This window comes from Lissotriton vulgaris, chromosome 9 (assembly GCF_964263255.1).
Source record: "Lissotriton vulgaris chromosome 9, aLisVul1.2, whole genome shotgun sequence".
In the NCBI taxonomy this organism is placed as follows: domain Eukaryota; kingdom Metazoa; phylum Chordata; class Amphibia; order Caudata; family Salamandridae; genus Lissotriton; species Lissotriton vulgaris.
In genome coordinates, this window is record NC_141697.1 from 1,121,288,035 (window position 1) to 1,121,432,213 (window position 144,179).

The following is a 144,179-nucleotide window of genomic DNA, read 5'->3' on the forward strand; positions in this document are numbered from 1 at the left end:
ACCAGCCGAAGCCATTTTCTCCTTTCCTTAGATCAGGTCCAGCTATCCAACTACAAAATCGCTTTTATGTCCTAAACAGCTTGGACTCTAACGATTGACTTAATCCAGATAACCCATCCTTTCAGTGTGAGGATATTAATCCCCCGGTAACCGGAATAACAGAAAGCCCCACAGTTTCTATGTCGGCCAGGGAATTCCAACCCGTTAAGTGACCGTGAGGGCCCGCCTACTGGAAACCAAAGGGAAATAGTCAGTCCCATTGTAATTTTGGGAAAGGGTCCTGGTAGAGCTAAAGGTGGCCTACTAATCCTATTATCTATCAAGCGTCCGATTATTGTAAAAAAGTATATTACCGTTGGAGCTCACGCTCAGATCCTTCTGTTATTAAAGGGGCATGACCATAACATTCTCTTTGTAAATTATTATAATAACAGAGGAACTCCGCAGAGGCGCTGACTCTAACACCAGCCAAGCCTTAATCCTCTTGGACTTGTCGGCGGCCTTTGACACGGTCGACCACTCCATCTTGGTCGACCGTGTCAAGGAGGCTGGTATCGGAGGGACGGCCCTTGACTGGGTTCGTTCCTTCCTGACGAACCGCCACCAATCTGTTCGAATCTCCCAATTCTCGGCGGATAGTATGAAACTCACCTGCGGAGTCCCGCAGGGCTCGTCTTTGTCTCCGCTCCTTTTTAATTTATACCTTACCCCCCTGATCCGCTCCCTCCGGGGAAGGAATGTCACTGCATTTAATTATGCAGATGACATTCAGCTCATTTTCAACCTTGACTCGCAGGAAGCGGCCCAGGATTTCCAGTCCACCCTCTGTCATATCAGCGACTGGATGGGCGCTCACCACCTCAAGCTTAACCCCGACAAGACGGAGCTCGTTCTTGTCGGAGGCCCAGCCAATCCCTGGAACTCTACTTTCTTGCCCCTCTCCCTTGGCCCCCCCCCTAGTCCCGCTGATAAAGTAAAAAGCCTGGGGGTCTACATCTCACAGGATCTTTCCATGAATCATCAGGTCAGTGCCACAGTATCCTCCTGCTTCCATCAGCTCCGAAAAATTCCAAAAATTGCTCACTTCCTGACCACTGAAGCTCTCACCCTGGCGTTGTTGGCTTTAGTCATCTCCCGGATCGACTACGCCAACGCCCTATACGCAGGCATTCCGCAATACCAAATGAAGAGACTTCAGTTAATTCAGAATCAGGCCGCCCGCCTAATCTATCGTCAACCAAAACATCATCACGTCCGTCCCCTCCTCAAAGCCCTTCACTGGCTTCCTGTTTTGGAACGCTGCAAGTTTAAACTTGGCTGCCTTACCCATAAATCTCTGGCCGGCATCGGCCCCTCTTTCATCTCGTCTCTTCTCCACCCGTGCGCCCCCTCCAGACACCTCCGTTCTTCCCATCACGCTCTCCTCCAGACTCCTAGGTTTAGGCGTAAAAAGCACGGAGGCCTTAGATTCTCTTTCCTGGCCCCCTCACTCTGGAACTCTCTTCCATTGGACCTCAGACTCTCCTCTTCCCACCCTCACTTTAGGTCTCTCCTAAAAACTCACCTTTTCCGCGGTGCTTATACATAAGGTTCCTCTTTCTCCCCCCTCTGCCTCCCCCTGGGTTAGTGATCAGCGCCAAGAAACCGTCCGGTGAACGCAGCGCTCTACAAATCCTTTTTACATTACATTTTACATTACAACATTTTCGATAATTCCAGGGCAGTAGTTGTTGATGACCTGGCTAGTACTGTCGAAGATTTAATTTCTGATGTAAATGTCTCTTTTGATTTTATCTCGGTCGGAGATTTCAATACCCCACTATGTGAATTGGCAACGGGGAAGCTATGTGGGTTCATTGACGAAACCTGTATGGATGATCTACATTTCAGACATAACCGATATGGTGAGGCTTTAAATAATTTCTTGGCATGCTATGACTTAGAAATCCTGGGGTTTCCAAAAGACGAAAATGGCCAATTTATTCCTACATTTAAGAACTGTGCTCCAGCTCAGTTATTGACCATGTGATCGTCTCCTCTAAAGTTGTTTCTTGTTGTGCTCCCCCCAGGATTGAAATATCTACCCTAAGTGACCATAATTGCATCATTTTGAAAACCACTCTATGGGGTGACCGTTTTGTTAATGTGGGTACCACAGTTTCCAATCCGGAACCCCATGGACCTAACGGAGTCTGTCTAAGATGGGCAGGGGATAAAGCTACTTAATTAACTGCCTCCATTGTCAGGAATTGTATGGGAGAAATCTCTCTTATACTTGACAATTGTGTTGATTATAAACTGGTTCTATCTGCTTTTAATGATATTAATAAATCCATTAATGCCAGGTTTACCAACCATAAAGGGGGTCAGCGTAAAAATGAACTGGCATGGTTCGATCACTCCTGTACCAGGCTACTAACTGAATTAAAGCATGCTCTTGCTAGAAAGCCCAGGGACTCAGACTATGTAATACAACTAAGGTGGGAATACAAGTGTGCCTTAAAGCGAATGAAGAGTGAGCTGCAGCAGTTGGCATGGGATTCTCTCAACCAGGCTGCTGAGTGCTCTAATAGTACTCTGTTTTGGGCTACAGTTAACTCTCCTTTCCGTAAGGGCGCAAATTTAACTTCTAATGTCCCGAGCGATGATTGGATAGCCCATTTTTCAGAGGTTTTTGATTCTAATAGTTGCCTGGATACCGACCAGAGAAGGTGGGAAGTCTTACCCCTGGACATTACAGTCAGTGAGGTAGAGCTTGGGATACGGGCAAGCAAGGGGGGAAAAGCCCAGGGACAGGATGGAGTGCCCATCGATGTTTATAAAGCCGTGCCGGAGTTGTGGAACCCTCTCCTGGCCATTGTTTTCAATGCTGCAGTATGTACCGAGGCCCCTGAAACTTGGGGGTATCAATTATTATCCCGATACATAAAAAGGGCAGTAGGTCTGAGGTGAAAAAAAATACCGCCCGATCTCCCTTCTTGACTCTTCAGTCAAGATTATGAGTCGAGTAATGCTAGCAAGGTTGGATGAATGGGCTGAGGGAGAGGGTATCCTGGCTGATAGTCAGTTTGGATTACAATGGAAAAAAGAAGACGAAAAGCAGTACAAATCTCTATTGGGATGCAAACAATTAGGAAAACGTGAATCAGTTTTCTCAATCTGGGCTAGTTTTATCAAGGAGTTACTAGTTTAGAAAAAGGCCATCTAAAATTATATTGCCGAATGTACACTTTTTAACAAAAAACTTTGCTTGATTGGCCTAGTGATCAAGTGGTCGACGCGTTTCGAGTTCCTATGGTGGGGAACTCTCTTCAGGACCTCATAGTTCTTAATTCTTTTCTAATATGTGTTTTCAAGAACACTGGCTCATACACTTTGTGCTCATCTGAAAGTGCGGAGCCTCCCCGAAGGGGGTCTCGTTGTCTGCTGCACTGTCAGTTCAAATGGATGGTTTTCTGTGAAGACGTCCTTCGTGTGAAAATTGTAAAATGTGTTTCCTGTTGTCGTCAGGGTTCGGAATGATGAAAGACGCGGATAACTCAGGTCTCTTTTCAGTCGTTTGTTGTGATTCTCAGCCTTTTTCTAAAATAGTAACTAGCCCAGATTGAGAAAACTGATTCACGTTTTGCTAATTGTTTGCATCCCAATAGAGATTTGTACTGCTTTTCTTTCTTCTTTTTTCCTTTGTATGAGTACCCTTAGGGGGAGTATATGAATGAGTGAAGAAGTTGAAACATGAGTATGATTGATGAGGTGGTGTTTGAGGTTGAGAGAATGAATGGAGTTGTGCAAGTATGATGTGGAATCCTTTTTGTAGAGAATAACCTTTTGTATATAGGGTTCGTCGTAATATTTGTAGTGATGATCTAATTGTAAAGTTTGTTAAATGGAATATGTTCTAACCCACAATTTGGAAAATAAATGTATTAAGTCAAACTGAAAAAGCGGTTCTGAAGGGCCAGTTTTATTGTGTTCCTTCTTGTCTAAAATTGACTAAACAAATAGCAGTATTGGCAATTGGTAGTTGTTTCTTGTTATAGTTGGCTTGGCCTTACTGCAGAATAGCCAAACCCTCCCATTGTTTTTTCCTATTTTTTAATTTAAGGCTGTGAGCACCGCCTGCTCAGCTCATGGTAGCCTACCCATATGTAGCACTCTGTAAAGCTGCAAGTTAAGACTTGTGCTTCTATGCAGCATGAAGCCTGATTGATCAGCGTGAATCACAGAGTCAATGACCCCATGCAACCTAGATGCCAGGGCCTTTGCCAGGACCTTCACCTCCACAAGGGCCAAATACAATTAAACAGAGGAGAAGAGTATGGACACCCACTCCCTGAGCCTCAATAGGCCCTGGGCATCCCTTCCCATGGGGATAAATACACAGCCCTCCTTCCCAGACCTTCTCAGGCAACAGGGACCCCGTCCCCTGGGGCCAGACCCAATCAAAAAGATGAGGGAGCTGCATGGCACCTTTCCCTGAGCCTTTTCAGGCTCCAGATACCCCATTCCATAGGGCCAAACAAAAAATAAACATTACTTTACCTTTTTAAATCGTGTTACTCAAGACTTTTTCTAAGCCCAAAAGTAAGGGCTGACAGAGCCCAATGCACTTTGTGTATCCAAACTGCACTCCATCATGGTCGTCCATAATTTTTTACTTTGACTCGGTTTCGCGCAACTAGATGTCCGCAGTTGATGCTATGCTCTTGTAGATGCTAGCTTTAGCTAAAAAATTGAAACATTCATAACTCTGGTTCGACTGATTGGAGTTTTGTTATTTTAATGTCTAATAATTCATTAAAATGTACTCTATTTTTCGCAATTGGCTTTAGATCTTTCTAGTGCTATGGTTTCACATTATTTCTGTTTGTGTGCTGCACATGCTTTAGACATTGCCTCTAAAGTTAAGCCAGGATGCTTCTTGTGCCAAGCTACCCAGTGTTAAGCATGGGCTAATTTAGTTATTTTTGTGGTTCACCCTACAAGGTATTTTGGCTGTTGCTCGACCAAGGGTCATACCCCAGTCAACCAATAACCCAATAACCCAATTTCTAACATACTGGAAATGGTGGCATCCCCTGCATGTACGATCGCCATGATAACATCCTTGACTTTCATGGAAACATTTCACCGCATATCTGGGATATTTTAAATGTTGGAACAGGAAAGGTGCTGCCATTGTGATGGCAGTTCCACCATGGTTACATTTCAAGCCTGGGCTCTGTTTTTTTAAATGCCCATGTAAATCCTACACCAAAATAATAAAATGTTCCTGTTGATAAATCTCATTTACTAAATAAAATGCCAAGCTGGGGATCAATTAATTCCTCTTCCCTTGAACTTTAATTACTTTAATATAGAGATGTTTCCTCAGATTGTTTTAAGTTTGTCGGAGGACTAATACAATTCTTGCAGTCCTAAAAGGATCATTAGACATTTTAACTTCTAATTTATAATTCAGCATTCGCTGGTAGCAATAGCCTCTTTCTACTGTGGAAAAAGGAGTTCCTGCACCACAAGTGAATTTTCAATCAGCCAGTTGACTTCATTGTGTAAAACACACTTATTCCACTCAATTATTCTTTTGAGTTTTTTTGTGTTCTTGTTTCTCCACCATTAATCAGTGAAGAGATAATGTTATAAATGACACACTATTTTAAAATTAAAAAGGTAGCCCTTTGACCGTGCTTCCTGACTTGCATGTTGGTTATCCTCGTTACTTTTAGCCTTTTCCTGTTTTTTTATAGTTCCAGCCGCATCCATCTGGCATGAGTGCTTTAATAGGGGGGCTGGCATTCATAAGTGTCCAGTATAGTTTCCAGTATTTTGACTGACTGACTGATAAGTGTCCAGTGATCTTAGGTTTGATACTATCATGGATTTATTGACTATAATTGGTCATTTCATTTTAACAACAGGGTTTCCTTTTGCATGCCATACCAAGTGAGTTGATTTACAGCACATGGTGTGAATAATGAATTACAATTTGGGATCATTTCTGATTGATGTCCCCAATACATTTACTTCTTTTGAACAGACCTAAACTTTGCACTAAGCATAGGCATGGAAGTTAAACTGGCCATAACCTGCAGACCAACAGATGAACGGCAAAGACCAACCTGAAACTGTACCAATATGTTTAGGCCCTGGTTTATATCTTTCACATAATGCAGAAAGAGAACTTGCTGCACTGAGTGAAAGGGAGATAGTTGGTGCACTTATACGACAACACAGTGACTTTTGCTCCACAGTGCATGGGTGTCTGTGTTGTGGTCAGGATTGCAGATACCTTTCTGCACAAAATCATCCTTAGAGGTTTATTCCTCATTGTATGAGAAATCAATACACATGCAAAATGGAAGTAACAAGGAGAAATACAGATATTTTTCCTCAATATTTCTGTCTTAGGTAGGTGCACCATTTTGGCCAACACCAGGTTTACTGACCTTAGTAAATCTAGGTTTGTGCCAAATACATAGGTAAATGCATGGGAATGCCTATACTCCGCCTAGGTAACTTCTCCCAATGTTCTGCCTTGCATTACTCCCTCTGGGAAATGTGTTACTTTGTTAATCATGGCTAACATTTTGCATTACATCTGCACCAAAATATTGGCACTACCCTGACGCAACATATTAATGAATCTTGGTCCAAGTTTTAACATCTTTGGCTTTTATTATCTCCAGGGAACCACCCATGCTTCCTCCCCATGGAAGAGCTTCCTCCAATGTCTGCAAAAGCGGAGAAATAAACCACAGGGCTAAAGTTAGGATATCACAACACACTTGACCAAAGCTGATGGAGCAAGGTTTCATACGTAAAGAAACTTGCTCGGATTCAATCCTTTTGAAATAACATGTAACAAATTAACCAACATATTTCGTAAATACTAATAATTGCACCACATGACATTTCTTTTATGTAGGGGAAGCTTGATTATGTGTTTTACTAAACAGTAACCCGAGTGCCTAAAATGGCAACCCTCACATGTTAATGCACATGCTTGTGCTTGAACTAAGCCTTGTGTGTTCTGCTTAACTACTAATGATGTAGTTAAAGTAAAATTATGGGATTAGAGTAGGAATAAGTGGTATACAGTGCATTCATTTATTTCTGTATTTTAACATGTTTTTTAAAAATTTTATTAATAGCTCGTATCTGGGCCTGAAGGGTACCGAAAATCTCCATCTTGAATTATGTGCTCGTGTGTGTCCAAACACTGAAAACCTTGAAGCTCTGTCATTGAAAGGCAGCCAAATCCCGTCTTACCCGCGATGTGTATGGAAACCTCACCCCATGACCCGGAGGAAATAAGAAACTGAATGAAAAGTTATACATTGTATATGAATTTTAAATTAAATAATGTTGGGTGGAATAAAATTCTTGGGAAAGTAAATAGTGGGTTGGAATCTAGTTAAATTAGAATATTGAAAATTAGTTCACACTAGTATGGTGTGATGGGTGCACAGACATAATATTGAGTCCAAAATATCGATTGGACATAATATCGAGTTGTAAATATAGACTGGATAACATATATCAACATAATAGAATATAGATAACCAAAATATCGTTTTTAAGGTAAGTGATGTAATATCGACTGTTAAAAATATAGACAGTTAAAATATCGAAGTATATAATATAGATAGTTAAAAATATCGATTTTTTAATAATATCTAATTTTTATAGTGTATTTTTATGTTATAATATGCGTGAAAAGTGTGTATTTATGTTATAATTAATTTAAATTAATGAATTTTGGTTATAATTATTGCGTAATTTAATTCTGTAGCCGGTTGTAGGTTTATAGGGGAATAGGGTGTGAAGTAATTTAATTATAATTAATTAAATATGAAAATGTATTTATTGATAGTACTTTTTAATTAATTGTTAATTAATGTATATTTGTTAATTAATTAAATATTAATTGGTAATTAATTTTAATTAACTGATGAATTGGTAATTATGTAAATTTTACTAATTTATTTTCTGTAGTGGGTTGTGGGTTTATAGGGGAATTGAGTGGGAAGTAATAAAATTATAATTAATAAAATATGTAAAATTATTTATTGGTATTTATTTAGAATTAATTATTATTTAAGTATTTATGGGTAATTATAAAAAAATTATTTGCCAATTAATTTAATTTAATTGATTAATTGTTAATTATGTTAATTTTAATAATTTATTTTCTGTAGCGGGTTGTGGGTTTATAGGGGAATAGGGTGGGAAGTAATTTATTAATAATGAATTAAATAATTACATTTATTTAAATTTATTTAATTGGAAATAATTGTTAAATAATTAATTGTTAATTTTTAATTAATTGGTAATAATAGGTGATCAATTGAAATAATTATTGTTAATTAGTAATTTTAATATAATAATTATTATATTATATAAATGTTTTATTTATTTTTAATTAATTATTAATAGATATTCATTTTTAAATTTTTAAATAATATATGAAGTATTTACTTTCCCTAATGTTGTATTCTCTGGAGTGGGAATAGTAATTTTAATCCCTACGCTATCCAACGCTTTCCCTACTGTTGCACTCTTTGGAGTGGGAATAGTAATTTTAACCCCTACGATATCCAACGCTTTCCCTACTGTTGCACTCTTTGGAGTGGGAATAGTAATTTTAACCCCTACGCTATCCAATGCTTTCCCTACTGTTCTACGCACTGGAGTGGGAATAGTAATTTTTACCCCTACGCTATCCAACTCTTTCCCTACTGTTTCACTCTTTGGAGTGGGAATAGTAATTTTAACCCCTACGCTATCCAACGCTTTCCCTACTGTTGCACCCACTGGAGTGGGAACAGTAATTTTAACCCCTACGCTATCCAACGCTTTCCCTACTGTTGCACTCTTTGGAGTGGGAATAGTAATTTTAACCCCTACGCTATCTAACGCTTTCCCTACTGTTGCACCCACTGGAGTGGGAATAGTAATTTTTACCCGTACGCTATCCAATGCTTTCCCTACTGTTGCACTCTTTGGAGTGGGAATAGTAATTTTTACCCTTACTCTATCCAACGCTTTCCCTACTGTTGCACTCTTTAGAGTGGGAATAGTAATTTTTACCCTTACGCTATCCAACGCTTTTCCTACGCTTGCACTCTTTGGAGTGGGAATAGTAATTTTTACACTTTTGTTATTGTACGTTAATAATATTGGCTATTATTTAATTACATTTTGTTACTATATATATATGTTTTAACAAATATGAATTACATTTTTTTTATTTCATTAATTATTTAATTATTATAAGTTAATTTAGGTATTTTTAAGTATATTTTAGTAATTCATTTTTAATATTAATTTAATTTAACATTGTTTTTAGTAAAGTCAATATTTTTTAAAACTATATTTTAGTAAACGATATTTTTAACTTGATATTTTTGTACTTACCTGTTTGTAGATAGAAACTCGATATTTTGCCTGTCGATATTTTTTTAACGATATTCTTGATGGTCGATATTCTGTCCCTCGATATTATGTCAGTGATCTGGTATGATGACCTCTCCCTGTCTTTTTGACTAATCAAATAAAGGGAAAACACAAATTTGCAACATTTGGAGGGTGGTACATGTCCCTGGAAATGCTAAAACTAAGGTAGGCTTAGTTAGTTAGATTGTCCGACTTGTCACAGACCTGTGACTGACCCAACGTATGCTGAAGGAAAATCGAGAGCAGAGAGCTGGTCGAGCACTATGACAGAAGAATCAGGAGTTCGCTGAGGGAGAAGAATCGACCTACCCAGTCGGGGTCCAAGAGTAGCCATAGAGAGGGGTGTAATGCTGGCGTTGCACTTAGCTGAGGTTACCTGTCCTGCCCTGCACCTGTCCTAACCTGTTGGCTCCTGATTAGCCAGGAGCCCTTTGCTTTTCCAGCCCTTGGCCAGGGGTTGTCCTAGCACTAGGTAAATATAATATGTGTTGTATGTCTTTGTACGGTTTCCCTTTCTCACCCTTCCCGGGTACCAATGTATAAAGACTATGTTGCTAAGACTTTAAATATTTTTACTTCAATCGTCATTTTCTTACTAGAAAAATCTTTGGTTGCATTGTTTTGGTACCTGACTCACAACATATTGCATAGATAAAGTGTTAAAAACGTCCCAGAGTCTGTGGTTACTTTATGATGAGGTGAAATGTACCTATTATTCTAACATCCTGATCCAAATATTCTAGGAGATATAAGTAAGTACATTGGTAAGTTATGGTAACAGGTATAAAAAATTTAAATCACTGATAGGCAGGAAGGAATATAAGGTAGGAATATAGAGATTACCGGTTTAAGGTGTGTACGTTTATGGGCCCAGGTGAGTATGGTAATAGAAAATATCCTGAACTGGTAATCTCGCACCATCAAAGCCAAGTGACATTTTATGGTGTATGCAGACTGTAAAATTGAATTTCGTTGAGCATTATGTCCAAGGATATGATTGTGCCATCCCCCTTGCTTTACACATGGAAAAAATCTATGTTGATATTTCATAGGTCCCTTCACCATAACTAAGTCGGTCTGACATGGGCCTACCTGCCGCATTATGAGTGCAAGTTTTCCATTTCTCATTAGTTAAGCCAGAGCTTTCGGGAACGCTGCTGTGGATTTTCCCTCGTAAGTGGAATTGGATCTACAATAGTAAAAGCCAACCATCCAACTATATGTACTTTCAATGATGTATGTTGGATTGGATTTAGAATAGTAAATCTGACAACCCTCATCCAAATGAAATAATTTTTCACATTATAAGTGGTATTGGACTTTGAGTGGTAAATCTAATATATGTGCTTTCAAAATGTATGCACTTTTCCCAATATAAGTGATTGCTCAGTTGGAATAGTAAATACGACCCTACAAAAGTATATTCATAAAATCTTTATTTCGGTTTATAGTACATAAAAGATACAAACATATAACTCCTTATCAATAGTGCTCGAAAAAGAATTAGTACAAATAATGAGAAAAAATTCTGTACACCAGATTCTAAGGAGTCAAATTATTTTTCAAGATACAGTCGTCTCATAAGCACGAAAAAGATCAACAAGGAACATAACTCACTGCTTAAAATCAGTGTTAAAAATAGCTAGGATAAAAAGTAAAGTGCAAGTGCATTTGTTTAAATAACAATTGTCACAGTTGTTATTCTGTAAGGCCCACCAACTCTATGTAGTTAATTGGGGGCCCTTCACCCCTTATACATTAAATATAAGAATAATAAAACACATTAACAATACTTAAAACCAGATTTTGCAGAAATTTTCTTAGAGAATGAAACACCCTCAGACCATGGCATTTTCCTACAATTGGATCATAACACTTGAGGGGGTGGTCAGTAGCCTCCACCTAATAGCCCAAAACTGGCCAAGAAATTTCGCGACTTCACACACAAATAGTAATCTTGTATCTGATTTTAAGATACAAAGGGCTCCATAATGACTGTGGGTCCCCAACTGTCTACATACATGAGCCAACTAGTACCTTCTTGGTCTTGCATACGTAGGAAATGCAAAAAATACATGGCCAATGGTTTCGCTTGGATTTGGGCAAGAGGGACAGCCCTTAGGCTGGCAGTTATTATTCTCCCAAGAATTGGTAAAAGCGTTAATAGGTAGACAGCCGTCTCTAAACTGACTATACAGTTTCCTGTCCCCAGGATCCTTAATAACATCAAAGTAGTTCTCAAGACATTTAACAGTTTTAATATCTAAAAAAGCATCAGTTAGGCTACCATGGTGGATTTTCAAATAATTAATCTGCTCTACCCATGACCAATATTAGAGTTTTATTTTGTCCTTAGTATGCAAGGGCTGGGGACCAACAAGCTCATTTGGGAGACCAATTGCTGCCCGGATGGTGTTCACAGATTTAATCCACCCGATTTTATTTATTTCTCTCCAGGGCAGAAACTTCATTAAAAGCAGCAGCATAAAGGGCCAAATCAGGGGTAGTAACCAGTCTGTACCAAAAGAGCAATGGGCGCAGTCTTGCTTGGTTGTCAATTGACCTAACTCCCAGGTCCATTTTCAAGGGGAGAAGGGGGTGCTCTGAGGGAGAGATACCAGACTTCTAAGAAACTTGGGGGCAGATTTATGTTGCCTGGCGCATCTCTGCAAATCGGCAGAGATGCGCCAGGAAAGAGGCACGCAGGTTTATCACTGCGCCACCCATGATGCGCCGCATTTACAATGCGGCGCACCATGGCGCAGGAATGAACAGATGCGTGTCGCATCTAGGGGGTGAAGTTGGCGCAGTGCTGAAGTTGTGTTGCGTGCGGCACGCAACTCCAGCACTATTCAAACTTGCCTTATCTCTAACGTGGTGCGTCAAGCCTTACGCCTGCTTCAAGCAGGCGCAGGGTTTTGACACATCAGCGTTGGGAAAGTGACTCAGTGAAATCTTGTAGATTTCACTGAGTCACTTTTCAGGGGCGTTCCTGCGACAGAACGCCCCCCCTGCATAGAAACGCCCACATGAAACCTGACGCAATTTCATGTGGCGCAGGGCCTTACACCGTGATGCGTCACGATGTAAGTATGTCGCAACGTGGCGCAGGGTTTACGCCGCTGCTGTGTCACATAAGTGACGCAACGGCGGTGCAAAAGTGCCGCAAGTCCGACATAAATCTGCCCCTTGTTCAGAGAGCCCACAATGGACACATGAAGGCTATTCCCAGGGTTGGATTAAGGACACAATTAGTCCTGGGCAGCCAAGAAAAAAGTGGCCCACATGCGCAGATCGCAACCTTTCGCAATGCACTGCTTGGTTAGGATCAATATAGTCAAACATTTGCAGTAATGAAAGCAACTTAAGCCTTATCGGTCCAATACTTAAATTGGAAATTAACATTCAAATGAAAAAAAGGAAGCTCAGAGTTATGAGAAATACTAGGAACTCATGTTAAAGAGATTTTTTAACCCGAAGTTTGCTGTGGATGGTATGATTAATGTCTGCTGGGAAACAGGACATAGAAAACCAAAGGTGGTGATGGACGGAGCGTTGTGAGGTTCCATTTTGTGCATGGCAGCCATTTTGTGGTTGCCCTCACAAGGGCCGATGGCTTTAGCTGACTTTTAGATGACCTGAGTGAACTGACCCTGTTGCCTGAAGCTGACCTTGTTGGGCCAGTTCCTTGCCCAGTAGCTGATCAAGATTAAGGATCAGAGCACAGGATATTGTAAAGTTTGGTATGCACATACACACCCCTTATCCTACTTCTCATCTGTTTCTGTTCCTTCTTTTATGGCCTGTTTAGGATATGGGTTGTGGTCTTTTATTATGGGTTTGTCCGGCTTGTGTAAGAAGGAATGTTGGGCTTTTTGCATGCTTGCAAAAGCTAGGACTGCCCCTTACTTTTATGCTGAGTTTTGTAACCCTAAGCATATATAAGGCCTCTCTTCTCTGTATTCCTCAGACTGCCTCATTCAGTTGCCAAGGCTTCTGTGTGACTTAGCCTCACTCATTTGAGTTTAATAAAAATGTTCTCTTTATATTCCAGCTTCTGTGTCAAGTTCTTTGTTATATTAGTGAGACCCCTGAGAATGAATATTTCAGTTCTTCAAATGGCGCGGCCAATGTGGGCTTCATCAGAGAAGTGACTATCTATGGGAGTGATCTTGTCAGAAGACTGAAATCTACTGAGAACAGAACAGGATTCTACTAAGAAGGTACTCTGTGCACAGGGATTTTGGAGATTCTTTGTCTCTGCAGCCCAGTATATTTCTGATCTTCCTGATTTTGATCCTCCACATGATGTCACTCCTGACTGAGAACCTTTTTGGCGTGAGTATTCTAAAAAAGACCGTTAGGTCATGTGGAAATTGACAGTTAGAATTTGCATAACCTTTTGATTAGTAAGAGTAAGAAGTACAAGTGGGTCGCTCCCACGATTTTGTTTGGTTTCTTGGTTTTGATTTGGTTATTGCAATGACCAAAGCTGAGGGGTTGGTTTCTTGGTTTTTGATTTGGTTATTGCAATTACCAAAGCCGAGGGGCTCGTATATTTGCGAGTATATCATTTTTGATAACCCCTTGAAGTTTGAAGCTAGATTAGTGAGATATAAGATGCCTGGTCTTAGCAAATTTGGGACTGTAGCTTTGGAACTTTGGAATTTGTGTTGGCCAACTTTGGATTTGTATAGGTTTGTATATGCGAATTGCAATTTGTGTAGGCAGGTAATGAGGAGATGTTTCTCTATTTGGTTTAGTTGAACGGTGCAACGTACGAAGAGTACCTTAAGCACTACTTTGATTATAATATTGCATATTCTGCAGTATTTTTGGCATGCCTGTTTTTAAGCTCACATCAAAGATTGTGTTGCTTTTTTTGGAGGTACCATAGTGTGATGTTAAGTAAATTAGCTGGCTTCTCTAGAAGGAATATCTAAATAGGTTTAGATTTAAAAACATATTTCTTCCTTGGTGATTTTGTATCCCCAGGGAATTAAAATATGACATAATACAAAACAAGGATCCTTTGTTCTGCGCAATTTTATGAATGAAGCTAGTGAATTGAGTGTATTTTCGCTTCTTGGACATACATCAGTCTTTTGGGCAGTTTTTGCAGTCTTTTGGAACACTATTAAGAAGCGTTTATTGTAAATATGACTTACAACTAGTATTTGCAAATGGTTTGGTTCAAGTACAATCTGTGGACTGCCCTTTGTTTCTGTCCTGAGTATTGATTTGTGGGTTAAATGTGTGTTTAAATGTCTATGTGGTTTTCTCATTAGTGCAACTTCTGTAAGTGAATAGCGATGGCGCTATTCACGAAATGTATGGCGCGCCGTAATGTGTGTCCTGAGTGTTTGACCCTTTTCTGTTTATGTCTGAAATGAGCTCAAATGTGTGTTTGTGGTTTTTTTAATGTTTTCAGTCTATGAAGCAAAATTTTGTAAGCATATTCTTGGGTCTGTTGCTAAATAAAATTGTCCTTTTTAGAAAGAAAAAAAAAGTGGCGCAAACATTTTGTCATGTTTCAAGTTAGGCTTCTGTGCTTGGGCTTATAAATGAATGCGTCAAAGATGATAGGCAAGGGATGCAGCTTGCTTTTATATGTGATATCAATAATGATCGGGTTTATTAAAAATAATGATTAATTATGAAAAATAATTATTAAAATAAGTGCTACAAAATTCATGTTTTACTTTTCATGAAGCTTAATGCTCATACTGTGACTTCCTAGCATTATAATTTAATTTAAGTTGTGCTATCCTGCATAATGAGGACATTAGCATATGGAATGTTACTTAGCGCAGGCGTAAAAAACTCATTTTTTCTTAAGATTTACATGGGATATGTCTAATGTCCAATCTCTGCAATTTGTAAAGAACATTCTGAGGATGATTAATATGTAACACAATCATAGGATATTTATTTTTAAGTGCCCCTAATATCAAAGTCGAATTTGGGTAAAATAGACCATTTAAAACAGCATTCTTGCCATTTATAATAGTTTTAAAGTGCTTTAGGCTTCAGTAAATGCATGCATGTAGGTATAATACAAATTTGCAGGTTGTCCCCATTTGGGGTTTGCTTTTAAATGGCCCAGTGGGATCTAATTAAGGTTGCTGAAATGAGTACCATTGCAACAAGCATTCGTTCTAAAAACTGGTATGTGTGTTATTAGATTTTGTGAATTATTCACAGTAAATGTTGTTTAATAATCTGGGAATAGAGATAATTTTTTAGCGCCTAAAAAGGAGAAATTATTTTTTTAAATAGAGTGAATTACTGCAGGTTAGGAGGAATTTGGAAGGCTTTTTGTGTTTGTCAGCCTCACAGTGAGCAGAAGCTGGGGGCTACGACAGCTACAGAGGCTGGCTCAAGTCGCGCTGAGATGCTATCTTTAGTTTCCCTGTAAACAATGGAGGAGGCTGTCATGTTGACATTTGTGACCTTTTAAATGAGGGCCTTGTCTCTGCGAAATGCAGAATGACCTTGCTAAACAGGCCTCTAAAAGGTGGGGTTTCTGGTTTCTCCATAAGAACATCAATAAAATTAAAGAACTTAATTCCAAAGGGAAAATATAAAAAAGGTTTCTTTGAAAGTCCCAACATCATGTTAAATGCTCTGCAGAACTGATACATTTGTGTCTCTGCTCTGAAAAAAATAATGTCTGCTAGTTGCTTTTATTTGACAGAAAACGAAGTGTTGCATTAAGTCTTAGACAGAAAATAAGATGCAGCCCTTTTCTAAAATTTTGAAGGCTACATGCCTAAGTGAGAACGATTTGCCAATTAACCTCATAGATGCTATTAAACATTCCTCCCCAGTGCTGCGCTGTCCATTGGAACTAGTGCTGAATGGACGTCCAATGGTCGTGCGCAGCACTGGGGAGGTAGTGCTGCCGTCGGCCAATGCACCGAGGCAGCACTTAAGGGGTTAAGAATTATTTTTCACAGTGGAAACTGTAGGTGCCAAATTAATATGGAGTGTCAGTGTATCAATTTTACTTTTAGAAAGGTAAAACTAAGGTGGCTTGATGTTGCAAGCTGACTGACAAGATGGTTAACAGTTAAGTAATGGAAATGTATTTTTGTGTTTGTTAATGTGTATCATGTTTTGTCTTCTGATTAAAAGTTATAATTGATATTTGTTTGTTATGAAAAATGTTCCTCTTTTGTGTGTTGTGTATTTTTTTTGCTTCTGCCTATAGATCATTCATGGATTGTTCTGGGTGATTTAAGGTTGACAAGACACATGAGTTTGGTTGGTTGAAAGGAGATGTGTTTTTGCGTAACTCCTTTGGAAAGAAATGTTCATGTGTTTTTTATGTTTGTGTATTTGGTCCTATCATGAATTGTTCTTGCTGGTCAGAGAGACAGTAAAGTTGTATTTGACAGCAGATATCCACTAACTGATGATCTACTGTCAAAAGGAGGGTAAGGATTTTAAACCTGACAAATTAAGCAGGCCAGAATATTGGGTTTTGGGCTGCAGGTTCACAGTGCATAAAGTACATGACATGGTGTTGTGTGTCACCGCTCATTCACATATGTTATTGTTTGTCTATGCTTTTTGTGCTTGATATACAGCAAATATATCTGATGGCTTGACGTTTTGTGTTTTTTTTTATTTTATGCATGTTTTTGTTTTATGTTGCTGCTTTTGATACTATTACAAGTTTACCTGGGCTGTGAAGGGATATACATGACGATGTTTATCGCTGCACAACAGTTGGGTTGATTTGCTAAATGTCACAGATAATGATATTTTCATACTGTGCACGACACAGACAACACTTCACCAGTGTATGTCAATTTGGATATGAATAGTATTCAAGAAAAATAAAAAAGATATACAGGATCAAAGTGTGTCACCTGCTGTTAGTCACTTACTGCCCCCTTCCCTTATAGGAACAGGCAGCCCTACATCTATCTGATTGGACGTAAGGATACAATTATAGATCTGTGACTCTTGTACATGGTGACCTAATTTCTATATTACATTAGTCAATTTTGTTCTGCTTCCTAAGTAGTGTATGGCTTTGTACCATAAAGGAAACCAGGTTTCATTTTTCCCTGAAGAAGGGACCGGGACATTAGCACACTTCCAGACTGCAGTAATGTACCAGGAACACCTATATTATGTATAATTCCCTTTGGTATGACCATATTGGTTTTTAAGAATTTTCTTTAGGCCTACTTCGAGGTTTTCCAGTCTGACTGTCAGGGTAGTGATGGACTGGTTAACTGACTCAATACTATAGCAAGACAAGTTTTCCACCTCAATAGGAGATACCTTACATTTTTTTTTTGAACATGACAAATTTCGAATGACTATTTTAATTTGTTTTTTTACCCTTTTGTTCCTGCTTCTTTAATTTTTGGTGACATCAGATGCGTTCTAAATAATGGAAATACCAGGACTCTCTAGTTCTTGTCTTTTGTTTCCACATTTTGATCATTAGCTTGTGTGTTGCGTAGTGCACCTGATGCACAGTTATTAAAAAGGGAGGTATCTACATGTCCCTGATAATCTGTATTATGCGATTTTATTTTGGAGATGTTTTAGATAAGGAATTTAGGAGCACCTAGACTTAATCATGTCACTATCTACCCTTAGATGATGGAGGATATGCTCTCACACGGAAAACCAATTGAAGAGCCTAGAGGCATTGTTTTTCCTACTGCCTTCGTCTTTGTATTGCCTTTGAGAATGACAGTGTATTTTAGACCAGAATTGTCCCATGGCGTATGGCCACTCCTTTGAAGATTGCAGGCCACCTGCTTGCAGTCCCCTTGTTATACAATGAATTTTTTAAAGCATCGCACTTGCTCCATCAGACGGCATTGGACATCACAGAACAAGAATTTCAGTGCAAAAGAGCGAAAAAGAAAAAGATACCCGTTGTTTTGAGGCTTCCGTTGTCCACCTGTCATGTACTGGTAACCTCTGACAGTGTGCAGTCCCTTGAGCCCCTTGGCCTGAGTTTTGGCCACACACACACCCTTTTTCCTTTGCTCCAACGGAAGTGCAGTGCACCGGAGGATCCAAGATTGGCAAAAGGCACTACATTCTGGTGCCCATGAAAGAGCAGCCTCTGACACTGAATGATGAGTGTTGGAGCCTGAGAATGGTCCCGGGTTTGCACGAGATTATCTGTGCCCATGACCAATGAAGAGCCCAATATCTGTACTGTCTGCCGCAGAGGAGAGATACTGGTGCACTACATTGAGACATTGAGACTTTTAAGTGAGCTGTGAGTGTTTGCCAGGAGGGCACTCCAACAGATACTGAGAAGCGTTTTTTTCATGAGAGGCCTGAATCAAGAGGCCCATGCAACAACTGGAGCAGATTTGATGGACAATAGAAGCCTGCCAGAGAGGCTTGGAATGGACTCTGGGCATGGTTGTGGTTTCACAAGTGGTTTCCGTGTGATTGTATAAAATGGGTGTTAGGAGACTGATTCTTATTGTTTTGCTGGCATTATTTTAAAGTAGAATTCTGTTTAGTAAAAGCAGAATAAAGTCCATTGTCTGTGGAAGAATATCCCCTTTTCACCTCAGAGCATTGATGAGGATCACTACTGTTTCACCTGAACATATAATAAGTTACTGAAATGCATAAGAGCCATAAAAATGTTACTAGATAATTTTAGGATTTGCTTTCTGCTTAGGGTTGTGAAAAATTATAATTTTGTTTGTAATAGAGGTCATTACTTTCTCCTGTTGTCTATATGTTCTTAATAACGTGTTTCCTAGTGTTTTTAAGCATGACGTTGTCTTTTATGTGTTGGATTGTTTTTTGCTACCTAATTGACATCTGTACCCACCTCCCAAACTATGTCTCTTCCTACTATTACTTCTTTCAATTCTTTCCATACTTTACCTGAACATGAACTGGTTAGGAGGTCAGAGTTTACTAATAATTCCTTTGTACAGCTTCTGCATCAACACCAGTTAGTAGTGAACATCACTAATTGTTGGGTGTGTGGTCTTATGCCACATACTACAGATAGAGGTATTCCCTATTTGGTCCTACCATATATGGCCTTTGTGCTACTACGTGTGTAAGGAGACCTGTCCTGAGAGAGTTGCTAAGTAATAGGATTATGCTCCAGCAACATCTTGATGATCTGATGAATATAGACCTGGGTTCAGATTGACGTGAGTTTAGGTTATTGCCTATGTAAGGGCAAAAGGAGGGTCTGAGGTTCCGTGAATTCTGAACCCTTGGGTTCCATTTTGTGCATGGCAGCCATTTTGTGGTTGCCCTCACATAGGCCAATGGCTTTAGCTGACTTTTAGATGACTTGAGTGAACTGACCCTGTTGCCTGAAGCTGACCTTGTTGGGCCAGTTCCTTGCCCAGTAGCTGATCAAGATTAAGGATCAGAGCACAGGAAATTGTAAAGTTTGGTATGCACATACACACCACATATCCTAATTCTCATCTGTTTCTGTTCCTTCTTTTATGGCCTGTTTACGATATGGGTTGTGGTCTTTTATTATGGGTTTGTCCGGCTTGTGTAAGAAGGAATGTTGGGCTTTTTGCATGCTTGCAAAAGCTAGGACTGCCCCTTACTTTTATGCTGAGTTTTGTAACCCTAAGCATATATAAGGCCTCTGTTCTCTGTATTCTTCAGACTGCCTCATTCAGTTGCTAAGGCTTCTGTGTGACGTAGCCTCACTCATTTGGGTTTAATAAAAATGTTCTCTTTATATTCTAGCTTCTGTGTCAAGATCTTTGTTATATTAGTGAGACCCCTGAGAATGAAGATTTCAGTTCTTCAGTTGACAATACAAACACTCACCCCCAGTCAACTGATCTGGGTTTAATCCACCACCGTTCTTTAGCTCACTCCGCCACCCCAGTTCAGACATGGCCATATAGAAATCAGTCTGACCCTGTGCCTCATGGGAACAGTCCAGCCCAAACTGCAAAGCCACGTCTTCCCTGGACCGGAATCAAGCTTCCCAGGGCCGGTTTCTGGCATTACAGCCGTCTTCAGCCGGGCTTGCTTGACTCCAGTGGCAAAGTGAGCAAGGGCCTCACGTCTGGGCATATCCTGCCAACTTAGGGCGAACAAAGAAAAACCAAAGGTGGTGATGGACGGAGCATCGACAATACAAACACTCACCCCAGTCAACTGATCTGGGTTTAATCCATCACCGTTCTTTAGCTCACTCCGCCACCCCAGTTCAGACATGGCCATATGCAAATCAGTCTGACCCTGTGCCTCATGGGAACAGTCCAGCCCAAACTGCCAAGCCATGTCTTCCCTGGACCGGAATCAGGCTTCCCAGGACCGGTTTCTGGCATTACAGCCGTCTTCAGCCGGGCTTGCTTGACTCCAGTGGCAAAATAAGCAAGGGACTCACGTCTGAGCATACCCTGCCAACTTAGGGCCAACAAACATTGGAGCGTTGACAATAAAAACATTCACCCCCAGTCAACTGATCTGGGTTTAATCCATCACCGTTCTTTAGCTCACTCCGCCACCCCAGTTCAGACATGGCCATATGTAAATCAGTCTGACCCTGTGCCTCATGGGAACAGTCCAGCCCAAACTGCTAAGCCATGACTTCCCTGGACCGGAATCAAGCTTTCCAGGACCGGTTTCTCTCACTACAGTCGTCTTCAGCCGGGCTTGCTTGACTCCAGTGGCAAAGTCATCAAGGGACTCACGTCTGAGCATACCCTGCCAACTTAGAGCGAACAAAGAAAAACCAAAGGTGGTGATGGACGGAGCGTTGACAATACAAACACTCACCCCCAGTCAACTGATATGGGTTTAATCCATCACCGTTCTTTAGCTCACTCCGCCACCCCAGTTCAGACATGGCCATATGCAAATCAATCTGACCCTGTGCCTCATAGGAACAGTCCAGCCCAAACTGCCAAGCCATGTCTTCCCTGGACCAGAATCAAGCTTCCCAGGACCGGTTTCTGGCATTACAGCCGTCTTCAGCCGGGCTTGCTTGATTCCAGTGGCAAAGTGAGTACTGTACTGGGGTGAATGTATGACATTGTTCTGCATTCTGTCCATCAATTGTTGTTTTTGCACGGGAAACAGGACATGGCACAGACCTAGACTGCATTTTACACTCACCCTGGGATTTTTCGATATTCACTTTATTTTTGCAGCACTTAAGAAAGGCCCTTCAAACCTCAGAGACTGATGAAAGGTGCATCCATTTTTTTTGTTTTACCTGCTGCTAGTATCACGCATAAGTTCTGACAAATGGAATGATGCTAGTGTGTTAATGCAAAAATAAATAAAAAACTACTGTCACCTCCTCACATACATGCTGTTTTATATAGTACGAAAATGACACAGAGGCATTGGAGCACTTTACATAAGCATCAGATAACATCACAGAAGGAGAGATAAAAAGTGTTTGGTCCCTGTAGATTAAGTGATTTGCCCAGGATCACAGGATGTTGACCTGACGCTGGGAGTCAAACCCAGTTTCCCAGTTTCAAAGCGGGATAAGGCCACAACCTCTCCCTCTTGAATATAGGAATTGATTTCTGGCAGGCAAAGAAGAACAGCAGAAAGAAAATGTATTTCTTCCGGCTCCATGCAGTGGAGGAAGACAAAAAAAAATGGAAGAGCCACATTGCTGGTCCACACCAACACTCCACCTCCCGCTCCCGTCATCTCTCCTGCCCTAATGCCCTGCAAAGCAAGTGCTAATGATTTCACATCAGCAGCTCCTTGAGGCCACTGTCACACCTGGAGGGAACCACTGGGCTGACACACCTCATTTAGTGACATTCGGAGCAGCCCATTGTCAATCTTTCTCGGACAATGAGACAGCCTGACTTAATGTGCATGGTGTCAAGATGCTTAGATGTATGCAAAGGCTTTAACAACAGCCTTAGATGTGCTCTTACAGTGGAGACTGAGACAGCCACAACTAAAATTACCCACCAACGGGCGTCAACCACAGGCCCATCAGCCGATGGCCAATTGTCCTCCTGGCCAATCCGAGGCTGGCCATTCGAGACAAACCAGCCCCAGCCTGCTATCTCCCAGTTCATTCTAGAGATGTGACAATGTCACCCTCTGGGGCATTTCCGCTAAGTCACTGTGGAATCAGATAGTCCTTTCTAAAAAAGGAGATGCACCACAGTGCATTCAGCTAGGCGACTGCATCCCCCTTCCCCCCCCCCCCACCCCCCACCCTTTACGATATTCTCAGCCCATTCGGGAATGAAAATTAAGAGCTAAAGATAAATACATACTGTATTCATCCTTTCAATTGGAAACTTTTCAAATCAAAATATTTCAAATAATCATAATCTTTATTAAGTAACTATTTAAATAAATGGATTAGTGAGTATGCAAGTTAAACAGCCAGTGGTGAAAGAATAAGAAATGGAGTGAAAACAGGAGTGAATGGGCAAGTGAAGGGATTTGTGGGTTTTTAATGAGCATATGACTTACTGTTGAACTTGGCCCTTTTTGCAGGGTCATCCCTGAACTTTTTGCCTTCCTCCTAGCCTTTTTTCTGACATGGTGTTGGTGGTTTTAGGACTCTGGGCACTTTCGCACCTCTGTTTTGTGTAAAGTGGGTGTAATCTCTGTGGTAAACATTGTAAGATTGGTCTACCCCTGTTTGGCATATTTAATTTACCTGTCAGTCCCTTGTAAATTGGTATCTCATATACCCAGGGCTGATAAATTAAATACTACTGGTGGGCTTGCAGTGCAGATTGCGCCACCCACCAAAGTAGCCTTTCAAACCTATCCCAGGCCTCTGCCATTGCAGGGCCTGCAAGCGCATTGTTACTGCCACTGTGACGTGTAACCTAAAGTGTGTGCCATGTCTGTGACCCCCCTTTTACTACATATCAGTCACCCTTAAGGTAGGCACTAGCTAGCCCTATTGGCAGGGTGTATTGTAGGTAAAAGGTAGGACATATACCTTAAGTGTGGAACATGTCCTGGTAGTGACAAATCACCATTTTGGTTTCTCACTGCTAAGGGGCAGCCTTTATTTATTTATTTATTTGTAAGTTTGTAACGCGCTCGAATCGACTCCCGGAGGAGTATCTCTGCGCCTGTGACCTAGAGAGCGCTGTCAGCAAGTCCAAAAAGGAGGTAATTTATGACTGAAACAAAAAGGTCTTAAGTTGTTTCCTGAAACTCAAGTGTTCTGTACATCTACTAAGTGGCAAGAGTAATCCATTCAACAAGGTGGGACCGGCTACGGACAAAGCCCTACCACCCTGCTTTACTTTCTTGGCGACTGGCACTGTTAGGAGCAGCTGGTTACTGGACCTGAGAGATGGCACCGGAGTATAAGGTACAAATTTGTCTGTCCAGTATGTTGGCCCTAATCCATTTAGACTCTTATGGACAAGGCAAGAGGTCTTAAATATCACCCTTTTCCGAACAGGGAGCCAGTGTAACTTTTCCAAGAGTGGTTTGGATGGCGTTCTTGGAGGGGCATTTAAAACCAGCCTTGCTGCAGTATTCTGCACAACCTGGAGTTTAGCTTTAACTCCTTCATTGGCTGACAGCAAGAGCCCATTGCAATAGTCTAAACGACTAAGAACCAGGGCCTGGACCAAGGTTTTTCTGGTGGCATCTGGCAGCAAGGGGAAGACTTTTCGAAGAAGGACGATCACATGAAAACAGGGGCCCACCACTGAGTTGCCATGCTGCTTCAGAGAAATATCTCGATCCAGGCGTACCCCCAAATTTTTCACGACTAGTTTGGGTTCAGGTACTGGCCCAAAATCCTGCGGCCACCAATCCGGGGTCCACAGGATCTTAGCTTCTCCAAGAAGCAGGACCTCTGTCTTCCCTACGTTCCATAGGAATGCATAGGGGATTCCCTGTTAAGGGTTTCAGTGGTAATTCCTGATATGAGAGGAGCAATGTGGTAAAGTTTGGTATATATGGAATAGTGATAATAAATGCTACGCAATGGTGTGCGCAGATTTATTATACCTATTTTAGAAATGCCACTTATAGAAGTTGGCCATTCTGTGTGCTATGTGTCTGCCTGCCTGATGTGGATTGCATCTATTGACTGGGGGTGAATATTTGATTTGCTCTGCATTCCATCCATCATCTGTGTGTCTTTTGGTTTCTCACCCTAAGTGTGCCGGGTAAAGCCAGCCGTGGGTTCCAGGCTCACTGTGCCACTGGATTCAAGCTAGCTGGGCTGATGAGGGGTGATGCCCCAAAACCGGTCCCAGGATTCTTGTTTCCGGTCCAGGGAGGACCTAGTCTGCCAGTTTGGGCTGGACTGTTCCCATGGGGAGCAAGGTTAAGATGGATTTACATATGGCTGGGTCCAAACTGGGGCTGCATGGTGAGCACAAAAGCAATGGATTAAATCTGGATCTGTGACTGGGGTGAATGTTTGAATTGTTCAGTATTCCATTCATCATCTGTTTTTTTTTTTTTTAAATGGTGAAAGGGTATATATTTTCGGGCACCATATTAACAATTCTAATTCCAATACGTGCCTTGATACCCTCATGGGTGAAAAGCAGTGCTCTATAAATCCACATTAAATTACATTACAATTCCACTTACATTGTGGAATATGCATAGGTTTTGCAGGGTGCCAGTTGTACTATTTTAACTCATTTGGGGATAATGCATATCTTTTTGTCTTTGATAATGTTTCATTGGATAGGATTAGCTCCTTTGAGTATTTGGGCATAAAGCTATCAGATAGTATAACATGGAATAATTATTTAGATAAGGCATCCCTGAAATTCTCACAGCTAACCGGGGCCTTGCGGCGGGAGATTTGCCTATCATACACAAAGCCTGTAGCTCCAGCTCTCAAACTCTATAGCGCTAAGGTAGTGAGCAGTATTCGTTATGGGGCAGAATTGTGGGGTGCAGCAGACGCAAGCAAGTTAACTCTGAAACTGAGTGGGAGCACTTTGGGAACTGGTTTGTGAGTAAGGCCTATTGTTTGGCAAGGCCGCTGTGAGTCCTTGCTTTCAGGTTCACGTTCCAAAGTACTTGCAGTTTTGTTTTTATAATCAGGTCATTCATATTAGGAAATCACTCCCCAAATGTCCCAAAATGCCTGCTGACCTTTCAAGTACTAAGTGCGTGGGAATGTATTTTCAGGCCCCACTTAAAGTGTACTCTCAGCTAAGCCTCAAAACTTTTGCATTATTTGTTCATATTTGTTCTTTAAGTGTATACTGTTGGCAATAACCCGTTGCACCAATAAAAGTAATGAAAAAGTGCACTTCCTTGTTCCTTGTCTAACCTAGGCCCCCCAAATCCTAGAAACAGCTTCTCTGACTGTAATCACTATTTAGAATGGTGTTGGTTGGAAAAATATAGCAGTTTCTGGAGGGGAGACCAATGTGAATGGCAGCATGCAGTAGCGAGTGTTTTACAGTCACTGCAGAGGTCACTGACCAACAATAACAGCTGAATGTGCTGTACTGCATGAAACTAATTTCAAACTAAGATCTTGGAAAAACACATGTGAAACCACCGGAGCCAGTGAAGCCACAGTGCAAAAAAAGAGAAGAACTCGAGAAATCAAGAGGTGTTCTGGTGAGACGCTGTGATGTAAAGTGTAGCATGCAATGTAAAGCGTCACTGCAGAGGTGCATGGCGAGAACAATAGCAGACAGTGCTGCTGAACTGAGACCAGTCTGTACCATACCACCTCAGACAAGCACATGTGACCGACACCACGAGGTGCAACTACAGAGAAGGAGAAAACAAAAGGTGGACACGGACTGCAGGAGAGAGCTTTGGGAATTCTCTCCTACTGTTTTCTACCTTCCCTGCAGGTATTTAAACGACTCCCATTAGCATTTCTAAAGACGAAAACATGTCTTTAAAAAAGCATTTGGAAGTGCAGCATCATCACCATCATAAACACTTCAAATGCTCCAATGAAGCATTGAATGAATGTAGTGGACTCCTTTGTTGTGCGTGCCATTTTAGGTGTTTGCGCTGAGGGAAACCAAGGCGTGCATGCCCGCTCAGGCATGCAATTTACAGGGAACCATGGTCTTGACCCTGTAACTCATAGGAACAGTCCAGGCTGAACCAGAGAGGTTCTCTCTGGACCGGAAACAAGCATCCTGGGACGGGTTTGATGGCATCAGTCCTCATCAGCCAGGCTAGCTATAATTCAGTGGCACAGTGAGGCTGGGACCCACATCTCGGCATAAGCAGCACACTTAGGGTGAGAAAGCAAAAGACACACAGGTGATGGATGGAATGCAGAGCAAATCAAACATTCACCTCAGTCAACAGATCTGGGTTAAATCCATTGTTATTTTGCTCACCATGCCACCCCAGTTTAGAGACAGCCATATGCAAATCAGTCTTGACCCTGTGCCTCATGGGAACAGTCTAGCCCGAACTACAAAGCCAGGTCCTCCCTGGACTGGAAACAATCATCCTGGGACTGGTGTCAGGACATCACCCCTAGATCTAATCCAGTGGCACAGTGAGCCCAGGACTAACATCTGGCCATACCTGGCGCCCTTAGGGCGAGAAAGCAAAAGACACACAGATGATGGATGGAATGCAGAGCACATCAAACTTTCACCCCCAGTGAATCGATCTGAGTTAAATCCATTGTTCTTTTGCTCACCATGCCTCCCCAGTTTAGACCCAACCATATGCAAATCAGTCTTGATCCTCTGCCCCATGGGAACAGTCTAGGCCGAACTGCCAAGCCAGGTCCTTCCTGGACCAGAAACAAGCATCCTGGGACAGATTTCGGTGTATAACCCCTCATCAGCCAGGCTAGCTTGAATCCAGTGGCACAGTGAGCCTTGGACCCACATCTGGGCATACCCAGTACACTTAGGACGGGAAAGGAATAGACACACAGATAATGGACGGAATGCAGAGCAAATCAAACTCTCCCTCAGTCAAAAGATCTGGGTTAATTCCATCCTTCTTTTGCTTACCATGCCACTCCAGTTTAGTCCCTGCCATGCCTGCCCTTCATTGCCTGTCCTTGCACCATACTTTTTCCGCTTTCCATAAAAGCCCCTCTCTACATTTAGTGCAACAGGGCTGCACATGACACAGACATAGAAGTCACAGTGGTGATTCATGTGGACTTTATTATATTACATTTCCTGTTATTAATAGATTTTGTACTGATGTTTTACATTGTTATATAATCTCAATAAAGCATTCTAAACTGAAAAGTAATAACTAACCAGACTGTACCTAGTTCAGGAATTTTTTATAAGTCCATTAAAAAGACACTTTCTGAAACTCAGCATCAATACATTACCTCTGAAAAATTATAACTTTTTGTCATTATGATGCTTCAAGTGACTCCATAAATTAATTCACTTTAGACCCGCTCTTTTAACTCTCACACAGAGGTACATCAGGTCCCCATTAATAAATCTGGTATGGTTGCTTTTAACAAAAAAATATGGGAACAGTTTTGGTAAGATTAAAAACACATGGGCATCTTAGTCCTCATACACCATGCCAACTTTGGCCTCTGTTTACATGCAGGTGTCCTTTCAGGTGAGTCGAGAGGATGGAAGAGAGGAGGCCAAAAGGGTCATATTCAGAGGCTGGATCATCCGGACCCCTGGGGTTTCTGGGTAATGGCCCAGGAGAAAGAGGAAAGGTTTGAAATCCATGGATAGCATCAAATAGATGGCTCAGAGGAGGCAGCACTATGTGTAATTTAATGTTTTCATTTATAAATGAGACAGCTCCCCCCTCCTTTCTGACATAGATGACCTGAAGGCCAACACAACCATCAGTGCAACAGGTGCGCTGGCACAGGGACAATGGTGTGAGGGGTCACTGCAATCCAATAATGGGTGTAGTACTAGCACAAAGGGGTGGGAAGCCATTTTTCTTGTTAGCATTGGGCCTAGATTACAAGCAAGGGGTGTGTCTGGCTATTTTCTATTTTTTTCAAAACAAAGGGGCTTTGGGTCTCAGGCATAGAAATAATGGCCAGTGGAATGGGCATAAATGTAGGCATCATGGTGCTGCAGGTGCTGTAGCACCAGCACCCAGGTGTTCGAGGGCCCAACTAAACCTCTATTATGGCTGTTTTACTCATTCCTTTCTTGACTTAGGGCTCAGTGCACCCTTGCTATGCCAGTGTTGTTTTGGGCATCAGACCAATAGACTAAGAGTGGGGGTAATTGGAGCAGAGGAGACTCCTTAGCATTAGGCTTCAGGGAGTTGGCAAATAGGAGGACTTTAAAAAGTGGCAGAGAAGACTTACCGCTCTGCATGAGTAGGTCTCATTAGTGGAGCAAGCAAAGTGGCACTGGGGCCCAGGAGTGTGAAGGGCCCACTGCATCCCACTTAAGATTGTCTTACTTCACAATAAGACATAAGGAGAGCATTAGCGATGAGGTGGGCCACACATCGGCGCTCATTTTTACTGAAAGCGACAGACAATCTGTTTCAAGGATGGATTGATGTTCAGATGTGGTGGCGAAAAGGTGAAAGAGGCAGAGGAGATAGCCTACTATTTAGGGCCGCAGCTATCATTAGTGCAGAAGGTGCAATGACGTTGTGACCCAACCGCATGAGTACCCCAATTAATGGGAGTAGTGTTTTTTGTCTAGTGCAGTATTTTATTTGTTTGCTCTTTTATACGTCTCATATTTAGTGTGGACTATGAGCTACTGAAAAAACATAACCCCTCCCACTACCCGAAGACTATCCATAATGTTTTGGTGGGGGTCTGACTTCCAAATATTTTGGGGTTGGGAAAAGAGCTGAGAGCAAAAAAGTTTGGAGAGCTCTGCCCTAGAAACAATTTTCTAGGGAAAAATGGTATCATCCAGAGAAAAAATCAAGTAATTAATAATGATCATGGAAAAGGGATTGTGATAAATACTCATTCTTTTTAAGCAGTAAAACATTTTGAAATATACATATGAAAGCCTTCAAGTGCTGATTAACCAGCCATAGAGAAGTGTGCAGGGCATAAGTTCCACGAAGTATCTCAATCACTGCAACAGTGGGATGCTATCAGAATGTGTTCCTGGTTCGTAGCCGCTGAGTACTTGACACAAAGAACACTGGTTGGATTTTATGAGACGACCACAGCTGCGTGATCCCCAGCGCTAAACTAGACGTGGTCACGTTTTCTCTAGTTAGGATATAATAGGCCTGTCATTGTGTAAAGCATCCATGAAAATAGATGGCTTGTGCTGAGCAAGTATGTCTAGCTGTCAATTTCACCCATATTTAATAAAGTTTAAGAATACCCAGAAACTGTAAAATTCAGACTTGTATAACAGGAGTCTGTTTAAGCTTTCGGGAATATACAAAAGCAGGTGGTCTAACTTCCTGGTAAAAAAGTGTTTAATATGCCTCAGATTTCGCGGCAGTTAAGCAGGGTTTTAAGGACGAAGCAAACCCGGTGCTGTTTCTGTAGCAGGCATGCCGGTGTCATTGCTTAACATTTCAATGCCAGTGTTCTCGATTTGAGGTTGATTAATAGGATTTTTTTGGGGTTTAAAACATGTAATTACCTGCTGATGTATAAAAATGAGATTCTTGTTTTTAACGACTGCAGCTTTAAGCACAGGAGGCATTAAGCAGATGATTCGAATCGGTTTGACGTAATTTGAGCTGACCGGAAGTGACGCTTATGTTTTTGGTTTCGAAACTGTTCAAACACTAAATGATTTAAAAAAATTGTCATCAACGAAAAAGACATACTGCCAGATTCATCAAAGACCCGTTTTGCGAGTCTTTAATAGCGATTCATAAGGAATCACTATTACAGACTCGCAAAACGGGATTCATGTAGGAATCGCAAAATAAAATGCGATTCCTACACATTCCTTATTTGCGATTAGCAAATTGCTAATCGCAAATAAGGATGCGATTTCAAGGGTGCTAGGGGTGTCCAAAGGACACCCTGTAGCACCCCTGAAATGTAATCTACATTGGTGTTGCGCACACACATGTCCAAAGGACATGTGTGTGCAACATGCAACTTAGAAAAATGCATTTAAAAACATGTTTCTAAGTTTTCGCTATTTACCACGAGTTTTGACCTCGCAGTAAATAGCGGCCCGAAATTGCGAATTCGCAATTTATAAATGGTTAATGAATTGCATTTAAGGAATCTCAAATAGAGATTCCTTAAATGTAATTCCTCGCAATTTAGCGAAATCGCATTTACCGATTTTTGCATTTGGGATAATGAATCCCAAATGCAAAAATTGCGCTCGCAAAGGGCCAGATTCTCAGAATCTGGCTGATAACGCCTCGGGAACCTTGAAGGACAACACACCTGTTAGATCCCTAATAAGATTAAAAAAACACATAGGGGCAGATTTATGTCGGACTTGCGCCGCCGTTGCGTCACGCAACGGGCGCGTAAACGTGGCGCATCCCTGCGACCTATTTACAACGTGAGGCCTCTAGGCAGATACGTCACGTTGTAAAGCCCTGCGCCACATGTGGGCGTTCCGGCGCAGGGTGGGCGTTCCGGGGCAGGTGCGCCTCGCAAAAGTGGCTGAGTGAAATCTTCAAGATTTCACTCAGTCACTTTAAGGCCAATGCTGCGTCAAAACCCTGCGCCTGCTCGAAGCAGGTGTAAGGCTTGACGCAGCATTGGACAGATAGGGCACCCCCGAGCCTTGCTGGAGCTGTGACGCGCTTGCGACGCAACTCCAGCAATGCGCCACCTTTACGGCACAGATGCGTCACACATCTGTGCCGTTTTTGCCCCATGGTGCGCCGCATTTACAATGCGGCGCACCATGGGTGGCGGAGCTGTGGCGCACAATAACTGGCGCATCCCTGGGGATGCGCCAGTTATTGTAAATCTGCCCCATAATGCATTGTATGTGACAACTTATATTGTGCGCAATATTTATGTGAAACATTTTACATTGGCGTTATGACATTATGGGAGAAGTCTAAAGAGTTCTAACAATGCCTATAGACCACTTTTTTCAGAAATAGCATCATCAAGAAATTTCCAATAAAGACTTGTGATAAAAGTGGGGGAGGTGCATGGGGAGGCAAAGTGCCCCACATGGAACATGACAGGCCCATCAGGTGTCCGGCCGAGCACAGAGCATAGACTACAGGCAGAATATTCACATGTGGCACAGCAGAGCTCAACTGCTTGACTGTTTCGTCAACCCCTAGTCGTAAATCTGTGGCATAAAAAAGTGAAATATGTTAGACACATAAAATAGAGAGCTGAAATTCCAAAGTACTCAACCACAGAGAAAAACACAATAGTTAAAAACAAATCCGTCCATATATGACTGCAATGTTATCTCGATGTGAAGAGCTGTGGCCATATAATACAAAGCGCTGCTTTAATATGAAAGTCAGGGAGCACTGAATGTTCTTTCAATGGTGGGCATTGGAGTTGTGGAAGTGTTATAAGGTCCCGCCTGCAACAGCAGACATGCAGGCAATTTTGAAGTGCACGTGCCTTCATAGGGGACGGTTCATTGATCTGCTTGGGCTGTAATTCCCAAAGCCTGCTTCAAAATAAAACAAGAGATATGAAAAACAGGGGCTACCTATATGTAAAATGTAAATTGATACTTGTATAGCGCACTACTCACCCGCAAGGGTCTCAAGGCGCTTGTACGAATACCGCTGTGGAACCCATCCTGGCTTTCCCTGTGAGGCGTCAACTCCTGGGCACCCCCAAGGTGGAGGCCAGGCATCCTTAGCGTTGTGGGGGCCGTTGTGGAGATTAAGCAAGCTATTGGCCAGAGTTGCAGAGTGGGACTCCATGATTGGAATAGGCACCGAGGCGAGAATTATCGAGTCCGCGGACATTGAGCCCAAGACCCTGCCGCGTCCGGACTTGAACCCTGGTCCCAGGCCAGACCTCTGCATCAGGGTCTGCCGCTCTAACCATTGAGCCCCACTTCTCTAGCATTTAGCCACACTTCTCCACTATATAAGCTACCCTGAACCTGGAGCAAAAGGTGTTGTCGGCGTTTATGCTGGAAGCACAATGCGAGTTGATGCACGCACCAGCATGAGGGGATGTAAACATGTTGCAAGGATACCTCCGTTGCACGCAGGATTGTTTTTGAGCAGGAAGGGGCACCTTCCTGCTCTAATATAATGCCCTGAGACATATTTCACTTACTATGTGTGCTGCAGAGTGCAGCACACATAGAAAGAGGTGGTAATGAGGCAAAATAAAGATATTCCTCCTTGTACGCCTCCCCTGGGAAGGCGTAGCATTCTGGGCATTCCTAGGTTTACCAGTTCTGGTAAATCTGGGAATGCATCAAAATCTATGGGAATTTGCATGAGAACACCCATGCAATGCCCATGGAATGCCTTCCCAGGGCAGAGTAATGGAATGTTGCACTTTTTGCTGCTTTGCGTTACTCCATATTTATGAGGCCACTCAGGGCCACACAAAGTGGCCTAGCGTGGCAACATAAATCTCATTTTTGAATTGTGCTGCACATGCACCATATTGCGTGCTGCAAGTCCGATGCAACTAGCCTCATAAATATGGTCCTACGGGCTGCGCTGGATACATTCCCTCTTCCTTGTGTCATCTGCATATAAAAATTGACTATCCTTTACGTGCATTTTTAAGCGACTTTACCATACATTTTTGTAGACGCCTAAATTACAGCTTTTTTGTAGGCAGTATCACATGCCCTTACCTGTCAATTATGAGACTATGTTTTATTCAGTTTTTGTTGATAGTAGATGGCTGTTCTAATCCTGACAACAAATCACATAACACAGTGCAGGAAGTCACCTTGCTGCACTGCTTGATAGGGAAAGGTGAGGAATGCTCTGCACTTATCATTGTACATTGCATTCCTATCTTTTCCCTGCGCTGGTGCACAATGTGATGCCTGATGCCAACACAGGCACCCTTGCATCATGGGTGCCTGCGTTGTAAGCAGGATTGCTTTTGTGCATTAAGGGACATCATCCTGCACAAAAACATTCCTAAGATGCCCTTACCTCTTTTTTACATGTGCTGCATAATGCAGCACACGTAGAAATAGGAAAAAATGAGGAGAAATAAACGTAGAAAGAGGAAACAGCGAGGAGAAATAAAGATATTTCTCCTTGTTTTGCCTCTGATGGGGAGGCATATAATTTGGACGCATTCCCTGGTCCACCACTCTTGATAATCTGGGAATTCATCAGAATACATGGGTGGATGCATGGGAATGGAGCAGCAAAAGTTTGATTCCACCCAGGCAACAGTAGGAGTAATCAAGTCCAGTCAGCATCATCCACAGAACCACTCAAACACCCACTCAGACCCATTTACAACTTCATACATCCACTCACACATTCACACAACCACTCACATACACATTCACAGACCCATACAAGTACTCACACAACCACTCACTCATTCATATAGCCACTCACACACCCACTCTCTCACTTATACAGGCACTCACAGCTTCTCATATAACCAGTCACTCACCCATACAGCTACTCACACACCCACGTATCCACCTATAAAGCCACTAACACCCACTCACTCACCCATACAGCCTCTCAACACAGTCACTTACTCACCCATACAAGCATTCACATGCTCACTCACACACCCACATTGGTACTTACATATCCTTTCGCACATCCATACAAGCATTCACTCTCAAACAAAGCCACTCACACACCAACTTACTTAACCAACCACCCACTCAAACAGTGACTCACTTACCCATACAGCCACTTCCATACCCAGTCACTCACTCATAAAGCCATTTGCACACCCACTAACTTACCCACGCAGTCACTCACTCACAAATACAGCTACTCACACAGCCATTAACTCACCAACACAGCTACTCACATCCCCACCTACACACCCATGCAGGCACTCACACACCCATACAACCACTCACACATGGATACAGTCACACAACCACTCAAATGACATATATTAGAAATCGTATCACTCAGTATTACAGAAAGAATTGTAATTTAGCTTATGCAGTAGCTCAGTATCTATATTGAAGTCTCAGAAACATTTACGAAACCCACATATATGACTCATCAATTATAAATGTTCTGCAAAGGTAGCATGAGTGATAGGATCATGAAGATGCTTTCTTATCATATCTCACAGGCAATTGTTTTGAAATATTTGCTTTACTGAACGATTATATATTTTGACCATGTGGGTATGAGCATTTTACATTAGTGATTTTAGTAAGTAAATACTTGAGTATAACGGTTTGAAATATGTGCAATCATTGATGTCTCGTGTTGACATTTCTTCAAGCATGTGCACTTTAAGTTGGATACATTATCCTTCATTTCAGCTCTTTACATTAAGCATTTTAGCCGGGGCAGCACCTTAGTAAACTTGTTTTATATGCCAGCATGAGCACTTTACATTAGGCATTCCTGCCTGGTCGGCACTTTAAACTCCCAGCTTTATCATATGTGTAATAGCTGATGCTCCATGTTTGCAGTTCTTCTAGTATGTGCACTTTAAATTGGGTGCTTTACCCTGGACTTCACCAAATGAATAGCAGTATTCAGCACGATCAAATAATTTTCTGTGTCATAGATCAAGTCGTTGTCTACTTCTGCACTCATGTCCCCTGTTGTGAGTAGCAGTAATTCAGCTTTCAAGGAGCAATGTGTTTTGCTATTATAAAATAATTATGCATTGGTTTATAATAATTTAAACGTGTTTAGTGAGTTCTTTATGACTATACTCTGGATTTACAAATGATATATAAAAAACCCTCGTAATATATTGCAGGAAAAGTATGGTTTAGAAATTATTGAAAATGTAACAACATGGTAGACACAACGGTGGACATGTATATCCGAAATGTGTAGTGTTTTGAACCAATTTCACATGAATGGGAGGAGTGTGAATCACTTTGACTTTAAGAGACACTCTAGAATTGTGGACTCTGTGGTCCTGTTGAAGGCTTTGCCAAAACGCGTCAGTCATGACTTGCAATTTGCAGAATGAGGTGTTGTTGGTGTGCTGCCTTTTCTTTCCACCTCTCTCACTGTGGGATGTAGTCATGGCGAATTGTGGAAGAGGAGCTTAGTGTACATATGTATGTGTGTATGTTTAGGCATGTATATACATATATACAAAATACATATATATATATAGGTATGTATATGTATACATATGAAGATAGAGAGATTGAGAGAGAGAGAGAGAGAGAGAGAGGGAGAGAGAGAGAGAGAGAGCGAGAGAGAGATCCACTGAAAAAACAAAGGGCAGTTAAAACATGCTATTTAAATTATCATAACCACTGAAATTCCCAAATTATAGTTACTTTAAGTATCTGTAACTCATGATCGAAAGTGCCCCTGCTATACACAATGTTGAAATAAGTGATGTAGTTTCAGATGTTGCAATCATGTTTTCACTGATGTGAAAGATCATTTCCTGAGTGATGTAACATGTGGGGTAATGAGCATTGCATGGCTTGTCTTTATGTTGAATTTTAGCTTCCACATCATCAGCACAATTAAATGCATTCCATTAGATTTACTGAACATTCAAAAAAAGGAGTCAAGTCTGACAGTTCATGCCACTAAAGTGGAAAATCAAAAACATAGCGTTGTGAAATATAATTACTGATTGGACCGCCCTAGCGTACCTGTCAGGTAAGTCTAACTAAACGCATCAACTACTCTAAAGATGCCTTTAAAAAAAGGCGCCAATAGGAATAGCTGTCGAGATGCTAATTACTTCTGCAGTGCAGCAATCCCCTACCTACAGCACATACCTAAACAGAGGTTACCTCAAGCAGGTCAAAATTGCTATGTGTGGGAGCATAGAAAGAAACAGCAGAGCAGGGTGGCATCCCAAAACACTAGCTATGTTAGGCTGTGCTTGCTTCAACACATTTATTTAGCTCGAACAGTACAATAAAATAAACCATTAGCATCAGGAATATAGCTGAATGTCTTCAGTGTTCAAGAATTTTAAGCGTAGGAAATACAATAAACGAAACAAAGAAAAGGATAATCCCATAGCCAGCACCTCTTAAAAACAACCAGTTAAATGTAGGTTATTTCTGCAAAGGTAAACATAACTTGTGGAAAGTTGCCTCAGAGCCAAAACCCTTTACTTTATTTGGTTATCGTGGCAAACCCAATCTCTCCAAGAAATTCAATACAAAGCAAACTTCTCTATGTTGATGTGTAATTTCAACCCGACCAAAGCAAATGCCAACAAACAAAACCATGTATCAAACACAAACTACAGTCTTGTTATTCCAATAGATTGCAAAAATAGTGTGTACAACAACTGGTGTAATGCATATCTGGAAAAAGGCTTTTCAACAAATGAAATTATTTTTCCTTTTAATGTTCATGAAGAGAATCTAATGAATACATGTCTGCAAATGAACAGAATTGCAAACATTTGCTATTGAAGTGGCTAAGAGGCAAGGGCCCTGGTAATACATTTGTATCTAATGTTTTTCAATTACGAACACAAACAAAAAATTCACCTGGCTTTTGTCCCCAATCTTGGATTCTGCCACTCATCTTGCAGATACTTTTCTTGGGTGTCAACATTGATAAGTAGGCTCCCGTTGAAATAATTGGCAAGAAAAGCTCTGTCCATGCTTGTAGTCATTTTTGTCCACTTAGACCATACAGCCAAAGAGGACATGTGGGAAGCCCTCGATGCCTATCTGAAGCAATGAAGCAATGACCCGCAACCCCCCCACCCCCCCACTCTCTCTCTCTTCTCTTTTCTCTTGTCTCTCTCGGGCTCCACTATGCCAAAAGCACAGCACACATCGCAAGACCAGCCCAAAGGAAAACAACTGTTTGTTTTTTGTATATGTAAAATTTATTTTCAAAAAAAATATTTTGAAATAAAAAAAAGATATAAAAAAATAATTCGCTGTTTGTTGATTCGTAGAGGCCAGGACAAACACTTTTTTGAGTCCTGGGTCGTTATCATAGTGCACGTCAAAAGGGATATGTGTGCCAGTTTTGGGACACAATTATACTGTACAGCACATGCATTTAAGCATGTGAACCCTTTGAAAGTCTAATCTGGTGAATGAGCTGCCGAAAGAAAATACTTGAACACACAGGTACAGATTTGCTCACTGTTTGCAACGGGGTTGGGTTACTTTGGTAGCACAAGCCCGACTCAAAGGAGCCTATTTACAATGAAGTGATGGGATGCGGTGTTAGCCTTCCTGGCTTAAATCCAGGCTCTAACACTTATTTACAACATTATGGTGCAGCCCTGCATTTCCCCCTGTGCTGGCACTAAACTTAGCAGTCTAGTGCCAACGCAGGCACCCCTTGCATTGCAGTGCAAGGGTGTCTGCGTTGAGGGGAAGATTGTTTATGTGCAGGAAGGTGCGCATAAACAATCCTTAAATGACGTTTTGTAACTTTTATGTGTGCTGCTTAATGCAGCACACATAGAAGTTGCAAAATGTAATTTTTGTTTTGGATTGTTTATGTGCAGGAAGGGTCACTTTCCTGCGAATAAACAATCGATGGTAATTTGCTGTTTCTATGTGTGCTGCACTATGCAGCCCACATGGAAACAGCAAAAACGAGTGCCTCCTATTTATGGCACCCTTATAAATAGGGGGCCGCATCAAAATCAATGGGTGTTCAGATGGAACGCCCACCGCAACACCCATTGCCCTCCCCTTTCACGCTGGCAGCGTTAAGCCATTTTAAGTGGCTTAATGCTGCCTTGTAAATAAGGTGAAGCCCCTATCACCATCACAACGTCACTGAAGGTGATGTTGTACTGACAATAGGGGCTTGTAAATATGCCCCAATGTGTTATGGTAAGATTTATATCCAACGCAAATCAGAATTTGCTTTGGATGGTTTCCCAAAGTAATGTAAAGTTGCACTATATGCTGCTATGCATTACTTTGCCTTAAGGGGATGTGTAGGACAAGGATGTTTCCATGCAACCTGCCGTAGGCTTTGACGTAAATCCCCATGTGCAGAGAATTGTGGACAGTGAATTGTGCCAAAATTGTACGCCTCTTAAAGGCAGAAACAGCGAGGAGAAATGTATTTATCCTCATTTTAATTTACTTTGCATGGGTTCTTCATTGTACACCACACATACAAAGCGGGAAAAGTGTTAAAGGATAGTTTTTCTACCCAAAGGGTTCTCTCCAGTACAAAATCTGTACATAACACACAAATTCTTGAACTGTGGTGCAAGTTTGTGTGCCTTGCACATGGAAGCCAAAAGGGCACCAGCACAGGGAGAGAGGAAAACAGCACCACATCCTAGTAGATGTGATGCAGTTCTGCTTTATCCCTTTCACACAACTTAGAGCAGCAATTTCAGTTGCTGTGCTGCTTTGTGTTACTTCTTAGTAAATCTGGGCCATAGAGTGGAAACCACAGCTCAGTGTTTCTGAGATGTGCTGCCTTCAGCTCATGCAGTAACGCGTCACATTACGAAGTTAGTGAATGCACACATAGGCAGCACGATATGATTTGAAACAGATGCAGAACTCTGTTCGGTGCTGGTGCCTCTTTTAGTGAGGCTGTGAACATTTCCACGATATTAGAGATAATGTTCAAATGGAATTATGATACTGTGCTACAATGACACTGACAAAGCAAACAGAGGAGCTTTTTTATTTATATTATTTTATTTATTTTATTTATAAAGTTTTATATAGCGCAAACTTGACCCTAGTGGCGGGGCCTGACTGGTTACCGGGCTTTCCTTAATAAACAATGCAAAACAAATGTTTCAAAAAGTAGTCTTGAAAGCTATTTGTTTTGCATTGTTCATTTGAAAGAGCCTGCAGCTCCTCAGCAACAAAATCGTCCCCTCTGCAGTGAACCTGGGCCCCAACCTGCCACCCCAGCAAAAAATGTCCGGTAGCCAGTCCGGCCCTGCCTAGAGGGTATCAGATTAGTTAAATAAGTAGAAAATAAATAACCAAGAAACATAAATGCTGACGATGCCCGTTGCAAATCCGGAGTGGGACAGTGAGTTAAAAGCCAGTACATAGACGGCGTGCAAGCCCTGGTTGGAAAACAGCGTCAGAGCAGTATCCAGAGAATGAGTTTGTGGATTCAGGGTAAAGATTTGTTCATTAAAAGCAGGTTGAGTTCTTTTTTGAATGAAGTGATTGAAGGGATCAGTCTGATTTCAGGGGGCAGGGAGTTCCAGAGTCTAGGGGCCAATCTGGAGAAGGCTCGGTATGTGTTGACTAGCTCACTTGAATAGCAACATGAGCAGAACAAGCACAAGAGGTGCACTACCAGAACAGTTTTATCATGGATCATTAAGTACAAATACTACCCAATGTGATTGCTGAGCATTGTATGACATAATATAATTGACTACTATTTTGTGATACTAAATATTGCCATAAATAATATCGAGGACACAAATATCATCTTGAATACTTTCTATGTAAGTACAAAAATATCAACTTAATAAATATGGGCACAGATATTGCCATTAAATAGGTAAGTATATTGAATTTGAAACATTTAACATTATTTCAACTTTAAAAAATGTGATGCATTCAAACAAAAACACCTATAATATAGACAATCTATAAATAAATGTAAAACTTTAAAACATAAAATAAACATGCATAGTTTAAAGAAAATGTAGAAACTAATAGCATAATATGTCAATAAATAAAATAATTAACAACATGATAAATACAATTATAAATACTACTACTAATAAAGAAGAAACAACAAACCTATATATTACAAATTATAAGAAACATAGAATAAACTTATTAAAATAAAGAATTTATTATAAATAATATAACACAAAAATAGTCAATTAACATAAAACCTGAGCAACAGTATGGAAAGTATTTGGTGTTGGAGGGGGTGTAGTTCAATTCAATTCAGTCTTTATTTCGATCGCACTGATCATGAAAGACATGCACAATATTTACGTCATAATAAAACTATAAAAAAGAAACATAGTTATATACAATGAACTGTAATAAAGCAGCTGCATTAGGCACTGGACAGTATGATTCAGGATGTTTTTACAGTACAACATTGAAATGACTTGAAAACCAGGCATAATAAAAATACTAAAAAACTGTTGTAAAAACAATTATAAAAGCATCAGTCTAGCTATTGTACCTAACAACCTCTCATATACATTTAACTTCCATTTCATCATGATACTAAAATCGTTCGAGAGGAGGAAATGTTTTTACAATAGCTAAAAACACAGAGTCCAGCTAAAAGCATTGAGCATTAAAGTGCAAAAACAGTGGCCATGCTGCTACCTAAGAATTGCTACCAGTCATTAACGTCTGCTTATTTGAGAGGTTGGTAAAAATTCTCCACATCCAGCCTAGAAATATGGCGAGGGCTATCACAATGGACTCTTGGGTATTGGTCTTCAATATTCGAAGGGTCGTAGCACATGACCTGGTACGCATATTAGTACAAATTGGTTTTAACCATTTGTCCCGGGGAGACTTATAAGCAGGGCATACAAATAGTATGTGAGGAACTGCCTCATCCTGCTCAGGACAAAATAAGCATTTGCTGTACGAAGTATTAAGCCACTTTTGGATAAAAGATTTAACCATTGTGTGCCTATTCGAAATTGATAAAAAAAAGTCTCCTGTCACTGGTTTTGGATATAAAATCACATTAGTTTTCATACAAAGAGTCTGGCTTATGCTCTAAAAAAATACCGGTCAGTGAGGTAGGGTTGTAGTTACTATTCTCACTGCAACCTCGGCAAAGTGTTGGACTTTGGAGGGGTCAAGTTTACTATTCCCTCTCCAACCTGAGCAACAGTAGAGAAAGTGTTGGACTTGGACGTTTTCATTATTGCGAGTCCCCTTCCAACCTGAATAATTGTAAGCAAAGCGTTGAAGTTTGGAGGGGTCAGATTTACTATTTCCACTCCAACCAGAGCAAAAGTAGGGAAAGTTATGGACTTTGAAAATATCAGATTTGATATTTGCACACAAATATGTTAAAAACAATGCCTTCTCTCTTTGATTTGAGGAGTGGTTCACTTTACTTCTTGATACCTGTAGAAGAAAAGGGGTAATGTAAAGCCCCTAAGGACTGAACCAACTTTGAGTAGAGCCTGACCCCATCTTAGGTAATCAAAGTTGCCATTTTTCCCAATTTATGCAGAATCATTGTCATGTATACCACCACGCAGAAGTCATCTGACTTTGTTGTTCCAAGAACTGTGAAAGTGTCAGGCCATTCAGACAATGTTATAGATATAACACCTGATGCAACATCTGTCGAAGACCAGTGTCTATTTCTCACATTGTCAAGGTCAGATAAGAACAAACACAGTGTTGTCTAAATTGATGATCATTTACCTTATAAGTTCATAAGGATACATTTGGGATGCACATCTTGATGCACATAATCTATGTCCCACATTCCTAAACTTATGTCAGAAATTCCAAACTCCGATAAGATTTAATTTATAAGGACTGCCACTTGAATACTTGTGAGGAGTGATTCTTTCCCCAGACTATCACAAAAGCTGCTGCCAACACACCAAGAATATGCTACATTGCACCTGATGCAGATAAGCTGACTTCTGTAGAAAGGACGATGCTGTGTCCTTTTCTTTTTTTTTCATAGGTAACACTGCATTAATGCCTCACTGATCTCCACAGTTTTTGCTGCCCACAAGGTATACAGTGCATTGCTTCTCCCGAAGAAAGTCAAGATTGAAAGTTCTACTTTCCATGCTCTCATAACGTAGCACATAGAGGTAGGTTTTATAGTGTTACGATTTAAATTACATTTGAACTATTTTAGAAATGTTAATTTTATTTTTGTTGTTCTTAATGTGCATTCTTGCTGTTTTTATGATATTCTGTGTGGTTATTTTAGATATACTGAGAAACAGGTTCACCTTGTTGCAAGAAATGCTTTAGTTAAAAGTGTCCATTCTTCTTAGTGCCGTTTGTGTGTGTGATTTTTTAAAGAGCAATATAGGTTTGTTTCTGGTACAACGGTGGACCAGATCCCGGCTTAGGACTTGTCAGTAATCCAAAAGCAATGATTCCAATCAACAATGTTTTGGGTGGGGCTCTGCTGGGCTAAAATCACCTGTCTTTCACATTCAGCATTGGTAAATTTGCACCAAGTTCAACCGTGTCACCTGTGGTTGGGAAAGTAAACCTTGTAGAACTATGCCAGAGCTGCAGTTTATGCAACAGATATTTATACATTGATTAGCGGTGTATCATGATCCCCACAAAGCCAAGTTCCGACCTGTTCAGCTGGCAGTCTGACTGTCTAAGTTTGACTTTGAAAACTATTGGCCAGATATACGACTATTCTGTTGTGCGGGTCTCAAATTACGTGTTTTTTCAACTCGCAAAACAGAATGTAGAAATGTGTCTTAGAAACAGTTTGCAATTCCCAATGGGTTGCAAATGACCTGCCTTATCAATATTCATGAGATAGTTTTTAATTTGTGAATCATTGTGAATGGGGAAGAACACAGGGATGGTGGTTTGCTGGGGAAAACAGACCACCATGTCTGTGTTTGCTTTTTCAATACAGCAACTTTTTTTTTCTAAATGCAGTCCATTTTCCTTGAATTAGAACGGGGTGAGTTTAAAAGAAAAAAAAATATTCTGTTTATTTTTTAGGGGCCGGCAGTGGTCCGTGGGGCCACTGCCTGCTCTCAAAAATATTTTCTCATACATTCACAAAGGGTAAGGGGTCCCCTGGGGACCACTTCCCGTTTGTGACTGGCTTACCACCTACTTGAAGTAGGTGGTAACTGTGATTGTTTTGCAACCGCAAAACAATCGTACATACCAGTGCAACTCGCTATTAGGAAGGGAAGCCCTTGGCATGCCTCTTCCTAATAGTGACTTGCATACCCTATTTTGCGAGTCGTTACTGATTCATAAAATAGGGTTTGTACATACCACAACCTTTTTTGGCTGTCGCAAACGGACCGATTTTCCATTTGCAACAGCTAAAAAGGGCCATACATCTGGCTCTACATGTTGTACATAATATAATATATGGAAAGAATTAAGAAAATTGCAACATTAAAAATTAAGGTCATAAACAAAAAAAATTCAATTGTATTTACCAACTAAAACATTAAAAAATATAGATTTGAATCATTTCGCACACCATGACCTTAAAACCTCAACATCCACAAAAACAAATAAAATAATGCTTGAAAAAAACTAATAGAACACAAAAATTTTAAAAATTTTAAATTAATAAATATGCTGAGAATTTAGCTAGCACAATTAAATAAATTACATAATAATCTAAATAACAAATTACCAGATACAACAATTAATTAATTTTTTAATTATCTAATAAATAATTTGCAACTAAAACACTTTACATAACTATTATTAAAATCATTAAATTGATCAAATAAATAAAATATGTATTAACAATTATAAAATATATTAAAAACTTCCCACCATACTGCCTTACAAATCCAACCATGTGCCAATTAATATATACATTCAAACAACATTTTAAAAGTAAAAATAAAATACATTAAAGTTAAAAAAGTACACATAATACAAAAAGTTATAACAAAATAAGAAAATAATTTAAAAATCAATATTCTATACAGCCATACTAAACAATATAGCAGTAAAAACAATATTCCTATCTGCAATACTGTGCCCCCAAATCTCTTTAAAAAAAATGATTGAGCAAAATTGTGTGATAAATACAATACAAGATTATGAATGTGAATTATAACATTTTAAGAGATATAGTAAAGACAGTTCAGTAAATCAATTAGAAAAGTGTAAGCTGAAGTGGCAATGTAAAATCAAAGATGAGTAGAATGCCTTTGTACATCCACGCCTTTGAACATAGAGTCCGTCTTCATTTTTTTAAATAAATTGTTATACAAAATAGGGCTGTTACAAAATGTATAAGTGGGGACAAGGGTTTGAGAAAAATAAGGTTTCAGAAGTGTACATGCACAAGGACAGTACCAGGTAGCCAAAATGTTGGAGGTTTAGACTATGATTTAGAATATGATTGTGGGAAAAGGATGCTAGCATTCCCGGTTCCAGCAAGAGCCACAACTTCTGAGGAGCATCAATTGATGAAGATAAATACATTTGCAGTTGCATGATGCCAAATGCCCCATGAAAGACAGGAAAGTTAAGTTCCTCTAGGACGTTTAACTTTGATAAAGAAATTCAAGGGGGCTTACTGTGGTAAAGAAATTTGGAAAGATTTTTTATCATTGAACCCAGATAATTTGTGGGTACATGTATCGGAAGCATCATGAGGTAAAAATGTATATTAGAGAGAAGCATCATTTCACCAGGAGAGATATAGCAGAGACCATTTATGTGGGTATTTAAGAGTTTTTCCATATCATGTACCTAGGCATTTGATCTTGGTAGAGTTCCAGGAAAGTCCTGCTTCTTCAAAGATAGTTTTAGAACAGAATTTATTAAGTGGTAATACTCATGTATTGTCCACAAATAGTGTACATCCCTATGTGGCTGAATATAAACCAGGTTCCTGTAGAAACGCGGGAAGGGAGCAGTCGGACATGAAATAAATAGAAGAAAATTGTCTGCCTATGCTGCAAACTTAATATGGGTGGTTGTAGTTTTGAATCCATTAAAATCATCGGAAGTTCTCAATTGGTGAAAAAAATGTTCCAGGGCTAGAACAGATAATGAGGGGACAAGGGACACTCCTGGTGGGTTCCTCTACGAAGAGGGAAGTATGAAGATCTTATGCCATTTACCAGAACCGAAGATCGAGGGGAGGAGTAAAGCAATGAGATAACAACAACGGCTTGGGCGGTCGATCTGAAATCTGGGGAACCGGGTTCAATTCTTGGCAATGATGCTCTACAACCTGTGATTGTAGGCAAATAACTTAATGTCCCTGGGCATAACAAAAATGAATGTGTCCTTGGGTAACGTAACTGGTGCTCATGTAAAGCGCTCTGATACCTTTGGGTCAAGTTTGCGCTATATAAAACTCCAGGGAAAAATAAGAAAGATGTGATTAATACCATGCCTTTGCAGAGCCTTCATTAAGAAACTCCACTTAACCCTTTTGAATGCCTTTTCTGCATCTAAAGATAATGCTGCTAAGGAATCCTGTATCTTGTGAGCTTTATTAATGATGTTTAAGCAAGTTCAAGAGTTCTCTGCAAAATTTCTATTAGGAATGAAGCCAGATTGATGAACATCAATGAGATCAGGCATTAGAGGAAGTAAGCAAAGGGCTAATGCTTTGGCAAATATTTTACAATCTGTGTTAATCAAAGAGATGGGTTTGTAGTTTTTGCATTAGGTAAGGTCATGGTCTTTCCTAGAGATTAAGCATATAGTAGCTTCTTCAAAGGAGCCAGAAGCACAATTTGAATTAATGAAATGGGGAAATAGTTTAAAAAGTTTGATTCAACCATGAAACCATTTTGAAACGGACTAAACTGCAGAGTGTATTTCTTCAATTTTACGCAGCTGTTCTAAGAATGAGAAATATGTAGGTGGTGACATTTTCAGTTTGAGATTAGAGAAATAAGTGTTAAGAGACTCCTCTGATGGTGTAGGGTCTGGAGTGTATAAATCCTTGTAATAAGAGGCATAGCATACTGCAATATCATGATCCATGAACAACTTTTCTCTGTGTTGGTTAGTGATGGATTTGATTGCTGTTTTTTCCTTCCTACATTTTAAATAACGAGCTAGCAGTGAAATGGCTCTGTTACTGCCACGATAATACATGGCACTGATTTTTCAAGCTAGTGCTGCAGACTTGCTTGGTTGTAAATTTGTTAAACTCAATCTTAGCATTGACTAAGCCATCAAGATCAAGTTTGTTATTTTTGCTGGTATAGTTATTATGTTTGAGAGATTTTATATGTGCCAAGGTAGGAGCAGACTTCTTTTGCATAGTATTTTTCTTGGAGTGGATAAAGCAAATGATAAAGCCTCTTGAAGCTGCCTTAAAGACTTCACAGACAAAATTAAATGGTGTTTGGTGATTATCACTGATCTATAAAAATGTGTTAATGAAAATGGTATAAGAATTAATGAACGAGGCATCTGAAAATAATGAATTATTGAACCTCCATGAGGATTTGTTAGGACTACTAGAAGTATGTCAACATCGGTCAGCACTGGAGCGTGATCTGAGATCAATACAGAACCAATCTCCAAGTTGACTACATGTTGCAGTATACTTTTACTAAGCAAAATATGATCCAGTTTTGAATGGGAGTGGTGAGTAGGGGAATAAAATGAGTATTCTAATAGGTTGGGGTTATATAACCTCCATTAATCAGACACTGAATGGTTTGCAATGAGATTTTTGAAGGCCCTATGAGGGGTGTGGGGAACAAAGCATAAGGTAGAACACTTATCCAGAAAGGGATCAAAATCTTGATTGAGATCTCCTCACACTAATAATCTGTCAGAGGAGTGTTCAGTGATAGTGAGTGAAGGTCTTTGCCAAAAATTAGAATTTGGATGAGTTGGACCTTATAGATTGAGTATAGTGAGTGTAGTATCATCAACTGTGAGGGTAACCAGAAGCCAACGACCCTCTGTATCATGATGTTAGGAGTTTATAGTAAGGTGTAGTGAATTGTGTCAAAGAATTTTGATGCCATACTTTTTTTGGTATTGCAAGGTGATGAGCAAATGTTTCCTGCCCACTCCAATTCATTGAGATGCGTTTCTAGTAGCAAAGCTTTATGACATTTCAAATTAGCTAAATGAGATAAAGCACACTGACAATTGATGGAGTTTGATGGGGGTTTTATGCCCCTTGACATTCTATGTAACTGTTCTAAATTCCACTAAATAGATAAGAGATATGCAATTGCTGATTAATTAAAAATACAAGGCACTTCAAAATGTACAAAATAAGAGGAGAAAAGGGAGAACAAGAAGAGAGAGTGGAGAAAAAGGTAGAGGCATACAACCTCCGAGAACAGTATACATAAATAAGGCTTCACAGGGACAAAGGTCCACGAATGCTGAAAAAAAGAAAGAAAGGCAAAGGAAGTTCCCCATAAGGTATAAGGATAGCGTAACACCAGAGAGAGAAAGGGAAAGCACCTTCGGCGCACAAGCAGAAAAACAAGAGGGAGGAAACAACACAGGAAGTCACATTTTCACAAAAGTTAAATTGGATATAAGGAGAAACAGTCAATAAATAGCAATACACATTAACTAAATCAGAACAAATGAACAAAAAAGCAGTAAAATAATAGAACAATTGAGTGATAGAGGATGACCCTAGATCCATGGACATTGCAATGAACATTAGCTAAAATGAAAGAAAATAAACATTCGAACATCAAAATATTAGAACTATCATGTAATATAGGACACAACCAAAATGCATGGCTTTTGTTTTGTGTTGGTTGATGAATGTTTGTAAGTCTGCAGGTTTTTCAAAGGAGAAGGACCTGTCCTTGAAAGTAATTTTAAAAATGCTTGAGTGTAGCAATCCATATTGGATATTCAAGGTTCTCAATTGAGGGTGTAGATCTAGAAATTACTTTCGACGAGCTGCTGTGGCTGGAGATAAATCATGTGTGAAAAATGGCCTGACCACTAAAGAGATCCTGCCTTTTTGGCAACAGAAAGTAAGTGTGCATTAACTCAGTGAATTGAAGAACAAGAATGATGATGCCTCTGGGGCGTGAATTGGTTACAGATGCAGGCCGAGGACTGAGACCGTGGGCCCGTTGAATAGTCAGAGGAGAGATGGACAGCAGATGTAAAATTGAAGGGATCGCTGTCGGCAGAAATGCCGACATATTTGATCCTTCTGAAACCTCTGGAATACCAAAAAGGCATAGATTATTCCTCCTATTTCTGTTTTGCAAGCTTTCTGTGAGGCGTTTAAGTTGAGCTAAATCTTTAGTCACCTGTTACCAATGGTGCAAAGAAATGGCAAACCTGTGCAAATAATAATCACATAGTGAGTTACAGTGAATAATATTATGGCCGAACAGCGCAGGCACTATAGGACGAGGTGCCTTTTCATATAAAAGACTTCCACTTGGCATTTACTGCCTTTCAAGTGTCGGTGTAACATTTCCTCAGAGCACCGCCTCTAAGTGTCGGCTACTGTGACCTCTGGTCTATGAGCAGGAATCACTGAGGTGCAGTAATTGAGGTTGGAAGGAAAACATCTTTTTACCTGAGAAAGAGCTACTTTTTTTAACAAGGGATGGCGCATGTGTGACAAGGCGGCTATGCAATCCAATTTGGAGAAGAAAGCTGGTTTCAAAAGGGGCGGTACGAGCAGGGTATTGTCCTTCTCATCACATCCATTGATTGAAAATGAACTTCCCTGCAACAGACGGCCTACCCACCCAATAAGGAGCTGTTTGTTCTCCTGCACCAGAAAAAGAGATACTCGTTGCTCCAGAAGATGTTGGTCAGTTGCACAATATCTATGGGTTCCTCTGAGAAGCTACTTTATGATAAAGTACAATGAGTGAGTGGATGGCAAGAAATTGCCTGAAACTTAATTCCGATAAAACGGAGGTGGTTATCTTCGGTAATCTCTCCCCAGCCTGGTCGGCAACCTGGTGGCCAGCGGCCATGGGCACTCCTCCCTGCCCCACGGCCAAAGCTAGAAACTTGGGTGTCACTTTTGATAACCAGCTCAACTTCATGGCCCATGCGAATAAGGTGGCTGCCAATGCTCACTTTAAGCTGCGAATGGTAAGGAAAATCATTCCTTACTTACCAGAATCAGCAGCAAAAACACTGGTTTCCTCACTAGTGTTGTCTTCATTGGACTACTGCAACGGTCTGCTGCTCAATGCCCAGAATAGTCATTAAAAAATTACAGACAGTGCAGAATGCCGCCGCCCGAGTGCTTTCTAAAAAACCCAGATTTGCACCCATCTCGGACACGCTCAAACAATACCACTGGTTGTCCATTCACAACCGGGTCAAATTTAAAGCTCTGTGTACTGTCTTTAAATCACTTCAGGACCTAGGACCCAGATTCCTTAGAAAGCAACTGATCCCCTACAACCCTCTGAGAACGCTCAGATCCACCTCTCTTAATCAACTGGTGATTCAACGCAGTCGAACAGCCTCCTGGGGCGATCGCCGCTTTTCAATTGCGGCCCCTAGACTCTGGAACACCCTGCCTATCCACATAAGAACCAGTTCCACTCTTCTTCAGTTCAGAAAAAATCTGAAGACTTGGCTTTTCAATCAGTAATTCTCATCTCCGCATTTCCTGTCTAGGGTGAAACTCTAATGCAATTTCAGCGCCGAGACGCCTAAGGGTAATTGTACGCGCTCTATAAATGGCATTAAATAAATAAATAAAATAATTCATTGCCCTCTGCAGAGGCTTTGATCCTGGTGAGAGGTCACAGCAGCGGTGGTACCAGAGATCCATCTCTTTCCTGGAGTGCAGCAGGTTGCCAGCTGCTTGGCCAGATCTCAAAGGTGCAGTAATGGCTGCGAGGTCTGCACATGCCCATTCTGGAGGAGCCTGTTTTAATACCTTCATGGCACACCATGACTTGCGTGGCCCAGTTGTCCTCACTGTGTGCTTTAAATGCTCACTCATATATGAATGCTATCTTACAGATGTAAATCAGCCACTCTCCGTCATTTAGGAATATTCTTTTGTTGTGTCTTGTCACTGTAGGAGTTGTTGGTGGAGCACATGCTGCAACGTGGCGGAATCCGAGTTTTTTGCCGAACTCCTCGTGGAGTGCAGAGTTGGCAAAGCTCTGCAAACTGAGCTGGCAAGGTGGAGTTCAATGCCCACCTTAATCTCAGCATGTCATCATTGATAAAAAATAAAAAATGATTCAAGTTGCCCTCCAAATGGGTAAAGAATACAAGAGTCCTCAGTGACATACTGCCAAAAGTCGTAGGGTTAAGCAGGTAGGCGAGAACAGCTTGCAGCGTAGAGATAGAAATTTACATCAGACGCGTGTAGGTCGTATACGACATGGCCTCTGAAGCGCAACACTTCAGTACGCTGAAAAGGCTTCAAAATGGCCACAGTAACAAAATATGCATGCATGGCATTATGGCAGCAGAGTTTTGACGTCCAAAGGTGCAGGAGAAAGTTACTGAGGATGGGTATAAAGGTCCTGTTCTGTCATTAAAGTGCCAAAGCCACACAGATCTCTAAGGAGCAGTGGCCATCTTGCACAGCATCCAGCCATGCCCCCACACCTCCAATTGTCTTGATAGCATTATGTATTTGATACCTTTAAAATGTACTTCTTATGAGCACATGAAATAAGTCTCACTGTAATAAAATGAATTTTATGTGTAACTCAAGCCTTTCATACATCTTCAGGGACCAGGTAATGAGACACATTTTCTCATCCTATGCTGACCATGCATGGAATATCTTCATAGTAATTTCTCACTCAAGAGCGTGCCCTTGATATCCGAAAGTACAATGTCTGTCGGGGACTCACAATATTGTAGTTAAAATCTTGTGCTCTTAATACAGAGGTAATTTTGCCCAATTGCCATCCTTTCTTGAGGACCTTCATCAGAAATGTTAACAACTCCTAGTTCCACTGGGGCCATACTCCAAGTTTTAATTACTATATTAATTTTAAATTGCATGACTCTTTTTTAAGTTTATCCGCCTGAGCAATCTCTACTTATTGTTTGCAAACAAAATGTATGAATTGGTGATTGGAGACTTTGGGCCTTATTACTACTTTGGCAGTCTCACAGTGGGCCGCCATGCCAGCGCCCCACTGCGAAACTGCCAAAGCCGTTCACACACCACCTGCCAATTTAGGAGTTCAATCTTGGTCTGGAAGGTGGTGCTTTGGTGGTGCCTTTCTAAGGCTCAGATCTGAGCCTTAGAAAGGCACCGCAATGGGAACACCAAAGAATGTTCTGGTATGGCATGGACTGCACCATGTCATGCAGTCCCTGCCATACATGTGTCCACCTGCATGCATCCCCTGGCCCAGAGGCAATAGGGGGCCTTATAGGGCCCCATTAGTTTCCTCACTGCCACCCTTTTTATGGCGGGCTCACCGCCATGAAAAGGAGGGTAGTGAGGAAACTCATAATATGCTTTGTGGTGCTGCAGCAGCGTCACCACATATTGTGTCCTCACGCTGCTGCAACACTGCCAAGGGATTACCGATCCCAGGTGGTTGCAGTGGTCCTTTGGTGGTCTGACGGCCAAACTTGTAATAGGGCAGTCAGACCACCGGTGTGGTAGTGCCCGCACTGTGGCTACGGCTGTCTGTAGTACCACCGTAGTCATAATAAGCCCCTTTATTTGCCTGACTTTTTCTAAAAGAATACTCAGTTCATTGCAACAATCCATTTATCAAATGAATTAGTTGCAGCAAGTTCAGCTTAGACTTGGTCTGAGAAAAGGTGGCTGTGTCTCTCTGTTGAATATGAGATTCATAAGGTATTTGTAAGAAATTCTGTTATTAGTAGTGCAGGATAGGATGTCTGAGCAAGTAAAAGGTCCACAATTTCTCGTTATTGGGAACCAAGCACCCCATTATAGAGCTTAACTCTCTCGGGGTAGCGAAACAGAGCAGTTCAAGGCCTACTCAGGGGAGGTGGTGTGGGCTAGTAATCACCTTTCGATGGCAAACAATAATAACACTCAATAAATGAATGTCCAGTCAGTGCTTTTAAAAAAAAAAAGGAAAAGTGCATTTATTTCCAACACACTACAATATACTATACATTACTTTACAAATACATATGTTAGGCATATTAAAATACCTTAGGTGACAGTTTGATCTCGCATTTGGTCCATTAATGGTCATGGGTGCCAAAATCACAGTACCCCCACCTACATCAGATGGAGCATCATAATACAGGTGGTATCACATTAATTGAAGCAGGCCTGTAGACGTCATCAAGGATTACCATATCAATATATATGGCAACCCCATTGGCTTTCTTAAGGAGTCACCACACTTAAAAGACCAAAAATCCAAATTGTAAAAAGCACCAAACCACTATCAGACATATATTGCCATATTGCAATTTAAAATCAACATAACATGTGCTTGAGTCTACACCTTTAAGCTACCTAAAATGCTGCTTGCTTCATTTAATGTGATACCCCCTGTATTATAATGTTTTATCTGGTGTAGGTGGGAGGAGGGGTACTTTTATATTGGAGGTCATGACCCTATAGGGGTCAAATTCAATTCAATTCAATTCAATTTATATAGCGTACTTCTACCCTGAGGCCTCGTGGCGCTTGGACCGGGCGGGCACGAAAATGAGACCAGAGTATACAGATTACTGGAAGAGGAACGTTTTCAAGAGTTTACGAAAAGTTTGTAGATTGGGTTCACTGCGCAGAGTGGTTGCAGAGAGTTCCAAAAAGTGGCAGCATTCCACGAGAAGGAGCGTCCCACCCATCTGGCTCGTCGTACTTTCCGTGAGATTGCAAGAAAGGCTGTACTGGAGCGCAAGCTTCTAGAAGGGTGGTAGGGGGTCACTAAAGAACAGATCATAGCAGGGCCTGATTTCCACTTGGCTCTATGAGCAATACACATCACCTTAAACCGAATTCTGGCCTGGATAGGCAGTCAGTGTAGCTTCTTCAAAGCAGATGAAACAGGCGGCTTCCGAGGAAGCTCCAGAAGTAAACGGGCCCGCAGTTCTGGGTCACCTGCAATTTTTTGATGGTGGCCAGTGGTGCACCCAGACACAGAGCATTCCTGTATTCTAGGTGGGACAGGATGAGAGCCTGCACCATAATACTACTAGCCTAGAAAGGGAGAAGGGGCAACATTTTCCTAAGTAACCTCATCAGGCAGAAGCAAGTGGCGGAGAGCTTGGTGGCTTGGTGATGAAAGCATAGACTGCTATCCAACCACACTCCCAGACTCCTAATCTGCTCTTTAGGCACCGGCATAGTGTCGAGACAGGTAGGCCACACAAACGCTGCTCTGGGAGAGGGAGACTTACCCAGGAACATCAGCTCTGTCTTGTCCCCATTTAACTTAAGATGAGAAAGTGCCATCCAATCGGCTACCGCTTCTAGGCAAATGCCCAAAGTGCTAGATGATCACTCAGGGTGGTTAAGAGCAATCACCAGTTCGATATCATCTGCATAGGTGACAATTTGAATGCCAAAAGGGAGAACTATCCCAGCTAATGGCTCCATATAGACATTAAAAAGCTTGGGGCTCAGGGAAGATCCCTGCAGAACCCCACAGCTTAGGGGCCATTGTTTAGATAGAGTAACACCCTCTGAGACCTGAAAAAAACTGTCTTCCATAAAGGATTGCAGCCAGGTGAGAGCCGAACCTGTCACCTAAGATGTTTTAATCGAGAAAGCAAGATGTTGTGATCTACAGTGTCGAAGGCAGCACTAAGGTCGAGCAAAATAATTGCCTCTGTGCCGCCTTGGATTAAGTGCCTCCGGGCGCCCTCTGTCACTGCCAAGAGGGCTGCTTCCGTCCCAAGCTTAGGACGGAAACCTGCTTGGGAATCATGGAGTAGATTGTTAGACTCCAGGTGAAGTGAAGTAGTGTGGCTCACTGGTTAGAGGCGGCAGACCCGAGAGCAGAGGACGGCCCGGGACCAGGGTTCGATTCCCGGCGCGGCAGGTTTCTGGACCAGGGTCAGCGGACTCGATAATTCTCTCGCCTCGGTGCCCACTCTCATCAGCGATCACACTTGGCAACTCTGGGCATTAGCTTGCCTCATCTTCACTAACGGCCCCACCAGGCCGCCGGGGATGCCTGGCCTCACCCTGGAGATACCCATTAAGGGACCATCTCTCAGGGAAGCCAGGAAGGGTTTCGCAGCGGTCGAAGCGCCTTGGGACCCTCCGGGTAAGTAGTGCGCTATATAAATGCCTATACACATTTACATTTACATACATTTACATACATTTACATTACATTTACATACATTTACATTTACAGGTGGCGGACCAAGTTGGTGTTAATATGTTTCTCAAGGAGCTTGCCTAACCAGGGAAGGAGAAAGATGGGGTGCTAATTGGCCATGATGGAAGGATCCAGATTGGGTTTCTTCAGTAAAGCTCTAACTTGGGCACATTTCCAAGCAAATGGCACCTTTTCTGAGGTGATGGAAGCGTTTAAAATCTTCAGGATCACTGGCCGAATTACATCCGCAACTAGCATAAGGTGGCGCGGAGAGGCTGGATCGATGGGAGAACCAGATGCTACTCTCGACATTAGTGTGGACAATAGTGCCTCATCAAGCTGAGGGAACTCAAATAGAGGACACCGTGGACTCACAGGACTGCTCTCAGAACCAGGGGAGACAGATTTGTCCTGAGAAGGAGTAAAAGAATGGGAAATAAGCTGAATTTTTTGATGGAAATATTCAGCCTGCTTGTCACACCGAGCTTGGGCCTCTCTAGGATTAGGGAGTTTTTGAGGAACGCTGATAAGAGGTTTGCCAATCCGAAAGATCTCCCACGGGGAATTAGCAGCTGCGCTAATCCTGCCCTCATAAAATTCAGCTTGCACAGTTTTAATTTCCACCTTAAAATTTCTAATTGATTCTCTACAGGCATTTCTACTGTCAGCTTCTGGGGCCTGCCTCCAACTCCTTTCTAGTTTTCAGCACATTTGTTTCAGTTCCCTTAGTTTGGGCGTATACCAAGGTGCCAGTTTTAGTTTAGTTTTTTATGTGATATTTTCAAAGGGATTATTGAATCTAGCGAGGTCTGTAGCCAAGCGTCAAAATTACTGTTAGCCTTCCCAGGGTCAGAGACAGCGAAAAGGAATGGTGGCAGTTACTGAGGTGGACCACTGGCTGACGGAAAGATTAGGCATTATCTTTCTAACAGTGGGGCCGAGCTCTGCACCACGGGGGAAGCAATATTTTCCCATTCCATAGGAACAAGTAAATGATCTGTCCACAGGAGGGGGATAGGAGTGCCCACATGGAGTTTTGGGTCATTGCTGAGCACTGCATCAAGGAGGTGACCCTTGATATGTGTCGGTGCAAAGCCCTTCTGTACAATTTGGAGAGCTGATAAATTACACAGAAGATCCATTGCTTGATGATCAGAGGGGTCGTCTAGGTGTATATTAAGGTCTCCAAGAACTGTAAAATTCACTGCGGATAGTGCTAATTCGGCAACAAGAGTTGGAAGACTGTTAAGAAACTGACCCACAGGTCCTGGTGGCCGATTGAGTAACAGGCCAGAGAAGGTGACCGTAGATGAAATTTCAGGTGCAAAGCTCAAACTTTCACAGTCAGGTAACTCCTCGGTTGATGAGCGGCAGCAAAAGTGATCTTTAAAGATTATCGCTAAGCCCCAGCCTCTACCAGTTTTGCTATCCGCTCTGTATAATGAGTACCCTAGCTGTAAGATCTGAGTAATGGCTGGGTCGACCTCATCCTGCAAACATGTTTCAGAAAGAAACAGGGCATCGGGGTCAAATGTGCTTTCAGACTGTCACCTAAGACGCTTCTATCTACCTGGTGTATATATTTGTAAGTTAATGTGTACTATTGAGTAGTGTGTGTATAATAAATGTCCTTTTCCTTTTTCAAAGAAAAAAAGCACTGACTGGAAAATAATTATTTAGTGTTATTGCATGCCAGCAAATGTTGATTACTATCCCACACCACCTACTCTGATTTAGCCTTAGACTGCACTATTCGGCTACCCTAAGGGAGTTAAGCTCTACAATGGTATGCTTGCTACACAGTAAGGGGAAATTGTAGACCTATTACTTGCACAGGCTTCACATCTGCCCAACTAATAGCCCAATTTCTTAAAGTATTCATTACATATTGGAAGGAAATGTTCTTTCAATTGCTAAGTTAGATCTTTATGGGATCCACTATAAGTGCCCTCTGTACCTCTTAGGACAGATCAAACTTCCTGTACTGTACAAGATGTGTTCTCAGATGTGCAGACTAACTGTTGCTGATAGAGGCAATGACAAAGTTCAAGAAGGAAGTTCATGGGCAGATGGTCTATTTGTTTGGCCGTAGGATTTGGAATATGCTACCACTGGACAACGGGTCTGCCATCACTACATCCAAGAATACAGTAAAATGAATATTGCAAAGGTGTTATCACCTTATTCAGATCTGTATCACTGCTCATCTGGTTTCAAGATAGACATACCTCCATTTGGAATATTCTATGTGCTACAATTGAAAATGTAAAACGAAAATAAAGAAAAAGAAAAATATAAAATATGAGACAGAGCAGAATTTTATATGCCACATAAACGTTTTTTAAATATTAGTTTTAATTATTTGTAATAGTTTCACATAAGGTTGGTCTTCTCATGTAATGATAATGTAGAATACAAATAAAATAAATTGCACCTCAGAGTGTATGCCCCAATAGCTAACAACTGCGTGTGTATTCTTATCACATACTTTGAAGATGCCTTAGCTGGCGTAGACACCACAGAGTCAAATTGTGTATGATGAGGCACTTTTCAAATACTTAGGTGGTAACTATTAATATGAATGCATAAGACAGTTATGTTGTAACTTGTGCAATGACAAGCAAATCTGTGTCCCTCACTAGTCATCCCACACCAACTGTATGTAATTTTCTAAGAATAGGTATGAATGGCCTGAGATGAAATTGATTTGTTTGTAGGCTCACAAGTCTGGCTCATGGAAAATGTAGCTAGAGTTGGTTTGGGCAATTTTAATCCAAACAAGCTGATGTTTACATGAACATCACATGGTATTAATTGCTTGTATTAGAAATATGTTCAAAGACATTCAAGATAATTAAATAATGATCAAAGTGGTGGATGTGTGTTATGATCCTATGATCCTATAAGCAGAAGCAGGTCTTGTCATTTGTGCTTTGTTATTGATCTCCAAGCGGTTTGCTTGGTAGAGTACAACAGAGCCGGAACCATGGACGGATATCACAATAAGGTAAGAGCTACCAGGGCATGGGCTGATAATACTATATACTCAACTGTCAGAGGTCAATGCAGCCTATATGCTAAAACTAACAGGTACTTTTAAAACTGAGTCGCCATAGACGGATTGCATCACATATTGATGCTTATACTCCACTAACATTAATCAATTATATTTTCCATGTGCTTTAGGAAAAACTTCAGTCTTCTTTAATTGATATGATAACCCTAAATCCAATCACACTAAATCAGAAAATACTTACCTTGTTCCCTTAGGACTGGAAACCAGAAATCACATTATATCTGTTTGGTTGATGCGTTTACCTTCAACTCCACCAATGTCTACCTGTAATATGATGTGCCTGATTCATAATTACAGAGGTCCAATTGTTTTGTTTAAAGATCAACATTTTGCAGTGGTCAGAAATATTGTATATTTAAATCACAGAGGCAACTAATTGAACAGGGGTTGTTTGGGACTATATACAATTCCCTCTTGATAATAGATACTCTCTATTAGATAAGTTCCTTGTAATGGGGTATTCAAAGATTTTAAAGTAGTTCCAAACAATCCCTGTTCAATCAGTTGCCTATGTGATTTAAATGTTCAGTAGTGGGAGAGTGCAACTGATTTCACTTTCTCTCGGTCTATAATAGTGCTTACAAACACAGAAATATTGTATGGCATAATTATTGCGCTCTAAAATATTATTTGTAAAAATAACATCCTATTTGATTTAGATGTTCTATTACTGATTCCAATGGAGAAAGAATTTGTAAATCATTTTTGTCAGTTAATGCTCTGACTATGATATTGTTGTACAACCCCACCAATATAGCAGCCTTTACAAGTAAGTACTGTATTTTAAATAAACAAATAAATTATTCCCCAAACTACATACTATAAACAAACACTTTTAGGACCTTATTGCGACTACGGCGGTTCATTGGACTGCCGTAGTCACAGTGGCAGTCCGTGTACTGCAAGACTGGCGGTCTACCAAGCCTATTACGACTTGGGCAGTTGAACAACCACAGAACCACTGCAACCATCAGGGATCCATGATCCTGCATTGGTCTTAGGGTGCAATATGCTGCCGATAGTGCTGTGGCACCACAAAACATATTACAAGTTTCCTCTCCACCATATTTTCATGGCAGTAAGCCCGCCATGAAAAGTGTGGCACTAAGGAAACCAAGAGGGCCCTACAGGGCCCCCTGTTAACTATGGGCCATGGGGTGCATGCAGGGGGCACATGGTGTTCCCTCCTGTCTGTATAAACCCCCTTTCCTGCATGGCATGGACTGCACAGTTCATGCAGTTCAGAAACGTTCTTTGGTGCTCCCATTGTGGTGCCTTCCTAAGGTTCAGATATGACATGGGACTGCCAAAGCATCCGTCAGACCACAAAAAACTCATGTTCTGGCGGGTGCTGTGCAGATGAGTTTGGAGGTGTAGCAGTGGAGCGCTGGCATGGTGGCCTGCTGCCACAATGCCAAACTCGTAATCAGGCCCTTAGCAGAGTCAAATGCCTTTTCCCTCAACAACACATATGGGTAACACTTTATGCAAAAATATCAAATTCCTTTGAATTGTATATTTTCACTATTGACCTGTCTCTGAGATATGCAACATATTTCTATGTTGCATATCTACACTCAGTTTTGAGAGCAATTTTGATTAAAAGTTTTTGACTCCAGAATTTGATCTAGAGTAGCAGCTAGTACTAGAGACTGTGGATCATACATATGGATTTCAAGTTACCATTATGAATGAATGAACCGGGTCTTCTCGTGCGCAAACTTAGCCCGAAACGGGCGTCAAGGCGCCTAAATCAAATACAGCAGCAGTGCCCCCCCTTCTGCAACCTTCTCTCATTGGTATGCCCTCCTGAAGAGGCATGTTTTAAGAGCCTTTTTAAATGTCTCAATTGAGGGAAGGGTTTTTATATGGATAGGGATAGAGTTCCAAAGCTTCGGAGCAACCACAGAGAAAGCTCTGGCTCCCCATCTGGCTAGCTTAGCCCGAGGAATAACTAGATGACAAAGTCCCGAAGAACGAAGGACTCGTGTAGGGACATACCGTGTAAGAAGGGAACCAATGGCGCTCGAGGGGCCTTCTGCCAGAGCTCTTTAAACCAGGCACAGAATTTTAAAAGAGATTCTGTGGTGGACAGGAAGCCAATGGAGTTCTCTCCTGGCTGCCGTGGCGGAAGAGGATTTAGGGAGAGCCAGAACAAACCGAGCTGCCGCGTTCTGCACTATCTGCAGTCGGTGAACAAGACTTTTGTTGGCTTCCGCATAGAGAGAATTGCAATAATCTAACCTTGATCCTACCAAGGCAACTGCAACCTGTTTACGAGCTTGGGGGGAAAGATACCATCGGATTTTATTGAGTATTCTAATCATTCCCCAGCAAGTAGCCACGGTTCTGTTGGCTTGAAGGGTCATAGAGAGCGAGATGTCAAATATTACACCCAGGTTCCTGGCAGATTGGGAGGGGGTGGGGCAGATGCCGAGCGAAGATGGCCACCACTCATCAGACCAAGCATCTTGGTCCTTCCCAAAAATCAACACCTCCGTCTTTTCGCCGTTCAGCTTCAGGGAATTTATAGTCATCCAGTCTGCCACATACTGCATGCATACCCTGAAGCTGGCAGCCGATGACCTGACGGAGGAGTGAGCCAGTGACACCATTATCTGGGTGTCATCCGCGTAGGACTCCACCTCCATCCCCTGCGATCTTACTAGTCTTGCCAGGGGAGCCACATAGGTGTTGAACAGGGTCGGACTTAACGCCGACCCTTGTGGCACCCCACATTGCAAAGACTTAGCAGGGGAGAGGTGGTTCTCAAGCATCACTCTCTGTTCTCTTTCCAGCAGGAAGGAGTTGGGTAAACTCAGGGCCGACCCAGTGACACCAGCTTCCCTAAGCCGAGATGTAAGAATGGCCGGGGATAGGGTGTCAAACGCGGCCGTGAGGTCCAACAGAACCAGAACCGTGGTGAGGCCAGAGTCCACTTTGCGTCGGATATTATCGACTACATAGATGAGGGCGGACTCAGTACTATGGTGTTTTCTAAAGCCATGTTGCGTGTTGTCAAGGTATCCGGATGACTAAACCTCTAAACTAATGTTCCACGTTTATTATTTCTGTAAAATATTTCAAATTGAATGAGCATTGATTATTCTCTATAAGACACAACTGGACACCATCACAGAGCAGCTGCCGCACCGTGACCTGAGGGCATCTCACGCCACACCACTCCACTTTGTACAACAGCCTCAACACCAGCTTGCGCTCCTAACTTCAACTTCACGGAGTTTGATCTGCAACGTGTGCAACTTTAACAGCCCGACGACTCCTGCACTGACCTCTGGAATCAACAACGCAACCTCACCAGAGCTCATCGCAAAGTCCACAATGCCTGGCATTTCCAAGGTACTGTTTGCAGGTCTTCCTGACACCATAGCTGACCCACAACACTTCAGTCGGACTGGACTGTTAAATTTGTTTGTTCACAACGCCGTGATAGCAGTGGATGGAGCTATCGACTTCAAGGAACTGTATTTTAAGTCTATTTTGCAATATTCATATTTGGATTACTGTATGTTGCATTTTTATTGTTTTACCCAGATAACTATTGGCTATTTTCCAAAACTGGTTTGGTGTCCTTTTCTAGTGTTTTCACTGTATGACTGCTTGTGCCAAGCTACCAAGGGGGTGAGCAGAGGTTATTTTAAATATGTAATCCCATTCCTCTGTCCATAAGGAAGGTACTTGGACAAAGTGCATACCTTTGCCAACTAGAGACCCCCATTTCTAACAATGACTGTTATGTCAATGTAGGTATTGCCCTTGAAGCTTTGCATTTGTTTTATCTTTTTTAAATATGCATTCATCCAAAATGTTTTTAATCTTTTGTTATGTTTTCATGTTTCTTGCAGGAATAATATATCAAAAGCTCCATAGAGCAACGCATCACCCCTCTCCTAATGAAACATTGAATTTTTTTTAAAGCTGGCCTGGGCAGGTAAACGGAGGCCCTGCCCACTTTCACCACCACTATGCAAATGCGTCTTCTAGCACACTACTAGTTGGGGGATGAAGTCCCCTTGGCTCCTGATGGTCCTTGGGGGTCAACTACCCCATCTGTTACCTCCAGTAGTTCCCACACAGCAGGTTTGCTGTGAGGTCTTTAGAGGCCATGCCGCCTTTCTCCACCACTCTGCAAGCACACCTAATGGTACACTTCTGGGTGGGGGATAAAGTTCCCTTGGATGATGACGGTCCTTGGGGCCAAAACCCCTCTTGTTACCTCCAGTAAGTCACACATAGCAGGATTTCTGAGCAGTTTCTGGGGGCCATGTCCCCTTTCTCTACCACTCTGCAAAGCACCTCCTGGTGCACTACTGGTTGGGTGAAGAAATCCCCTTGGATGCTGAGGGTGGTTGGGGGCCAAGAATCCCTCCTGTTACCTCCAGTAAGTTCCACACACTGGGATTGCTGTGAGCTAGTCAGAGGCCCTGCCCCCTTTCTCCACCACTCTGCAAATGTGACTACTAGTTAAAAAAAACATAGACATTCACTTAAAAAAACAAAGGTTACAGGGACGTTATTGTTAGGAAATAGAATTCAAAAAGCATAGAAATGCATTGAAACAGGTTTCAGGGACATTATAGCTAGGTTCAGATTTCACTTGTATAAAACCAGTGACATTCAGCAGTTATAGTTACTTGAGATAACTATAATATACAGCCCGCAATGCACTGCTTATGACTGCTCATAATACATCACACTTGACATGGTCAGTGACATCACTGATAACATCATCCACAGACCAACTCACACCCCCACACAACCTCTTGTATGCTCACTCACATACTCAAACACCCACTCACATACCCATTCATAGACCCATACCAGTACTTGCACACCTACTCACTCTTTCATAGAGACACTCACATACCCACTCATTCACTCATACAGCCACTTACACAACCATTCAGTCACCCACACAGCCATACATGCAACCAGTCATTCACCCTCAAATCTACTCACACAGCCATACATTCACACATACAACTGCTCACACACAGACATACTCACCTGTACAGCCACTCACACACCCATACAGCCTCTCTCCACAGCTACTTACTCAGTCATAAAAGCACTCACACAGTAACCCACACAACCACTTACATACCCATTCACATATCCATACACGCATTCTCATATCTTTTCGCTCATCCATACAGTCATTCTCACAGTCACTCACTTGCCAATACAACCATTCACACACCAACTAATTTAACCAAACACTCACTGAAACAGCCATTCACTCACCCATACAGCTACTTACACATCCAATCACTCATTCATACAGTCATTCAGACACCCACTATCTCACTGATACAGTCACTCACATAGCCACTCACTCACCCATACAGCCACTGACACAACCACTCACTCACCCATACACCTACTCACTCAGCAACATAGTCACTCACACACCCACTCACCCATCCACACAGCTATTCACATACGTACTTACATACCCATACAGCCACTCACACAGCCACTGATACAACTATACAGCCACTCACACATCCACAAGACAACTCAAAACTCACACAAAGGCCCATATAACCACTCAGATACACACTTACACACTCATACAACCACTGACATAACCACTCACACACCTCAAGATCACGGGGTTGATTACATTGACAGTCGGAAAGCATTCTGACTGAATCGGTCTCAGAATGGTTTACAACCAAATCAGAACTGGGGAGTCCAACCGACCGATTACCATGCTTCCAAATGCTTCCAGATATGATTTGGTCAGACTCCCATTGACTTCAATGGGAGCCTGTGTTCCTACCGAATACACAGGCTCCCATTGAAGGAAAATGTGCGTGGGGAAAATCATGCACCCTGTGGCAGGCACCCCTTGGTGCCTGCAACACTGTGCATGGTTGGAAAGGGGGGTCCCATGGGTGCCCCCACGTGCCTGATTCAGAAGGCTCCGGATAAAGGGGAGCCTGCAACAAGGCCTCATATTCAGACAACCAATCCGTAGACCTGTACGAGTCGGCTCTGAACGACTCAGTTCCTCTGAATGCCGGATGGAACTGAGTCGGAACCACCTTGGAAAGCCCGAACGCTTTCTGAACATTGTAAACGGTTTTCAGAAACCTTTCTGAATCAGTTGAAAAGACGGGTTCCCAATTGGAATTGGCAGACTCGAATCCGATTCAGAGCCTTTCCAAACGGTATCGTAATTGACCCCCTAGTGAAATCCACTCACTCACCCATTCAGTCACTCATGCATGCACTCACACACTGATACAGAGAGTCACACACCCACTCAAATCAGAATATTTCAAACGTATTGTGGTGGGTGGCTTGCAGTTTCAGTAGGGGCCTATTTTTTTTTTGCATTTAATATTTCTTCTTTTGTAAAGGAAAATGTTGCATTGTTTGCTAAACTTTCTCCACATTTGTTTTTTATAAAATTCCAATATTGATTTCATTCCCTATGAGGCCTAGTCTGCCAATGGGCCTTCCAGCCAGCATGACCTGCACTAGTCTGTGGTGTCTGTTGAATTGAAACTTCATCTAGGCATTGGATGGAATTGGATTAAAATAAAAAATGTGTTTTGTTGTATTATTTCACGTTTATCCCCCTCTGCAGGTAGAGTATAGGTGGGGTAATGCCTTTTGAGGATGTGTGTTGTTGTAAAAAAATGTAGCCCTGTTAATTTTCATTTTTGGCATTGCTAAATTAATACTGTGTTCTCTGTGTTACCATGCCTCATTTGTCTGGCTAGTGTGTGAGTGTGTGTGCCATAGGCTGCCATTTGTCTTTGTTCCCCATGCCATGTGGCCAGGGGCCATTTTATATAGCTGGTGTCCATAGGCCTGCATGTGTTTTTTGTTTTCCAGGCCTCCTGGTTGTTGTTTTGACATGTCACTGGCGGCCAATTTGTGTAGCTAGCCAGTGTGCTTTTGGTATAGGCCTGCATGTCCTCTTTGCTTGTGGCCATGCCTCATTACTCAGTGTTAGTTGTTGATGACTATGTGGCACTTGCTGGTAGCCATTTTGTGCGTTCAAGCCGTTCAGCCAGGTTAGCTCTGTGCCATAGGCTTGCATGGATGGTTGAGAAAGATAGCAGTTTATTTTCACTTATCTTTCATTTTTTATTTCAAGTTTTTTAATTTTCCTTTTTGTAATTAAAACATTTTTTGTTTTATTTTAATTTTTTTATCTAATTTTTTCTACTTTTTTATTTAAAATTTTTTAATTTACTTTTTTTAAATTTATTTTTTCCTCATTTTTCTTACATCTGGCATCAACCCCATGACTGCTCTATGTGCACTGCACAACAGCATTCATTGTCTTAGCATTATTCCATTGTCACCTACGCCTCCCTAAGTGCCATATCGCAACGTGATACACAAAAAGCAAAAAGTTACATCTGTATGTTGTTGCTCTTTCTGATACTACCTGGCTGTACTGCACACAATGAACATTTATGTTGGCATGGTTTTACGAATGGATAGTTAGTCTGTATTGCTAATTATTTAAAATAACTTAAGTAACCACACTAAATGATAGTGTTTGTTTGTACTACTACTTGAACTGCAACAATTCCACATTTCACAGATGTTCTTCTTGCATGTTTGCTTTTAGGTACATGAGAGAAGAAACATTATCTGCAGTACTGCCAGACAGAAGGTTTGTGCACTACGTGACACGTGACTGACTACGTAACACAGGTATTTCTTCAGCTTGTGAAACTAAGTACCACTGCCAACTGACAGCTTCAAGATGGCCCCAAAGAAAGTTGCTGCCAAGAAAGGGGCTAGTGGGGAGAAGAAGCAGCAGATTTCCACCACTGGCGTGCCGACCAGAAACTTTTTCGGCAAAGTTGTACCTGCCGCACTGACCTATGGTGAGCAAGCTAAGAGTAGCTCTCCAGCATCAACAGCACCCCCCAACCTCAGCCCAGAATATGGTCTGTCAGTGAGGCAGACAGTGCAATCATGTTGACGCCGTCTAGTAATGATGTTGAATTGGATTTTTCCATTTCACAAAGTGGTACACCATTGTTTCTGGAAACAAAGCAAAGTGGACAGGTGCTGCAGCCAGCAATAGTACTTTTCCCTGATGTTGGAGCAGAACAGGAGGTTGAGCTTCCATCTGAACCTCCACTTTTAGAATCATTGACTCTCAGATCATCAGAATGGAAAAGCAAGGGTACTACTGCACCACTTTCTCCAAGCACCACTTCTGATGATGATGATAGGGACATGGAGTGGACCATGGCAGAGACCTGGAGACAACAGGATAGGCAAGGATAAGGACAAGTTCCAGAAAGCCTTAGACCTATGGAAGGGAATGATGAGGATGAAGACGAGGTAGTCATAATGAAAAGTGAAACAGAGGAGTATGACATTACTATTCAACCTGCTCATAGGGAGGTAGCAGAGGTAGCACCACCACCAGCTCCCATATTTGCAAATCCCTAGCTGAGACCTGTACCAAAGCTTGGTTGGTACAGTAGAAGCAGAGAGGCACACCCACCTACCTCCAGTTCTTCTTCAGGCATTTGCACAGTAAATAAGTTCTTCTCCCCAATTTGGGACTTTTTTATGGTTAGCCAAGATGGGGAGCACTTGGCAGTATGCACAATTTGCCTCACAAATGTTCATTGAGGTAAGCCTCGTACATATTATTGTACTGGAGGCCAGATGACCCATATGCAAAAACACAACACAATCAAGTGGGAAGAGCACCTTACAAAAAATGGCTGAATGTGGTCCTGGTGGCCAAGAGAGCTGGGGAACATCAGCTACAAGTCCTCAAAAAGGAAGACATAATCAGCAACATAATGACCACCTGCAGAAGAATCTGCACTCATTTCAGCCATTCGTTGAATGCCCAGAAGCATTTGTGGAATATTCACTGTAATAATTAGGGCTGGGCGTAGTTTGAGGAGTAGCGCTATGCGAAGCTATGTGTTGTATTCTCTACACTTATGGGATCACCAGTTATTCTCTGTGGTGCATAATAAATGCCTTATATTCTTTTAATAGCCTCTTTACTTCATTTACATCACTATGCAAAGTGCACTCCGCACTACGCGAGCTACGCGTAGCACAACGCGAACTGTGTAGTACCCTGTTCGCACTGTGCAAGATGCAGTTTTCAATGATTGCACATTGCGGACAACCATCCGGCACTGTGCAATCATTGAAAACGGCATCTTGCACAGTCCGAGCTGTATTTTTCTGCCGCTTGAGTAGAGTTTTACTCGAGCTGCAGCTTTCTCAACGCGGGCTGGTATTTTCTCATCGTGAGCGGTCGCAAGCATATGTGACCACTCGCAATAAGAAACCTGACCTCCCCGCGTTGAGAATCTCGCCGGGAGGTTTGTTTTCCACGCTCGCGATTAACAGCTTGATGTTGCTGATCGCGAACGAGGAAAAAGTCTTGCCGGGATGTCATTTTGCTTGCTTGCGGTCACCAACTTGACGTTGAGGACCGCGAGCAAGCAAAAAATTACCACTGCACTAAGCTACGCTACTCTACGCGTGTTTGCACTGTGCTACGTGCAGTTCGCGTAGTGCAAAGTAGAGCAAACTTCGCAAACTACGTGAGCGTAACTTAGTGCTTTGCCCAGGGTTAGTAATTATAGAGCACCAGTTTAAGCCCTGATACAGGAGCTGCCAACACATTGGAACTCAACCTTTTATATGTTACGATGTCTGTTTGAGCAGTACTAACAGATCAATGACTATGTCATTCAAGGAGGAGAGGCTGCAGTTGGGAAAGCTTTGAACATGGATCCCGACCCATGAATCCTAGTAAAATGCCTGACACAGATGTTACTACCTTTTGTGGTTTTCACACGTGAAGATATCATCGAGGGCAATACGATGGGCCAAACTATCCAGTTGTTGCATACACACAAGACCTACAAGACCAGGTAAATAAGGTATCCGAAAGGTTTGTCCCCCGCAGGTGTGAATGAAAACTAGGCCTGGTCATCAAATTCCGTTCCGCTCGCGGAAATTGCGATAACTTGACATTTTCGCGTTCGGCGGAGGACGCAAAAATGCCAAAATTTCCGCGATCCGCAGCGTACCGAAAAGCTTTTTTCATGGTCACGATGTAAAAATACGTTTTTGCACGCGCGATCGCCTTACCTGGATACCCACGTTCGCCGACAAGTTTTCCCGATCCGGTCGCGTGCTCCACGAGATGTTGGATTGTTGGTAGCCATTTTGCGCTATCTCGCGAGAGTTCGCGCCCTCGATCACGTCATTCGTTTTGCGATCATGCACTGCGAGAGTATGATATCTCAAACACGGCATTCTCCACCGCTAGCGAGATCGTGAGGACCCAATCACGTCATATCAAACTCGACAAGGAGCAAGAGAACCCAAACACGTCATTCTCCACCATGAGCAAGAGCGTGAGGACACGAACACATCATATCAAACGCGACAAGTAGTGAGAGAACCCGAACACGTCATATCCAACGCAACAGGGAGGGAGAGAACGCAAACACGTCATTTTGGACACGCCGTCGACTTCCGGCAGAAGTAATGTGAAGCTCGAGAACTCGAACATGTAACATTTTCAATTTGCAGAAGAATATCAGCTCTAGCAGCATAAAACCTTCTGCAAATGATGATTTGGATGAAAAAACTCCTCAGATTGACATTTGGCTGTCCTTTTATGTGTAGGGAGTCCTTTTTTAAAATGGGGGCGAGGGAGGAAATGCCACAGAATCTCTGACTTCCTGTTCCTGTCTGGCAGGCTCTTCCCAGTGCTTTGTCCATCTCCTGCTCTTTCTGCCTTTGGATTTTGAGCTGGAAAGATCACTCTTTTTGTCTGCTGCATCATTGCAATTGGATTTGAGGATTTTTGAATTGGATATTTTACAAGTAAGTGGTTGTTGTGTCTGTTTGATTGTGGGCATTGCAGTTGTTGCAACTTCAATTTAATTTTGGTAACTATCATTCCTTTTTTTTAAAATGTTGTGGGTAGTAGTAGTCAGTAGTAGGCCCCCAGCTAGCCATGGCCTCATGGGTGTGTGCATGATGAAGCAACTGTTCCCTAGGTGTTTTATGAATGTATTTCATTTTCAAGCATCATGAAGGGCCTGGATGGCATTGGATTGAGTTGGGAAATGTGTTCTTTTGGGGTGGGCTTTCAGTTGACCTTGTGGCTGGTCACCATTTAGAAGCCTAGGCCTGCAAGATTGTCTGGTCTTCTCTGCCAACAGGCCTGCTTTCATCCAGTAGGCTCAGAGCAGGTAGCCACAGCTGCATTAAACAAGAGTTTCTGTGTGGTCTGTTAAATTTAAACATCATTTAGGGCATGGATGGCATTGGATTGAGTAGGGAAATATGTTTTTTTGAGGTAGGCTTTCTGATGTTGGGCCTGGCCATGTGGCTGGTGGCCATTTTGAAGCCTAGGCCTGCAAGCTTCTCTGGCCTTGCCTGCCAACAGGCCTGCTTTCATCCAGTAGGCTCAAAGCAGGTAGCCACAGCTTTATTAATCAAGTGTTTCTGTGTGGTCTGTTGAATTTAGACATCATTTAGGGCATGGATGGCATTGGATTGAGTTGGGAAATGTATTTTTTGGGGTGGGCTTTCTGATGTTGGGCCATTGCCATGTGGCTTGTGGCCATTTTGAAGCCTAGGCCTGCAAGCTTGTCTGGTCCTGTCTGCCAAAAGGCCTGCTTCATCCACTAGGCTCAGAGCAGGTAGCCACAGCTTTATTAATCAAGTGTTTCTGTGTGATCTGTTGAATTTAGACATCATTTACGGCATGGATGGCATTGGATTGAGTTGGGAAATGTGTTTTTTGAGGTGGGCTTTCAGATGTTGGGTCTGGCCATGTGGCCTGCGGTCATTTTGAAGCCTAGGCCTGCAAGCTTGTCTGGCCTTGTCTGCTAACAGGCCTGCTTTCATCGGGTAGGCTAGAGCAGGTAGCCACAGCTTTATCAATCAAGTGTTTCTGTGTGGTCTGTTGAATTTAGACATCATTTAGGGCATGGATGGCATAGGATTGAGTTGGGAAATGTGTTTTTATGGGGTGGACTTTCTGATGTTGGACATAGCCATGTGGCTTGCGGCCATTATGAAGCCTAGACCTGCAAGCTTGTTTGGCCTTGTCTGCCAACAGGCCTGCTTTCATCCAGTAGGCTCAGAGCAGGTAGCCACAGCGTTATTAATCAAGAGTTTCTGTGTGGTCTGTTGAATTTAGACATCATTTAGGGCATGGATGGCATTGGATTGAGTTGGGAAATGTGTTTTTGGGGGTGGTTTTCTGATGTTGGGTCTGGCCATGTGGCTTCTGGCCATTTTGAAGGCTAGGTCTGCAAGCTTGTCTGGCCTTGTCTGCCAACAGGCCTGCTTTCATCCAGTAGGCTCAGAGCAGGTAGCCACAGCGTTATTAATCAAGAGTTTCTGTGTGGTCTGTTGAATTTAGACATCATTTAGGGCATGAATGGCATTGGATTGAGTTGGGAAATGTGTTTTTTGGGGTGGGCTTTCTGATGTTGGGCCTGGCCATGTGTCTTGTGGCCATTTTGAAGCCTAGGCCTGCATGCTTGTCTGGTCTTGTCTGCCAACAGGCTTGCTTCGTCCACTAGGCTCAGAGCAGGTAGCCACAGCTTTATTAATCAAGTGTTTCTGTGTGGTCTGTTAAATTTAGACATAATTTAGGGCATGGATGGCATTGGATTGAGTTGGGAAATGTGTTATTTTGGGGGTGGGCTTTCTGTTGTTGGACCTGGCCTTGTGGCTGATGGCTATTTTGAAGCATAGGCCTGCAGGATTGTCTGGCCTTGTCTGCCAACAGGCCTGCTTCATCCACTAGGCTCAGAGCAGGTAGCCACATCTTTATTAATCAAGTGTTTCTGTGTGGTCTGTTGAATGTAGACATCATTTAGGGCATGGGTGGCATTGGATTGAGTTGGGAAATGTGTTTTTTTGTGGTGGGCTTTCTGATGTTGGGCCTGGCCATGTGGCATGTGACCATTATGAAGCCTAGGCCTGCAAGCTTGTTGTCCTTGTCTGCTTAAAGGTCTGCTTTCATCCAGTAGGCTCAGAGCATTTTGAAGGCTAGGTCTGCAAGCTTGTCTGGCCTTGTCTGCCAACAGGCCTGCTTCCATCCAGTAGGCTCAGAGCAGGTAGCCACAGCTTTAATAATCAAGTGTTTCTATGTGGTCTGTTGAATTTAGACATCATTTAGGGCATGGATGTCATTGGATTGAGTTGGGAAATGTGTTTTTGGGGTGTGTTTTCTGATATTGGACCTGGCCATGTGGCTTGTGGCCATTATGAAGCCTAGGCCTGCAAGCTTGTCTGGCCTTGTCTGCCAACAGGCCTGCTTTCATCCAGTAGGCTCAGAGCAGGTAGCCACAGCTTTATTAATCAAGTGTTTCTGTGTGGTCTGTTGAATTTAGACTTCATTTAGGGCATGGATGGCATTGGATTGAGTTGGAAAGGTTTTTTTGGGGGTGGGCTTCTGATATTGCGCCTGGCCATGTGGCTGGTGGGAATTATTAGTGTCCTGCTTTTGCCATATATGCCTGCATGGTTTTCCCATTGGCTTCTGCTTCCATCCATCCACCCCCTTTGCCAGCAGCAGCTCCATGAATGATGTGATGCTCAAATAATTTAAAGGCAAATAGGGTCCACCCCACTTCCATTACATTTTTATTTTGGTAGTTCTTATTCTCTTTCCTATCCTTCCTGAGAGTGTAGTGTGTGTATACAGTAGTATAACATAGCCCTTGTTGACAAAGTCTCAGAAATGGCTAGACTATATCTTTTGTTTGCACTAGTACAGTAGTAACTGAACCACAACAACAAATGTAACATTTCACTACTGTTGTTCTTCTCCTGTCTTATTTGCTTTTTAGGTGCACAAAAAGCCAGAGGAGGAGGCGTCATCATCATCACCCGTTGTACTGCAAGCTAGACAGAAGTCCTGCTGCGCATCACGTCCCCATGTGACCACAACTTGTTGTGCATCCGCGTTCTGCCTGACATCTGAAGAAGATGGCCCCAAAGAAAGGTACCAGGTCCAGTACCAAGAAAGTTGCCGGTGAGAAGAAGGAACAGAAAAAGGAAGTGCCATTAACCACGACTGGTGTGCCAGCCAATGGTTTTTTTGGGACCAAAAAAGTTACTTCTGCAGCAGCGTTGTCCGGGAACCAGCACCTCCGCACCAGCGGTCCAACCCCACCAACCTAGGCCCAAGCCCTTGACTGTCGCAGAGGTAGCCAGTCTACTAACGAGCAGCGTTGTTGAAATGTCATTATCGCAAAGTAGTACACAATCAACGCAGACGGAACTCAGCAGATAAGTGTGCAGCCGCGACAACAGTAGCAGCCACAAGAACAACAGCAGCAGCCGCAAGAACAACAGCAGCAGCCGCAAGAACAGCAGCAGCAACTGCAAGAACAGCAACAGCAGCCACAAGAACAGCCCACAATAGTAGTTGTTGCTCGTGAAGTAGGGGCATTTCAGGAAATCGAGCTTCCTACAGACAAAGTGGAGCACACCACTGTTTAAGAAGATCTATTGTCTTCCAGACCACCAGCAAGGAAATGGAGGCTTAGTCCATCATCTTATTCTTCAAGCCCCGCTTCTGATGATTGTGATGCCACTTGGCAACCACCAGCTCAGTCTAAGAGTGATGCACGCCACAAGACAATGCTTCTGAAAAGGAAGGTTCCAGAAATACTTAGAGTTATGGAGGTAGATGTAGAAGAGGGGGATGCTGTAGATGAAGATGAGCCAGTCATCACGCACATCACTCCCGCCCCAAAGGGGATGAATACCAACATTCTCACCCTATTCAGAAAGGCTGCCACTGAGCGGGATGTAGCACGGATACCACCAACACAGATTACACCACCACGACCTCCAACTGCCATATTTTCAAAGACCGAGCAGGGACCTACTACATTCAGCTCAACCATCTCAGTAGGAAGTGGTAGTAAAAGCCACAGTGTAGCTGCACAGAGTCACATTCCAAGCACACCCCCCAGTTCATCTGGTATTGAAAATGACCCATCCAGCAGTTCCAGAAAGTTCTCCTCCCCAGTTTGGGACTTCTTTTCTGTTAGCACCAAGGAGGAGAACGTTGCTATATGCTCAATTTGTCGACAAGGTGTTCGGCGGGGTAAGCTTGGTACAAACTATGGTACCAGAGGCCAAGCAAGACATCTCAGAATACACCACACTATCGTGTGGGAGAATCACCTACTTCACTTAAAACAAAGTAAAAAAACTCAACCCATTGAAGTTGGGCATGAAGAATCAGGGGACGATATTATTGCGGGGGAAGGTGAAGAAGAGGGAGGCATTTCTAGCCCTTTCCCCAGTAGTGCTGTGGTACCGCCCACATCCTCCTCAGTAACATTTGAGTGGCACCACAGTAAGAGTCATACTCAGAGTCAGCCTGAGACACAAAGGCGACTGAGTATTGCAATTAGATAAACTGCGTCGTTGAGCTTAAGTGAGTTAATGAAAACAACAGCACCACAAAGGAAAGTAATCCAGCCTACCATTGAGAGCATGCTTAGGTTGGAGGGGCAGTTCCAACGCAACCACCCAATGGCACGGTTGTAGAATGCGTAGCTGGCTAAAATGTTAGCACTGGACCTTCTCCCTTTTTCATTTGTGGAAGTGGTGGGTTTCCTTGAATTTGTGTCAGTCATCTACCCTAAATGGAAGGTTCCCAGCCAGTCCTATTTCGCAAGAATTGCTGTTCCGGCACTACATCATGATGTGCTGGAATTGGTTGGACAAGCTTTGCAGCAGAGTGCTGTTCACAATATACACCTGACAACAGACATGTGGACCAGTTGCCAAGCCACAGATTACATGTGCATCACTGCACACTGGGTCTGTTTTGTGGGGGTTAGAGATAAGCTATATGAACGAGGTGTTGTTGACACAGCTTAGATTTTTAAAGCTACTCGGAATCATGCAACTGTAGCCATGTTCGCCGTGGAAAAATCTCATACTGCTGTAAATATTTTGGAAGAGTTTTGCAGCAAGGTTTTTGAATGGCTGCACCCAAGAGGGCTTAGTATTGGTTTTGTTGCCACAGATAATGGCAGTAATGTACTTAAGGCTGTGGACCTTGGTTCCTATTTAAGGGTTCCGTGTTTGGTGCACTGCATAAACATTATAGTTCAAGACTTTCTGAAAAAGAACCCATAGTCAGCAACTTACTGACCACCTGCCGAAGAATATGCACTCATTTCAGCCATTCTTTTAAAGCTCGGAAGCAGATGAGGATCATTCAACGTGAATATAAGATGCCAGTCAAAGCACTCATCCAGGAGGTGGCAACAGGTTGAAACTCAACGTATTACATGCTTGATCGTCTGTTTGAGCAGTACAGGCCACTCAATGAGTATGTCATGCGAAGACTGGATGATACTGTGAAAGGCATGACCCCTCAGATGGACCAATGGTGCCTAGTTAAATGCCTGACTGAGATGCTTCGTCCTTTTGAGGTCTTCACACGTGAAGTCAGCAAGGAATCCCTAGAGCATCAGCTGAAGAAGGTGTCTGAATCATACAAACATGTAGAGGAAAAAAATGAAGCCTATGACTTGGTGGATCGCTTAGCCCGTCGCTTAGATGAAAATACAAGGGTACACAATAAGATTTTGAAACAAGAACATTACATTTCTACCACAATTCTGGATCCACGGGCAAAATTGGGACTGAAGACAGTCACTCCTTTTTCAGAGATGGATGTTGCCCGTTACAAAACTTGGAGAGCTGAGGCAGCGAGTAAGTTCAAAAATGAACGCCTGCTAATTAAAACCCCGCTAGATCAACCCACAAGAAGTACTGCAGCAGGGCATGCGGCATCAAGTGCAACTTCGGAGGCTGAGGGCAGTGTATTTGGCTCACAACACTCACCATCACTATCGACAACAGCAACAACAACTGGATCATTAGGTCCAGTAGAATTGTTACACGATTGGTATTTACAGTTAGGCATTAATAAGCACAGTGCTGATGCACAGAGAAAAGAGCCCGAAAGGTTAGCAGCAGCACCCCTGAACATTGAGCGGCTGGTCCAGGCCTATCTGGATGACCCAACAGAGGTGTACATTGATCAAAACCCATTGCAGTATTGGTATAGGAAAAGGGCTGAATGGCCACTGATCAGCAGGCTGGCGATAAGCTATCTGGCTTGCCCTATTGCAAGTGTTCTTCCGAACGTGCTTTCAGTGCTGCTGGTTCCATTGTAACAGTGAGAAGGACCAGTCTCTCGCCCAATAACGTGGGGAGGTTAACAATGATCAAAATGAATCAGCACTTCATACCACCAAATTACACAATATATGAAGCAAGGGAGGAAGATGAGGACAGCGGCTCAGGTGACGGAAGTAGTGTCTCACATGATTACCTACTACTGGCTGAACACCCAGTGTTTGAGGACCAGCTATACTTCCATGACAATTAGGCTTGCACTTACTGTCTTCCTCTCTTATTTTCCTTTATTTGTGTGTCTGTCATTCTGGTTACAAACTTTGAATCACAACAAATCCATTACCACCGTCTTCTACTCTTCTTATTTCAATATACAAGTTTCAAGCGTCTGCTTTTCACAGTACAGTCCTCCCAATCCAGCTCCTCCGCTCCATCATACTGAATCTCCCTAAATCCATTGCCCTCATGATGATTGGATGATGGAAAATAGAGTTCCTAGTCCCGCCAAAAGAAGTGGAACATGATGACTACTATAGCTATCCTCCTTTCAGAGCTGAGAGAGACTTCCCATTAACTGAAAATGAGATGGAACAGATAATGATTTATGCCATGCATTCTATGCAGAGTTGCAGACTGAGTTATTATTTTGTTGTTTGTTGTGCATGAAGTTATGTCATTGTGCACTAATCATGTTTCTACAGTACACACTAAACGTAACTCATGGCATTTTTCCCCTTCTTGCAAATATTTTTCATAAGAAATGTGTACTTCTACTGAAGCTTGATACATTGCTTTTGATTGAATACAGGAAGGGGACTCAATCTGCACACTGAGTATGACAAAAGCACCGTCCATGATGATGATGGCGAAAAACTTAAGATGAGAAGGAATAGGTAATGAAAATGAATGTCATGCATTGGACACCTGAATGAGGGATTGGTGTTTGTGCTTTTGTTGTTTGTTTGTTGTGCATGGCGTGAAGTCAGAGTGTAGTCTTACTGTACACACTAAAGAGTGACTAAAGTCAATAATATTTCTACTCTTATTGTGTAATAACAAAATTGTACTAAGACAAAACAGACCTAACTGTGATCCCTTCTTCTTGACAGCACCTAATATACAATAACCCTATCTGTATTTTTGTTTCTCCCTAAATATTAGAAAGGGGGTCGTGTGCACACTGAATGGCACCCACCGTAACGGTGCCTATTTCCTAGGGAATTGAAACTAGTTTTTACAACAGCAAAGGCGCACCGCAAAGAATAATGAATCAATGTATATTCTACAATGAGTCGCGTACAATGATTTTCCTATAGATTTCAAATCTTTATTATAAGCGTGTAAATGAAGCACCACACAGCCGATGCGTTTCGTCCCAGCTACACTTACGTTTGTCCCTGTACAGCCCGAGATGGCGAACGTATCTCCCATTCCAGTAGCGGAAGGGGTCCTAGACTCCCAAGAAAAGGCACCAATAGTGTTGGGGGGGGAGGTATCACAGGTATTGTAGGTAGCGCAGCAGGCAAATCAGCAGAAGGGGGTGAGGAGGTTGAGGAAGTGGGGGGCATCAACGGAAATGGTAATAGTGTTGGAATTACGCTGGAGGCTCTTAGAGAGGAAGGTGGATGGTCTAAATGAGAGAATGGAGGAGTTGGAAGGGGCAGTGGGTTTACTGAAATCCAATCTGGGGATCGCTGAAACTAAAATTCAGAACCTGAGGCGAGAGGGAGACGCCATGCGGGAGAGGGTCGAATCATTAGAAAATTATTCACGGAGAAATAATGTCCGGCTCTTTAAGATCCCCGAAGGAAAAGAGGGAGGAGATGTAAAGGCATTTGTCATTAAGATACTTAAGGACTCCCTTGACCTCGAAGAATCAGCGGAGGAGCTTGAGAAGGACATTCAATGGATTCACCGTGACCCCTTCCGTCTAAACCCAGGGAGAACCAAAGCCAGGAAAATCTTGGTTAACTTTCTCACCTGTTCCCTGAAGGAAAAAATTCTAAACCTGGCCTTAAAGGCTAAGTCATTGAAGGGCCCGGACTTTGTGTTCGAGATACGATCAGACCTGTCAAAGACTACCCTGGACAGACAGTGGGAGTTAGGCCAGCGAATGTACAAGTTCAGGACTCCCGGGGCCACGGTGCAGATGCGATTCCCTGCATTCCTACGCGTAATGTACAATAATAAGATGCATAATGTCCGATCACCAGTGGAGGCAGATGAGCTTTTGGAATGCATCAATAATCACTTTCAGGGAGGGGTGTAGGCAGAGGATCTGGTTTTCGTTCTAGCCCCCCCTCGAGCCACACATCTAGAATAAAATGCATTGTAATTAGATCAAGCACTCCGGCATGAGTGTGTTATCTTGCCTCTTACACTGGGGCTGGTTTAGGTAAAGTCTCCCAATTGTCAATTCTTTGCAAACCATTAGGCCTAACAAATTCTGGGCGGTACGGTGAGGGGGGGCTGTCGGAGGACGCTTATCCGGCTACACATCAAGTCGGATAAAGTATGGGTGGGTTTTCCAGGGGTGGGGGGCGGGTCAGGGAGAGGGGGAAAATTATAAAAAATCCTCATAAGGTTGTTCTCCATTTTGAAGGTCAGTATTTTAGTTGGGCAGACACTTATCTTCAGGCCATAAAGTTGGGCAAGCGGGAGTATGGAGAGCCAATCAATCAATCAGGAGTTTGTTAAAGCGCGACTACTCACCCGTAAGGGTCTCAAGGCGCTAGGGGTGGGGGGGGTGGGGGGTGCAGGTTCCATCCCATCAAGGAAGGGGTCTGTCGAAGAGTCAGGTTTTGAGGTTTCTTGCGAAGATGGGGAGCGATGTTGTCTGTCTGAGGTGGAGCGGAAGGGCGTTCCATGCTTTGGCCGCGAGGAAGGAGAAGGAGCGGCCTCCCGATCTGGTCTTTCTGGTGCGGGGGACCACGGCGTAGGAAAGCTGGGCTGATCGTAGGGCCCTTTGGGGTGCGTGGAATTAGAGTCGGCTGTTCAGGTATGCTGGTCGGTGCCGTGGAGGGCCTTGTGTGCGTGGGTGAGCATCTTAAAGGTGATTCTCGCCTCGACGGGGAGCCAGTGGAGTGTGCGCAGGTACTGGGAGATGTGGCAGTGTTTTGGCAGGTTGAGGACCAGTCTTGCGGCGGCGTTCTGGATGTTCTGTAGCTTGCGGATGAGGTTTTTGTTTATTCCGGCGTAGAGTGCGTTGCCGTAGTCGAGTCTGCTGGTGACCAGGGCGTGAGTGACTGTCTTTCGGTGTTCGAGGGGGATCCATTTGAAGGTCTTACGAAGGAGGCGGAGGGTGTGGAAGCAGGAAGATGAGACAGAGTTGATCTGGCGGTCCATTTTGAGCTCGGAGTCCAGGATGATTCCCAGGTTGCGTGCGTGGTCTGTGGGGGTTGGCGGATTTCCGAGGGCGGTGGGCCACCAGGTGTCGCTCCAGGCGTCGGGGTTTGGGCCCATGATGAGTACTTCTGTTTTGTTGGTGTTTAGTTGAAGGCAGTTGTTTTTCATCCATTTGGCGACGGCTTCCATGCCTTCTCGAAAGTTGCGTCTGGCGGTGTTGGGCTCGTTGGATAGGGAGAGGATGAGCTGGGTATCGTCTGCATATGACACGATGTTGAGTCCGTAGGTTCTGACGATGGGGGCAAGTGGAGCCATGTAGACGTTGAAGAGCGTCAGGCTGAGGGAGGAGCCCTGGGGGACTCCGCAGGTGATCGGTGTGGGGTCCGAGAGGAAAGGGGGGAGTCTGACCCGCTGCGTCCTGCCGGAGAGGAAGGAGCAGATCCAGTCGAGGGCCTTGTCCTGGATTCCTGCATCGTAGAGTCTGCGTATTAGGGTGCGGTGGGAGACTGTGTCGAACGCCGCTGATAGGTCGAGGAGGATGAGGGCTACTGTTTCTCCTTTGTCCAGTAAGGTGCGGATGTCGTCTGTTGCGACGAGGAGGGCGGTTTCCGTACTGTGGTTTTTTCTGAAGCCGGATTGGGAGGAGTCGAGGATGTTGTGTTCTTCAATGAATGTGGCGAGTTGGCTGTTGATGGCTTTCTCAATGACTTTCGCTGGGAACGGGAGCAGGGAGATGGGTCTGTAGTTTTTGAGGTCGGTGGGGTCCGCTGAGGGTTTCTTTAGGAGGGGGTTGACCTCGGCGTGTTTCCAGTCGTCGGGGAACGAGGCGGTCGCCAGGGAGCGGTTGATGGTTTGGCAGAGCATGGGTGCGATGGTGTTGGCGGCTCTGTTGAAGATGTCTTGGGGGCAGGGGTCCGTGGGGGCCCCTTAGTGGATTGACTTCATTGTCTTCAGTGTGTCTTCGGTGGTGAGGGCTGTCCAGTCATCAATCGCTGGTTTCCGGGTGTCGGGGGTGGTTAGTGAGGGTTCAGTGTGTTGGTTGTCTTCGTCGAAGTTGTCGTAGATGCTCTTGATTTTGTGGTGGAAAAAGGTGCTGAGTTTGTCGCAGAGGTCTTGTGAGGGAGGGAAGTCGGTAGACTCGCTGGTGGGTTGGGCGAACTCCTTGATGATGCTGAAGAGTTCCTTGCTGTTGTGTGCGTGGGTGGAGATTCTGTCTTCAATCGCTTTTTTCCTCGTTTCTCTGATGAGTTGATGGTGGGCGTTGGTGGCGGCTCTGAAGTTGTTGTGGGCTTCTGTGGATTTGGTGTTTCTCCAGGCCTTTTCAAGGCGGCGGCATGTGCGCCTGGACTCTCGAAGTTCGGTGGTAAACCATCTGGCTTTCTTGGCACTGGTATTGTTTTTCTTGAGGGGGGGCTATGGTGTTGGTGCTGTCCGAGATCCATCTATGCAGGGTTCGGGCTGTGGTGTTGGGGTCCTCGTTTTCCCGATGGTTGGGGTGGAGTTGTTGAGTGAGGAGGTGAGCTGGTCATCGGTGATTTTGGTCCAGTTTCTTTGTGGAAGCAGGTGCTGGTGTCTGTGGATGGTGGGTGTTCTGAAGGTGAAGTGGACGCAACGATGGTCGGTCCATGGGAGTTTGGCGGTGTGGCTGAAGGTGATGGAGTTTCCTGTAGTGAAGAGGGGGTCGAGGGTGTGTCCTGCTGAGTGCGTGGGCTCGGTCACGATCTGGCGGAGTCCAATGTTGTGGAGGTTGTCCAGGAGGGATGTGGTGTTGGGGTCCAGTTGATTGTCGAGGTGGAAGTTGAGGTCTCCCAGCAGGGTGTAGTTATTGGATGCGATGGCCTGCGGGCAGATAATGTCCGTGATGGAGTTGGCGAAGGGTCCGCGGGGTCCAGGGGGTCGGTAGATGAGGGTTCCTCAGAGGGCGGCGGTGGGGCTGGCCAGTATCTTGAAGTGAAGGTGTTCCATCAGTTCTGTGGACTCGTCAGGGAGTGTGCTCAGGCGGAGGCTGGATTTGTGGACGATGGCGATTCCTCCTCCTGGGTGGATGGGGCGGTCCTTCCTGGAGATCTTGTATCCTTGGGGGATGGCAATGACGATGTCCGGTCCCGAGGTGGTGTTGGTCCAGGTTTCGGTGAAGAATGGAGAGGGGGAGTGGAAATCTATTCGTTGATGTCAGTCCAGTTCCTGTCCTGGAATGTCAATGGTCTGCGGGTAGGGAACAGAAGGGATCGAATTTTGCAATATCTAAGGGACTCCCCCGTGCAGATCATTGTGTTGCAGGAGACACATCTTTTGAAGGATGAGGCTAATGGCTTATTAAAAAAAACATAGATGGATAGATAGTTTTTATGGTACGGACCATAATGCAAATATCAGAGGGATCATCTTTATGTTTAAAAAATCTGCGAAAGTTCAGATCTTGGATGTTAAGGGGGACCAAAGCGGGAGATGGCTACTGCTGAGAATCTCAGTGGATGGCTGGATCTGCACAATGGTCGGCTACTATGGCCCCAACTCGGATGATATAACATACCTTTATACTATTAGTAATCACTTGATTTCTTCACAAGACCCTATAGTGTGGGTGGGAGCTTTTAATATTGTGCTCAACCCCAAACTGGATCAAACACCAAGCTCCAGAGCCAGTGTATTCTCCAAGTCGAGGCAGTCACTCATTGCAGCAATGCTGCAACTTGGACTGGCAGATCTGTGGCGGGAAAGGGCTGGCAATAAACTAGGGGTATCCTTCCGTAACTTGAAATATAAACATAAATCAAGGATTGATTATGCTTTGTTTACTTATGGCCTTAAGGACTTACCAACCACCATAGAATCTCCCGTCCCATCTTTCGGACCATGCAGCTTTAAGTTTCACTCTCAAGTTAGAGTGTCAGTTGAAACATTCTTCCTGGGCATTTGACCGTACCTTACTGTTGGAAGCAGAGGAAGTTGACTTCCTGGTATCCAAAACTAGATCTTTCTTGCAGATCAACCTAGACTCCGCAGCAGTAGCAATAGTTTGGAGATAAAGCTGGGGGATGCCATTTGGTCTCTGGAGGAACAGAAACAATATGGAATATTAAAAAGACAATTGGAAAATATCCTCCAGGAAAGGGTGGCGAAAAGGTGGGAGGTTGCTAAGATCTCGCACTTCGAGGTTCGGAGAAGTGGCTGGAAGGATTTTGGCTTGGAAAGTCAAGGCAGATCAAGCTAAGAATTATATCAGAGAAATAAGAGTGGCGGGAGAGCCAGTGACAAGGACCTCTAAGCAGGAGATAGGGCAGGCATTATTTGAATTCTTTGAGGAGATTTATAGGGAGGACACTCCGAATGATGTGGTCAAAAGAGATACTTGGCTTGGCAACATCTCATTGCCTACTCTTTCAACAGTACAGAGGAACTGTTTGGAGATGACCATTTCGGAGTCTGAAGTCAGCAGGGCTAAGGGCAATTCAAGCAAGGGAAGGCGGCCGGCCCGGATGGCCTGCCAGGAGAGTTATATCGAGTCCTGGACGCCGCCGTTGTTCCTGTTTTGACGACCCTCTTCAATGGAATATTAAGGAAGGGGGAAGCCCCCCAAAATATTGGGAGGAGGCGAATATTGTCTTAATCCCCAAGCCAGGGAAAGACTTAACTGACTTCGGATCGTATAGACCAATCTCGCTCTTAAACAGCGATTATAAGATCTTTGCGTCCATCATGTCTGCGAGATTGGCGGCCATAATAGGAGAAATTGTACAACAAGATCAGAAAGGGTTTATTAAAGGGAGGCAGCTATCTGACTTAACCTATGACTTGGTAGGGTCAATCGACATCGCCTCGACCTTTTCTCTCCCTTTGGCCACTCTCACCTTAGACGCAACAAAGGCCTTTGACAGGGTCAATTGGCTCTATCAGGAGGCTGTGTTGAAAAAGTTTGGCTTTGGTGAGGGCTTTTGTTGCGTCATCTCTCTGATGTATAGTGCTCCATCGGCAAGGCTTATGATAAACGGAGTCCTGACAGAACCCTTTAAAATCTCGAGGGGAACGAGGCAGGGCTGCCCGCTCTCTCCCCTTCTCTTCGATTTGTACATCGAGCCATTTGCCCAGATTTTGCGGGGAGATGAAAATATCCCACCATTTAAATTCGTAAAGTTGGAGAGGCGGGTCGCACTGTATGCGGACGACATTTTAGTTTTTACGTCAGATCCAGTCAAAGCATTTCCCGAGGTAATCAAGCGGGCGGAGGAGTTTGGGCTTATATCGGGGTACGAGATCAACGCCAGTAAAACTGAGATCATGGCGTGGAACTTTCCCAGCTTACATCTTGGAGTGAAAACATCAATGAGGTATCTCGGGATATGGGTGGTACAAGAGATAGGAGACATTACCCGAGTTAATTTGGAGCAGATACACAATGAGTGTAAGAAGCTAATGAGATCATGGACTCACTTCCCACTATCAATCCTGGGTAGGATTAACCTAATCAAGATGTCTATCCTGCCTAAATTTACTTTCATTTTTAATACCATCGCATTGGCCTTCAATGCTGAATCACTGGATAAATTAACTCCTTTGTATGGAATTATAGGTCCACCCGGCTAGCGTGGAAAAAGTTGAGGAGGAGGAGAGAGAAAGGGGGGCTCGCCCTGCCGGACCTGCAGTATTATGCATGGGCTTTTCAGTTGTCCCACACAAGAATGCTCTTAAAAACACCACAGGGTACATCTTCTGGGACAATGCTTAAAGCCATGCTGACTCGAGCGGACCTGTCAACGGACGGGTTCGTATTTAAATTTGGGGACCAGAAATTTTTTAAAAAGGTCAAATTAAAAATATTAGCATCTCTGGGGTCAGCATGGTCTCAGATCAGGAAGAGAATAGGACTGTCCTACTACTCCAACTATGCACCGGTATGGGACTCCCCTGGGTTACCATTATGCCTACAAGATAGACTGTCCATTCCGATGAGAGACGCCGGGGTGGTAAGATGGGGAGAGCTTGTGGCGGCAGGGGGGTTGAGGGCCTGGGAAGATTTACGGGAGTTGGTAGGCCCGGGCTTCTCTAGATTTAAATATCAACAGCTAGAAAGCTGGGCCAAGGTGTTGACTAGGAAGGGGGTTCCTTTGGGAAAGATATCTAGCCTGGAACAGCAGCTGGTAGAGCGGACAGGGGGGGCAACAAGGTAGCCCTATGGTATTGGAGTATGTTAGAGGAGGCAGATGGGGACCTAGATCTCCCGGATCAACTGTGGAAGGAAGAGATGGGGTTCCCTTGTGAGGAGATATGGCTAAAATCTTTTACCCTCCTTTATAAAATCGTGAAGCCTGCCTGGCTCAGGCAAAATCATTTGTTCAAGCTGCACCGGACCTATCTCTTGCTCCGGAGACTGTCGAAATTCATCCCAGGAAAGAAATGTAACAAATGTAACTTCAGTGAAGCATCCGATGTTCATATGTTCATGGACTGTCCCCACATTGCCAGGTTCTGGGATGAAGTAATAAGATCTTTAAACTCTATCTTAAACATCTTGCTCTCTCTCACGCTGCCTTTAATCATCTTCGGCTTTGAGACAGGCATAACTGGCCAGGCTAGGTCTTTTTTGTTCTACGCGATTCTACTGGTCAGGAGGCAAATTTGTAAAGTTTGTAGGGAGAGTTCGGCCCCCTTACACTCGGGTTGGTTAACATCATTATACGAAACATCTAAAGTGGATCTTGCAAGACCTGGCAATAAAAAAAAATTGGCCTTTTGGGACTTGTTGGTTCAGTGGAGATGAAGGCCCGGGGTTTTTTTTTTTTTCTCTTTTCCCCGGATCCAATGATTATGCCTAGTTTATCTCCATGGACCTAGGACAAGGGTCCCCTTCGAAATACTGTTGGTCCAGCAGGTTGAAAACCACTGAGATGGAGTAGGAGTGATAGCATGCTTGCATTCTACCCTCCTTCCTCTGTACTTTTGGGATGCGCCTTTCGCCAGTAAGATCAAATTTGTGTCTTTAAATGGGAGAAGGCAAAGATCTGAAGTCTTCTGGCAGGCGACACGCAAGGTGGTTGACGATTCTGAAAGGGGGGCAAGACAAATGAGGACAAAAAAAAAAAAAAAGACTGCCAAATTCTAATCTGTTGCTTGCAAGAAAGGGGAGATAGCGTACCTACCAGAGTGCTTGGAGTGTAACAGGTAACCATTGCAGCAATAAGTGATTAGTTTATTGAGTGACTGTGAGTGATGATTGATGTGGAGGCTGACAGTGAGGGACGGTGTGTTAAACTGTATGATGGGACATTTCTTGAGATGAATATTGATTTGCAATGTTTGGGGCATGGGTGATATGTGATAATTGTTTTTTTCCCTGGAAGTGATCGCCTTTTCACAACTTAGCCAGATTTAATTGCAGGGTGCTCTCCTTTTCTATGTTTCTTCAGAGAACAGAACATTCACTTTAGTTAACAAACAAAAACCTATGCAAAATACGGCAATTCTGTTTCTCTACTGGTTCTTCAATAGCAGTGCACTTCATGTCTATCTTGCTTGGGTCATCATGTTGATGACTAGTGTGGAACGGAGTTACTCGGAGTCAGGAGGAGGATCATGAAAGAACTCAGGGTGGGAGCTGCGGAACTACCTCATCAACAACTAGAAGCAAGAAGTTATCAAGTATCTACTTCAGTTCTAAGGTAAACCAAGAGTCTGAGACCTAGTTCTCAGCTATATGGAATAACAATAGGTATGTTTGAGAAATGTTGCTGTGTGTGTGTGTCTGTGTTAGACTTGCGGTAAAAGTAAAACTCTGAGTCCCCCTCTTGTTTTTTTTTGCTCTGCCTCTGGGTATACTCCTCATGAGGGTTACCTTCATTCTGTCCTTCTCCTTGACTCTAAAATACAGTTTCTCTTCTACAATTCAGAGGCCATCTTCTAGTCTCCTGCGCGAACGAAAGGCGAAAGCAAGCTCAGCTCAATAACACTCCTGCTTAGCTACCGGACCAGTCCAAACAGGCACCAAGAGTATACATTACCAAGGAAAATGTAGATGCACCACCTTATTTTGCAATACAGTATAATTTTTCTTCTAACAATCATATTAAGAAAAGTGGATGGGTGCTTTCACTCCCCAACCTAGGAGACAGAACATTTTGATATCTTATAACTTGGGTCTTGGGAGTAGGAGGACTGTTTGCAATGCATTTATCTATACTCTGTCATACTCATTCCGCTTGTTTCCTTCTAACAGCAGATTGGTGGCGAATGATGTGCTGCTGCTTATTGCCCATATGAACATTGTCCTTGTGTTGTGGTGTTTGGTTTTATCAAACCTTTCCCCAAATCCGCTTCCCCATCTATTCATCAAACCCCTAGCCCTCTTCCCCCAGGCTGTGTGATTTATTGAGGTGTGGCTTAATTTACACCATCAATGGATCTATATGATCACAAGCCCCTGCCAACAAATTGGAATGACATGCAGAAAAATCAAAACATTAGGCTTGGGCGAAGCACTACGCTACGCTCGCAGAGTTTGCAAAGTTTGCGCAACTTCGCACTACGCGAGCTGCACGTAACACAGTGCGAACACGCGTAGTGCAGCGTAGCGTAGTGCAGCGCTCATTTTTTGCTTGTTCGCGGTCCTGAACGTCATGTTCGCGACCGCGAGCAAGCAAAATTACATCCCGGCGAGATTCTCAACGCAGTGAGGTAAGGTTTCTCATTGTGAGTGGTTGTGCATGCTCGCGACCGCTCTCAATGAGAAACTACCAGTTCGCGTTGAGAAAGCTGCAGCTCGAGTAATAATCTACTCGAGCAGCAGACAACTACAGCTCGCACTGTGCAAGATGCCGTTTTCAATGATTGCACAGTGCCGGATGCTTGTCCGCACTGTGCAATCATTGAAAACGCATCTTGCACAGTGCGAACATGCTACTACGCAGCTCGCGTAGTGCTACGTGAAGTTCGTGTAGTGCGAAGTGCACTTCGCGTAGCTTCGCGTAGCTTCGCGTAGCGCTACTACGCGAACTACGCCCACCCTTACAAAACATGCAGAGGTGAACACCTCAGCAATATCAGGTGTATGAAAATAATAACATGAAAGATTAACTACTACCTGTCAACAAAACACACAGAAAATGAACTAGAGTGGGTAGTTTTCGAGACTTTACACAATACAAGTAATTATGCGGAACAGATTATCTTTTTTAAAAAAACAATGGTTGGTCTACCTTCTAAGAACATTTGACAAAGGCCTGAATGATAACATACCCTGGCCAGCATTTGGTAAGTAGGACCCCATAGGCAGAAACAAGCTAGATTTGGCCAACGGTTACTCCACTGAACATAACAAAGCCGGAGAGCGTGGTGAATGACCACAAAGCCTACTTTAGGAATCTACTTATTCCTTAAAGATTTTGTACATTCTATAAGTGAGACCCGGACACCTAACATAGGACATAAATGCATGTATCTAGTGAGACCATGCGCATGTCCAATAGAAACAGATAAGACCCTCTGAAATGTAACTTAGGTTTTAATTTTTTCTGAATATTTTTCTTTTTTCTTTTAAAAAATACCATATAAAATCATGACCAGGTTAAAATCAAGACATTTGTATTTGACCACAAAGACTAATGACAACACAAGTGAAGTCTCTTTTCCATCCTAATTACACTAGACCTGGTAGCCTGGTTGAAACTATCACCATCAACATCATTATCCCTAAATGAAATTCAGTCATTTTTCGGCAAAACTTTACGCTCTACCTGGGGCTATTTTAAACAAAATTAAGGCCATATGTCTGTGCATGAATATTTGGTCTCCCCCATCAGTAATAACATACGGATGGGAGTGACATATTGGGGTAACGTGCTAGACAACCTGACATCAAGTATGTGGGAAGCTCAGAACTAAAATCAGTACTTTGACTAACTTGCGAGCCCACGGTTTAATATTATTTTTGACAGCAAGTGGATGAAAAATTGTTTCTTTCCTTAACATATCTACCACCCCACTTTACCAGTAGATATACACAGACCTACTAGGTCTACCCTAATCCCGTAGGGCCTATTTAACCCCTCTAAGAGGTAACTACCACACTGCTTACCACTCAGTTTCCTTACCTATACATGCACAAATATTAGGTCTCACATCTCACGCATACGTTGCCCTTCTATTTTTTTGTAATCTACCATGAGCAAGGGCCCCACAATACCAGCACAGCCAGTTGTTTTGTTAAAAAACAAAACAAAATAGGAGGCACTTTTACCAAATGATGACTAGGCACACCATCCAGATGGTGCAAAGAAGAGTGCATGCATAACTTACACTATTAGTATGGAAAGAACCAACACCAGCCTGTAATAAGCACAGCATTTAGCAAATATAATTGCCAGTGACATGCTAGCAACTCATAGAAACCCACATGCCCTTAAAAATTACAAGCAGTCATACATGGTGAGTGAATCAATTTCCACTACAAATAATCATCAGATTATTCACGTTATTAAGCATGCCTTCACATTTCATCTCACTTTCGCTATTTTGGTTAGGAAATCACTGCCATCTTTTAGGCGCATCATTGGCAACAATGAGCCGATGAATCACATTCAAATGAGAAAATGAAGCATGTTAATATAACTGTTAAAAAAAACAGAAAGTGCATAAGGGTCAAACGGACTCCTTCCAGGATCTAACTGGGAAATGACAATACAAAGACACCATTTTATCAGACTCTAACTTCTCTGTTTTCCTCCCAGGTATAGTCTACAGGCTGTTTCTACAATGACAACCAATCTTGGGCAGTAAATAGACCCTTGACGAAGAGCCATAAGTTAATATGCTTACTCACACACCCAAGGAAGACCCTAAACATTAGGGATCCAGTGCACATGGTCCTGATGAAGGCCACAGACCTGTAGGGTCAATACATGGCCGAAATATGTTGACCTAACCTCTAAATGTTGAGGACCAATCACTCATTCGTACAACATCTCTCTGTTTTCAGTCTTATCCCTATTCTGTTCCCTTTTTTAAAAAAATCACGTACACAGGATAGGAGATAATTTTACTTTATATCACACAGATCCCTCCACTGTCTTCACCCACGCTGTCCATCCTGGTGGAGGTGTGTCGCACTTGGAGAATTTAACATTCAAGCGAGAGACCCAATGATGATACTACCCACTATATCACATGCAAACAGCACTTTGCTGCATATCTTGGCTAATCATCTACAATGAACAAACTTCAAGTGGTACAGAACAGCGCAGCAAGATTGCTCCTGCAGGTCCCGAGGAGACAATCTGCTAGGCCCGCCCTTCGTTAACTACACTGGCTTTCTATGGGTGCCAGGTTTCAGTTCCAAGGGCTGTGTATAACCCACAAAGCTATCTGGAAAACAGGTCACACCATTCTCCATTCTATACTACCACTTTACCAACCATCTAGATCCCTCCGCTCCAGTAACCAAGTTTTAGCGACTACCAGGAAGGTCAAGCAAGCAAGGTGGGGAGACCGCTCTTTTTCGTACTCAGGGGCCAAGTTATGGAACACTCTCCCTCAGCTAATAAGAGAGACCCGCAGTCTAACTGCTTTTCGCAAACTTTTGAAAAAGTATTTATTCGACCGATAATCTTGCTAGAAACTCTGTAGCTGCTGCTTCTTGGGTCTGAAGCGCTACAAGGCCTCCGGGTAGTATAGGCGCTATATAAATATTCTTTCATTCCTTCATTTATTCAATTGCAGCACATCATTTGCGAGTGCTAGAACAGCAACTCTGGCAAAATAGGTCTGGTTGGGAACCTTCCATTTCAGGCAGATGGCTGTGACAAATTTTAAAAATCCCACTCTATCCACAAAAGAAAAAGGGAGGAGTTCCATCCTCAACATTTTAGCCAGCTTCCCGCTGTACAAACATGCAATTGGGTGGTTATGTTCGTAGGGCCCCTCTTGCCTAAACATGGCCAAAATAGTAGCTTGGATTTTGTTTTTGTGGTACCACTGACACAAGCGAATTCTGGAGAGAAGCAGGAGGTGGTAGATTCAATGTGTGTCTTATTGGAATCACTGTATGTGGTGGTGTCTTCATCTGAGTCCTGTGCCATTTGGAGGTTGCTCATGCGGGTGATACTGGCAAACTGCAGGAGACATGGCTGCTTTGTGTAAATATGTCATCCTCTTCTTCCTCATCAACTCCTTAATATCAACGTGATCATAGCTGTTTCCCCTCTCTCATCACCACCACCCCTGGCTACCTTTTTAAGGTGCTCCTCCCACCGGATTGCATGATGTTTTTCTATATGGGATGTTTGGTCTCCAGTACCATAGTGTGAATCAGGTTTAACTCAATGAACACTCATGTGGCAAATGGAGCATGTTGCAATGTTATCCTCTTGCTTGCTAATCATTAAGAAGTTCCAAACTGGGGAGGAGAACTGTTTTAGAATGCTACTACCAATGCCTGAAGAACTAGAGGTAGTTGATTGTTTTGTTTGTCCTTCTGCAGTGCGTACTTTGACTGAGGTAGTGGTAGATGCATGTCTCAGCAGGGGCCTTACAAATAGGGAACCTGGCGATGGTGTTGGAACCAGTGCCATCTCCCTCTGAGCTTGTTGAATAGGAGGGGTCGCCTTGGTGTCCTCTGAGCCTCCTTCCATACTAACAATTACTGGCCGGTCCTCATCACTGTCACTTTGAATAATTCTAAGGCTTTCAGGAACTTTCCTTTACCCTTGTCTATCGTGGCAGATCCCAGACTTGGCCGGGGTTCAATCCATGTCCACATCATTAGAAAGGGGGCTTGAAGAAGATGATGGAGTACACTTTCTTTTCCTAGCTTGAGATCATGAAGCCCGTGGTTCAAGAGCTAAATCTTGCTCAACAGAAAGCTCAACCTCCTGTTCTGCTCCTACTTCAGGAAGAACTGTTGCTGGCTGTGCCTCCTGTTGTCCACTTCACTTAGTTTCCTGCTACAATTTGCGGCATAGACAAATCCAATTTAGACACACTGCTCGTCGCCATGATTGAAGTGACAGCCTCGCTGAGAGACAAGCGGAAGCAGAGAAGGACTTAGGTGGCGTGTGGCCACTTTGTGCATGCCTTCTGTCTGACAGTACTGTTGGTGATGTCTCTTGTGCACCTAACAGCAAGCCAACAAGAAAAAATTCAGTTAAAGGTGGAATTTTGCAGTGTGAATCATTCATATAGACAATATAAAGTAATTAACAATAGTGTGTCCATTCCAATCCAAACCATAACTTTACATTTTAATTAGGATAACAACATACATATTTTAAATAGGCTTCATCTGCTTCAAAGGTGGGGCACCTATGGCAGGCATGGGTGCAGGGAAAAATTAAATAATCCTTAAAAAATTAAAGCTGGTGTATGCCTATGGCCTAAGAGACCTATGGAAGGAATAATGCTGGTGTGCGACTATGTCCCAAGAGACCGATGCCAGGCAAGGGGTGCAAGAGAAAATGCAATAATCCTTAAAAAATTAATGCTGGTGTGCTCATATGGCAGGGGGAAATGGCATACTACTTTAAAAATGAATGCTGGTGTGCATCTATGACCTAAGATGACAGGCAGGGGGTGCAGGGAGAAATGACATAATCCTTGAAAAATTAATACTGGTGTGCATCTATGACCTAAGATGACAAGAAGGGGGTGTAGTGAAAAATTGAATAATCCTTAAACAAATGAATGGTGGTGTGTGCATATGGCCTAGGGGACCTTTGGCAGAAAGGAGGTGCAGGGAAAAATCAAATAATGCAAAACACAGTCATTGGTGATGTCTCAATAGGGATTATAGATATCCTTTGGGGGGGAAGGAGGTGCAGGTAAAAATGTTAAAAGAAGTATATAATATAATATAAACACCGTACATACATACTACAAAGATCCTCAAGCACATTAAACTGATATCAGAAAAAATGTAAAAAAGAAAAATGAACAAAAAATCAGAGCCCACTTCTATTTCAATGCCCCTAGTAAAATGGCTCTGAAACTTGGAAAAAAAGGATTTAACACACTGGCTGGATACACAAAATGGCAGCCAGACACATGTGCAAACAACAAGAGGACGATGGCAAATGCATACTGGCTGGGTACACAATAAAATGGCTGTTGGCCACATCTTCAAACAACAACAAACAAGAAGGCATAGACAACAAAGAACACATGCAGGCCTATGGCAAAAGCATACTGGTTGGCTATACAAAATGGCAGCCGGCCACATGGTCAAACAACAACAAACAAGAAGAAATGGACAACAAACACATGCAGGCCTATGGCAAAAGCACACTGGATTGTTGCACAATATGGCTGCCGGCCACATGTTCAAACAACAACAAGCAAGAAGGCTTGAACAACAAAGAAAACATGCAGTCCCATGGCAAAAGCTCACTACCCACTACCCAAAATGGCTGCCACAGGTTCAAACAACATTAAGCAAGGAGGCATGGACAACTAAGAACACATGCAGGCCTATGGACACTGACTACACAAAACAGTCACCGACTACATAGCATGGAGAACAAAGACAAAATGATGGCATGTGGCAAACATACACACACGCACAGGCCAGACAGAAAAATTGCCACTTGGCCATCAAAAAAAGAAGACATGGTGAATAAAGAAGAAAACACTACTAACAATTGGCAATGCCAACAACGAAAAAATTAAGACAACTAAAACAATTTCCAACAGCACACATCCTCCCAAGGCATGAGAATATTACCCCAACAAAATATACTTTTTGCAAGAAAAAAAACGAAATACAAAAAAATATATATTTATTCATATCCAATGCCATCCCTGGCCTAAATCATGGTTGTTTTAAAACAACATATACCACAGAAACAGTTGTTCCATGTACCCAATACCTGGTAGTGACTGGATGGCCTGTGGGCAGACTAGACCATAAATTAATAGTGCAGATTTCAGAAGCATGGAAAAAATGCCTCTTTTTAAATAAATCTTCCATTTTGCTGGATTCTATGTATGCTCAATGTAAAAGTCAGGAAATCAGGATTTCTTATGCAGAAGAGTTAAAAATAAAGCAAGTTTATTGCAGATGTAAAAGATCTCATCCATCAAGTTGTAAGAGTCAGGTGCAACTGACTCTGTCTCTACTCTACAGTATTCTATCTCCGTGGAGCTTACTCAAAGAACAACAGGTTCAGCAGTAACTAGTCCTTAAAGGAGAAACACACTTATGTACAAGATAAATAAATAATAAATCTATACATTACTACATGCCTTCCTCCCTGATAATCAAAAATGCTAAAGAATGAGGGATATGCATAACAAACCTAACAGATCAATATCTAATAAAATCATCAAATTTGACTGGAGATTTTACAACTCTTTTGTTTTTTTCTCTCAAAGAAATTGAAGGAGACTTGCCACCAGAATTTGCAGGAGTTTTGTCTAATCCATTATTCACCAAAGGATTATTAATGACTACAACCCTATTAAGATTCCAGATCCAAGAATCTTCAGTTTTAATTGCATTTGTGAGTACCTTCTTAACTTTGTGAACTTTATTAAATAACTCGGAGGACTTCCGTCCAAAAGGAGCCCTAATCATTACTAAATCTCCCACCTTAACTAGTGTCTTCTTAACAGCTTTCCTTTTGTCATACCTCAATTTACGTTCAAGAACTTTATCAGACTCTCTTTTTCTCCAAAACACATGAGAAGACTTTTTCTTACCTAAGCTTTTATTGACCCAGAAAGGTGTAATGAAAGTGTTAGGATGCCTGTTTTTAAGAAGAAGAAAATGGCTACAACCAGTAGTTGCATGAGGGGTAATCCTATATATCTCAACAACTTTGTTAACCCCCACCTTCCAATCTTCATTGTTTTGTTTGGATAACAAAATGGATTCTGTAAGAACACAGATAAACCTTTCCACCATTCCATTGCTTTCCGTATGATATAATGAGCAACGCTTATGCTTGATGGAACATTTTTCTATCAATTCTCCCATTTATTTAGAAACAAATTGTACTCCGTTATCTGTAAGGAGATATCCAGGGAGACCTTCTCTAGTGAAAACTTCCATTAGAAATGAAATGACATGCTTAGTATCAATACATTTGGTGAACTTGATTTCAGACCACCTTGAAAACAAGTCAATAAGAACATGTAAACTTCACCATCTTTGCATTTCACAGAACCCAAAATATCAAGGGCTAATTCCTCCCAAGGTGCATTTGGTCTATCCCTAATAACCATTGGTTGGACTCTTGGTTTTAAACACGTTTTGCTTAACGTGAAAGGAATGCATTCTCGCACAAGTCTCTCAATATCTAAATCCATCCCAGCCCACCAATAGTTAAGTCTAATACTTTCTTTGATTTTGGAAATTCCTTGGTGAACTTGATGAGCTAATCTAATCGATTCTTCACGAAAACACTTGGGTGGGATTAATCTCGTTCCACAGAACATCAAACCATCAGACATGGACAACTCACCCCTCACGTTCCAATATTTCTCTGACACCCATCGACCTTTCTTAAACCACCTGTTATTGACAAAAGAGTAAAGTTCTTTGAGTTCTTCATCTGTTTCACATTCTTCTCTCCATTTTTCCTCTTTGATGCCACCACACTCAATGGTACATACCCATTCAAATTCCTCTTCATCTTCTTGGTTAAGACAGCCATCATCTTGAGTGACCAATCTGAACAAAGACTCAGCAGTATAATTACGTACTCCAGGTAAATACTCCACATTAAAATAGTTACCTTATAAATCTACCACCCATCTTGAAATTTTGCTCGAAATAGCATCTGTGACTTTCCTGTTAAAAACTTCAACAAAAGGTTTGTGATCCATTCGAACTACAAATTTAGTTCCCCAAAGACGATTCTTTAACTTCTTCATGGCCCTGTATACAGCTAACGCCTCCTTTTCAATCACGGAATATCGAAATTCAGCTCCCCTAAGACTCCTTGACAGAAAAAGAATGACATTTGTTTTACCCTCACTTTCTTGTTGAAGGACAGCCCCCAATCCTTTCATTCTAGCATCAGTAACTAACACTGATTTGGCTGCAGGATCAAAACTCCTTAGTCTGGGTGTCTCTTTAAGATACTCTTTAATCTTAACAAATTCCGTTTCACACTCCTTGCTCCACACAAACTCTACTCCCTTACAAAGGAGAGTACACATGTGAACACATTTTTCAGCAAACCCTTTAACAAACTTGCTGTAATATTCAACCATCCCTCAAAATGTCATGAGTTCTTCTTTGTTTTTAGGGGAGGCTAAATTATCAATAGACTTAATCAAATCACTCTTGGGTTCAATTCCTTTACCTGATATGGTGTGACCCCGTTAATCTATAGATGATTTCCTAAATTTGCATTTATCAATCCTAACCGTGAGAATATATAAGCTAAACCTTTCCATTACCTCCCTAACTCTCAAATCATGCTCAACTTCATCTTTCCCATAAATCAATACATCACCCTGGTAAATCTTTACACCTTTCTGACCTTTTAAAACCCTCTCAAGTGCCCTCTGAAAGACAGAGGCTGCCAAAACTAAACCAAAAGGTAAGAGCTTAAACGGAAACGTACCATAGAGAGTAATGAAAGAGGTATAATCTCTAGAACCCTTCTCTAACTTGATCTGATGGTAACCGATTTGAGATCAACTGTGGAAAACATCTCTGCTCCTTTAAGTAACATGAGCATGTCTGCAATTTTTGGGAGAGGATATTTGTCTACCACAACTTGCTCTCTTAAGCCAATGCACAGATGAAGACTGCCGTCCTCGGGGTGAGTTTGAATGATGGCAGACTTTATATCATAATAATTGCGCCTTGTAAATGTTGCGGGCAGCGTTGTGGGAACTTATATTTGGACCTTTAGCCAAACAAAATTGCAGTCGTCCCAAACAGTCATTTCAAGAGCACTCAGAATGCATTGTGAGCTGACAGCGCTTAGAAAACATTTCAATCGGAGTTTTAAAATAGATTGAGGCTTTGAAAAGGAAACAAGGCAAATAGTCAGACCATAAAAGAGAGGCTTCGAGTTAAGTAGAAATGCCTATTTCAGAAATAACTCTGAAGAGAAAAATAAAAAACGGAGAAAGCAGATATAACCTTTCTAGAGAAATGCTTTTCTAGCAGTCACATATAGACAACCAAACCTTGTGAATCCTTACTTTGTGAGCATGTTTACATTTTAAAAAGCTCACAACAAAGTTTCAAGGACCACTTTAAGCCTACATCGATGTTCTTCCAACCCTCCAAGAAATATTTATTTATTTTTTATTTAGAGTTCAAGGGCGAGAAATGTGGCGAATGCTTTAGGTTTAAGTTATTTATTTTAATGAAAAACAGTGACCCTAGATCAAAGCAAGAATTCACTTACAGAGAAGTCCAGTTGGTTCTTTTTCCATTCTGAAGTGGACATCTTAGATGTTGAGATCTTCTGAAATGTAATCCACAAAATGAAGGAAAATATGTCAGTCCAGCTTCTTTACTCTTCACAGATGTATCCCATCCTCGTCGCAAGTGTAAAAGTCAGCAACTGACTCTGTCTCCACTCTAGGGTATTCTATCTCCATGGAGCTTACTCAAAGAACAACAGGTTCAGCAGTAACTACTCCTTAAAGGAGAAACACACTTATGTTCAAGATAAATAAATAATAAATCTATACACTACTACACTCCATCAAGGAGTGACATTGTAGGACTCATTAAAAGAATGAGATCTTCAGGAACAATGGGCCCGGCCCAAATCCCCATGTCATCAATAAAATAAGAGCCCCGGTTGTGGGACAAACTTCTCGCTCCTCTTTTTAAATTCTGCTGTCAGCAAGGGAAGATCCCACCATCTTGGTCCAGTAGTATCCTAATTCCACTTTTTAAAAAGGGGTTTAGGCACCAACTGGGCAACTATTGGCAAATAGCCCTCTTAGACGAAGTCAGAAACATATCCGCACACAGCATTTTGGATCATCTAAATGACAGGGTGCTGGAGGAGAAAATACTCCCTTTAGAACAAGCCAGATTTAAGAAAGAACACCTTACCACAGATAATATCTGCGTGTTGAAATTAATCGAAGAGAAGTACACTTTAATCCGCAAGTCAAATATATACATGGCTTCTATAAATTTCACAATGGCTTTCGATAAGGTAGATCCCCAATACTTTGAAAAAAAACTGTAAAAATATAAATGCCCACCCCACTTTTATCTGTTATTATAGCCTTGCACTCTAATGCGTGGTCTCAGGTTCTACTAGAAGGAGATCAAGGCCTTATTATACCCACAAAAAATTATCTGAAGCAAGACTTTTTTTGGCTCTGTTCCTTTTTTGATTAAATGTAGCTGATCTACCTAAATGTTTTCCCCCCTGGAGGGAGATGCACCGAAGAAAGGCGGCCTCACATTTACGTGTGTCTTGTATGCATATGACATTGTAATTATGGATCTGACTCAATATAGGGCTGAATAAGAAATGACTGTCTCTCCATGAATATATGATGGCACAGTGCCTAAAGATAAACTTCTCCAAAAGTAAAGTTTTGATTCTGAAAAATAGAAGGAACGGAAAGGTTCACAATTTTGTCTGGAGGATTGGCTCTGAGAAACTTGAGACTATAGAGTCTTATCTTTATTTGGGGAACATGATAGCAAGTAATACAAAGAACAAGTCTCAAATGCACCACAGCTCTAGTAAAGCTGTGTTATTTGCTAATGGTCTACGTAGATTTTATGATGAAATGGGTCGAACGCACTTTCTGCACATACTATCTGTTTTTAAAGTGAAGGTTCCACCAACACTTCTATATGCTATTGAATCGATCTAAACAGAAGAATAGAGCTCCTTGATAAAACAGAGGGCCAGATTTTATGTAAGCTAAATGAATTCAATACTTTGGCCTGCCTCCGGCTATTCACCTGGAATTTGGTTTGATAATCTCATTTGTTCAAGTCTTAGCTAGAGGGATTCGGTGGGGATATCTGCTAAATAACAGTGATCCGAATACACTTAGGGGTCTCCTGTGTCAGGAGATCTTTGGTGCCAAGGCAGACAAATACTCCTTTGCACATGACTTTCCTTTGGCACTAAATCATTTTGACACATAAGAGGAGCTTGTGTTCTCTGCCTTGAAACCTTAAGCCTTCTTAAGAAGCACTAGGTGCATTACCAGCTTCCATAGAGATCTCAAGTATTGTCGATTGAAGGAAAGATTTAAGAAAATATAGTTAAATCTTGTAACCCGAGAGTAGCGCAGAAGTACTTATCTTGGAATTTAGAACAAGGGGTTTGCCGTCTGCTTATTTTATTTCGTATTAATTTATTAATCTACTTTACGGCAAATTGTTCCTCCACCACGAGTACAGAGAGATATTGTAATATGTGTTCATTTGCGCACCCAGAATCCTAACCATATTCTGTTTGTTTTCCCAGCCCTACTGCCATATCGCCTGCATTTACGAACAATGTTTATACAGAATAACATCAAAACTGTAGCAACAACTCATGAGTTTCTCCTTTTTCCAAAGAATGAACTAGTTTGCACAAAAATATTCACATTGATGATGGTGTTTCTAAATCTGTTTTAGTATTTTCAATATACCACTATTATAAAGTAAATAAAGTCCAGGGTCTTATATTAGTAATACACACTATCTACATTAACTATACCCTGAAAGGAGGAACCCACCGCAAGAGGTAGGAATTGTATTCCATTATATCTCATACTCAATTATTACTCAAGCTTTTGCTTTAGCTAGGAGGCCCTAAGTTCTGTCCTAAGCAGTCATGTAATCCTTAAGCCTACATGCGGATATTAATAACAGATTTTTTGTGCCACTCACTTTTTTTTATCTAACTGTATTAACAAATTGTGTAATAATTAATTCAATGTATTTGTTGTGGTGAAATGTATTGTACTCGAAAAATACTCTATTGTGTTATCTGTCATCAATTCCTCTAGTACTTAGTTTTATCTGGTGTACCTAATTATATGATAACAGTTTGTCTTTGTATTTAATTCAATTTACCTATCTCAGTAAAGGACTTAAATATGTAATTTGTAACTGGTCTATCACGTTTTGATCTGTGATCCTTTTACGTTGTCTCATTTTAAAGTGGACCTCATTAGATATCCAAATATTCATTAAAAAATTGGATTGAATTGAATTGGAAAAAATTTACTAAACTGTGTAATCTTTTTCCAATATGAAAGCTAAAAAAATTAAATGCAAACTCCAGGACACCCATCAAAACCATAATCAAATTTAAAAATGGAATAAAAGGAACAAAAATATACTGGTGCATGCCCTCCATCAAACAACACCCTCCTTCAAAAGTTTTTTTACCTACTTGTTGTGATGTCACAAAATAAAGTATTTAAAATCCGATGGTGTATTTGTACGCAGGAATTGCACACAAAAAGAGTGATGCTTTCACCGTGACCAGGAGATGGACAAAGCACTGGGAGGAGCCTTCTGGACAGGAAGTGGAAGTTGGAGTCTTTTTGGCACTTTCTTCCTGTTGGAAAAAAAAGTAAAATTTTAAAAAATGCTTTTCACCCATACATTTTAGTTGAATATATTTACTCAAAAGGTATTTTCAAGTTGATTTAGCTGCTTCTCGAGTAGAAAATCTACTGTTGAAGCAGCCCTAAATGCTCACGACCGCCAGATTAACAAAATGGTGCCGGAAGGCTCTGTGGGAATTTGAAATCACGTCAGAGGCCAGCAGATCTCGACTGAGCTCCCAAATGCATGTTGAAGGAGCCTCACATTGTTCCTGTGCACATTGCAAGGCTCGAACAGCAGAATAATTCCGCATTACAAGCGTAATGTGGAGTTACCAGATTCCACCAGTTCCGCAAGCGTAATTATAATTCCGCCTGAGCCTAGTTTTAAATGAGAGTTAATTGCAGGGTGAATGGGGATGAGGTATGCTTATTGGTAGAAAATTGTGTTGAAGGAGTGTTGTCATGGGCTTCATGTGGCTAGAAGAGGTGGGTTGGGTGGGGAAAGGGCATTATAGAGGATGTGGAGAGGATTGAGAGGTCTGGCATGGGCAATATTTGGAGTTGGCAGAAGTATTTACGGCGAAAAGGGGGAGCATGTGTGAGGTTGATGGGAGTGAGAATATGTACAGTATGGGTTAGTGGTATAGTGAGGATAGATGTTTTAGGTTGGGGTTCAGCAGATAGTTGCATGTTGTGTAGAAGTGAATGGGCCCATTGTGTGGATGTAGGGGTTAAGGTGAATAGCGGTTTCTGGGTGAGGTATGGTTGAAGTGACCTTGTTTGCTCAAAGGGTTAGGTTGGTGTTTTCAGAGACTGTGTACATTTTATTTGTTGTAGATGCTTCTTGGTTAATTTTTGGTATAGTTACCAAAATGGACAGAATTTATCTTCATAAGCCCTACCAGGCATGAACAGGCCCAAAGAAAGAAGACATTCTTGCCCTCTCTGCCCTTTGCCCTTACGCCTGGGTTGAGATGTCCCTGGGAAGAGGGCTGGTATAGGCTGGTGGTGAGGTCATGTGTACATTTCTCACGTGGTTCACCTGCAGGCCCAGTCTAGTTGTTGCCTAGCAACCACAAAACCAGTGCACCTGTTCCAATCCTTAATACTCACCGTGTGCCTTGGAGAGTGGGTAAGGAAGACGGGGGTGGCGAGAGGAGAAAGACAGGAAGACTGAGTTTTGCACCCATAAAGAGTTATAAACCACAGACAGTACAAAACTAAGAAACTTTTACAGTTAACAAGAGCAACACTTTTCACTAAAGCTCATCTAAAGCGGATATCTCTTCCTTCTTCAGTGTCTCCGTTGATGCCTTAGGGACCCTTTAATTGTAGTCATAGGAGTACACAGTAATTGTGCTAATAGGAGACTTAGGTAGTCCGCAGGGCCTGTGAAGGAAGTAAGTAAGGGGCAGACAGAGCAGGGAGAGAGCCAAAGCACTCAGGATCACACTGGGGTAAGTGGAGAGGGAAAGGAGATAAGGAGTGGAGAGTGGAAGACAGAAAAAAACAGATGCTGCAAAACTGGTCTTCTTGAACAACAAGAGCAGAGTTCAAATGGAACAGTGAATTGTATAAGAATTGCACAGACTAACAGGTGTTACACTTTGTTATATTTTGCAAACAGTCATACCCAGGTTAAGGCCGGATTAAAAGGAATCAAAATGCAGGAGAAACCAAAACCAACCAGATGATCTAAATAAAGAAATTCCTCTGCTGCAAGAAGTTGCCATGGCAGGGGAGCACAGTGATTCCCCAAGCACTGATTCTCTGTTCAGGTCTTCTCCCATTCTCCAGCTTGGTCCTAGCTGGATTACATGGGGAGACCTGTACTTTTATTGTTTCATGTTAAGGGAGGCCAAGAGAAAGGTCTCTTGATCCCAAAATACACTTTTGCCTTCTGGCTTTAGTCTAGGTGGTGGAGGGAGCTGGACCCAAAACCAGTTTGGAGTGGTTGCATAGAAGGGAACTGCCATTACCTTAGATACACCCTTGGTCGTACAACATGTTCCCCCGGAGACAGAATGATTCTGCCATGATGGATTTTAATAAAAATGGTGAACTGTGGGATTGTGTGCAGTGAGACAACAAAGAGGTGCTGCAAAAGCGGAAAGGTTTGCCCCTGGAAACCTTTCAGGAATTTTTAGCCTGTGGGTCAGTATTGGAAGTGTCCAGGACTCACCCCTCACCCACTGGCTAATGATTTGAAAAAAAATAGAACAGAAGATGACTGGACTTACTGTCTATAACCTGTGTGGAGACTGGACCAGTTCCCACTTGCACCCAGGACTAAGAAGTGCACTCCAAAGGTCAGTTGGCGTTCCTCCTGTTTGGGCACAGGGATATCGAAAGCTGCAAAAGGCTGTTTTGTTTAAGTGTCTTTTACAACTGGACCTGGAGTAGACCTTGCTGGTGGCTTCTGCTGAGTGTGTCCTGGCCCCTGAGGGCCTGTGATCCTTAGAAGTGACTAAGAAAACTGCTCCGGGAGGTCTGTACAGTTAGGAATTCTTGGACTTCCAAGATCTCAGGAGCTTCAACTGGAGTGTGTGGTAAGATGCAGCATACAATATTGCACCCCTGAAGGATTTTGATTTCCAAAGGGACAAATGTGTCCATCGATAAAATGATCGTGAAGGCCACAAAATTCGAATTTTTTCCACTTTTCCTACCAGACCCAATGCCTTCACTGGGACCTCATCCAAGGGCTATTTGGCTTCAAGAGAACAGCTTACAACCTCGCACCACTGAAGGATTTTGACTTCCATGAAAAAGAATGTCAGAAGGTAACATCTTTTACCGTGTTAATTCGTTTGAAATATCTAACCCCCTCTCCATTGCAGTGAGCCTGAAAACTTAAAACTTTATATTAATTTCTTTTGTCCTCCTGAATGGACGTTAGTCATTTCTAGAAATTGGTTGTTGGTGTTTTTATTGAATTGTGGGGCATATTACCAAGCAATAGCGATAAATATCGCTATTGCTTGGTTAGAGACAAAAATTTACTGCTGAGCTGCGGCGATTTTTACAGCAAATAAACCTTGGTATTACCAAGGTTTATCGCAAATGCGATAAAAATCGCCGCAATGCTTGAATATCGCTGAAAAGTCCGCGATATTCATGCATTACCGAGCTAATGCTCTTAGCCATGTTATCCACCTCCCATTGGATAACATGGCTAAGAACTGCTCAGGGCAGGTGTTAGCTTTTGGAGATATTCGCGCTATCTCCAAAAGTTGGTAATTGGAGATAGCGATGTTAGCGACTGTTTTCAGTCGCTAACATCTTGGCACGCTCACTTTGCATATCATTAGTGATAAATATCACTGACATGCAAAGTGGGGCCCAAGATGGTCGCTATCTCCTACTAGCTGTCGCTAACTGGTGTTAGCGACAGCTAGGTAATAGGGAGATAATTTTATCTCCGCTTTCTTGGCTTTTAAAGCCAAAAAAGCGGAGATAAACCCCCTTGATAATATGCCCCTGTGTTTTTATTTTGTTACTGTTTTAGTGTTGCTAAGTACATAGCATATGTTCCTAAATTTAGCCTAACTGCTTGTGTGCCATGTTGAGCCCAGGCCTAAATTATTTAAACTGTGTGTTTGACCGTACACGATTTTGGGACTTAATTCATGGATAGGATTCACTCCCTCCCCAACTGATAAACCATTTTCTTACAGTTGCTACGAAAATTCTCCAGATGGGTTTTGGCACAGTTGGTGCCTGAATAAGAATGCCATTTTCTGAGACATTGCTCTCTTTCTGTTCTTTAGTGGGTCCCTTAAAAAAAGAGTCACTTATGCAGGGGTGGCTGACAATGTTTTGCTGTTCCTACCTGTTTTCCATAGGTTGTTGTTCATTGGTGGTCCTGATTTTTAAAAAATATTTATGCATGAAATATTCAGAATATGAATTGTGGCTTTACAATCACACAATTGCGCACGAATAAAGTCATACGATTGAGCTACTTTTTTATGTTTATCACACTCAGCATATAGTGCTTTTAAAAAGGAGTTCATGCACACTTTAACATCAAATAAAATACCTTAGGTCTAGCTGCGAGGTATGTTAACTCTTTCACAAGATCTAATTGAGAAGTGAGCAGAAAGTGATTCCCAAAAGGGTAGCTGCAAATATTGCGGAAATGCAGGGTTTAAAGTGACAGGAAGTCCCTGAATGCTGCATTGCTTACTTTGTGTATACATTAACAAGTTGCTGCCTACACAAAGCAAATTATCGAAAGGGTGAAGTGTTTGAAGTATGCATATGTGTTTGACAGCACCAAGTGGACAGAATTTTACAGTGTTTGCAAAGTATACAGATATAATAATGCCTAGTATCGAAGCCTAGGTTCATAGTGTCTGAAAACAAACTCAAGTAGGACAATGCATAATATGTGTGAGATACAACAGTCATGCATTACATTTACCTGAAAATATATAGTACCTTTGAGGTCCAAGTCAGCCCTATAACTATATCTGCTGCTACAGGGAAAAACTAAGAAATGTATTTTGCAATTGGACTCATGGTATTGGACTCCTCACCCACGCACACATAGCGCTCCACAACACCGGACCAGCCTACCTGAACAGCAGACTCAGCTTCCACACCTCCACCCTCCAGCTCCGCTCCGCCAGCCTCACCCTCGTCCCTATCCCCCGCATCCAACGAACGACCTCCGGCGGCAGATCCTTCTCCTACCTCGCCGCCAAGACCTGGAACACCCTCCCTACCCACATACGGCAGACTCAAGACCTACTCACCTTCAGGAGACTCCTCAAGACCTGGCTTTTCGAGCGGTAGCAGCACTCCCCCCACCTCCCTCCCTTCAACGCCCTGGGACCCTCACGGGTAAATAGCACGCTCTACAAGTACTTTGATTGATTGATTGATTGATTGATTGATACAGTTTCATCAGAGGTAGTATTGCAATCCACAGTCAAAATCTAAGGATGGGCTGCTGGAATTATGTTAGAGTGAATCTCAACTCAAACATTAAATATTTGCCTCTACCAAGCGGTAACCCTCTATGGTCTGGTTGCACATGCCACTATTAACGGCAAATAATTGTCCATGGATTAAGATCGGTATCCAGTTAACAGTTAGTTTAGGCATAATATAGGGCCCTTTCAAATCAATCAAAAGACGGTCTTGTTTTAGGACCATTCTGATTAGCTGCTGGCAGCCAATCAGAGTAGTACATGCATGAATTGTCCTCTCTTCATTGGTCGTGGGAGGGGGACAGAATAATTGTATATTAGCTGGAGTTTCCCTCCTTTTATCGGTGGATATTAATTATGCGAAATTGGCTGATTTGCCCTGTATACGATCATCTCAAATTAAAATGTACCCCAAATTGATTGTGCCTTAGTTATGATGCATTCATAACGAGAAACTGAGCAATTCTATTTTCGTTAGATTCATAATTACATATAAAAGGTTAAAAAAATGGTATGTGTTTTTCTTATTATTAAAACACAGAAAAAAAGAACAAATTCAACTCGCACTAATATTTTCCCTGTTGCAAAAATTAATATGAAAGAAGAAACATGTTATGAGAGAGTATGTAATCTGACCCCTTGATCTTTTCAGAAATATTTCCAGTTGTAAAACAAGCAGGATTAGACAAATAATGTAATTGTGGCAAATACAAGAAAAACGCTGATTAATCAGAGTACATTTTCCATTTGATTTTGGATTATTAGTGAGGCATGAGAGTTATGGATCAGAGTGTTTTTGTTATTGCCGAATCCCCAGAGAAGGAAAGTTGATAAATGTAAATGTTCTTTTTTCAGGAGTTGCTGTTGTCTCCACTCACTCTCTGATTCGGTGATGTCTATTGTTGAGTTCTCTAAAAACAGGGCTTTGTTTTTTACCATGAGAGATTTGTTCTGTTTAAAGTGTTGCTTGCACAATATTATGAATATAATTGTAAATTGGCGTCGTGATGTCTTGAACCCAGGGTTTTTGTTGTTTTGTCATTGGTTTGCTTCCAGCAAAACCCATTGAAGCGCTTTCTTTGTTCGTCCTATAACAAAAAATAATAATAACTAAATAAAATAAGTTTCCAGCGTAAAACCTTAAAGAATAATAAATCAAACAGACGCAAGTGTAGAGAACTGTGGCCTCAAAAACATTAAGCTGTGCTTAAGCTATTGTATTTCAGATCCCAAAATTCACTGTTTCTGTGAAAAACGATGCTTTCGTTTCAATGGTTAAGTCACCTTTGAAGCTGGATAAGTCGAATGGAAACGAAGAGTGCTGGACCGCATGTACCCAGCAGTGCCAATGTGTGCTCTAAAAGTAGACCGTTTCATGATGTGATCTTTTTGCACTTGATGAAGTAACCTGGAGAGCCGTATTTTCTGGCAGACGGTGCCACGAAAGTTAAATAAAGAGATAACATATTGTACAAACATATTGAGAAAAAATCCAGATGTGAGTTGCACCTTGGAGAGATATACCGATCTCGGACTCGCAATCTGTTTTTCGAAAACTAAAAGCAAAATCATTCTAAAAACGGCGATTTGTCGTACAGTGTGCAGGATAATCATCTTGAACAAAATGGCGGAAAGGTTATCAAATAATCATCTTGAACAAAATGGCGGAAAGGTTATTGTTATCAAATATGTTGGTGCAATACCCTCCACATCGCATTAAGTAAAATATATGTTTCCCATGCGGAAACCTGGAGTTGCTACCATTCATGCACGTGCATATGGTTGAGAGATATGTTTGCATTTAAAGAGTTATGTGCAGAAACTACATACTCTGCTTTCTGTTCGGCCTCATATTTGTTCACGTACATGTACATAGGTCAATTTGTTTTCTAATATCTCTCCCTAAGCAAGAGCCTACATTCTGTAATGATTTAATGAACAGCAATTAAACGTATGGTGTTCTTTTAGAGAGAAGTATTTATTGCAGTGTTAATTAAATAAAAGCATTGTAATCTTTCCAGTTTAGCCAATTGTGCTCCGCTGAACATTTTACAAAGAAGCCGTTCATATACCAATTAAAGTATAAAATAGAAAACATGTGGAATGGGTATTCGAACCAAACCATTTGTGCGTTTTTTCACAATATAAAACTCCCACTTCTCCTTTTTATAAGAGGTGCTTTAATAGCCATATTATTGCCCGAGCTCATGACCTTTAAGCGTGGCGCATTATTTCTGGGCTGAGGAGCCATCCTCACAGTTGGGAACCCCCTTCCCACTCCACACGACCTGTCTACATTTAACGTACTCCTTGGCTACAAACCTCAACCATCGACAGACTGGCTGAAAGCCGACGACTTTACACTCTGACTCTGGGCTATAGTTGGCAGTCTTTTCTACACAGTTCTAAGGGAGGTTTTCTGCAGCAATGCTGTTTAGAGTGGTGCGTGTAATGCCCAACACAAGTCAGCATTCTAGTGCTGAAGCCTGTATCCACACTAAACACCCACCCACCACTGATGTCACTGGTCATGTGACACAGTACCAATAAAAGAGGCCGAGCGCACGTGCTCTGGGCCAGTTGCACCATACCTCCAGTGTGTCCTGCGTCTGTGTGTGAGTGCCTGCCAGCATGAGGGCCTAGGGCCCACCACAGCCCTTTACAGTGCGGAGGGTGCGGAGTCCTGCTTCTAGCGCTGGGAACCTCATGTGAGGTAGCTAGGCGCTTTATGAAACATATTAAGTTATTATCATGCCCTGCACTGTTAAAACATCAGCGTTGTCAATTATTGAAGATAGCTCACTAAATCCAGAATGTACACAGGGATGAGGTTTTTATATTATCGTATGTATTGTCTCTAGAGTTAGAGTTTTGTGTCTATAAATAAAAAAAACATGCAGCAACTGCATTGCATCGTTGTGCATTTATTTGCTGTTTTCTAACAGTCAGGCTTTTGCGTGTGGTAATCTGCCACAGAAGACCTCATTTCCTGGTAAAGACACGATGGGTAAAGGGGCATGTGGGATAAAGATCAAACCCTGCCCTGTAAACTGTCCCTTTCCCCCTGCTCTGACCCCTAAAAATTAAACCCACACCCAAAAACAGCCTCAACCCCAGCTCCCCTGAGCCCTAAACTATCCCCTGCATCCGTAAACTACCCCGACCCTGCCCTGTAAACTGTCCCTGCTCCAACTGCCTTGAGTTCTAAAAATTAAGTGCATGCCTAAACGACCCAGACCTTACCCCCATCCAGAGCCCTAAAAAAATATCTTACATCCCTAAATTACCTGACCCTGCTCCCTGCCCTGTAAACCGTCCCTTTTGTGCCTGCCATGAGCCCTAAAATTTAACCCCACACCCCAAAAACTACCACGACCCCAGCCCCCTTGCCCTGAGCCCTAACAAACGGTTCCCTACCTGTGTGAAGTACCAAAACCCAGTCCCCCACCTGCCCTGAGGCCTACAACTGTCCCATGCTCTGAGCCTTAAAAACCATCCCCCACAGCCCAAAGCTACCCCGACCCGGCTCCCTGCCCTGGAAACTGTCCCTTTTCCCCACCTTAACCCTAAAATCTGATCCCACCCTAAAAACTACCCAGACCCCCGCCTGAGTCCTAAAACCTATTCCTACCCCCAAAAATCTCCACCTCCACCCCCCAAGATCAAGCTCCAGCCCCATTTACCTCATCGTGTCCTTAGCCCTAAAGACTGTTCTCCACCCTAAAAACTACCCCGACCACCTCCTGAGTCCTAAAACCTACATCATCCCCAACAAAAACGGCTCCCTCCACCTCGCAAGACCAAGCCCCCGCCAAACTTACCTCACTGTGTCCTCTCCCGATCGTCCTTCTTCTTCCAGTCTTCCCCTTCTTGTGCCTCCCCTTGGCATATTGCCTAAACCACGCATATGCATTGTTTGGTACATACGGGGATAAGGCAAGCGTAGTAGGGTTTGTGGGAAAATGGCACGCATGGCTCAGGCGTGTTGTTAAGGCCATTTCCCTCAATCAATAAAAAGAAGAATGGCAAGGAGGTTTTTTGCGTATAATTTTTTTGTCCCAACATTGACCCTCCTAAGAAGGAAATTACCCTTCCTTTGGGTGCAAAAGAAATCAACTTAGCACACCTTCACAGAATCCTCCTGGACAATTTCCCACATACAGCAAAACATCTTCAATCAAATTGTGGTATTCATATTGGCTGCCAGTGTCAAGTTATCATTACCCTTAAGATTCAAATGATGCGGCAGGAATAGCATAGAACACATAAGTCTCCTTCCCCGTTGTTAGTGCCACACACATCCAAGACTCCTCTTTGTACTGATGGCAAACATGGGGAAAGGGCACTAATATGTGAAAGAAGGCCCACAAGAGAGGTTGCTGGATAGTAGTCACACAGCTCATCTCATCAGAGGCAGGTCCTCTTAGATTTTCAGCAGTTTTTCATGAGTGAATGTTTTTTTATTTGAAACAGAATGTAAGAAATTGGATTATTATTTTAGGTGAGCAACTTCCCACCTCAAGGAATAATAGCACCCCTTGTCAGGGTGAACCCTGAAAGTCACTAAATTAGCCTGAGTTCGACACCCTGGCAGCTATGGAACAGAGGGGACAGGCTGAACTGAGGGTAAGGTGAAATATGTATGCTGTACCAAAGCAGTAATAAAGTCACCCAGCAATAAAAATCCCAAACTCAATTATAAAAGTAGAGTAAAATGTTATCAATGAAAAGACATCCAAAATGACAAAAATCAGAAAATCCAAAATGGGCAACCAGTTATATGAATTGTTAAACTTTTAAGTAGAATTAGCCTGAAAAAGCAATAATTCCCAATGATAGTCTATGTACGCAGTTTACTGGGCCTAGGTGCAATTTGAGGCAAACCGCAAGGTAGCCCTGGTCGGATACGCCAAGTGGATTGGTTCAAGTGGAAGTCTGAAAAGTCAAAAAGTTCTTATAAGTTTCAGAGTCCCAGTTCAGAAAGGGACTTCTCACTTTTTTGAAGAAAAATGTTTAAAATCAACAAAAGTCCCAACGGAGAAAGGGACGTTGGGGCAGCGCTACAAAAAACTGACAGTTTCCCTGCGCCTGCATACAATATTAACAATATGGCACACCTTAGCGCAAGGACTGACAGATGCAACAGAAATTCGGATGCATCTGTTGACCCAAAAGTGACACATTGCTGGAGTACAAAACTCTCTAAAAAAAAAAAAATAAAAAGTTGCTTATTAAAGTGACGCAACTCCAGCAATGCGCCACAACAGATAGGAGAGTCCAATTTAAAAAGCTTTGCGTCATTCCTGATGCCTGCTCTGAGAGGTCCTGGAAACTTTGATGCAGTGAAGGCGTAGAGTGACGCAGTGATATGTTGTAAATTTCACTGCATCAGTTCTACATGGATTTTTGTGTGGGAATGCCCACCCTGCATACATTATACCTGATGCAGGTATAATGTGATGCAGGGCTTTACAACATGATGCATCTCCTTAGATGCGTCACCTTGTAAATGCAATGTGGCGCAGTGTTTACGACGCCACTGCGTCACAAAAAGTTAATCAAATGACGGCCCAAATGTGTCACAAGGGGCTTGTAAATCTGCCCCTTTGTATTTTTTGAGAAGGAAAATGCTTCCTGAGTTTGCCACTGCTGAAATTGAAACCACTGCAGTGGAACTGAAGGACAGATACCTGAAGCAGGTTGGTCCCACTGGAGCTCTGGAACTTTTGGATAATTCTCACTGAAAATGTTGTAAGTCCTAGCACAAAATGTTTTTTCAGAAGTGCTATAGCCTATGAGAGAGATTAATCTGAATTTCATCTGACACTGTTAAACTGCAGGTCAGATACTTCTTCTGGTAGGTCCAGGTAAAGCTTTGGTGGAAAAGATTTTAAAAGTTTCCAAACTTCATTCTTGTGCCCAAGCAACCACATGAGTAGACTTCTAAGGTCCACAGGGCCTCAGGGGATGGCACATAGAGACTTTGAGGGTGTCATGGAGAGTTCAACAGAAAAGTCCATTCCTTAAGCTATGTTTCAACATTCACTGCCACTGTAGTTGATGGCACAATAGGTCCTGCAGTGCACAGATGACATTTAACTTTCAGACCCTCGGTATATTTTCTGTACTATTTACTGGGGACTTATAGGAAAGTTAAATATATCAATTTGAGATAAGAGCACCAACACTTCACTTCTGTTTAGCAGGGGTGCCAGGGCACAGAGTTTTAGTAAGCCAAGCAAAAGTAGGGTCTAGAAAAAGGTGGGAAAACTTAGGTGACCAGCAGAAAAGTCAATTGTCCCAGCAAAGAGTTAGAGTACACTAATCAACCCCTTGATGAACTTCCATGTCCAGGTGATAGATGAAGGACAATTCGCTGCCTCTGCAGTGGCCTGTTCAATGCCGCTCTGAACGTTTCTTTAACCCTCTTTCAACACCTGAACTAGCCACTTTCCAGACTACTGGAGGCCATAATGGCTTTCTCCATATTTTCTACATGATCATCCATGTGTGCAAGAGAAGGACGTTGATTAGGTCTATTGTGTTCAGTATAGGACTTGAGCAACAAAACATGAAAAATGAGATGTACCAGGAAATCGCCAGGCAGACCTAACTTAGCTGCCACTGGATCAATTATTTAGGCCCATATTTACATATACTTTCCATCAGGTTTGTGTTACTCTTTTAAAGCAAATCTGTGAGAAAGTGTTATGGTAGATTTTACAGTCCACTGCTGTTGGACTTGGCCCTTTATGCAGGGTCATCCCTGAACTTTTTGCCTTCCTCCTATTTTTTTTTCTGACCTGGTGTTGGTGGTTTTAGGACCCTGGGCACTTTATCACTGCTGGCCAGTGTAAAGTGCATGTGCTCTCTATAGTAAAACATGTTAAGATCGGTCTTCACCTGTTTGGCTAATTTAATTTACCTATCAGTCCTCAGTAATGTGGTATCTCATATACCAGGGCCGGTAAATTAAATGCTACTGGTGGGCTTGCAGCGCTGATTGTGCCACCCACCAAAGTAGCCTTTCAAACCTGTCTCAGGCCCCTGCCATTGCAGGGCCTGTGCACACAATTTTCTGCTGTCACCCCTAAATTAGATCATAGGTAGCTGTTAGACCTGGCACCATTGGCATCGGTCTCCCTTCCATTTTTGCTGTAGCCTCATGTCTTTTTGCTGATGTTAGATGCTTTGGGCACTGTGCCACTGCTGTCCAGTGCCACAGTGCGAGTGCTCCCTACTGTAAATTGATGTATTTATTAGTGGTTCAAATATTGGATGTTTGGTTTACTTGTCAGACCCTAGTACAGTGCACTGAGTGTGCCCAGGGCGTGTAATTCCAAATGCTGCTAGTGGGCTTGCAGCACTGGTTATGCCACCCACAGAAGCAGCCTTGTAAAACGTGTCTAAGGTCTGCCATTGCAGAGCCTGCATGCAGTCACCCTAGTAAAGTGCACTGAGTGTGCCCAGGGTGTGTAATTCCAAATGCTACTAGTGGGCTTGCAGCACTGGTTGTGCCACCCACAGAAGCAGCCTTGTAAAACGTGTCTAAGGTCTGCCATTGCAGAGCCTGCATGCAGTCTGGTACTGTCATGCTGACTGGGCAAGTGCACCCACTTGCCAGTCCCTAAACCTTCCCTTGACTTCATATTAGTCAGCCCTATGGTAGGCCCAAGGGCAGGGTGCATACTAAGTATAAGGTAGGAGAAGCCCTGATGTGAGTGGCATGTCCTAATAGTGAATTATAGTCATTTTCGTTTTTCACTATTGCAAGGCTACCTGTTCTCTATAGGCCAAAATGGGCTGTTAGAATTATTACACTTTATAATCCTTGCAGACTCATAGAACATGGTAGAAATTCGAGTTTAGTATGCCTGGACTCAGAATAATAAAATACATCTTTTAGTGAAGTTTATTTTAATATTCTGTGTTTGCAAATACCACTTTTAGAAAGTAGGTATTTGCGTGCCTAACCATTTGAGCCTGCCTCTGCGAGGTTGTGTATTCCGTGTCTGGGTTTGTGTGTGACAGGGCTGGGGAATTCCAGGAGACAGCCTGGGGCAGCCCGGTGGTTAATAGAGAGATCTGCATCTAGATGGGAAGGGAGGAGTTGCACCTGGGACCTGAATAGCGCTGGGCCTTCCCTCTATAATGCTGGCTCCACCCCTGTGGTGCGTCTGATGTCTCTGCCCTGCACACTGAAAGAAGAGGAGGAAGACTATCAAAAAATTGCTCCAGGACTGTACTTGCCTTCCACAATGCTGGCTCCACCTCCTGTGGGGAGTCTGATGTGCCTGCCCTGCGCTGTGAAAGGAAAGGAGAAGTCTGGTAAACAGAGTGCTTCAGAACTGGCTTGAACTGGGCACAGGCCCCGCTCCCCTCAGAGAACAAAGGGTTTTGGGGTATAAGTATTGGGACCCTGATCCCAAGAAATTAGATCACTTCTGGACTTACAAGACGAAACCTCTGCTGAAGAAAAGGAACCTGAAGAAACTGAGGAGAGACTATTCCCAAGCTGCTTGGGGGATTGGCCTGCAGTGGTTGCCTGGCTGCCAAAGAGAGGAGAAAGAACTTTGTGGACTTAACTTTCAACTTGTGCACAGATCTCCAAGGGCTTGGAAGAGAGCTTGCCCCCTGACCGAAGTCCCAGGACCAGTGGACTTCACCAGCATTTGTAAATTGCTGCTGGAAACAAGTGGCTTCAGAGGCAGGGAGCTGTGACTGACTCTCACGACTGGCCCGGTGTCCTGTAGGCACCGCATCAAGCAACGTTCGCCTCAAACAACGCAAGCTCTGCGCTCCCCGACTCCGTCCTGACGCCGTCACCGAGCCGTAGCCTGCACCGCGACTGGTAGGACACCCCAACGTTCAATGCCTCGCTACACCGAATCGAACTGGTCTGACCGACGCGGTCACTGCTACTGACTTCAAGACTTGTTGTGACCATACCGGAGTTGGGCACCGCCTCGCACGCTTTGCGACGCACCACCCGACTCGCACCGCTGTCCAGACTGATCAACGCCAACTCCCGAACTCCGGCTCGTTCGCCGCACCGCAAGCTGCAAGCACCGCATCGAAGCACCGTCTCGCCCTGCAACGCAAGCCTTGGATCCACTAACTCTGTCAACAGGCTTCTGCCTGCACCGCATCGAGGGAGAACGCATCCTGCAACGCTTCCTTTCTGCACCGCGACGATCACCGGAACTGGCTCGCACATCCGTGCCAGCCGCCCCAAGTAAAAGGTACTCTGACTGAGTCTGTCGACAGTTGAGTGGGCCCGTACCGACGTGGTCCGCTGGATTTGCTAGACTCTGTGTTATTTTCAACAACGCTGTAGCCGGACCAGGCTACCGACTCGCACATAACCTTGATTTAAGCCTTTTCAACAAGAACTCTAGAAAGCTAATAGTACTGTGGATTATTTTTGTCGTTTATTGGTCTTGTGGTAACTCTATATAAAGTATAACTTATTTTTGATATAAAACCTGTGTGGGTGATTCCCATGAAAAGGGCTGTTGGATACTTACCTGAGGCCGGCAGGCTGCTGACTGCCAGGAGCAACCGCCGTGGGACTCAAGTGGCTGCCTGTGTGGAGGTTGGAGGGATTGCCCTCTGCTAAGGGGCCCTGCGTGCTGGCCTGCCTGTGCGCTGTCTCTGTTCCTCTCCTAGAGGAACTGGTGAAATGCCGGCGAAGTACCTTGCTGCCTGATTACTGATGTGGAGCGCTGCCCATAGTTGGAAGGACGCTTCTTCCTTCGTCTCCCAGAGCGCTTTATTTTCAACTGAGAAGCAGGTGGTTATAACTCCCTTTGGGACTTGTGACGGAGGGCAGTGCATGGTGCGCACTGCATGTGGCAGCGGGATCAGCGCATAGCCGATCCCCGGTGGTACTAGCAAGGAGGATGTGTGGACACCTTTCATTGTTGTGAGAGGAGCCTGAGAAGTGAGTTCCTACTTTGGAATTCGGCAAGAAACACTGCAATGAAGAACCGGTAGTCAGAAAAGTCTCCGCCTGACTGTGGGCCGGGCCTCCCCTGTGAAGATAGTCTAGAGGAAGCCAGGCGGAGGTGCAGCCTGGTTTTGCCTGGGGCTCCAGTGTCAGCGAGGAGCCCCGCATTCTGCCTGAGACCGGGCCCCCTATTTTTGGCAGCACAGGAGCAGAGGCTGAGCTAGGACGCCGCAGTTGGTGGCGGTGCCCCAAGACCAGAAGTCCAGAGTCAGAGGGACCGCACCAGGAGGAAAGTCCCTCCGGGCCCGCTGTGGCACGAGAAGGTCGCTGGGGTGGCCACGCTTAGTGGAGGCAAGTCACATGGATAGCGTATTGCATCCCACCTCCCCTGTATTTGGGTGCGCTAGGCACCAGGATCATTTTTGGTGGGGTTAGACCAGGGCGAGACCCTTGGTGGTTGGAACAATGTACTTCTTGGTGTTGGCAGGCACGTGGCCCAGAAGCCTACGGGAGGGAGACAGTGGCTGCATGTACTAATGTGTGAGTTATTCCTGTGTTCTGGGTGCCTACCCCACCTACTATAGTTCATACCCTGATGTTATGATGTGGGGGTGAACTGCAATCCCCTCATGAGTTTGGATCCATAAGGACTGGGCAGTAATGAGGGTGATAGGCCTAATGGTGGCCTGAAGGTTCCCATATGTGCACAGTGATATGGTAACTAGGAGGTACGCATAATCTATGGTACAGGTGCCATACTAGGGTGTGTTATGCCCAGATGTGCTACAAGAAGCCTGTGGGCTGGGGAACATTACTGTGAGTGTTTCCTTGGGTGCACTAATTTTGGAGCAAATGTGCTATACTCCTTGTCGTCATGTAGGTTATGCCTAATGTGTTTTGCCAAAATACAAGACTACCAAGGATTATGGGTTAGCCCAGAATGTGATATTTATGCTGTGGTAGTAATGTGTTCCTAATAAGTGATTATGGCATACTACCACTGATGGCTGTGCGTGAGGTGCTTCACTAAGCACCATTTATTTTGTTTAGGCCTTAGAGGGGCCCAATGTGCACAAAGTACTATGTTGATGATTAGGATGTATGCCTAGTGTGTTGGTGCTAGGTGCACCCCTACCAATAGTTTCTGGGTTTTTGCTCTACCTGTGAGTTGTGCTATGATGACAATGGCCTGATTGGCCCTATAATGTATTTAATCCTAAGTAAAATAAGGCCTAGTGCCAGGTGGCACAGTGTATATATGTGATTGCATTCTAATGTGTTTTGTGAGTAATACAAAGGTTATTTTTTATATAACCTTGTGTGGAGTTTCTTTTGTGGTTTGCCTAGTGTGTCACTGCTGTTTCAGTGTGCTTTACACATTGCCTCTGGGATTAGCCTGACTGCTCTGCCAAGCTTCCAAGGGGGTGAGCAGGGGTTATCTTCGGTGTCTAACTCCTTTGTCCTGACTAGAGTGGTGGTTTGTACCTGGCTCAGGTGCATGCCCTAGCCCACCAGAAATCCCATTTCTAACAAATGCAAATAATTTTTTACATTGGATTGTATCCAAATGTTTCGCAAAGCTGAGCAATGAGCTGCATTATGTTACTTTGTGTCAAGGGGGCGTTCCATGGGTGTCGCATGGGCGTTCACATGCAACCACCCATGGGTTTTGATGCCAATCCCTATGTACAAAGAATTGTAGACAGGGATTTGCGCCAAATATTGAACCTCCTCAAATTAGGTACAACAAGGAGAAATGCTTTCATTTCTCCTTGTTTTTCCCACTTTACATGTATACTGCATTTTACACCACACATAAAAAGTGGGAAACACCTTTCAGCATAGTTATTGAACTGGAAGAAACCCCTTCTAGCACATAACCAATGCTTCCTACATTGCAGATATTCTTGCACAATGGCACAAGGATGTCTGCGTTGGCTAATACCAGCAAAAAGTACCCTAATGCAGACAGATAGAGCAGAACAGCACCACATCTTATTTGATATGGAGCTTTTCTACTCTCTCCCTTTCAGTCAACACAGCACAGCAACTTTTCTTTTGCGCATAATCTTGGCTTTTTGAAGATATTTTGTAGCTTGTCATGAACTGTAGCCATGCTCAGAGATAGTAACATCAGGAACCTCATGTAGTCGAACAGTGTGTTGAATTCCATGGAACTGGGGTTCTTACAGAGGGCAATTAAATATGGCACTTTGGTTACTATATCTACTAATCTTCTATGATCAAAGTAGTGATGTGTCCATGAAGCTTTGGACGTCCTTAACACAAGAGGGTGGAGGACAGTTTAAATGGTTTTGACCCTTCTTAAGTCCTTTATTTGTCCCAGCTCTTTCTTCCTACCCCTGCCAGGGTAATAAAGAAGCCAAGAAATGTAACATTTGTAGAGCGAAAAATGCATTTTTCAAGCTTAGGAAAAAGATAGTGCCCACATACATGTTTGGAGTATCAATAATTATGAGAATGGATGGTGCAGACTGGGGTAATTTGAGCAGTGATTTCATAAAAATCATCTCCTTGACCTTTAGCAAATTTCAGTTTGAAGTTTCCCATAATTCAGCTCTGTAGAGAGCTGATGATTGAACATTCAAGGCAGGAGACATTGCCTGTATTTGGGAGGATTTATGCATTTTCAAGATGCCAGCAGAAATGTAAGTATCTGTTGTGACCATGAAAGGAAGTTAGTGATCCTCACCCCAAGGTAGTTGAAGGTAGTTGAACGTTTGTACCTTTTAAAGTGCATTCATGTCTAAAGGGAATTTATGCAAGTTGATTTTGAGCCCCCGAATAGGCAGTGATCCTCAAATTTAGATAGGAGGTTTTTGTAGGCCAGACGGGGTCCTAGAAAGGAGGAGAGTATTATATGAGAAGAGGAGCACAGGGATCTTGGTTCCACTCAACTTTGGGTGTCAATGTTCAGGTGTTACGATGGTGGACAGCCCCGCTAATGAAGAGAGAATATAAGGTAGGTACAACATGCACCCCTGGCGAACACCCTTAAAAATAGGGATGGGCTCTGCCAGTTCACCACCACGGTAATGTTTAACTCTCCCTTTCTATCACTAACCTTAAGGTTCTGGCCTCTGAAGACAGTGATGGGAGAAGTAGAATAATTCCAAGGAGGGAAGGAATTTGTTTGAGGTGCTGCTTCAAAATGAGTTTCAAAAAGAGTACCAGAAATAAAACTTCTGGGAAGATGCTTTTGACATTTGGCTTGAAAACAATCTTGACTGCAGAGCCAGGAAAATAGGCAAAGAACAGAGTGTTCTGGTGGTGTTATTGGTGTTGGAAATGATTAAGTTTGTTTTTTAATGGTGTGTCTAAATCATCACCTAGTTTTAGGAAGCATTTGAAAAATAAAAATAAATTGTTTTTAATTAACTGGATATGAAAAATAGAATCTAAACAATATTTCTGTCTGGGTAAATATTTGTCTTGTGTTATATAAAAAAATGGTTTTGTCTGATTGTTTTTCTAATGTATTATATGTTTGTATGTTTTTTATGTCTGAACAGCCCTGAAGAAGTCCCATGTGAGAAGGGATGAAACGCGTAGGCTGTTTCCATCATGGATTTGTCTTTCTGTTTTATCATGAATCTTGATTAATTAAAGAATAAAGATGATGAAAAACAATCTAATTGTGAATGCAACATTTGTGTGATATGACTAGTGAAAGTGTTTTACTGTCTTTTTGACCTTAACAGGTGTAGTGTACAGATTTTGTAAATCATAAGAGTTTCAATTTGGACTCCTCTAAAGTGCTCCTCAAAATTTTTAAATTGCATGTATAAGCTTGGTTTTTTTGGTTGACCCAAAGGAGTGAGCACGTTCAAGAACGTTGGGGACAAACATTGTGCAGGCAAATTTTAGGCCACAACCGATCACTTTGTTGTGCAAGCGAGAAAGGCCCAACCACAAATGTGGAGAACAGTTTTTAACAGTAGAATAGAAATTAAGTATTAGGGGTGCCTTATATGTAGTAAAAGGGAAGGTTTGGATCCGGAAAATAGGGGCACTTGCCAGGTCAACATGACAGTTTAAAACTGCACTTACAAGCAATGCAGTGGCTGGTCTGAGACATGGTTGCAGGGACTCTCATGTGGGTGGCACAATCAGTGCTGCAGGACCACTAGTAGCATTTGATTTTCAGGCCCTAGGCAAACACAGTGCACTTTACTAGGGACTTACCAGTAAAACAAATATGCCAATCATGGATAAACCAATCATAAATACAATTTAGACAGCGAGAATATGCACTTTAGAATTGGTTAGCAGTGGTAAAGGGCCCAGAGTTGTAAAGACAACAAAAGCAGGTCAGAAAGAAATAGGAGGAAGAAGGCAAACAATTTGGGGATAGCCCTGCCAAAAGGGCCAGAATCAAGAGGAGGCAAAGGCTGTGTTGAAGGTGAACACTGGGGCCGTAGGGTGCATCTTCTTGGCGGGCTCTGATCGGACTTGTGGCCTGTGGCTGTGCTTATGAGGATCACCACAGATGTGTGGTGGTAAGCTACTCCAGGACCTCACTCACTGACAGCTGTGGGAAAACTGGCTGCCCAAGGTGATGGCAAGAGGAATCTGGAACCCATGCAGCTGCTTCATTGGTGAGGAGCTGGACCCTGCTCAATCTGCTGGGAATGGGAGGCAATAGCTGCTGCAGGGGGCTGCTGGAGAGGACGGGGGAACGTAGCTGCCTCCTAGGTGCTGTTCTAACTCTCCGCTGGTGAGTGTGCATGAGATCCAGTGCAGGGACTGATTCTCACTGGGATCCAGGGGGCTGTGCTCTGTCTTCCATGGAGAGCTGAAGCAGGGCAGTGGACTTTGCCCCTAGCTAGTTCTGACTGTCGGATTTCAAATTAGGAAATCTGGAACGGGCCCAGTTGTGTCCATGGGGATGCCAGGGACAGCCTTTTTGGTAGATCTGCACTATTACCTGCACTGTGGTCAGCCAAGGGGAGCCAGCCGGGACTAAGCTATTGTATCTACCTTTTCACACTGACTGCTCCTGTTGTGGTGACAAGATGCTCATGGGTCTGCTTGTGTCCACGCTGAGGCAGTTTGGGGTGAGTCAGGTTCCATCAACATTCTACGCCATGTTTACCTGGTTGCTGAGGACACTGGCTGTGGGTGAGCCCACCGGCCATTTTGTGCTCCAAATCATCTGCTGTGGTAATGCGTCTTGGTTCTTGGTTCAAGATAGGAAAGAGTGACCACCACCAAGGTAAATTGTTTTTCCCAACTAAAAAAACCTGCAAGATCCTCTAGTGTGGACGCACGCGATGATTACTCTCCTGACCCGAGCCCTGGTGAGATGGGGAGGACAGAGATATTAAGAACCTGCTAATTGATATGCAGCCCAGCTTACACACAATAGATGCTAAAATAGGTATGATAACAATTAGACTAGATCATATGAGTGACAAAATTACAAAATGACAAGCATGACGATCGTTTTGATCAACGGGAACACGGGGTGTCCAACACAGTGCTTTGAACAATTGCTGTGCATATTGAAAGTGATGGAGGTCATCAGGCCAAAAATGAAGATTAGAGGTGGGCTCCAGAAGAAACAACATTCATCTCCCTGGGATACTGGATTCTACATCCATAGATAGTATGGAGTCCTAAGTGAAACCTATGATGCAATCACTTTTTGGCGAGCACTTGACTAGTATGTCCTCAGTGAAGTACGTTTTTTTGTATTTGGCCCTCTCTCCTGGGTCACCCTGAAACAATTTGCTTCACTGCTCCTGTTTTCTGAAATAATTTTTTGGGGTACTAGGACTCTATGCACATTACCATTCCTAACTAGTGCTAAAGTGCTTGTGCTTGCTCCCTAAACATGGTAACATTTACTTACACCTGATTGGCCCATTTAATTTATATATAAATCTCTAGTATATGGTTCTACATGTACATGTATCCAGGGCCTGTAAATGGAATGCTACTAGTGGGCCTGCAGCACTAATTGTGCCACCCACTACACCGATTACTTTAAAAACACAACTTAGACCTCCAAGAGCAGCATGTAGTGCAGTTTTAAACTGCCAATTCGACCTGGCAAAAAAAATGTTTTGCCAGCCCTAAACCTTCTTATTTATTACATATAAGTCATACCTAAGGCTGGCCCTAGGTAATTTGTATTTAAAAAGTAGGAAATGTTGCTTTACATTTTACATGTTCTGATATTGGACAACTACTAAATTCATTTTTGCACTACTGTAAGGCCTGTCTTTCCCATTGGATAATATTGGATTACCTTAATACATTTAATAAAGTGCTAACTTTTGATTGGGATCAAGTAGAAAGGACATGTTTGGACTTAAATGAATTATAATTTAAAATCATCCTTAATGGTAAAGTAAAATTTTAGAATAACATTTTGAAAATGCTACTTTTAGAAACATGGCATGTTCTAACCCAAAAGCTTCTAAGGCCCTCTAGGAGTTTCCAGCGCCTGATCCTGTTAATCGCTTCCCCATTAAGAATGTGTATTGGGCCCAGACAATGAACAAATGGAATTATTTGTGGGCTAGATGGGTCATCCTGCCCGGATAGTTGGGGTGGAGCTGTTCCCTGTCCCAATTACATTTCAAAGGGCTTGCCTCCAGCACACACAAATAAATCTAATACTATTTTTGTGACTCTAAACTTCTTTGAGGTTTGGCAAGGGAAGGGAGGAACTTCCTAGAACAAAATGTAGGGAACCTCCACTTCAAAGGATGCATCAGATATGACTATTGGGCCTCCCGAGGCACTCTTCTGTACACTCTTTGGCCTGCATACATCACAGAACAAGGGCTGCCTTTTTCCCCAGAAAACTGTTCTGCTGCTTGAGGAGTACCTTGTTCCCCCGAGGACTATCCTGCTGCTTGAGGCTCGCCTTGTTCCTAAGATTACAGCCTGGCTGCTACTAGAGGTCTGTCCTGGTGCTTTAGGCTTGCCTTGTTTCCTAGAGGACAGCGCCGTGGGCATTTCCAAGGGCTCAGGAAAGCAGAGGAATCATGAGGACAATTACTCAACAGGGTAAGTAGTCTTTAGTGACAAGGGGGGGAGGCATGGGCCTCCACAAAGGAGAGGGAATTCAATCTAGTAGTGGAAACCTTACCCCCATCATCCCTGGAGCGCAATCAACATGCGTGCAGGGGATTGGGGCATATAGCAAAATTCTGCTTTGAGAAGCCGAACCCATGGATATAGGACTATCCACACCTGTTATGTATGGGAGGCTAGAAACTGAAAGTCCATACTACTGTCCTTTAAGGAAGAATGGAAATCCTGTAATGGTCCTTCTAGACACGGAATGGAGGCTGACTGTTATGCGGCCTCTGGTGTAAAAAAGGGACACCCCAACTCCAAAATGGACTGTGACTATGCAATGTGTTAATGGAGAAACAAAAATCCTTTCTAGTGGTTCAAGTGGATATAAGGAAAGAAGAGGAAACCCCAATACCTGTAAAAGTCGGCCTGATTTCCAAGTTACCAGAAGGTTTAGCTGTGGGCATGGATTATTCTCAACTAACATCTCTAGAGCAGTATACCTGGGAAAGGCGGGAATCCAGGTGGGGAGAAGCTCCCTTATCCAGTTTTGAGGACCAAGAGTGGCTGGCTCCCTAAGCTAGCAAGAGAAAAAGACAAAAGCAACTCAAGACGAAGAAGAAGGGCTTGGGTGGGTTTTCCACATGGAGCAAAGAAGTATTATCGAAATCAGATTGAAACTTCAAGGTCGCACAAACAGAGGACCCTACCCTCTGGGAAGCATGGGCCAGAGCAACTGAGAAGGAAGACAGGGAGGAGGTAGTTCCACAATTCTTTATAAGAAATGGCATGTTTCATAGGACAAGGGGAAAGTCCTAACCCAGCCAACTTTTAGTCCTCATACCCTTTAAGGAAAAGATAATATACCTGGCCTTGGTTGTTATGCAGTGAGGTATCCAGAGGTGGTTCCTCTATGTCAGTCAAATACTACTCAAATAGCCAAAGCATTGGTGGATATTCTCTTGGGTAGAATTGCCAAAGGAAATCCTAGCTGACCAAGGAAGTCCTTTTATCCCTAAACTGATGAATCAGATATGCCAACAGTTAGGTATACAGCAGATCAAAACAACAGCCTATCACCCACAAGCAAATGGCCTTGTGGAACTATATAACACCACATTAAAACTCACCCTTAAAATATTGTTGGAACCAGAGAAACACAGTTTAAAGAACAGAAATGCCAGGGTTTGCTCCTTTCTAATTATTGTTCAGAACGAAGCGTCAAACCTTGCTCGATAAGGTCAAGGAGACCTGGGATCAAGAGAAAGATTAATCTAAATATATATTCGAATATGTGAGCTAAGTAAAAAATAGCCTAAGGGAGATCAGAGAGATAGTCAGATTATATGATTATATTATGGAAAGAAGTCAACAATCCCAAAAGAAGTTACACAATAAAAAAGCACAGCTCAAGACAGTTTTCGCTGGGTAATTGTGTGTTGCTTCTATTACCCTCACAAAAAACAAAATACAAGCCTATATGGAGTATGACCCAGAGATATAGAGGGGACGCCTGTGGAGATTCACTTTGCTGCTACTGTTTCTTTGGGAGCCACACCTCCACTCCTCGCGGAACCTGCTTCGCGGGTCCCGCATCGCCAAACGGACTCTGCCGGAGCTTTGGCTTGCTGCCGTGTGAGTGACAGGGCGTCAGGGCTGCGAGCGTTGGGACCGGGACTCGCTTTCCCAGGAGTCCCGGCAACCCTGAGGCCGTGACACCGGGCCCGCTCTCCCTGACTGCCCCACCCCACTCCCGCCCTTCAAAGGACTCTGTGCGCTTCTGCTACGTGGGACGCCTGTGGAGATTCACTTTGCTGCTACTGTTTCTTTGGAAGCCAACCCTCCACTCCTCGCGGAACCCGCTTCGCGGGTCCCGCATCGCCAAACGGACTCTGCCGGAGCTTTGGCTTGCTGCCGTGTGAGTGACAGGGCGTCAGGGCTGCGAGCGTTGGGACCGGGACTCGCTTTCCCAGGAGTCCCGGCAACCCTGAGGCCGTGACACCGGGCCCGCTCTCCCTGACTGCCCCGCCCCACTCCCGCCCTTCAAAGGACTCTGTGCCCTGCTGCTACGTGGGATGCCTGTGGAGATTCACTTTGCTGCTACTGTTTCTTTGGGAGCCACACCTCCACTCCTCGCGGAACCCGCTTTGCGGGTCCCGCATCGCCAAACGGACTCTGCCGGAGCTTTGGCTTGCTGCCGTGTGAGTGACAGGGCGTCAGGGCTGCGAGCGTTGGGACGGGGACTCGCTTTCCCAGGAGTCCCGGCAACCCTGAGGCCGTGACACCAGGCCCGCTCTCCCTGACTGCCCCGCCCCATTCCCGCCCTTATGTCCTAATTATTAATAAGTAAGGGACAGACCCGCTGCGCAGGAGCGCCCGGGGCGAAGCCCGGGCAAAGGGCGGGCCGTCTAAGGCCGTCCAAGGTCGACCAAGGACGGGACGGGCCATCCCCCTAACGTTTACTCCCCGGTAAGAGCCAACTTTTCTCTTTACCATCTGTTGGAAACCTACTATTGAGCCACGAGGTACGATACATTGTGCATTGTTCCTTGTTCACCTTGTTTTGCACTTCTGAACTTACACCCCCGCTCAATTATGTCCTCGGACTCTGGAAAATCCAGGAACATAACTGTTAATACCTCAAAGGGGGCAGTAACGGGCACTATTGACCAATTATTTAAACGGGTAACAATCGTCCTAGAAAAAGAAATTGCGGACACTGAAAAACGCTTATCTATGGACTTGCTAACTGGTAAACGCTCCTCACTAGGATTGATTGGGAAAGCATGTTCACCTAATGTGATAGTCTCAGATTCCCCGACTACCACCTCTCCCCCTATTAATATTGACTCTCTCACCCCCTTAAGAACTGAAGGGGATGAGGGAATAAATCAGACAAACAGCAATGAACCTATGCCAATTCCTGAAATCTTCCCACTTAGCCCTAATTCATCTAGACTATCTAGTTCCCCTAAACTACCTGTTTCTTCCCCGTTACCTTTAGAACAAGTAAATAACCACCCAAAGAAAAGAACGAGACAACCTTCCCCGTCGTCCCTAAACACAATCACTATTCTGAATACAACACCCCCACCCACGTTGTCCCCCAAGCCTAGTGTGGCACACACAACGAACAACACAATAGGATTATCTCCTGAAATGGAGACTGAACTTCTCTCCAGAATAGAGGTGATAGTGAAGTCACTCTTGCTTCCTCTTCTGGAGAGAACGAGACTAATAAGTACACACTTAGACAAGTTGGGCAAGCAAATAGAAGGGAACACCATGGCTATAACTAAATTATCGCCACAGTTTCATAAATATCCCACGCAAAACCCTATTGCCCCCAACGTCTTACCACTGGAACAACCATCCACCAGTGGTGCACCTTTAAAATCCGGAACCACGCAGGGGAAAAAAGCAGTAGCTAAATCTTCAAAAGAAACCACTAATAATGAAAACCCTAAGCCACCCAACAACACTCAAGTAAAAGACGGAGTCAAAGCAACTGAAAGCGGAAAAAATATAGTAGAGAAGAATCTTGTAGAAACAAACCCTCCTTTACCAAAAACTAATCCTAATCTTCCTACGAATAATATACCAAGTAGAGAGTTGGGCGAGCAGTCAACACAGCGCCCAAAAAGACCAAGACGCAGGATAGTTGATCTACCTCCTGCATCTGCCCCATATACAATTGTTCTGACAGGAGTTCCAGAATTAGCAGAAGGGGTCAGAGAGAATTATCACGCCTTAAAAAATAAAACCATCTATTGGTTGAAGCAAAACAGACCCCTTCCCGCACACGTCAATGGAGAAATCCTGTCAGTAAGGCGTTCTGTATGGGTGGGATCAAGACCAAAAGGTAAAAGGAGGGACGTGATAATTATTAACTTCAAGGACCATAGAGCGGTAAGAACCATAGGAGACTGGTACGAGGCTATAGGAGGAGATAATATTTCTACACACTATGTTAGCTACTTCTATCCACGAGAATTGATAAATAACCCCAAACATCACCAAACTAGAAGACAGCGTTCAGAGTGGAGAGAAGTAGGCTATCAACCCACTCAGAATCACCTTTTCAACCAACCTCCGCAACCATTTTATCCTCAGACATATTGAGGCAATCTGAACAACAACTACCAATCACCATTCCCAGATTTTAACATACCAACATTTAACCCTTTCTCAACGCTGTGTGGGCTAGAGGGAATAGATTGACTCGATAGTAATTTTCACTCAACTCAAGATTGTATTATGACAGAAGACCCTAGTCTCTTGGGTGATACCTTTCCAAACACTTCAGTAGAAAATCATAGCACCGAAGGACAAAGTCAGTCGGCTCAATCCAACCGACCACTTGCGAGGGAGGGGGAAATTCCACCAGGGGGAAAAAACTAGTATTACACCCACCTTAATTTACGAAGAACATAACCCGGATTTGGGGACATCCGTGTCAAACAAGGAAAATAGGACAAATGAAAGACAGGACCTTGGCAGGAGAGTAGGAAAAACCCAAATAATGTTTTGGAATGTTGCGGGTCTCCGAGAAAAAATTATGAATGGAAGTTTATTAGAGTTTGCTAAAGATTGTCAAGTCTTAGCCCTCCAGGAGACCTGGCTAACTAAAGAAATGCACCTGACAGGGTATAAAACTTACTTCTCAGCAGGAATTGCAGGAACCCATGGGAGAGATAAAGGCGGGTTGATAACCTACATAGCAAACACTATACCAGGCCTGGAAATCACTGTACTTAGCTTAGAACCTCAGTACCAGATTCTGAGATTGGCATTTAAGACAATGAGGGTTATTCTTCTCGTAAACATATATGACAACTTAGTGGAAAACGAGAGAATAAAAATATTGGGGTCTCTCCGCAAGAAACTGATTAGCGGTATGAAACAAACACAAGGACCAGAACTCCCGAGTATCGTTTGGGGTGGCGACTTTAACCATCACCCTTGTGAAAGGTTAAATAGTAACATCTGTGGTATTGGGCACGATACAGATGAGCAAATAACCCATTTTAGTCATTCAGTGGTGGGAGATTTCTTAAACGAAACCATGTCCAGGTTGGACCTAGTAATATTAAATCAAGTAAACCCTCTTTCTGGGAAATTGGACCCTACCTATCTGGGAAGGGGAAGCGAAACAACAATTGATTACATTCTTACCACAGCGACCCTTCTAAATAGGACTAAGAATTTTAGAGTTAAAATTAACACATTAAGCGATCACTCAGCTTTAGCCTTTGAACTAACTTTGGATCAAGGCCAGCTATCAACTCAAACCCTAATGTCCACCTTCGCCCAGAACAACATACAACTCACAAAAACTAATGGTTATACTCTTGGGTGGGGGAAGATTGACCCAAATGAGCTGACAAATAAGGTTGTAATTGCAGCGCAATCAGCAATAATGAAGTGTCTAGATATTGAGGCAAGTGATGAGGAAGTTTTATCCCAATTTAAGGCAATCCTAGGAAAAGTAAATGAATGCCTTACTGTGAAGCAAAAAGGGACCACGGAAAGGAAAAAAGAATGGTTTAATCACGACTGCACAGCCGCCCATGAAAAGTTAAAGAGAGCGCTAACAAAAACAATTAGAGATCAAGAGGAGGTTAGGAACCTGAGAAAAGTGTATAGGCTGGCATGCAAAGTGAGAAAAGAGGAGTTAAAAAAAGCACTATGGAATCAGCTGCACGAAAGCTCACTAAGCAAAAACAGCGAATCATTCTGGAAGGTGGTGAAAGCACCTTTCCTGATGGATATAAAGGACCAGCCAATCATAGAAGTAGCTACTGAGGGACAAACCTGGGTAAACCATTTCGCAAAGATTTTTGGCAAATCCCCAGTAGTAACCCCTACAGAAAGAAATAATAGCCCAAATCGGGTTAATCCATTTCCAATCCCATTTGTAGTCGAATTACACGAGGTAATAACTGCAGTGAATGCTAGCAAGAGTGGAAAAGCCCCTGGTCCGGACGGGGTACCAGTTGATTTCTTCAAATTCATACTAGATCTTTGGGCCTCCATCATAAAAAGGGTGTTTGACATAACAATGAAGCGTGGACTACTCTCATCCTGGACCCAATCAATTCTGGTACACATTTTTAAGAAGGGAAATAGAGAGGGGGTGGCCTGCTATCGACCGATCTCTCTCCTGGACTCACTGGGGAAAGTACTAGGCAGAGTGGTTCTCCAGCGCTTACAGGAGTGGGCGGACGATACCGGGACCCTCTCGGACATCCAGTATGGCTTCCGAGAGGGCCTCGGAACAACGGAACAAGCCCTGAACTTGGCCCTGCTGATGGGAAAGTATGTGTTGGCAAAGCGCGAGAAGTTATACATGGTATATGTCGACCTTTCCGCAGCTTTCGACTGCGTCTCCCACGCAAAATTATGGTCGGTCCTGATCAACATGGGAATAGATAAGGTTCTTGTGACCTTCCTCAGAGAACTTTACTCTAACGCTTCCTCCAGGGTGCGTTTTGGAGTACGGGGTGAATTGACAGATTCCTTTCCCTTAGAGCGCGGCGTCAGGCAGGGGTGTGTCCTTGCCCCCTTCCTTTTCTTCCTCTACACTAACGGTCTTGAGGCAGAGATGTTGAGGGGGGGCTTGGACTTGCCCCGTGTGAAAGATCGCTTTGTGCCCGCGCTCTTGTATGCGGACGACGCAGTGATCTTAGCACGCACCCCACAAGAGTTACAAAGATCCCTGAACAGCTACGCTAAATTCATGAGTGATCAAGACCTTCGCATAAATATAAAGAAGACATACGTTATGGTAGCAGGCCAAGTTAAGAAACATGGAAAAAGCATCTTCCTTGAAAATGAAAAATTAGAATCAACCCCCCAATACCCCTATTTTGGGATTATGATAGATGAGAAGCTCAACTGGAGAGCGGCCATAGAAGCACGTAAACATCAACTTTTGCGTTCTATTGCTGCTCTTATGAAATTTTCCCAGAAATTAGGGAAAAAGCCTCCGGTTGAACTACTTCAGATCTATAAAGCCAAGTGCCACTCCATCGCACTTTATGGGTCGGGCCCGTGGGGCCATAAAAACACAAAAGCCCTCCAGGTAGCGGAGAATACCTTCATGAGATTCTTACTGGCAGTCCCAAAAAGAGTATCTACCTTTGCCTGTCATGCAGAATTGAGATTGTCACATATCGAGGACCTGGCTAAAATTGAACCTTTACTTCTCTGGCGCCGAATATGGGTGTCAACAAAAAACATTCTTATTAAAGAGATTGTTGCGGACTGTATGACTCTAGATCGTGCTGAAAAAATAGATTGGTTAACATACGTAAAAAACCTTCTCACTGACTTAGGGATGGCTGAGTACTATCACAATCCTGAAACAATCGCTGAAATTCCAAAGAAAGACCTAAAGGCAAAGGCGCTGAGCCATTTTGAAGAATTACGTATTACTAGAGTTTATAAAGGGGAGAGGTAGGTTCCAGAAGACAGGCACACCTAACCAATTCTAAGGTGCCACATCACCTCTCCATCCTTGTCCCAACCCTCCTGCACAGCATGCTGGGACAGAAAAAAATGGCGTCATCCAAGTACCACTGGTCACATCAGCTCCTGGGGTCTCAGCTCCACCTCTCATTCAAATCACTGCCAGGAACTTACATACCTGAATTTCAAACCGAGCCCCCTCTCGTTTGGCTCCAGTTGTCTGGGCACCCTCCTTTGTGCAGTGGGCTTAGACAGGCCCATTCCCTGTACAGTTTAACAGCAGAGTGATTGGTGTAGATCATTCTGCCCCACCCCTTTTATCCCCAGGAGCTGGGAGAAGTACTGCTAATTGCTCCATTTGTATGGGGTGGCCTGTGTTCCTGCTGCTGGAGAAAATGTAATTAACTAGGCACAGAATGGCGGCACAAGGCCTGGGCACTAATCCGGAGCTGAGCCAGGGAAATATGCAAACTCTGAATGACCCACAAGAAGTTCAGTTAACATTTTGAAAGTTACAAATGTGGTTTTCTGGTACAGGTTACACTCAAATTCAAGAGGGCAATCATCTCTATAGGCCAAGGGGAAGTGAAACTAAATTCGAAGGTAGTTCCCTTCCTATCTGTATAATGGGGTGCCACTATAGTTAAAACAGTAAAGCATATTGGCTTTCCCTATGTATGTGCACTACCTTCATGAGGCCTATCTCAGGTGAATGCCTAACCCTGCAGAGTCCCCATTACCCAAGGCTACCTGTGCACTGCTACAGGGCTGTGCACAACAATGTGTGCAGCTTACAGATGTGTGCACACATGTGTGCACATGTTCACATGTAACCAGCCGAATGCCCCTTACCCTTGCTGCATCCCCGCGGCTTTATTTTAAAAGGCGGACACTGGACACCAACGGTAAACAAGCACAGTTCGTTTGCTATGTGATTACCATGGGTAGGACACCGGGAGTGGCACTCACCCACAGTAAAAAGTAAAATACTGGGAAATCAGAAAAGCAAAAAATCAAGGCGTACTGAAGGGCTAGGAGCCAGTGTAATAAATTGTCAATCCCAAAAATAGCCATTTGACAACCCGACAAGTCCAATATCTGGGAACTTGTTAGGGAGAGGAAGGATCCAGGTCCAAAAGTAAAAAATAGCAGCTATACCGGAAGTCCCTTTCCAAAGACCAAAAGGAATCTTAGTGCCTTCTTTAACCAACCTATTGACCAGAAATGCTGGTGCTGACAAATAGGTAAAAGCAACTATCTCCCACAACTTGAAAGACTTTTGAAAAGTTAAAAGAACCGCCTTCCTCTGACCCCGTATTACATTTACCCAACTTGTCAAAAAGGTATATTTTACAGGCAGATACCTCAGGAGAGCGTTTAGGAGGGTTGTTGTCCCAGAGGGATGAAGGCAGACCACATAAACCTATTCTTTACAGTAGCCGTAAATTGTTTCCCTGAGACTGCAATTATGTGATAGTGGGAAAGGAAGCTTCGGCCATATAAATGAACAATTTAAAGTCTCTACTATTATTTAGATGGAAGAGAATCTGACTTACTGACCATGTCCCCTTGGAGTGGGTGTCCACATACAAAAGCAATAAACCTTGTTTATTGCGCTTGTTTCTGGCCCTACAACCTTTTCGATTTACCACCTATCACAGAAAAGGCAAGGAACAGGGAAGTGCAGTTTTTTCACGATATCCCAGGAACGTATTTCATAGGAAGAAAGTAAAGGAAGGGAGAGATGAGGGGCAGGGATTAACTGCACATACCTATCTTTACAGAGTCCCAACATAGTGAAGGTCCACACTGAACACAGCCTGGAAAGAGAACCACAAGGGAGAAAAGTGGTCAGGACTGTGGGGGGTTTGCGGGCCTGGCTGGGCCTATGTCGCCATGCTGCAGAGGTGAGCGCAATAAGTGACACACACACCGTTACTAGGCTGGTGTGGACAGGAAGTGCCGAGCCACTCCCGTCCGTTTATTTAAAGCTTTCTGGCCACGCCTGGCCAGAAAGTGATACAATGTGGGTAGTGCTTCCGGGGGCTCAGGCTGAGACCCTCGGAGCACTAGAGCGCTACATCCCTTCCCAACTTGGATTTTAAACTAAACAAGAAAATCAGTTCAGCATGCAAAATCAGCTAGTCTGTGATTGGGTCTTGGATTAGATCTGAGATTATATTGCCACTTGCCTCTCGGGGGAATCTGATCTCGAGGGGTGTCCGGTGATGGCAGAGGTGGTTGTTCTGCGGCATCCGGGGGCAAGCATGTGGTGTTGTTTGTGGTCGCATTCTCTTCTTCTTCCCTTGCCGTAGGTGTGCTACTATCTGAGTTCTGTCCTTGCGGTGTGGGTATTTGCTTGAACCAAGATGCATTACGAGTTACCTCTTCTCCATCTCGGCTGACTGTGACCGCTGTCCCCCTGGTTTCCTTGATCACCCAGGGTTCTGGTTCGAATGGTGTCTTGAATTTTCCTCCCGGCCTCCTTGTCCGTATCAGCACGGTTTCTCCTGGACGTAAGGTTTTTGGTTGGGCTCTCCTCTTGTGACTTGCCTTGTCATTGGTCCTTCTTCTCCGTTCTTGTGTGTCGGCTGGGGAGTAGGGAGCTGGAGCCCAATTGTCGGCCATAGGTAGGAGGTCGTTCCGTGGTCCGGCTAGCATCAACGCCCACGGTGATTGCATGGTGGTGCTGTGGGGTGTGCTGCGGTATTCTCTCAAGAACGCTTGCAGTGCTTCCTCTGGGTCACTCCCTTCTGCTGATGATATTCGCAGTACTTTGTTTATTGTCCTCATGAAGCGTTCTACCTCGCCGTTGGCTTGTGGCCACTGAGGTGTGATCCGGTGGTGCTTGACCCCTAGGTTGTTTAGAAAGTCTTTAAACTCGCTCCCTTGAAAAGGGGGTCCATTATCTGTTTTGATGATCCTCGGAATTCCGAATAGGGCAAACGCCTTGCTGAGGATGGGGCGGATGTTTGCAAAGCTGGTAGACGCTGCCGTTTCAACTATGGGGTACTTGGTGTAGTTGTCCATCAATACTACTGTGACCTTCCCGTCTGGGAAGCTTCCAAAGTCCAGACTTAGCCATGTCCATGGTGATGGGGCATGGTCTTCTGTGATTACTGGGGCTGGTACTTCTGGGCTGCTGGTGATTTGGCATGCTCGACACGCTCGCACGTGAGCTTCCACGCTTTCATCCATGTTGGGGAACCATATCTTCTCCCGCATCCTTGCTTTCATCCTGCGGGTGCCTTGGTGTCCTTCGTGAGCCAGGGCGGTTGCCCTCTCTTGCAGTGCCTTAGGAATGACTACGCGAGTTCCTCTCAGTACTATCCCATTGTCAGCGCAGCTAAGGTCATCATGTGCCTTCCAGAATTGTTGCAGGCGTGTTCTGTCTGCTTCATTCCACCCATTTGTGTCTTTTAGGAAGTTAGCCCATGTTCCAGAGTGAATTGCTTCCTTCACTCTCTTGACAACGGCGTCGCTGTCATAGTGGGATGTGATGACATCGGCGGTGAGGGCGCATGGACATGCTCCTGTGGCTAGCATGTTGATGAACTCTTCGGTTTGGTCTTCTTGATTGGCATCGTGGGAACTCTCAGTGAATGGGTGGCGAGACAGAAAATCTGCTGGGTTTTTCGCCCCGGGTCTGTACACTATGTCCATTTGGTACTGTTGGACTTGGATTGCCCAGCGCTCGATACTTGGAGGCGGGTGAGGTGCTGTGCCTCGGAACAGGGGTATCAGCGGTTGGTGGTCGGTCACCATTCTGAACGGGTGGCCAGATATATATAGGTGAAAATGTGCGCAGGCCCATTTCACTGCCAGCGCCTCTCTCTCAATTTGCGAGTATCGCGACTCTGTCGCTGTCAACGCCTTGCTCGCGAATGCCAATGGGGCCCACACCCCGGGTTCGGATTCTTGTGAAAGGAGGGCTCCTAGGCCTACTGGACTTGCATCTACCACTATTTCGGTGGGTTTCGCAGTGTTGAAATATGCCATCGTTGTGCTGTCCAGTAGTGCTTCTTTGATTCGGCCAAATGCTTTGTCTTCAGCTTCTGTCCACCTCCATGGGCTGTCTTTCTTCGTTAGGCTTCTCAGGGGCTCTGCGATCGTGGCTAGATTGGGTATGAATCTAGCACAATATTGCGCCATCCCCAGGAAACTCATTACTTCGGACGCGGTTGATGGTGCTGCTGCATTCTTGATAGCGTGGGATTTGCGGGGGTCTACTTTTACTCCGTCTGAATCAAACACGTATCCGAAGAACTCTATTGATTTCCTGAAGAACTGGCATTTGTCCTTGTGTAGTGTGACGCCATACTGTGCGAGCCTTTGCAGGGTGGCCTTCAGTCTTCGATGGTGTTCTTCACTCGACTTGGCATGAATTAAGATATCGTCACTGACGTTCAACACCCCATTGAGTCCGGATAGGATTTCTTTAATTGTGTTTTGAAAGATCTCGGCTGCAGACGAGATGCCAAAATTTAGTCGCTTGTATCGTCTTAGCCCCAGGTGTGTTGAGAAGGTGGTGATGTAGCGGCTCTCTTCCGCTAACCTGAGCTGATGATATCCTGCGTTGAGGTCCAATTTAGAGAACCATTGGGCTCCGTTCAGGTCCGACAGGATGTCATCTACTGTCGGGGTGAGGTGTCGCTCTCGTCGAATGGCTTTGTTGGGGACCCTCATGTCTATGCAGATGCGGATTTTACCAGGTTGGCGCGGTTTCTCCGCTATTACCATCGGGGATACCCATGGCGTCGGCCCCGACACTTTCTCGATCACTCCTTGTTCTTCCAGTTGGTTAAGCTCCCTTTCCACGGTGGCACGCAGGTGGAACGGTATCCTTCTGTGTCTCAGTGCTACTGGTTGGATTGCGGGGTCGATGTGTAGTTTGATCGGCGGTCGTTTAATGGTCCCGAGGCCTTCGAAGAGTGTGGGGAACATTTCCAGGATGTCTTCCGTTTGGAGTGCTTTAACGGCATTTGCAAACGCTATGAGGCGAAGGTCTTCAGCTGTGTTGCTTCCCACCAGCAGATCAGCTTCTTTGTCTATTACATGGAAAGTCGTTGTTACCTCGTTGTCTTCCGCCTTCACTTGGACTACCATCTTCCCTCGCAGCGGGAGGGGTTCCTGGCTGCCGTACGTAAGTATCCGTGCCTTCGAGGGAACTAGCTTGGGTCTCGGCTTTAGTGCTTTGTAGTGTTGGATACCCATGACATTCACGGTGGCTCCCGTGTCGATGACGCCTGTTGCCGGAGATCCGTCGATGTGTATCTGGCATTTTGGTTGCGGCCTCCGCCGTTTCTTTAGCTCACTCACGAATGACACGTAGTAGCATTCATCTTCATCGTCTGTGGAAGACTCGTCGAACTGGGCCTGCCGCCGTGACCTGCTTGATTGTGACGGTGTTGCCTCGTCTAGCGATATTTGTTTTACGGCTCCTGTGATTGATCTTCGTCCGGGCGTTCCTCTTCCTCGAGAGCCACCCCTGCACACACTTGCGAAGTGGTTGGGTATGCCGCATTTTGAGCATGTCTTGCCGCGTGCTGGGCAGCCATCTTGGTTGTGTTCGTCTCGGCCACAGTATCCACATGTCGTGCGGCGTGGCGTCCTGGTCGGCCATCTTCCTCTGTTTCCTCGACCATTATTTCGGACTGCGTCCACCCTTTCTGTCTTTACCACGGTTCCTGGTTCTGTCCGTGGGTTCAGGGCTGCCTCCATCGCAGTCGCTCGTGCATCCGACAGTTCATGGGATCTAGCAAGGATTAGTATCTCTTCGAGCGTGATGCGTGGTTGTCTCAGAATCAGCGTCCTCAGGTGCTTGTTGCGGCAGCCTTGAATGAGCTGTGCGGTCACTTCTTTCTTCTCGTCATCATCAGTGCAAGTGCTTATGAGGTCTCTCAGCCGTGCGTGGAACGCATCCATGGTTTCTCCTTCCCTTTGTCTGGATTGGCGAAATTTGAATCGTTCATAGTGCGGGTTTAGCTGGGGGTCAAAGTGTGCGTTCAACGCGTTGACGGCTGCGTCATAGTCGTCGTCATCCCCTGTGTCTGGCAGATGCCTGAATAGCTTGTACAGTTCCGTGCCTCCAAAGTGTAGTAGTAGGGATCTCTTCACTTCGTTATCTTTCTCCCTCGTGGCAGTGAAATAATTATTGAGCTGTCCCAGCCATACGGCCCATCTGGGCGCTGCTGTCCCAGGATCTATCAGCTCGCTGAATGGTGGTAGTGCTTGTATCTGCGAGTGGGCAGACGGTGTCGGTGGCTGCACTCCCAGGTTCAGTACTGGTGCCGGGGGCGCTGCTTGCTGAGCCGGACCGGCTCCCGATTGTGCTGTTCCCCCAGACGCCCCTCCTGGGTTGGTAGTCATCTTGGTGTTGGAATGTGGCTTGGTGTTTTTTTTTTTCAAAGCGTCTTCCTCTTGGACACTGATTGCACTTGCTCGTGCTTATTGATGTCTGTTAGGGTAGGTGTTTGTCGAATCGGTTGTTGTGTTTGCTTGTGCTTGTTGGAGCTGCTCTTTGCTGTTAGTTGCACTTGCTCGTGCTTGTCGGTGCTTGTTTGGGCAGGTGTGCGTGGAATTGTTGCACTTGCTTGTGCTTGTTGGGACCTCCACGTGGTACGAGCGTTGTCCTCGCTGGGCCTTTTGCACATTTACTGGGCCTCACGCTTGCCTCGTTTGAAGCGTCCTGTCTGCCTCGCGCTGTCCCGGGGCCTCTCCTGCTGGCGATGACGTATCGCTCTTCGCGCATGCGCGCACTGCTGGGCCTGTTGCCGGGCCGCTTCCTTCGGCGCGTCTCCCTGTTCGGGCCTTCTTGTCGCTGCCACTGCCGGTGCCTCACGCAGCTCCTAGCATCCGCTGCTTACCGGTGAGTGTGTTCTCGATCCCGGCGGCTGGTTTTGCGCTGGCTGTCGTGGGTGTTCCGCGCTCGTGTCGCGGTAGGGGCGTTTTGGGCAGTTGTCGATCTGATCGGGGGTATGGCAGGTTGGCGCCGCTCGATTCTCTTGTAGATCCCACCCTCGTCGCCAGTGTGGGGGGTTTGCGGGCCTGGCTGGGCCTATGTCGCCATGCTGCAGAGGTGAGCGCAATAAGTGACACACACACCGTTACTAGGCTGGTGTGGACAGGAAGTGCCGAGCCACTCCCGTCCGTTTATTTAAAGCTTTCTGGCCACGCCTGGCCAGAAAGTGATACAATGTGGGTAGTGCTTCCGGGGGCTCAGGCTGAGACCCTCGGAGCACTAGAGCGCTACAAGGACCAGGCCAACACAGACGGAAGAGTCGAAAGAGAAAAGAGACGCAGACAGAGAGACAAGGGGAAGGCAAAGAGGGGAAACAAAAGTAACAGTGGACTACCAATTGCAGGTGGAAGAGGACTGAGCTTTAAGAAGAAAAGACATGAAGGACGCCAGTGAGGGGAGGAAGGAGAACGGCAAGGCAGTGGAGAAAATGGCATCGGGAGGGAACTGAAGGCGAGATAAGACCCGCCCAGTGAAGAGCATCCGGACCGACCCTAGGGGAGCAAGGAAGCCGCAGAGGAAACCTGATTGTTGTGTTGGGAAATATCCATTATGTAGCTAAAATCATTATTCACCACATCTGCAACGAATGGAGGACAAGCATGTTTATTGCATATGCACAAAATAAAGCAGCTGGGGTAGTGACCACACCATAAGAGAAGCACAAGCCAATCTCAAATTGCACACGCTGCAAGTCCATTCGTATAATACTATTTTTGGCAAACAGCCATAACTCCAATACAATAATAACAATAGAAAATGCTTTGTGCTTTTCCATTCTTTCCCACCTACTCTGCTTACTTCATAAACACACACTTCCTCAGAGCACACCTTTCCTGTTTTTGTGACTTTAGCCTTTTCCAGAGGGCACTGGTGGCATTCTTCCAGTAGACCGCAAAGGAAGAAGTTGCCTATTGCAACTCCAGAGGGGACACCATTCTAACCTCCACGTGGGTTGAGTGAAGAGACATAGATTCCTACAAAATGGAGAAGTTTATCCTCAAAAATTATTTTTCTTATCTTCTGTGGTTTTTTTTCTTTCTACCACTAAGGCAAGTCACATTTTCAGATCTGAAAATCCTCTGAAGCCTTATAGAGAATTAAATTATTGGGCACATTTGAAAAGTCCTTAGCTTTCATTCACACTTTCTTACTTGATGCATAGCTAAAAACGCAATGAAATATCATGATAAGCTGCTGTTCGGTTAATGGCTGTAGGTCAAGAGTGTTTTTGGACAACTGACAAGCACTACATATCTTTGTGAATAGAAACGTCTGATGCCTGTTGCGATATATTATGATTGTACATCAGAGTTTAGTACAGAAAATTGCAGATGAAAATATTGTCAACTATTTTGTTTTTGGGAAGCTATGAGAGATAGACATAAATACCCCTTGCTGAATTTGGGAATATTCCTACTTTTCAGGAATTTATTTTTCTGCTCACCCATAAGTATCATACCTATTAGCCACACAAACTGCAACTGTAAAAATACAAGAAATTGGCCACCACACAGACACAATTTATCTTTTGGAACTCTACCATTTTCTGAAAGCCATAAAAAGAGAAATCTATGCTGAACAAACGTTTTATTGATGCCTTTCTCTGAGTGATAGTATGTGCATCCTAGCATAGCACTTGTCATTGTTTTTTTTGTAAAAAAAAAACCATTTTGCCACCGTTTGGTTATTTTCTTAGTGCCCCTCTGGAGAAACCACAAACCATGCATACATTTTAAATTTACAAAATGGCAAAAAAGGGCATAAGTCTGTCGTGGAAATATTTTGTGGAAAAAGGTTATGAAGACTCATGCAAGAACTGTGCTGGGAATAAAAAAGTGCTCATCCTTGGGAGAGGTTGGGGTAAACTCCTCAGCATTTAACTGGGTAATCATAATAGTATATGCTTCACGCATCACTTTTTGTTTGTCATTTCAGCAAATATCGCACTAAATCTGACATATTTCAAATTGTTGGATTCTGTCCAAATATTGAATAGCACATTTTTCACTCAGAAACCAAAGCTGTGTTGAAAATGATGGGGCAGATTACGATGTCAGTGGGACCCACATCACTAAATATTGTCAGACCGTCGCATTAGGATGCGTTCAGTCAGATCGCATTGGCCCAGGGACCAACTGATAGCTTCCGATGGGCGCAAGTCGGGTGCTCGGGTGGATCGCATTTCCCCCATTAGAGGTGGTGCTGTCTCAGGTTCTTCCGATGTGAAAAGACTTGCAGAAAGGCTTTTTTGGTTTCCTAGCAGGGCCCCTGTTCCCTGTGGCCCTCTGCTAAGGGGCCTGCAGGGCACCTGTGATGCCCCTCTACACATCCCTGCATCATGTGGCAGGCACCGCATTGTGCCTGCCACAGGGTTCTTTGAAAACATGCCTCTTTGCATTGGAGCTTGTGCTGCAGCCCTTTTTCGGTACAAAAGGGGGTGGTGATGGACGGAGCATCTGAACCAATCAAACACTCACACCCAGTCAACAGATCTGGGTTTAATTCATCACCGCTCTTTAGCCCACTCTGCCATCCCAGTTCAGACATGGCCATATGCAAATCAGTCTGACCCTGTGCCTCATGGGAACAGTCCAGCCCGAACTGCCAAGCCATGCCTTCCCTGGACCGGATTCAAGCTTCCTAGGACCGGTTTCTGGCATTACAGCCGTCTTCAGCCAGGCTTGCTTGAATCCAGTGGCAAAATGAGCAAGGGACACACGTCGGGCCGCAGCACAAGCCTTAATATGAAGAGGCAGGTTTCGGACTACCTCCATGACGGTAGGATCCAAATTTGGTGGGTGGGACCACCGATTACTGTAGGCCGGTCCCATTCCCGCAGCGATGGCAATCGGTTGCTCGGCCGACTGCCTTCGTAGTCAGACTCGATGTAACAGTGGAGCCATAGTTTTCCAAAAATAATTTTTTAATAAGAGAAGATTAAAGCTCAGTTATTTTAAAGATCGGAATGAGTGCCGCACAAGGAAATAATATTGTGCACCTTTGACATGTTCAATGAAGAACTTAAGAAACTTCTCTTTAACTGTCACTTCCAATTTTGGCCAAAATTTCTCTGGCATACAGAACAAGTATTATAATGTTGAAACTGAGTCATTGAATCATCCAATGCCTGCCTCCTTACTACCCTACCTCAAGGACTACTTTTGTGTCATGCTGATCTTGAACCGATTTATTAGTCAATCCCACTCGGTTTTTTCCCCAACTATTGTTCTTCTTTAATACAATGTCTGCTCGTTTGACCACCTTATCAATTGGATTCACTTTTACTATTTACTTTAATGTTAAATTATTACTCTTTTAATTATACATTAATTTGATATCCTTTCGCTTTATATTTATCTCTTTTGGCACGTCAAACTCTTTCTTTGTAATTATCATGTGTGAAGTGTTCTGTTACCCCAATGGTTCGGGTTCGCACTATACAAAACTATGTACATAAATAAAAATCTTCATGGAAAGAGTATGACACTATTTCAAATCTCGCACTACCAAGGCAAACATTTAATTGCGTCTAATGTGAAAACATGTTGTTTAATGTGGCTTCTTCCTGCATTTGTCACTATTCTCTTCTAATATCTTCTCAATTCCAAGGCCTAAACCTTTATCATTCCAGAATAGATTTATCCACCATGCTCTTTTTTCACTCTTCTTTGATGCCTTATTTTTTCTGTGCTTTACTCTTTTGCATATTTACCATTACTTCATATGTTTTACTCAATCACAAGTCCCTTTTGTTTATCTTCTTTGTTGTGACATTTTACATCTGATGATTTTTGTGACATTAATTGTCTAATTCCTTTGATGTGTGCATAAAACCAGAAAAGGACACGGGTAGCAATAGAATGCCAAAAACCTGATACTGCTAAGACAGAAGCTATCGAATTAACATGAGGTATAATTTTGAAGTTGGATTTACCCAGGCGAGCAATAGTAAAGGAGTCAGCATTGGCAAAAGCCAATACGTCTCTCCTTTATAATGCGAGTGCCTAGCTGTTGGCTTCCAGAATATTGGTCTTTAAAGTTTTTAAAAAAGAAAAAGGAAACAACCTTTCAAACTACTGGCGCAAAAACAAACACATATCTCATAGTGATTAAACACTGTACATTGAATTCAATGTTTTCAATCAATAAAAAGTGCATGGATTATTTTTCAAATACATTTCACCAGTAAACAATAAGCATGGGCGGAAAATCCGTTACGCTCGTGGATTTTGCGGATTTTTGGGAAATTCGCAATCCGCGAGATTTGCGAATTTCCCGCAAAATCCGCAAATTCGCACGCAGCGGATTTTTTTTGCGGCTCGCGTCGTTGGTGATACAATTTTTGCGGCGCGCGGCGTTTATCATCGTTTGCCGAGTTGTTTTTCTCGATATTTTGCGAGTGCTGCGCCATTTTGGATCTTGCTGTGTGATCCCGCGGGAATTTGGCGAGCGCGATTACGTCATCGCGGCTTGCCAACTTGCACAGCGAGACTTTGTCAACGCGAGTACGGCGAGATCACGTCTCGCGGTACTTCGCAATTGCGAGATTTGAGATGCGGCGAGCAGCAACAATCTCGCAGAAGCGAAAATATCAAATATGCAATTCTGCACAAGAAATCCACCAGCAAGCAGCATAAACCTTCTTGAAATGATCATTTTTATCTGAATAACTCCTTAGGTTGACATTTGCCTGCACTTTTTTAGCGAGGAGTCCATTTTGGGGAGGGGGGGAGGGGGGTGGGAGGAAGGAAGTGCCCCACAGTCTTCAACTTCCTGTTCCTGTCCAGCAGGCTCCTCCCAGTGCTTTGTCCATCTCCTGGTCATTTTTCATTTGGATCTGGAGCTGGAAGGATTACTTTTTGTGGATGCTGCTGGATATTTGGATTTGAGGCCTTTTTGACTTTCTTTGGATCACTGTTGGATTAGAAATTTTACAAGTAAGTTTGTTTGGGGCATTACAGTTGCTGCAACTAAAATTTTGGAATTTTCGATTTTTGGGCTGTTTTGGGGCCTTTTGCCCAGGGGTACTCAGTGGTGGGTGGACTGAGTTTTTCTGTGGGTTGTCTTGAACTTAAACATCATGGAGGGCATGGATGGATTGGGATTGTGCTGATTTTTCAGTGATTTTCGTTTTTTGGGCCTGTACTTGTGGCCTTTTCACCAGGGGTATTTGAGTCTAGCATGGGCCTAGTCTTTCTGTGGGCTGTCTTGAACTTAAACATCATGGAGGCCATGGATGGAATGGGATTGTGCTGATTTTGCAGTCTTTTTCGATTTTTGGGGGTGTTCATGGGGAGGGACAGGCCATGTGGCTGGTGGCCATTTTGAGTGCTGCTACAGGCACTGGCCATGTGCTGGGAGAGGCAAGTGGCCATTTTGAATGCAGGCTTTGTTGTTAGGCCTGCAACCATTTTGCCTACTTTTCAACCTTTATGCCCAGGCCAGGGTAGTGAGTCTTGCATGGGCCTAGTCTTTCTGTGGGTTGTCTTGAATTTAAACATCATGGAGGGCATGGATGGATTGGGATTGTGCTGATTTTTCAGTGATTTTCGTTTTTTGGGGCTGTACTTGTGGCCTTTTCACCAGGGGTATTTGAGTCTAGCATGGGCCTAGTCTTTCTGTGGCCTGTCTTGAACTTAAACATCATGGAGGGCATGGATGGATTGGGATTGTGCTGATTTTTCAGTGATTTTCGTTTTTTGGGCCTGTACTTGTGGCCTTTTCACCAGGGGTATTTGAGTCTAGCATGGGCCTAGTCTTTCTGTGGGCTGTCTTGAACTTAAACATCATGGAGGCCATGGATGGAATGGGATTGTGCTGATTTTGCAGTGTTTTTCGATTTTTGGGGGTGTTCATGGGGAGGGACAGGCCATGTGGCTGGTGGCCATTTTGAGTGCTGCTACAGGCACTGGCCATGTGCTGGGAGAGGCAAGTGGCCATTTTGAATGCAGGCTTTGTTGTTAGGCCTGCAACCATTTTGCCTACTTTTCAACCTTTATGCCCAGGCCAGGGTAGTGAGTCTTGCATGGGCCTAGTCTTTCTGTGGGCTGTCTTGAATTTAAACATCATGGAGGGCATGGATGGATTGGGATTGTGCTGATTTTTCAGTGATTTTCGTTTTTTGGGCCTGTACTTGTGGCCTTTTCACCAGGGGTATTTGAGTCTAGCATGGGCCTAGTCTTTCTGTGGGCTGTCTTGAACTCAAACATCATGGAGGGCATGGATGGATTGGGATTATGCTGATTTTTCAGTGATTTTCGTTTTTTGGGCCTGTACTTGTGGCCTTTTCACCAGGGGTATTTGAGTCTAGCATGGGCCCAGTCTTTCTGTGGGCTGTCTTGAACTTAAACATCATGGAGGCCATGGATGGAATGGGATTGTGCTGATTTTGCAGTCTTTTTCGATTTTTGGGGGTGTTCATGGGGAGGGACAGGCCATGTGGCTGGTGGCCATTTTGAGTGCTGCTACAGGCACTGGCCATGTGCTGGGAGAGGCAAGTGGCCATTTTGAATGCAGGCTTTGTTGTTAGGCCTGCAACCATTTTGCCTACTTTTCAACCTTTATGCCCAGGCCAGGGTAGTGAGTCTTGCATGGGCCTAGTCTTTCTGTGGGTTGTCTTGAATTTAAACATCATGGAGGGCATGGATGGATTGGGATTGTGCTGATTTTTCAGTGATTTTCGTTTTTTGGGCCTGTACTTGTGGCCTTTTCACCAGGGGTATTTGAGTCTAGCATGGGCCTAGTCTTTCTGTGGGCTGTCTTGAACTTAAACATCATGGAGGGCATGGATGGATTGGGATTGTGCTGATTTTTCAGTGATTTTCGTTTTTTGGGGCTGTACTTGTGGCCTTTTCACCAGGGGTATTTGAGTCTAGCATGGGCCTAGTCTTTCTGTGGGCTGTCTTGAACTTAAACATCATGGAGGGCATGGATGGATTGGGATTGTGCTGATTTTTCAGTGATTTTCGTTTTTTGGGGCTGTACTTGTGGCCTTTTCACCAGGGCAGGGTATTTGAGTCTAGCATGGGCCTAGTCTTTCTGTGGGCTGTCTTGAACTTAAACATCATGGAGGGCATGGATGGAATGGGATTGTGCTGATTTTGCAGTGTTTTTCGATTTTTTTTGTGGTGTATAACTGAACAGATGTTCCTCTGTCTTCCATTGTTTTTAGGTGCACAAGACTCAAGAGAACCACCAGTGCCAGGAAGAAGTCCTGCACCGGTGTGTGTGTGCAGCATAACGTCACGCGACGTCACGTCTGGCCTCAGACAACTCTACAATTCGTGCAACTGCGGCCTGCTGTCTGACCTGCTCTGAAGAAGATGGCCCCAAAAAAAGTTCTCCGTAGCTCCTCTAGCAAGAAAGTTGCTAGTAAGGAGCAGAAGAAGCAAGTTACCAAGGAGGCTGGTGTGCCACCCGCCACGTTTTTTGGGAGCAAAAAAAAAAGTACGCCTGCAGCAGCAGGATCTGCTGGGGACCAAGCTGGGAGCAGCACCCCTGCTCCATTGGGTTCAGTGCCTCCACCACCACGCCAACTTAAGTCAAAGCCCTTGAGTGCTTCAGAGGCAGTCAGTGTACTTCTCCAATCACCATCGACCAGTGATGTTGGCTCATCGCAAGAAAGTAGCAGCAATGTCCCTGAATCAACACAGGTTGTTGTAACTCATCTGACAAGTTTTGAACAACCACAGCCGCAACAACAACACCATGTGCAAGTACACGCCCAAGTACATGTGGAAGGAGAGGCAGCAAAAGGAGATGCGCAAGCAAAGGTGCATGGAGGTTCACAAGTGCCCACAATAGTTGTTCCTCCCGAAGTAGGGGCACATCAGGAAATCGACAATGAAGCCGAGGTATTTGGAAGCCACTCCTCCTGATGATCATTCATTGTCTTCCACATCCCTAGCAAGGAAAAGATCAAGGGGGGTGTCTACATCTTCTTCAAGCCCACCTCCTTCTGATGCAAGTGATCCGTCTTGGGAACCACAACTGCGGTCTGACAGTGAGGCACACCATGATCTGACAAAGGTACCTAAGCGTAAAAGGAAGGTCGTCGAAAAACTCATAGCTATGGATTGTGATGAGGCTCAACAAGAAGTGACAGATACTGCTGGTGATGAAACCTCTCACGATGACGACGAGCCAGTCATCACAAAGGTCACTGCAGCCCCACCGGGCATGCAGCAAAGAGACATTTTGACCCTATCCCGAGAAGCTGCTGAGCATGATGATGATGTCGACGAGGAGGCAATGGAAATGGAATCATTAGATTTGGAGTTAAGTAGTACACCAAAACCTACCGCTTCCATATTTCTTCCTCGCAAGAAGGTACCCAACTCGACCTCAATTCGTGGTGGTGAAAGTGCAAAACGTACTGAAGTTCGGCAATCCACATCCTCCACTTCATCTGGCATTAGCAGCAGGACCACCACCACCAGTATCGCCGCCTCCTCCGGCCCCCAAAGACATTTCAAGTCTCCAGTTTGGGACTTCTTTAGTGTTTGCCCAAAAATGGAAAACGTAGCCATTTGTAGCATTTGTAAGCTTCGAGTTGGTCGTGGTAAGCTTGGTTCTAACTATGGTACCGGAGGCCAGAGAGGTCATCTTAAGAGAGCGCACCCTGTCCAATGGTTTCCGCACCTAGAGGCGTTTAAGCAAGCCGGAATTGCACGTAATGAAAACGTTGATTTTTCATCTGATGATGACGAGGAGGAAGAAGACGATTCAAACACTTCACTTACACCCAGTACCCCTGTCAGCAGCACACCCCATGTGAGGCACACTAAGAGTGTGGGAGAGAGTGAGCCATCAATGTGGAAAAGTTCATCAGCGAGCGTAACTGGGTCGAAGATATCATCATCATCCCGTAAATCCTTGGTCCAGGGCAACATTAAAAAGATGTTGTTTACAGAAGCGCAATATGAACGCAACCACCCACTGACGCGTCTGTATAACACTAAGCTGGCTAAAATGCTAGCTCTGGACCTTCTCCCTTTTTCTTTTGTAGAAGGGGTTGGTTTTCTAGAATTAGTGGCAGCGCTCTACCCTAAATGGAAGGTTCCTAGCCGGTTCTATTTTGCCCGAGTTGCGGTTCCAGCACTACATGAAGATGTTCTGAAGGTGATTGGGGCAGCTTTGCAGAAGAGTGCTGTTCACACTATACATCTGACAACAGACATGTGGACCAGTGGCGCAGGCGCTGATTACATGTGCATCACTGCACACTGGGTCTCTTTTTCAGGGGCTAAAGCAAAGCTAAACGCAGGTGTTGACGCGGACATTGTTTTTAAAGCTGCTCGGAAACATGCAACACTAGCCATGTTTGGTTTGGAGAAACGTCACACAGCAGATAACATTTTGGATGTCTTTAACACAAAGGTCCTTAACTGGCTGTC